This window comes from Hypanus sabinus (assembly GCF_030144855.1).
Source record: "Hypanus sabinus isolate sHypSab1 chromosome 24 unlocalized genomic scaffold, sHypSab1.hap1 SUPER_24_unloc_1, whole genome shotgun sequence".
In the NCBI taxonomy this organism is placed as follows: domain Eukaryota; kingdom Metazoa; phylum Chordata; class Chondrichthyes; order Myliobatiformes; family Dasyatidae; genus Hypanus; species Hypanus sabinus.
The window spans coordinates 1,070,050-1,214,228 of NW_026778922.1; the positions used below are offsets into that span (position 1 = coordinate 1,070,050).

Below are 144,179 nucleotides of genomic sequence, written 5' to 3' on the forward strand. Positions count from 1 at the left end.
CAAACCCCACTCGCTGTCTCCCCATCTCTGTAACTCCTTCCTCCTGTTCAAACCCCACTCACTGTATCCCCATCTCTGTCACCCCTTCCTCCTGTTCAAACCCCACTCGCTGTTTCCCCATCTCTGTAACCCCTTCCTCCTGTTCAAACCCCACTCGCTGTATCCCTATCTCAGTAATCCCTTCCTCCTGTTCAAACCTCACTCGCGGTCTCCCCATCTCTGCAAACCCTTCTTCCTGTTCAAACCCCACTCGCTGTATCCCTTTCTCTGTAACCCCTTCCTCCTGTTCAAACCTCACTCGCGGTCTCCCCATCTCTGCAAACCCTTCTTCCTGTTCAAACCCCACTCACTGTATCCCCATCTCTGTCACCCCTTCCTCGTCTTCAAACCCCACTTACTGTATCCCCATCTGTGTAACCGCTTCCTCCTGTTCAAACCCCACTCGCTGTCTCTCCATCTCTGTAACCGCTTCCTCCTGTTCAAACCCCACTCGCTGTATCTCTATCTCTGTAACCCCTTCTTCCTGTTCAAACCCCACTCGCTGTATCCCTATCTCTGTAACCCCTTCCTCCTGTTCAAACCCCACTCGCTGACTCCCCATCTCTGTAACCCTTTCCTCCTGTTCTAACCCCACTCGCTGTCTCCCCATCTCTGTCACCCCTTCCTCCTGTTCAAACCCCACTCACTGTATCCCCATCTCTGTCACCCCTTCCTCCTGTTCAAACCCCACTCGCTGTCTCCCCATCTCTGTAACCCCTTCCTCCTGTTCAAACCCCACTCGCTGTATCCCTATCTCAGTAATCCCTTCCTCCTGTTCAAACCTCACTCGCGGTCTCCCCATCTCTGCAAACCCTTCTTCCTGTTCAAACCCCACTCACTGTATCCCCATCTCTGTCACCCCTTCCTCGTCTTCAAACCCCACTTACTGTATCCCCATCAGTGTAACCGCTTCCTCCTGTTCAAACCCCACTCGCTGTCTCTCCATCTCTGTAACCCCTTCCTCCTGTTGAAACCCCACTCACTGTATCCCTATCTCTGTAACCCCTTCCTCCTTATCAAACCCCACTCGCTACCTCCGTATCTCTGTAACCCCTTCCACCTGTTCAAACCCCACTCGCTGTCTCCCCATCTCTGTAACCGCTTCCTCCTGTTCAAACCCCACTCACTATCTCCCCATCTCTGTAACCCCTTCCTCCTGTTCAATCCCCACTCGCTGTCTCCCCATCTCTGTAACCGCTTCCTCCTGTTCAAACCCCACTCGCTGTCTCCCCATCTCTGTAACCCCCTCCTCCTGTTCAAACCCCACTCGCTGTCTCCCCATCTCTGTAACCCCTTTCTCCTGTTCAAACTTCACTCGCTGTATCCCTATCTCTGTAACCCCTTCCTCCTGTTCAAACCACTCTCGCGGTTTCCCCATCTCTGTAACCCCTTCCTCCTGTTCAAACCACACTCGCTGTCTCCCCATCTCTGTAACACCTTTCACCTGTTCAAACTTCACTCGCTGTATCCCCATCTCTGTAACCCATTTCCTCCTGTTCAAACCCCACTTGCTGTATCCCACTCTGTAACCCCTTCCACCTGTTCAAACCCCACTCGCTGTCTCCCCATCTCTGTCACCCCTTCCTCCTGTTCAAACCCCACTCGCTGTATCCCTATCTCTGTAACCCCTTCCTCCTGTTCAAACCCCACTCGCTGTATCCCCATCTCTGTAACCCCTTCCTCCTGTTCAAACCCCACACGCTGTATCCCCATGTCTGTAACCCCTTCCTCCTGTTCAAACCCCATCCGCTGTATCCCTTTCTCTGTAACCCCTTCCTCCTGTTCAAACCTCACTCGCGGTCTCCCCATCTCTGTAACCCCTTCCTCCTGTTCAAACCCCAGTCGCTGTCTCTCCATCTCTATAACCCCTTCCTCCTGTTCAAACCCCACTCACTGTATCCCTATCTCTGTAACCCCTTCCTCCTGTTCAAACCCCACTCACTCCCTCCTTATCTCTGTAACCCCTTCCCCCTTATCAAACCCCATTCGCTACCTCCGTATCTCTGTAACCCCTTCCACCTGTTCAAACCCCACTCGCTGTATCCCTATCTCTGTAACCCCTTCCTCCTGTTCAAACCCCACTCGCTGTATCCCTATCTCAGTAATCCCTTCCTCCTGTTCAAACCCCACTCGCTGTCTCCCCATCTCTGTAACCCCTTCCACCTGTTCGAACCCCACTCGCTGTCTCCCCATCTCTGTAACCCCTTCCTCCTGTTCAAACCCCAGTCGCTGTCTCCCCATCTCTGTAACCCCCTCCTCCTGTTCAAACCCCACTCGCTGTCTCCCCATCTCTGTCACCCCTTTCTCCTGTTCAAACTTCACTCGCTGTATCCCTATCTCTGTAACCCCTTCCTCCTGTTCATACCCCACTCGCTGTCACACCATCTCTGTAACCCCTTCCTCCAGTTCAAACCCCACTCGCTGTCCCCATCTCTGTAACCCCTTCCTCCTGTTCAAACAACACTCGCGGTCTCCCCATCTCTGCAAACCCTTGTTCCTGTTCAAACCCCACTCGCTGTATCCCTTTCTCTGTAACCCCTTCCTCCTGTTCAAACCTCACTCGCGGTCTCCCCATCTCTGCAAACCCTTCTTCCTGTTCAAACCCCACTCACTGTATCCCCATCTCTGTCACCCCTTCCTCGTCTTCAAACCCCACTTACTGTATCCCCATCTGTGTAACCGCTTCCTCCTGTTCAAACCCCACTCGCTGTCTCTCCATCTCTGTAACCGCTTCCTCCTGTTCAAACCCCACTCGCTGTATCTCTATCTCTGTAACCCCTTCTTCCTGTTCAAACCCCACTCGCTGTATCCCTATCTCTGTAACCGCTTCCTCCTGTTCAAACCCCACTCGCTGTATCTCTATCTCTGTAACCCCTTCTTCCTGTTCAAACCCCACTCGCTGTATCCCTATCTCTGTAACCCCTTCTTCCTGTTCAAACCCCACTCGCTGACTCCCCATCTCTGTAACCCTTTCCTCCTGTTCTAACCCCACTCGCTGTCTCCCCATCTCTGTCACCCCTTCCTCCTGTTCAAACCCCACTCACTGTATCCCCATCTCTGTCACCCCTTCCTCCTGTTCAAACCCCACTCGCTGTCTCCCCATCTCTGTAACCCCTTCCTCCTGTTCAAACCCCACTCACTGTATCCCCATCTCTGTCACCCCTTCCTCCTGTTCAAACCCCACTCGCTGTTTCCCCATCTCTGTAACCCCTTCCTCCTGTTCAAACCCCACTCGCTGTATCCCTATCTCAGTAATCCCTTCCTCCTGTTCAAACCTCACTCGCGGTCTCCCCATCTCTGCAAACCCTTCTTCCTGTTCAAACCCCACTCGCTGTATCCCTTTCTCTGTAACCCCTTCCTCGTGTTCAAACCTCACTCGCGGTCTCCCCATCTCTGCAAACCCTTCTTCCTGTTCAAACCCCACTCACTGTATCCCCATCTCTGTCACCCCTTCCTCGTCTTCAAACCCCACTTACTGTATCCCCATCAGTGTAACCGCTTCCTCCTGTTCAAACCCCACTCGCTGTCTCTCCATCTCTGTAACCCCTTCCTCCTGTTGAAACCCCACTCACTGTATCCCTATCTCTGTAACCCCTTCCTCCTTATCAAACCCCAGTCGCTACCTCCGTATCTCTGTAACCCCTTCCACCTGTTCAAACCCCACTCGCTGTCTCCCCATCTCTGTAACCGCTTCCTCCTGTTCAAACCCCACTCACTATCTCCCCATCTCTGTAACCCCTTCCTCCTGTTCAAACCCCACTCGCTGTCTCCCCATCTCTGTAACCGCTTCCTCCTGTTCAAACCCCACTCGCTGTCTCCCCATCTCTGTAACCCCCTCCTCCTGTTCAAACCCCACTCGCTGTCTCCCCATCTCTGTAACCCCTTTCTCCTGTTCAAACTTCACTCGCTGTATCCCTATCTCTGTAACCCCTTCCTCCTGTTCAAACCACTCTCGCGGTTTCCCCATCTCTGTAACCCCTTCCTCCTGTTCAAACCACACTCGCTGTCTCCCCATCTCTGTAACACCTTTCACCTGTTCAAACTTCACTCGCTGTATCCCCATCTCTGTAACCCCTTCCTCCTGTTCAAACCCCACTCGCTGTCTCCCCATCTCTGTCACCCCTTCCTCCTGTTCAAACCCCACTCGCTGTATCCCTATCTCTGTAACCCCTTCCTCCTGTTCAAACCCCACTCGCTGTATCCCCATCTCTGTAACCCCTTCCTCCTGTTCAAACCTCACTCGCGGTCTCCCCATCTCTGTAACCCCTTCCTCCTGTTCAAACCCCACTCGCTGTCTCTCCATCTCTATAACCCCTTCCTCCAGTTCAAACCCCACTCTCTGTATCCCTTTCTCTGTAACCCCTTCCTCCTGTTCAAACCCCACTCGCTGTATCCCTATCTCTGTAACCCCTTCCTCCTGTTCAAACCCCACTCGCTGTATCCCTATCTCTGTAACCCCTTCCTCCTGTTCAAACCCCACTCGCTGTATCCCTATCTCTGTAACCCCTTCCTCCTGTTCAAACCCCACTCGCTGTATCCCCATCTCTGTAACCCCTTCCTCCTGTTCAAACCCCACACGCTGTATCCCCATGTCTGTAACCCCTTCCTCCTGTTCAAACCCCATCCGCTGTATCCCTTTCTCTGTAACCCCTTCCTCCTGTTCAAACCTCACTCGCGGTCTCCCCATCTCTGTAACCCCTTCCTCCTGTTCGAACCCCACTCGCTGTCTCTCCATCTCTATAACCCCTTCCTCCTGTTCAAACCCCACTCACTGTATCCCTATCTCTGTAACCCCTTCCTCCTGTTCAAACACCACTCACTCCCTCCTTATCTCTGTAACCCCTTCCTCCTTATCAAACCCCATTCGCTACCACCGTATCTCTGTAACCCCTTCCACCTGTTCAAACCCCACTCGCTGTATCCCTATCTCTGTAACCCCTTCCTCCTGTTCAAACCCCACTCGCTGTATCCCTATCTCAGTAATCCCTTCCTCCTGTTCAAACCCCACTCGCTGTCTCCCCATCTCTGTAACCCCTTCCACCTGTTCAAACCCCACTCGCTGTCTCCCCATCTCTGTAACCCCTTCCTCCTGTTCAAACCCCAGTCGCTGTCTCCCCATCTCTGTAACCCCCTCCTCCTGTTCAAACCCCACTCGCTGTCTCCCCATCTCTGTAACCCCCTCCTCCTGTTCAAACCCCACTCGCTGTCTCCCCATCTCTGTCACCCCTTTCTCCTGTTCAAACTTCACTCGCTGTATCCCTATCTCTGTAACCCCTTCCTCCTGTTCAAACCACTCTCGCGGTTTCCCCATCTCTGTAACCCCTTCCTCCAGTTCAAACCCCACTCGCTGTCACACCATCTCTGTAACCCCTTCCTCCAGTTCAAACCCCACTCGCTGTCTCCCCATCTCTGTCACACCTTCCTCCTGTTCAAACCCCACTCGCTCTCCCCATCTCTGTAACCCCTTCCACCTGTTGAAACCCCACTCGCTGTTTCCCCATCTCTGTAACCCCTTCCTCCTGTTCAAACAACACTCGCTGTCCCCCAATCTCTGTAACCCCTTCCTCCTGTTCAAACCCCTCTCGCTGTATCCCTATCTCTGTAACCCCTTCCTCCTGTTCAATCCTCTCTCGCGGTTTCCCCATCTCTGTAACCCCTTCCTCCTGTTCAAACCACACTCGCTGTCTCCCCATCTCTGTAACCCCTTTCTCCTGTTCAAACTTCACTCGCTGTATCCCTATCACTGTAACCCCTTCCTCCTGTTCAAACCCCACTCACTGTATCCCCATCTCTGTAACCCCTTCCTGCTGTTCAAACCCCACTCGCTGTTTCCCCATCTCTGTAACCCCTTCCTCCTGTTCAAACCTCACTCGCTGTCTCCCCATCTCTGTAACCCCTTCCTCCAGTTCAAACCCCACTCGCTGTCGCACCGTCCCTGTAACCCCTTCCTTCCTGTTCAAACCCCACTCTCTGTATCCCTTTCTCTGTAACCCCTTCCTCCTGTTCAAACCCCACTCGCTGTATCCCTATCTCTGTAACCCCTTCCTCCTGTTCAAACCCCACTCGCTGTATCCCTATGTCTGTAACCCCTTCCTCCTGTTAAAACCCCTCTCGCTGTCTCCCCATTTCCGTAACCCCTTCCTCCTGTTCAAACCCCACTCGCTGTATCCCTATCTCTGTAACCCCTTCCTCCTGTTCAAACCCCACTCGCTGTCTCCCCATCTCTGTAACCCCTTCCTCCTGTTCAAACCCCACTCGCTGTCTCCCCATCTCTGTAACCGCTTCCTCCTGTTCAAACCCCACCCGCTGTCTCCCAGTCTCTGTAACCCCTTCCTCCTGTTCAAACTCCACTCGCTGTCTCCCCATCTCTGTAACCGCTTCCTCCTGTTCAAACCCCACCCGCTGTCTCCCCCTCTCTGTAACCCCTTCCTCCAGTTCAAACCCCACTCGCTGTCGCACCGTCCCTGTAACCCCTTCCTTCCTGTTCAAACCCCACTCGCTGTCTCCCCATCTCTGTAACCGCTTCCTCCTGTTCAAACCCCACTCGCTGTCTCCCCATCTCTGTAACCGCTTCCTCCTGTTCAAACCCCACCCGCTGTCTCCCAGTCTCTGTAACCCCTTCCTTCCTGTTCAAACCCCACTCGCTGTCTCCCAGTCTCTGTAACCCCTTCCTCCTGTTCAAACCCCACTCGCTGTCTCCCCATCTCTGTAACCGCTTCCTCCTGTTCAAACCCCACCCGCTGTCTCCCAGTCTCTGTAACCCCTTCCTCCTGTTCAAACCCCACTCGCTGTCTCCCCATCTCTGTAACCGCTTCCTCCTGTTCAAACCCCACCCGCTGTCTCCCCCTCTCTGTAACCCCTTCCTCCTCTTCAAACCCCACTCGCTGTCTCCCCATCTCTGTAACCCCTTCCTCCTGTTCAAACCTCACTCACTCCCTCCCTTTCTATGTAACCCCTCCCTCCCGTTCAAACCCCGCTCACTCCCTCATCATTTCTATAACCCCTTCCTCCTGTTCAAACCCCACTCACTCCCTCCTTATCTCTGTAACCCCTTCCTCCTGTTCAAACCCCACTCACTCCCTCCTTATCTCTGTAACCCCTTCCTCCTTATCAAACCCCACTCGCTACCTCCGTATCTCTGTAACCCCTTCCACCTGTTCAAACCCCACTCGCTGTCTCCCCATCTCTGTAACCCCTTCCTCCTGTTCAAACCTCACTCACTCCCTCCCTTTCTATGTAACCCCTTCCTCCTGTTCAAACCACACTCGCTGTATCCCTATCTCTGTAACCCCTTTCTCCTGTTCAAACCACACTCGCTGTCTCCCCATCTCTGTAACCCCTTTGTCCTGTTCAAACCCCACTCTCTGCATCCCTTTCTCTGTAACCCCTTCCTACTGTTCAAACCCCACTTGCTGTATCCCAGTCTCTGTAACCCCTTCCTCCTGTTCAAACCCCACTCGCTGTCTCCCCCATGTCTGTAACCCCTTCCTCCTGTTCAAACCCCACTCACTGTATCCCCATCTCTGTCACCCCTTCCTCCTTTTCAAACCCCACTCACTCCCTCCGTATCTCTGTAACCCCTTCCTCCTGTTCAAATCCCACAAGCTGTATCCCCATCTCTGTAACCCCTTCCTCCTGTTCAAACAACACTCGCTGTCCCCCAATCTCTGTAACCGCTTCCTCCTGTTCAAACCCCACTCGCTGTATCCCTATCTCTGTAACCCCTTCCTCCTGTTCAAACCCCACTCGCTGTATCCCAGTCTCTGTAACCCCTTCCTCCTGTTCAAACCCCACTCGCTGTCTCCCCATCTCTGTAACCGCTTCCTCCTGTTCAAACCCCACTCGCTGTATCTCTATCTCTGTAACCCCTTCTTCCTGTTCAAACCCCACTCTCTGTATCCCTTTCTCTGTAACCCCTTCCTCCTGTTCAAACCCCACTCGCTGTATCCCTATCTCTGTAACCCCTTCCTCCTGTTCAAACCCCACTCGCTGTATCCCTATCTCTGTATCCCCTTCCTCCTGTTCAAACCCCACTCGCTGTATCCCTATGTCTGTAACCCCTTCCTCCTGTTCAAACCCCTCTCGCTGTCTCCCCATTTCCGTAACCCCTTCCTCCTGTTCAAACCCCACTCGCTGTATCCCTATCTCTGTAACCCATTCCTCCTGTTCAAAACCCACTCGCTGTCTCCCCATCTCTGTAACCCCTTCCTCCTGTTCAAACCCCACTCGCTGTCTCCCCATCTCTGTAACCGCTTCCTCCTGTTCAAACCCCACCCGCTGTCTCCCAGTCTCTGTAACCCCTTCCTCCTGTTCAAACCCCACCCGCTGTCTCCCCCTCTCTGTAACCCCTTCCTCCTCTTCAAACCCCACTCGCTGTCTCCCCATCTCTGTAACCCCTTCCTCCTGTTCAAACCTCACTCACTCCCTCCCTTTCTATGTAACCCCTCCCTCCCGTTCAAACCCCGCTCACTCCCTCATCATTTCTATAACCCCTTCCTCCTGTTCAAACCCCGCTCACTCCCTCCTTATCTCTGTAACCCCTTCCTCCTGTTCAAACCCCACTCACTCCCTCCTTATCTCTGTAACCCCTTCCTCCTTATCAAACCCCACTCGCTACCTCCGTATCTCTGTAACCCCTTCCACCTGTTCAAACCCCACTCGCTGTCTCCCCATCTCTGTAACCCCTTCCTCCTGTTCAAACCTCACTCACTCCCTCCCTTTCTATGTAACCCCTTCCTCCCGTTCAAACCCCGCTCACTCCCTCATCATTTCTATAACCCCTTCCTCCTTATCAAACCCCACTCGCTACCTCCTTATCTCTGTAACCCCTTCCACCTGTTCAAACCCCACTCGCTGTCTCCCCATCTCTGTAACCCCTTCCTCCTGTTCAAACCCCACTCGCTGACTCCCCATCTCTGTAACCCTTTCCTCCTGTTCAAACCCCACTTGCTGTATCCCAGTCTCTGTAACCCCTTCCTCCTCTTCAGACCCCACTCGCTGTCTCCCCCATGTCTGTAACTCATTCCTCCTCTTCAAACCTGACTTACTGTATCCCTATCTCTGTAACCCCTTCCTCCTGTTCAAACCCCACTCACTGTATCCCCATCTCTGTCACCCCTTCCTCCTTTTCAAACCCCACTCACTCCCTCCGTATCTCTGTAACCCCTTCCTCCTTATCAAACCCCACTCGCTGTCTCCCCATCTCTGTCACACCTTCCTCCTGTTCAAACCCCACCCGCTCTCCCCATCTCTGTAACCCCTTCCTCCTGTTCAAATCCCACTCGCTGTATCCCCATCTCTGTAACCCCTTCCTCCTGTTCAAACAACACTCGCTGTCCCCCAATCTCTGTAACCGCTTCCTCCTGTTCAAACCCCACTCGCTGTATCCCTATCTCTGTAACCCCTTCCTCCTGTTCAAACCCCACTCGCTGTATCCCTATCTCTGTAACCCCTTCCTCCTGTTCATACCCCACTCGCTGTCTCCCCATCTCTGTAACCGCTTCCTCCTGTTCAAACCCCACTCGCTCTATCTCTATCTCTGTAACCCCTTCTTCCTGTTCAAACCCCACTCGCTGTATCCCTATCTCTGTAACCCCTTCCTCCTGTTCAAACCCCACTCGCTGACTCCCCATCTCTGTAACCCTTTCCTTCTGTTCTAACCCCACTCGCTGTCTCCCCATCTCTGTCACCCCTTCCTCCTGTTCAAACCCCACTCACTGTATCCCCATCTCTGTCACCCCTTCCTCCTGTTCAAACCCGACTCGCTTTCTCCCCATCTCTGTAACCCCTTCCTCCTGTTCAAACCCCACTCACTGTATCCCCATCTCTGTCACCCCGTCCTCCTGTTCAAACCCCACTCGCTGTTTCCCCATCTCTGTAACCCCTTCCTCCTGTTCAAACCCCACTCGCTGTATCCCTATCTCAGTAATCCCTTCCTCCTGTTCAAACCTCACTCGCGGTCTCCCCATCTCTGCAAACCCTTCTTCCTGTTCAAACCCCACTCGCTGTATCCATTTCTCTGTAACCCCTTCCTCCTGTTCAAACCTCACTCGCGGTCTCCCCATCTCTGCAAACCCTTCTTCCTGTTCAAACCCCACTCACTGTATCCCCATCTCTGTCACCCCTTCCTCGTCTTCAAACCCCACTTACTGTATCCCCATCTGTGTAACCGCTTCTTCCTGTTCAAACCCCACTCGCTGTCTCTCCATCTCTGTAACCGCTTCCTCCTGTTCAAACCCCACTCGCTGTATCTCTATCTCTGTAACCCCTTCTTCCTGTTCAAACCCCACTCGCTGTATCCCTATCTCTGTAACCCCTTCCTCCTGTTCAAACCCCACTCGCTGACTCCCCATCTCTGTAACCCTTTCCTCCTGTTCTAACCCCACTCGCTGTCTCCCCATCTCTGTCACCCCTTCCTCCTGTTCAAACCCCACTCACTGTATCCCCATCTCTGTCACCCCTTCCTCCTGTTCAAACCCCACTCGCTGTCTCCCCATCTCTGTAACCCCTTCCTCCTGTTCAAACCCCACTCACTGTATCCCCATCTCTGTCACCCCTTCCTCCTGTTCAAACCCCACTCGCTGTTTCCCCATCTCTGTAACCCCTTCCTCCTGTTCAAACCCCACTCGCTGTATCCCTATCTCAGTAATCCCTTCCTCCTGTTCAAACCTCACTCGCGGTCTCCCCATCTCTGCAAACCCTTCTTCCTGTTCAAACCCCACTCACTGTATCCCCATCTCTGTCACCCCTTCCTCGTCTTCAAACCCCACTTACTGTATCCCCATCAGTGTAACCGCTTCCTCCTGTTCAAACCCCACTCGCTGTCTCTCCATCTCTGTAACCCCTTCCTCCTGTTGAAACCCCACTCACTGTATCCCTATCTCTGTAACCCCTTCCTCCTTATCAAACCCCACTCGCTACCTCCGTATCTCTGTAACCCCTTCCACCTGTTCAAACCCCACTCGCTGTCTCCCCATCTCTGTAACCGCTTCCTCCTGTTCAAACCCCACTCACTATCTCCCCATCTCTGTAACCCCTTCCTCCTGTTCAATCCCCACTCGCTGTCTCCCCATCTCTGTAACCGCTTCCTCCTGTTCAAACCCCACTCGCTGTCTCCCCATCTCTGTAACCCCCTCCTCCTGTTCAAACCCCACTCGCTGTCTCCCCATCTCTGTAACCCCTTTCTCCTGTTCAAACTTCACTCGCTGTATCCCTATCTCTGTAACCCCTTCCTCCTGTTCAAACCACTCTCGCGGTTTCCCCATCTCTGTAACCCCTTCCTCCTGTTCAAACCACACTCGCTGTCTCCCCATCTCTGTAACACCTTTCACCTGTTCAAACTTCACTCGCTGTATCCCCATCTCTGTAACCCATTTCCTCCTGTTCAAACCCCACTTGCTGTATCCCACTCTGTAACCCCTTCCACCTGTTCAAACCCCACTCGCTGTCTCCCCATCTCTGTCACCCCTTCCTCCTGTTCAAACCCCACTCGCTGTATCCCTATCTCTGTAACCCCTTCCTCCTGTTCAAACCCCACTCGCTGTATCCCCATCTCTGTAACCCCTTCCTCCTGTTCAAACCCCACACGCTGTATCCCCATGTCTGTAACCCCTTCCTCCTGTTCAAACCCCATCCGCTGTATCCCTTTCTCTGTAACCCCTTCCTCCTGTTCAAACCTCACTCGCGGTCTCCCCATCTCTGTAACCCCTTCCTCCTGTTCAAACCCCAGTCGCTGTCTCTCCATCTCTATAACCCCTTCCTCCTGTTCAAACCCCACTCACTGTATCCCTATCTCTGTAACCCCTTCCTCCTGTTCAAACCCCACTCACTCCCTCCTTATCTCTGTAACCCCTTCCCCCTTATCAAACCCCATTCGCTACCTCCGTATCTCTGTAACCCCTTCCACCTGTTCAAACCCCACTCGCTGTATCCCTATCTCTGTAACCCCTTCCTCCTGTTCAAACCCCACTCGCTGTATCCCTATCTCAGTAATCCCTTCCTCCTGTTCAAACCCCACTCGCTGTCTCCCCATCTCTGTAACCCCTTCCACCTGTTCGAACCCCACTCGCTGTCTCCCCATCTCTGTAACCCCTTCCTCCTGTTCAAACCCCAGTCGCTGTCTCCCCATCTCTGTAACCCCCTCCTCCTGTTCAAACCCCACTCGCTGTCTCCCCATCTCTGTCACCCCTTTCTCCTGTTCAAACTTCACTCGCTGTATCCCTATCTCTGTAACCCCTTCCTCCTGTTCATACCCCACTCGCTGTCACACCATCTCTGTAACCCCTTCCTCCAGTTCAAACCCCACTCGCTGTCCCCATCTCTGTAACCCCTTCCTCCTGTTCAAACAACACTCGCGGTCTCCCCATCTCTGCAAACCCTTGTTCCTGTTCAAACCCCACTCGCTGTATCCCTTTCTCTGTAACCCCTTCCTCCTGTTCAAACCTCACTCGCGGTCTCCCCATCTCTGCAAACCCTTCTTCCTGTTCAAACCCCACTCACTGTATCCCCATCTCTGTCACCCCTTCCTCGTCTTCAAACCCCACTTACTGTATCCCCATCTGTGTAACCGCTTCCTCCTGTTCAAACCCCACTCGCTGTCTCTCCATCTCTGTAACCGCTTCCTCCTGTTCAAACCCCACTCGCTGTATCTCTATCTCTGTAACCCCTTCTTCCTGTTCAAACCCCACTCGCTGTATCCCTATCTCTGTAACCCCTTCCTCCTGTTCAAACCCCACTCGCTGACTCCCCATCTCTGTAACCCTTTCCTCCTGTTCTAACCCCACTCGCTGTCTCCCCATCTCTGTCACCCCTTCCTCCTGTTCAAACCCCACTCACTGTATCCCCATCTCTGTCACCCCTTCCTCCTGTTCAAACCCCACTCGCTGTCTCCCCATCTCTGTAACTCCTTCCTCCTGTTCAAACCCCACTCACTGTATCCCCATCTCTGTCACCCCTTCCTCCTGTTCAAACCCCACTCGCTGTTTCCCCATCTCTGTAACCCCTTCCTCCTGTTCAAACCCCACTCGCTGTATCCCTATCTCAGTAATCCCTTCCTCCTGTTCAAACCTCACTCGCGGTCTCCCCATCTCTGCAAACCCTTCTTCCTGTTCAAACCCCACTCGCTGTATCCCTTTCTCTGTAACCCCTTCCTCCTGTTCAAACCTCACTCGCGGTCTCCCCATCTCTGCAAACCCTTCTTCCTGTTCAAACCCCACTCACTGTATCCCCATCTCTGTCACCCCTTCCTCGTCTTCAAACCCCACTTACTGTATCCCCATCTGTGTAACCGCTTCCTCCTGTTCAAACCCCACTCGCTGTCTCTCCATCTCTGTAACCGCTTCCTCCTGTTCAAACCCCACTCGCTGTATCTCTATCTCTGTAACCCCTTCTTCCTGTTCAAACCCCACTCGCTGTATCCCTATCTCTGTAACCCCTTCCTCCTGTTCAAACCCCACTCGCTGACTCCCCATCTCTGTAACCCTTTCCTCCTGTTCTAACCCCACTCGCTGTCTCCCCATCTCTGTCACCCCTTCCTCCTGTTCAAACCCCACTCACTGTATCCCCATCTCTGTCACCCCTTCCTCCTGTTCAAACCCCACTCGCTGTCTCCCCATCTCTGTAACCCCTTCCTCCTGTTCAAACCCCACTCGCTGTATCCCTATCTCAGTAATCCCTTCCTCCTGTTCAAACCTCACTCGCGGTCTCCCCATCTCTGCAAACCCTTCTTCCTGTTCAAACCCCACTCACTGTATCCCCATCTCTGTCACCCCTTCCTCGTCTTCAAACCCCACTTACTGTATCCCCATCAGTGTAACCGCTTCCTCCTGTTCAAACCCCACTCGCTGTCTCTCCATCTCTGTAACCCCTTCCTCCTGTTGAAACCCCACTCACTGTATCCCTATCTCTGTAACCCCTTCCTCCTTATCAAACCCCACTCGCTACCTCCGTATCTCTGTAACCCCTTCCACCTGTTCAAACCCCACTCGCTGTCTCCCCATCTCTGTAACCGCTTCCTCCTGTTCAAACCCCACTCACTATCTCCCCATCTCTGTAACCCCTTCCTCCTGTTCAATCCCCACTCGCTGTCTCCCCATCTCTGTAACCGCTTCCTCCTGTTCAAACCCCACTCGCTGTCTCCCCATCTCTGTAACCCCCTCCTCCTGTTCAAACCCCACTCGCTGTCTCCCCATCTCTGTAACCCCTTTCTCCTGTTCAAACTTCACTCGCTGTATCCCTATCTCTGTAACCCCTTCCTCCTGTTCAAACCACTCTCGCGGTTTCCCCATCTCTGTAACCCCTTCCTCCTGTTCAAACCACACTCGCTGTCTCCCCATCTCTGTAACACCTTTCACCTGTTCAAACTTCACTCGCTGTATCCCCATCTCTGTAACCCATTTCCTCCTGTTCAAACCCCACTTGCTGTATCCCACTCTGTAACCCCTTCCACCTGTTCAAACCCCACTCGCTGTCTCCCCATCTCTGTCACCCCTTCCTCCTGTTCAAACCCCACTCGCTGTATCCCTATCTCTGTAACCCCTTCCTCCTGTTCAAACCCCACTCGCTGTATCCCCATCTCTGTAACCCCTTCCTCCTGTTCAAACCCCACACGCTGTATCCCCATGTCTGTAACCCCTTCCTCCTGTTCAAACCCCATCCGCTGTATCCCTTTCTCTGTAACCCCTTCCTCCTGTTCAAACCTCACTCGCGGTCTCCCCATCTCTGTAACCCCTTCCTCCTGTTCAAACCCCAGTCGCTGTCTCTCCATCTCTATAACCCCTTCCTCCTGTTCAAACCCCACTCACTGTATCCCTATCTCTGTAACCCCTTCCTCCTGTTCAAACCCCACTCACTCCCTCCTTATCTCTGTAACCCCTTCCCCCTTATCAAACCCCATTCGCTACCTCCGTATCTCTGTAACCCCTTCCACCTGTTCAAACCCCACTCGCTGTATCCCTATCTCTGTAACCCCTTCCTCCTGTTCAAACCCCACTCGCTGTATCCCTATCTCAGTAATCCCTTCCTCCTGTTCAAACCCCACTCGCTGTCTCCCCATCTCTGTAACCCCTTCCACCTGTTCGAACCCCACTCGCTGTCTCCCCATCTCTGTAACCCCTTCCTCCTGTTCAAACCCCAGTCGCTGTCTCCCCATCTCTGTAACCCCCTCCTCCTGTTCAAACCCCACTCGCTGTCTCCCCATCTCTGTCACCCCTTTCTCCTGTTCAAACTTCACTCGCTGTATCCCTATCTCTGTAACCCCTTCCTCCTGTTCATACCCCACTCGCTGTCACACCATCTCTGTAACCCCTTCCTCCAGTTCAAACCCCACTCGCTGTCCCCATCTCTGTAACCCCTTCCTCCTGTTCAAACAACACTCGCGGTCTCCCCATCTCTGCAAACCCTTGTTCCTGTTCAAACCCCACTCGCTGTATCCCTTTCTCTGTAACCCCTTCCTCCTGTTCAAACCTCACTCGCGGTCTCCCCATCTCTGCAAACCCTTCTTCCTGTTCAAACCCCACTCACTGTATCCCCATCTCTGTCACCCCTTCCTCGTCTTCAAACCCCACTTACTGTATCCCCATCTGTGTAACCGCTTCCTCCTGTTCAAACCCCACTCGCTGTCTCTCCATCTCTGTAACCGCTTCCTCCTGTTCAAACCCCACTCGCTGTATCTCTATCTCTGTAACCCCTTCTTCCTGTTCAAACCCCACTCGCTGTATCCCTATCTCTGTAACCCCTTCCTCCTGTTCAAACCCCACTCGCTGACTCCCCATCTCTGTAACCCTTTCCTCCTGTTCTAACCCCACTCGCTGTCTCCCCATCTCTGTCACCCCTTCCTCCTGTTCAAACCCCACTCACTGTATCCCCATCTCTGTCACCCCTTCCTCCTGTTCAAACCCCACTCGCTGTCTCCCCATCTCTGTAACTCCTTCCTCCTGTTCAAACCCCACTCACTGTATCCCCATCTCTGTCACCCCTTCCTCCTGTTCAAACCCCACTCGCTGTTTCCCCATCTCTGTAACCCCTTCCTCCTGTTCAAACCCCACTCGCTGTATCCCTATCTCAGTAATCCCTTCCTCCTGTTCAAACCTCACTCGCGGTCTCCCCATCTCTGCAAACCCTTCTTCCTGTTCAAACCCCACTCGCTGTATCCCTTTCTCTGTAACCCCTTCCTCCTGTTCAAACCTCACTCGCGGTCTCCCCATCTCTGCAAACCCTTCTTCCTGTTCAAACCCCACTCACTGTATCCCCATCTCTGTCACCCCTTCCTCGTCTTCAAACCCCACTTACTGTATCCCCATCTGTGTAACCGCTTCCTCCTGTTCAAACCCCACTCGCTGTCTCTCCATCTCTGTAACCGCTTCCTCCTGTTCAAACCCCACTCGCTGTATCTCTATCTCTGTAACCCCTTCTTCCTGTTCAAACCCCACTCGCTGTATCCCTATCTCTGTAACCCCTTCCTCCTGTTCAAACCCCACTCGCTGACTCCCCATCTCTGTAACCCTTTCCTCCTGTTCTAACCCCACTCGCTGTCTCCCCATCTCTGTCACCCCTTCCTCCTGTTCAAACCCCACTCACTGTATCCCCATCTCTGTCACCCCTTCCTCCTGTTCAAACCCCACTCGCTGTCTCCCCATCTCTGTAACTCCTTCCTCCTGTTCAAACCCCACTCACTGTATCCCCATCTCTGTCACCCCTTCCTCCTGTTCAAACCCCACTCGCTGTTTCCCCATCTCTGTAACCCCTTCCTCCTGTTCAAACCCCACTCGCTGTATCCCTATCTCAGTAATCCCTTCCTCCTGTTCAAACCTCACTCGCGGTCTCCCCATCTCTGCAAACCCTTCTTCCTGTTCAAACCCCACTCGCTGTATCCCTTTCTCTGTAACCCCTTCCTCCTGTTCAAACCTCACTCGCGGTCTCCCCATCTCTGCAAACCCTTCTTCCTGTTCAAACCCCACTCACTGTATCCCCATCTCTGTCACCCCTTCCTCGTCTTCAAACCCCACTTACTGTATCCCCATCAGTGTAACCGCTTCCTCCTGTTCAAACCCCACTCGCTGTCTCTCCATCTCTGTAACCCCTTCCTCCTGTTGAAACCCCACTCACTGTATCCCTATCTCTGTAACCCCTTCCTCCTTATCAAACCCCACTCGCTACCTCCGTATCTCTGTAACCCCTTCCACCTGTTCAAACCCCACTCGCTGTCTCCCCATCTCTGTAACCGCTTCCTCCTGTTCAAACCCCACTCACTATCTCCCCATCTCTGTAACCCCTTCCTCCTGTTCAAACCCCACTCGCTGTCTCCCCATCTCTGTAACCGCTTCCTCCTGTTCAAACCCCACTCGCTGTCTCCCCATCTCTGTAACCCCCTCCTCCTGTTCAAACCCCACTCGCTGTCTCCCCATCTCTGCAACCCCTTTCTCCTGTTCAAACTTCACTCGCTGTATCCCTATCTCTGTAACCCCTTCCTCCTGTTCAAACCACTCTCGCGGTTTCCCCATCTCTGTAACCCCTTCCTCCTGTTCAAACCACACTCGCTGTCTCCCCATCTCTGTAACACCTTTCACCTGTTCAAACTTCACTCGCTGTATCCCCATCTCTGTAACCCCTTCCTCCTGTTCAAACCCCACTTGCTGTATCCCACTCTGTAACCCCTTCCTCCTGTTCAAACCCCACTCGCTGTCTCCCCATCTCTGTCACCCCTTCCTCCTGTTCAAACCCCACTCGCTGTATCCCTATCTCTGTAACCCCTTCCTCCTGTTCAAACCCCACACGCTGTATCCCCATCTCTGTAACCCCTTCCTCCTGTTCAAACCCCATCCGCTGTATCCCTTTCTCTGTAACCCCTTCCTCCTGTTCAAACCTCACTCGTGGTCTCCCCATCTCTGTAACCCCTTCCTCCTGTTCAAACCCCACTCGCTGTCTCTCCATCTCTATAACCCCTTCCTCCTGTTCAAACCCCACTCACTGTATCCCTATCTCTGTAACCCCTTCCTCCTGTTCAAACCCCACTCACTCCCTCCTTATCTCTGTAACCCCTTCCTCCTTATCAAACCCCATTCGCTACCTCCGTATCTCTGTAACCCCTTCCACCTGTTCAAACCCCACTCGCTGTATCCCTATCTCTGTAACCCCTTCCTCCTGTTCAAACCCCACTCGCTGTATCCCTATCTCAGTAATCCCTTCCTCCTGTTCAAACCCCACTCGCTGTCTCCCCATCTCTGTAACCCCTTCCACCTGTTCAAACCCCACTCGCTGTCTCCCCATCTCTGTAACCCCTTCCTCCTGTTCAAACCCCAGTCGCTGTCTCCCCATCTCTGTAACCCCCTCCTCCTGTTCAAACCCCACTCGCTGTCTCCCCATCTCTGTCACCCCTTTCTCCTGTTCAAACTTCACTCGCTGTATCCCTATCTCTGTAACCCCTTCCTCCTGTTCAAACCCCACTCGATGTCTCCCCGTCTCTGTCACCCCTTTCTCCTGTTCAAACTTCACTCGCTGTATCCCTATCTCTGTAACCCCTTCCTCCTGTTCAAACCACTCTCGCGGTTTCCCCATCTCTGTAACCCCTTCCTCCAGTTCATACCCCACTCGCTGTCACACCATCTCTGTAACCCCTTCCTCCAGTTCAAACCCCACTCGCTGTCCCCATCTCTGTAACCCCTTCCACCTGTTGAAACCCCACTCGCTGTTTCCCCATCTCTGTAACCCCTTCCTCCTGTTCAAACAACACTCGCTGTCCCCCAATCTCTGTAACCCCTTCCTCCTGTTCAAACCCCTCTCGCTGTATCCCTATCTCTGTAACCCCTTCCTCCTGTTCAATCCTCTCTCGCGGTTTCCCCATCTCTGTAACCCCTTCCTCCTGTTCAAACCACACTCGCTGTCTCCCCATCTCTGTAACCCCTTTCTCCTGTTCAAACTTCACTCGCTGTATCCCTATCACTGTTAGCCCCTTCCTCCTGTTCAAACCCCACTCACTGTATCCCCATCTCTGTAACCCCTTCCTGCTGTTCAAACCCCACTCGCTGTTTCCCCATCTCTGTAACCCCTTCCTCCTGTTCAAACCTCACTCGCTGTCTCCCCATCTCTGTAACCCCCTCCTCCAGTTCAAACCCCACTCGCTGTCGCACCGTCCCTGTAACCCCTTCCTTCCTGTTCAAACCCCACTCTCTGTATCCCTTTCTCTGTAACCCCTTCCTCCTGTTCAAACCCCACTCGCTGTATCCCTATCTCTGTAACCCCTTCCTCCTGTTCAAACCTCACTCGCTGTCTCCCCATCTCTGTAACCCCTTCCTCCTGTTCAAACCCCACTCGCTGTCTCCCCATCTCTGTAACCGCTTCCTCCTGTTCAAACCCCACCCGCTGTCTCCCAGTCTCTGTAACCCCTTCCTCCTGTTCAAACCCCACTCGCTGTCTCCCCATCTCTGTAACCGCTTCCTCCTGTTCAAACCCCACCCGCTGTCTCCCCCTCTCCGTAACCCCTTCCTCCTCTTCAAACCCCACTCGCTGTCTCCCCATCTCTGTAACCCCTTCCTCCTGTTCAAACCTCACTCACTCCCTCCCTTTCTATGTAACCCCTCCCTCCCGTTCAAACCCCGCTCACTCCCTCATCATTTCTATAACCCCTTCCTCCTGTTCAAACCCCACTCACTCCCTCCTTATCTCTGTAACCCCTTCCTCCTGTTCAAACCCCACTCACTCCCTCCTTATCTCTGTAACCCCTTCCTCCTTATCAAACCCCACTCGCTACCTCCGTATCTCTGTAACCCCTTCCACCTGTTCAAACCCCACTCGCTGTCTCCCCATCTCTGTAACCCCTTCCTCCTGTTCAAACCTCACTCACTCCCTCCCTTTCTATGTAACCCCTTCCTCCCGTTCAAACCCCGCTCACTCCCTCATCATTTCTATAACCCCTTCCTCCTTATCAAACCCCACTCGCTACCTCCTTATCTCTGTAACCCCTTCCTCCTGTTCAAACCTCACTCGCTGTCTCCCCATCTCTGTAACCCCTTCCTCCAGTTCAAACCCCACTCGCTGTCGCACCGTCCCTGTAACCCCTTCCTTCCTGTTCAAACCCCACTCTCTGTATCCCTTTCTCTGTAACCCCTTCCTCCTGTTCAAACCCCACTCGCTGTATCCCTATCTCTGTAACCCCTTCCTCCTGTTCAAACCTCACTCGCTGTCTCCCCATCTCTGTAACCCCTTCCTCCTGTTCAAACCCCACTCGCTGTCTCCCCATCTCTGTAACCGCTTCCACCTGTTCAAACCCCACCCGCTGTCTCCCAGTCTCTGTAACCCCTTCCTCCTGTTCAAACCCCACTCGCTGTCTCCCCATCTCTGTAACCACTTCCTCCTGTTCAAACCCCACCCGCTGTCTCCCCCTCTCTGTAACCCCTTCCTCCTCTTCAAACCCCACTCGCTGTCTCCCCATCTCTGTAACCCCTTCCTCCTGTTCAAACCTCACTCACTCCCTCCCTTTCTATGTAACCCCTCCCTCCCGTTCAAACCCCGCTCACTCCCTCATCATTTCTATAACCCCTTCCTCCTGTTCAAACCCCACTCACTCCCTCCTTATCTCTGTAACCCCTTCCTCCTGTTCAAACCCCACTCACTCCCTCCTTATCTCTGTAACCCCTTCCTCCTTATCAAACCCCACTCGCTACCTCCGTATCTCTGTAACCCCTTCCACCTGTTCAAACCCCACTCGCTGTCTCCCCATCTCTGTAACCCCTTCCTCCTGTTCAAACCTCACTCACTCCCTCCCTTTCTATGTAACCCCTTCCTCCCGTTCAAACCCCGCTCACTCCCTCATCATTTCTATAACCCCTTCCTCCTTATCAAACCCCACTCGCTACCTCCTTATCTCTGTAACCCCTTCCTCCTGTTCAAACCACACTCGCTGTATCCCTATCTCTGTAACCCCTTTCTCCTGTTCAAACCCCACTCTCTGTATCCCTTTCTCTGTAACCCCTTCCTACTGTTCAAACCCCACTTGCTGTATCCCAGTCTCTGTAACCCCTTCCTCCTCTTCAAACCCCACTCGCTGTCTCCCCCATGTCTGTAACTCATTCCTCCTCTTCAAACCAGACTTACTGTATCCCTATCTCTGTAACCCCTTCCTCCTGTTCAAACCCCACTCACTGTATCCCCATCTCTGTCACCCCTTCCTCCTTTTCAAACCCCACTCACTCCCTCCGTATCTCTGTAACCCCTTCCTCCTTATCAAACCCCACTCGCTGTCTCCCCATCTCTGTCACACCTTCCTCCTGTTCAAACCCCACCCGCTCTCCCCATCTCTGTAACCCCTTCCTCCTGTTCAAATCCCACTCGCTGTATCCCCATCTCTGTAACCCCTTCCTCCTGTTCAAACAACACTCGCTGTCCCCCAATCTCTGTAACCGCTTCCTCCTGTTCAAACCCCACTCGCTGTCTCCCCAGCTCTGTAACCGCTTCCTCTGTTCAAACCCCACTCGCTGTATCTCTATCTCTGTAACCCCTTCTTCCTGTTCAAACCCCACTCGCTGTCTCCCTATCTCTGTAACCCCTTCCTCCTGTTCAAACCTCACTCACTCCCTCCCTATCTCTGTAACCCCTTCCTCCTGTTCAAACCCCACTCGCTGACTCCCCATCTCTGTAACCCTTTCCTCCTGTTCTAACCCCACTCGCTGTCTCCCCATCTCTGTCACCCCTTCCTCCTGTTCAAACCCCACTCACTGTATCCCCATCTCTGTCACCCCTTCCTCCTGTTCAAACCCCACTCGCTGTCTCCCCATCTCTGTAACTCCTTCCTCCTGTTCAAACCCCACTCACTGTATCCCCATCTCTGTCACCCCTTCCTCCTGTTCAAACCCCACTCGCTGTTTCCCCATCTCTGTAACCCCTTCCTCCTGTTCAAACCCCACTCGCTGTATCCCTATCTCAGTAATCCCTTCCTCCTGTTCAAACCTCACTCGCGGTCTCCCCATCTCTGCAAACCCTTCTTCCTGTTCAAACCCCACTCGCTGTATCCCTTTCTCTGTAACCCCTTCCTCCTGTTCAAACCTCACTCGCGGTCTCCCCATCTCTGCAAACCCTTCTTCCTGTTCAAACCCCACTCACTGTATCCCCATCTCTGTCACCCCTTCCTCGTCTTCAAACCCCACTTACTGTATCCCCATCAGTGTAACCGCTTCCTCCTGTTCAAACCCCACTCGCTGTCTCTCCATCTCTGTAACCCCTTCCTCCTGTTGAAACCCCACTCACTGTATCCCTATCTCTGTAACCCCTTCCTCCTTATCAAACCCCACTCGCTACCTCCGTATCTCTGTAACCCCTTCCACCTGTTCAAACCCCACTCGCTGTCTCCCCATCTCTGTAACCGCTTCCTCCTGTTCAAACCCCACTCACTATCTCCCCATCTCTGTAACCCCTTCCTCCTGTTCAAACCCCACTCGCTGTCTCCCCATCTCTGTAACCGCTTCCTCCTGTTCAAACCCCACTCGCTGTCTCCCCATCTCTGTAACCCCCTCCTCCTGTTCAAACCCCACTCGCTGTCTCCCCATCTCTGTAACCCCTTTCTCCTGTTCAAACTTCACTCGCTGTATCCCTATCTCTGTAACCCCTTCCTCCTGTTCAAACCACTCTCGCGGTTTCCCCATCTCTGTAACCCCTTCCTCCTGTTCAAACCACACTCGCTGTCTCCCCATCTCTGTAACACCTTTCACCTGTTCAAACTTCACTCGCTGTATCCCCATCTCTGTAACCCCTTCCTCCTGTTCAAACCCCACTTGCTGTATCCCACTCTGTAACCCCTTCCTCCTGTTCAAACCCCACTCGCTGTCTCCCCATCTCTGTCACCCCTTCCTCCTGTTCAAACCCCACTCGCTGTATCCCTATCTCTGTAACCCCTTCCTCCTGTTCAAACCCCACACGCTGTATCCCCATCTCTGTAACCCCTTCCTCCTGTTCAAACCCCATCCGCTGTATCCCTTTCTCTGTAACCCCTTCCTCCTGTTCAAACCTCACTCGTGGTCTCCCCATCTCTGTAACCCCTTCCTCCTGTTCAAACCCCACTCGCTGTCTCTCCATCTCTATAACCCCTTCCTCCTGTTCAAACCCCACTCACTGTATCCCTATCTCTGTAACCCCTTCCTCCTGTTCAAACCCCACTCACTCCCTCCTTATCTCTGTAACCCCTTCCTCCTTATCAAACCCCATTCGCTACCTCCGTATCTCTGTAACCCCTTCCACCTGTTCAAACCCCACTCGCTGTATCCCTATCTCTGTAACCCCTTCCTCCTGTTCAAACCCCACTCGCTGTATCCCTATCTCAGTAATCCCTTCCTCCTGTTCAAACCCCACTCGCTGTCTCCCCATCTCTGTAACCCCTTCCACCTGTTCAAACCCCACTCGCTGTCTCCCCATCTCTGTAACCCCTTCCTCCTGTTCAAACCCCAGTCGCTGTCTCCCCATCTCTGTAACCCCCTCCTCCTGTTCAAACCCCACTCGCTGTCTCCCCATCTCTGTCACCCCTTTCTCCTGTTCAAACTTCACTCGCTGTATCCCTATCTCTGTAACCCCTTCCTCCTGTTCAAACCCCACTCGATGTCTCCCCGTCTCTGTCACCCCTTTCTCCTGTTCAAACTTCACTCGCTGTATCCCTATCTCTGTAACCCCTTCCTCCTGTTCAAACCACTCTCGCGGTTTCCCCATCTCTGTAACCCCTTCCTCCAGTTCATACCCCACTCGCTGTCACACCATCTCTGTAACCCCTTCCTCCAGTTCAAACCCCACTCGCTGTCCCCATCTCTGTAACCCCTTCCACCTGTTGAAACCCCACTCGCTGTTTCCCCATCTCTGTAACCCCTTCCTCCTGTTCAAACAACACTCGCTGTCCCCCAATCTCTGTAACCCCTTCCTCCTGTTCAAACCCCTCTCGCTGTATCCCTATCTCTGTAACCCCTTCCTCCTGTTCAATCCTCTCTCGCGGTTTCCCCATCTCTGTAACCCCTTCCTCCTGTTCAAACCACACTCGCTGTCTCCCCATCTCTGTAACCCCTTTCTCCTGTTCAAACTTCACTCGCTGTATCCCTATCACTGTTAGCCCCTTCCTCCTGTTCAAACCCCACTCACTGTATCCCCATCTCTGTAACCCCTTCCTGCTGTTCAAACCCCACTCGCTGTTTCCCCATCTCTGTAACCCCTTCCTCCTGTTCAAACCTCACTCGCTGTCTCCCCATCTCTGTAACCCCTTCCTCCAGTTCAAACCCCACTCGCTGTCGCACCGTCCCTGTAACCCCTTCCTTCCTGTTCAAACCCCACTCTCTGTATCCCTTTCTCTGTAACCCCTTCCTCCTGTTCAAACCCCACTCGCTGTATCCCTATCTCTGTAACCCCTTCCTCCTGTTCAAACCTCACTCGCTGTCTCCCCATCTCTGTAACCCCTTCCTCCTGTTCAAACCCCACTCGCTGTCTCCCCATCTCTGTAACCGCTTCCTCCTGTTCAAACCCCACCCGCTGTCTCCCAGTCTCTGTAACCCCTTCCTCCTGTTCAAACCCCACTCGCTGTCTCCACATCTCTGTAACCGCTTCCTCCTGTTCAAACCCCACCCGCTGTCTCCCCCTCTCCGTAACCCCTTCCTCCTCTTCAAACCCCACTCGCTGTCTCCCCATCTCTGTAACCCCTTCCTCCTGTTCAAACCTCACTCACTCCCTCCCTTTCTATGTAACCCCTCCCTCCCGTTCAAACCCCGCTCACTCCCTCATCATTTCTATAACCCCTTCCTCCTGTTCAAACCCCACTCACTCCCTCCTTATCTCTGTAACCCCTTCCTCCTGTTCAAACCCCACTCACTCCCTCCTTATCTCTGTAACCCCTTCCTCCTTATCAAACCCCACTCGCTACCTCCGTATCTCTGTAACCGCTTCCACCTGTTCAAACCCCACTCGCTGTCTCCCCATCTCTGTAACCCCTTCCTCCTGTTCAAACCTCACTCACTCCCTCCCTTTCTATGTAACCCCTTCCTCCCGTTCAAACCCCGCTCACTCCCTCATCATTTCTATAACCCCTTCCTCCTTATCAAACCCCACTCGCTACCTCCTTATCTCTGTAACCCCTTCCTCCTGTTCAAACCTCACTCGCTGTCTCCCCATCTCTGTAACCCCTTCCTCCAGTTCAAACCCCACTCGCTGTCGCACCGTCCCTGTAACCCCTTCCTTCCTGTTCAAACCCCACTCTCTGTATCCCTTTCTCTGTAACCCCTTCCTCCTGTTCAAACCCCACTCGCTGTATCCCTATCTCTGTAACCCCTTCCTCCTGTTCAAACCTCACTCGCTGTCTCCCCATCTCTGTAACCCCTTCCTCCTGTTCAAACCCCACTCGCTGTCTCCCCATCTCTGTAACCGCTTCCACCTGTTCAAACCCCACCCGCTGTCTCCCAGTCTCTGTAACCCCTTCCTCCTGTTCAAACCCCACTCGCTGTCTCCCCATCTCTGTAACCACTTCCTCCTGTTCAAACCCCACCCGCTGTCTCCCCCTCTCTGTAACCCCTTCCTCCTCTTCAAACCCCACTCGCTGTCTCCCCATCTCTGTAACCCCTTCCTCCTGTTCAAACCTCACTCACTCCCTCCCTTTCTATGTAACCCCTCCCTCCCGTTCAAACCCCGCTCACTCCCTCATCATTTCTATAACCCCTTCCTCCTGTTCAAACCCCACTCACTCCCTCCTTATCTCTGTAACCCCTTCCTCCTGTTCAAACCCCACTCACTCCCTCCTTATCTCTGTAACCCCTTCCTCCTTATCAAACCCCACTCGCTACCTCCGTATCTCTGTAACCCCTTCCACCTGTTCAAACCCCACTCGCTGTATCCCTATCTCTGTAACCCCTTTCTCCTGTTCAAACCCCACTCTCTGTATCCCTTTCTCTGTAACCCCTTCCTACTGTTCAAACCCCACTTGCTGTATCCCAGTCTCTGTAACCCCTTCCTCCTCTTCAAACCCCACTCGCTGTCTCCCCCATGTCTGTAACTCATTCCTCCTCTTCAAACCAGACTTACTGTATCCCTATCTCTGTAACCCCTTCCTCCTGTTCAAACCCCACTCACTGTATCCCCATCTCTGTCACCCCTTCCTCCTTTTCAAACCCCACTCACTCCCTCCGTATCTCTGTAACCCCTTCCTCCTTATCAAACCCCACTCGCTGTCTCCCCATCTCTGTCACACCTTCCTCCTGTTCAAACCCCACCCGCTCTCCCCATCTCTGTAACCCCTTCCTCCTGTTCAAATCCCACTCGCTGTATCCCCATCTCTGTAACCCCTTCCTCCTGTTCAAACAACACTCGCTGTCCCCCAATCTCTGTAACCGCTTCCTCCTGTTCAAACCCCACTCGCTGTATCCCTACCTCTGTAACCCCTTCCTCCTGTTCAAACCCCACTCGCTGTATCCCTATCTCTGTAACCCCTTCCTCCTGTTCATACCCCACTCGCTGTCTCCCCAGCTCTGTAACCGCTTCCTCTGTTCAAACCCCACTCGCTGTATCTCTATCTCTGTAACCCCTTCTTCCTGTTCAAACCCCACTCGCTGTATCCCTATCTCTGTAACCCCTTCCTCCTGTTCAAACCTCACTCACTCCCTCCCTATCTCTGTAACCCCTTCCTCCTGTTCAAACCCCACTCGCTGTATCCTTATCTCAGTAATCCCTTCCTCCTGTTCAAACCCCACTCGCTGTCTCCCCATCTTTGTAACCCCTTCCACCTGTTCAAACCCCACTCGCTGTCTCCCCATCTCTGTAACCGCTTCCTCCTGTTCAAACCCCACTCACTGTCTCCCCATCTCTGTAACCCCTTCCTCCTGTTCAAACCCCACTCGCTGTCTCCCCATCTCTGTAACCGCTTCCTCCTGTTCAAACCCCACTCGCTGTCTCCCCATCTCTGTAACCCCCTCCTTCTGTTCAAACCCCACTCGCTGTCTCCCCATCTCTGTAACCCCTTTCTCCTGTTCAAACTTCACTCGCTGTATCCCTATCTCTGTAACCCCTTCCTCCTGTTCAAACCACTCTCGCGGTTTCCCCATCTCTGTAACCCCTTCCTCCTGTTCAAACCACACTCGCTGTCTCCCCATCTCTGTAACACCTTTCACCTGTTCAAACTTCACTCGCTGTATCCCCATCTCTGTAACCCCTTCCTGCTGTTCAAACCCCATTTGCTGTATCCCACTCTGTAACCCCTTCCTCCTGTTCAAACCCCACTCGCTGTCTCCCCATCTCTGTCACCCCTTCCTCCTGTTCAAACCCCACTCACTGTATCCCCATCTCTGTCATCCCTTCCTCCTGTTCAAACCCCATCCGCTGTATCCCTTTCTCTGTAACCCCTTCCTCCTGTTCAAACCTCACTCGCGGTCTCCCCATCTCTGTAACCCCTTTCTCCTGTTCAAACCCCACTCGCTGTCTCTCCATCTCTATAACCCCTTCCTCCAGTTCAAACCCCACTCGCTGTCGCACCGTCCCTGTAACCCCTTCCTTCCTGTTCAAACCCCACTCTCTGTATCCCTTTCTCTGTAACCCCTTCCTCCTGTTCAAACCCCACTCGCTGTATCCCTATCTCTGTAACCCCTTCCTCCTGTTCAAACCTCACTCGCTGTCTCCCCATCTCTGTAACCCCTTCCTCCTGTTCAAACCCCACTCGCTGTCTCCCCATCTCTGTAACCGCTTCCTCCTGTTCAAACCCCACCCGCTGTCTCCCAGTCTCTGTAACCCCTTCCTCCTGTTCAAACCCCACTCGCTGTCTCCCCATCTCTGTAACCGCTTCCTCCTGTTCAAACCCCACCCGCTGTCTCCCCCTCTCTGTAACCCCTTCCTCCTCTTCAAACCCCACTCGCTGTCTCCCCATCTCTGTAACCCCTTCCTCCTGTTCAAACCTCACTCACTCCCTCCCTTTCTATGTAACCCCTCCCTCCCGTTCAAACCCCGCTCACTCCCTCATCATTTCTATAACCCCTTCCTCCTGTTCAAACCCCACTCACTCCCTCCTTATCTCTGTAACCCCTTCCTCCTGTTCAAACCCCACTCACTCCCTCCTTATCTCTGTAACCCCTTCCTCCTTATCAAACCCCACTCGCTACCTCCGTATCTCTGTAACCCCTTCCACCTGTTCAAACCCCACTCGCTGTCTCCCCATCTCTGTAACCCCTTCCTCCTGTTCAAACCTCACTCACTCCCTCCCTTTCTATGTAACCCCTTCCTCCCGTTCAAACCCCGCTCACTCCCTCATCATTTCTATAACCCCTTCCTCCTTATCAAACCCCACTCGCTACCTCCTTATCTCTGTAACCCCTTCCTCCTGTTCAAACCACACTCGCTGTATCCCTATCTCTGTAACCCCTTTCTCCTGTTCAAACCCCACTCTCTGTATCCCTTTCTCTGTAACCCCTTCCTACTGTTCAAACCCCACTTGCTGTATCCCAGTCTCTGTAACCCCTTCCTCCTCTTCAAACCCCACTCGCTGTCTCCCCCATGTCTGTAACTCATTCCTCCTCTTCAAACCAGACTTACTGTATCCCTATCTCTGTAACCCCTTCCTCCTGTTCAAACCCCACTCACTGTATCCCCATCTCTGTCACCCCTTCCTCCTTTTCAAACCCCACTCACTCCCTCCGTATCTCTGTAACCCCTTCCTCCTTATCAAACCCCACTCGCTGTCTCCCCATCTCTGTCACACCTTCCTCCTGTTCAAACCCCACCCGCTCTCCCCATCTCTGTAACCCCTTCCTCCTGTTCAAATCCCACTCGCTGTATCCCCATCTCTGTAACCCCTTCCTCCTGTTCAAACAACACTCGCTGTCCCCCAATCTCTGTAACCGCTTCCTCCTGTTCAAACCCCACTCGCTGTATCTCTATCTCTGTAACCCCTTCTTCCTGTTCAAACCCCACTCGCTGTATCCCTATCTCTGTAACCCCTTCCTCCTGTTCAAACCCCACTCGCTGACTCCCCATCTCTGTAACCCTTTCCTCCTGTTCTAACCCCACTCGCTGTCTCCCCATCTCTGTCACCCCTTCCTCCTGTTCAAATCCCACTCACTGTATCCCCATCTCTGTCACCCCTTCCTCCTGTTCAAACCCCACTCGCTGTCTCCCCATCTCTGTAACCACTTCCTCCTGTTCAAACCCCACTCGCTGTTTCCCCATCTCTGTAACCCCTTCCTCCTGTTCAAACCCCACTCGCTGTATCCCTTTCTCTGTAACCCCTTCCTCCTGTTCAAACCTCACTCGCGGTCTCCCCATCTCTGCAATCCCTTCTTCCTGTTCAAACCCCACTCACTGTATCCGCATCTCTGTCACCCCTTCCTCGTCTTCAAACCCCACTTACTGTATCCCCATCTGTGTAACCGCTTCCTCCTGTTCTAACCCCACTCGCTGTCTCTCCATCTCTGTAACCCCTTCCTCCTGTTGAAACCCCACTCACTGTATCCCTATCTCTGTAACCCCTTCCTCCTTATCAAACCCCACTCGCTACCTCCGTATCTCTGTAACCCCTTCCACCTGTTCAAACCCCACTCGCTGTCTCCCCATCTCTGTAACCGCTTCCTCCTGTTCAAACCCCACTCACTGTCTCCCCATCTCTGTAACCCCTTCCTCCTGTTCAAACCCCACTCGCTGTCTCCCCATCTCTGTAACCGCTTCCTCCTGTTCAAACCCCACTCGCTGTCTCCCCATCTCTGTAACCCCCTCCTTCTGTTCAAACCCCACTCGCTGTCTCCCCATCTCTGTAACCCCTTTCTCCTGTTCAAACTTCACTCGCTGTATCCCTATCTCTGTAACCCCTTCCTCCTGTTCAAACCACTCTCGCGGTTTCCCCATCTCTGTAACCCCTTCCTCCTGTTCAAACCACACTCGCTGTCTCCCCATCTCTGTAACACCTTTCACCTGTTCAAACTTCACTCGCTGTATCCCCATCTCTGTAACCCCTTCCTGCTGTTCAAACCCCATTTGCTGTATCCCACTCTGTAACCCCTTCCTCCTGTTCAAACCCCACTCGCTGTCTCCCCATCTCTGTCACCCCTTCCTCCTGTTCAAACCCCACTCACTGTATCCCCATCTCTGTCATCCCTTCCTCCTGTTCAAACCCCATCCGCTGTATCCCTTTCTCTGTAACCCCTTCCTCCTGTTCAAACCTCACTCGCGGTCTCCCCATCTCTGTAACCCCTTCCTCCTGTTCAAACCCCACTCGCTGTCTCTCCATCTCTATAACCCCTTCCTCCAGTTCAAACCCCACTCGCTGTCGCACCGTCCCTGTAACCCCTTCCTTCCTGTTCAAACCCCACTCTCTGTATCCCTTTCTCTGTAACCCCTTCCTCCTGTTCAAACCCCACTCGCTGTATCCCTATCTCTGTAACCCCTTCCTCCTGTTCAAACCTCACTCGCTGTCTCCCCATCTCTGTAACCCCTTCCTCCTGTTCAAACCCCACTCGCTGTCTCCCCATCTCTGTAACCGCTTCCTCCTGTTCAAACCCCACCCGCTGTCTCCCAGTCTCTGTAACCCCTTCCTCCTGTTCAAACCCCACTCGCTGTCTCCCCATCTCTGTAACCGCTTCCTCCTGTTCAAACCCCACCCGCTGTCTCCCCCTCTCTGTAACCCCTTCCTCCTCTTCAAACCCCACTCGCTGTCTCCCCATCTCTGTAACCCCTTCCTCCTGTTCAAACCTCACTCACTCCCTCCCTTTCTATGTAACCCCTCCCTCCCGTTCAAACCCCGCTCACTCCCTCATCATTTCTATAACCCCTTCCTCCTGTTCAAACCCCACTCACTCCCTCCTTATCTCTGTAACCCCTTCCTCCTGTTCAAACCCCACTCACTCCCTCCTTATCTCTGTAACCCCTTCCTCCTTATCAAACCCCACTCGCTACCTCCGTATCTCTGTAACCCCTTCCACCTGTTCAAACCCCACTCGCTGTCTCCCCATCTCTGTAACCCCTTCCTCCTGTTCAAACCTCACTCACTCCCTCCCTTTCTATGTAACCCCTTCCTCCCGTTCAAACCCCGCTCACTCCCTCATCATTTCTATAACCCCTTCCTCCTTATCAAACCCCACTCGCTACCTCCTTATCTCTGTAACCCCTTCCTCCTGTTCAAACCCCACTCACTCCCTCCTTATCTCTGTAACCCCTTCCTCCTTATCAAACCCCACTCGCTACCTCCGTATCTCTGTAACCCCTTCCTCCTGTTCAAACCGCACTCGCTGTATCCCAGTCTCTGTAACCCCTTCCTCCTCTTCAAACCCCACTCGCTGTCTCCCCCATGTCTGTAACTCATTCCTCCTCTTCAAACCAGACTTACTGTATCCCTATCTCTGTAACCCCTTCCTCCTGTTCAAACCCCACTCACTGTATCCCCATCTCTGTCACCCCTTCCTCCTTTTCAAACCCCACTCACTCCCTCCGTATCTCTGTAACCCCTTCCTCCTTATCAAACCCCACTCGCTGTCTCCCCATCTCTGTCACACCTTCCTCCTGTTCAAACCCCACCCGCTCTCCCCATCTCTGTAACCCCTTCCTCCTGTTCAAATCCCACTCGCTGTATCCCCATCTCTGTAACCCCTTCCTCCTGTTCAAACAACACTCGCTGTCCCCCAATCTCTGTAACCGCTTCCTCCTGTTCAAACCCCACTCGCTGTATCTCTATCTCTGTAACCCCTTCTTCCTGTTCAAACCCCACTCGCTGTATCCCTATCTCTGTAACCCCTTCCTCCTGTTCAAACCCCACTCGCTGACTCCCCATCTCTGTATCCCTTTCCTCCTGTTCTAACCCCACTCGCTGTCTCCCCATCTCTGTCACCCCTTCCTCCTGTTCAAACCCCACTCACTGTATCCCCATCTCTGTCACCCCTTCCTCCTGTTCAAACCCCACTCGCTGTCTCCCCATCTCTGTAACCCCTTCCTCCTGTTCAAACCCCACTCACTGTATCCCCATCTCTGTCACCCCTTCCTCCTGTTCAAACCCCACTCGCTGTTTCCCCATCTCTGTAACCCCTTCCTCCTGTTCAAACCCCACTCGCTGTATCCCTATCTCAGTAATCCCTTCCTCCTGTTCAAACCTCACTCGCGGTCTCCCCATCTCTGCAAACCCTTCTTCCTGTTCAAACCCCACTCGCTGTATCCCTTTCTCTGTAACCCCTTCCTCCTGTTCAAACCTCACTCGCGGTCTCCCCATCTCTGCAATCCCTTCTTCCTGTTCAAACCCCACTCACTGTATCCGCATCTCTGTCACCCCTTCCTCGTCTTCAAACCCCACTTACTGTATCCCCATCTGTGTAACCGCTTCCTCCTGTTCTAACCCCACTCGCTGTCTCTCCATCTCTGTAACCCCTTCCTCCTGTTGAAACCCCACTCACTGTATCCCTATCTCTGTAACCCCTTCCTCCTTATCAAACCCCACTCGCTACCTCCGTATCTCTGTAACCCCTTCCACCTGTTCAAACCCCACTCGCTGTCTCCCCATCTCTGTAACCGCTTCCTCCTGTTCAAACCCCACTCACTGTCTCCCCATCTCTGTAACCCCTTCCTCCTGTTCAAACCCCACTCGCTGTCTCCCCATCTCTGTAACCGCTTCCTCCTGTTCAAACCCCACTCGCTGTCTCCCCATCTCTGTAACCCCCTCCTTCTGTTCAAACCCCACTCGCTGTCTCCCCATCTCTGTAACCCCTTTCTCCTGTTCAAACTTCACTCGCTGTATCCCTATCTCTGTAACCCCTTCCTCCTGTTCAAACCACTCTCGCGGTTTCCCCATTTCTGTAACCCCTTCCTCCTGTTCAAACCACACTCGCTGTCTCCCCATCTCTGTAACACCTTTCACCTGTTCAAACTTCACTCGCTGTATCCCCATCTCTGTAACCCCTTCCTGCTGTTCAAACCCCATTTGCTGTATCCCACTCTGTAACCCCTTCCTCCTGTTCAAACCCCACTCGCTGTCTCCCCATCTCTGTCACCCCTTCCTCCTGTTCAAACCCCACTCACTGTATCCCCATCTCTGTCATCCCTTCCTCCTGTTCAAACCCCATCCGCTGTATCCCTTTCTCTGTAACCCCTTCCTCCTGTTCAAACCTCACTCGCGGTCTCCCCATCTCTGTAACCCCTTCCTCCTGTTCAAACCCCACCCGCTGTCTCCCCATCTCTGTAACCCCTTCCTCCTGTTCAAACCTCACTCACTCCCTCCCTTTCTATGTAACCCCTTCCTCCCGTTCAAACCCCGCTCACTCCCTCATCATTTCTATAACCCCTTCCTCCTTATCAAACCCCACTCGCTACCTCCTTATCTCTGTAACCCCTTCCTCCTGTTCAAACCCCACTCACTCCCTCCTTATCTCTGTAACCCCTTCCTCCTTATCAAACCCCACTCGCTACCTCCGTATCTCTGTAACCCCTTCCTCCTGTTCAAACCGCACTCGCTGTATCCCAGTCTCTGTAACCCCTTCCTCCTCTTCAAACCCCACTCGCTGTCTCCCCCATGTCTGTAACTCATTCCTCCTCTTCAAACCAGACTTACTGTATCCCTATCTCTGTAACCCCTTCCTCCTGTTCAAACCCCACTCACTGTATCCCCATCTCTGTCACCCCTTCCTCCTTTTCAAACCCCACTCACTCCCTCCGTATCTCTGTAACCCCTTCCTCCTTATCAAACCCCACTCGCTGTCTCCCCATCTCTGTCACACCTTCCTCCTGTTCAAACCCCACCCGCTCTCCCCATCTCTGTAACCCCTTCCTCCTGTTCAAATCCCACTCGCTGTATCCCCATCTCTGTAACCCCTTCCTCCTGTTCAAACAACACTCGCTGTCCCCCAATCTCTGTAACCGCTTCCTCCTGTTCAAACCCCACTCGCTGTATCTCTATCTCTGTAACCCCTTCTTCCTGTTCAAACCCCACTCGCTGTATCCCTATCTCTGTAACCCCTTCCTCCTGTTCAAACCCCACTCGCTGACTCCCCATCTCTGTAACCCTTTCCTCCTGTTCTAACCCCACTCGCTGTCTCCCCATCTCTGTCACCCCTTCCTCCTGTTCAAACCCCACTCACTGTATCCCCATCTCTGTCACCCCTTCCTCCTGTTCAAACCCCACTCGCTGTCTCCCCATCTCTGTAACCCCTTCCTCCTGTTCAAACCCCACTCACTGTATCCCCATCTCTGTCACCCCTTCCTCCTGTTCAAACCCCACTCGCTGTTTCCCCATCTCTGTAACCCCTTCCTCCTGTTCAAACCCCACTCGCTGTATCCCTATCTCAGTAATCCCTTCCTCCTGTTCAAACCTCACTCGCGGTCTCCCCATCTCTGCAAACCCTTCTTCCTGTTCAAACCCCACTCGCTGTATCCCTTTCTCTGTAACCCCTTCCTCCTGTTCAAACCTCACTCGCGGTCTCCCCATCTCTGCAATCCCTTCTTCCTGTTCAAACCCCACTCACTGTATCCGCATCTCTGTCACCCCTTCCTCGTCTTCAAACCCCACTTACTGTATCCCCATCTGTGTAACCGCTTCCTCCTGTTCTAACCCCACTCGCTGTCTCTCCATCTCTGTAACCCCTTCCTCCTGTTGAAACCCCACTCACTGTATCCCTATCTCTGTAACCCCTTCCTCCTTATCAAACCCCACTCGCTACCTCCGTATCTCTGTAACCCCTTCCACCTGTTCAAACCCCACTCGCTGTCTCCCCATCTCTGTAACCGCTTCCTCCTGTTCAAACCCCACTCACTGTCTCCCCATCTCTGTAACCCCTTCCTCCTGTTCAAACCCCACTCGCTGTCTCCCCATCTCTGTAACCGCTTCCTCCTGTTCAAACCCCACTCGCTGTCTCCCCATCTCTGTAACCCCCTCCTTCTGTTCAAACCCCACTCGCTGTCTCCCCATCTCTGTAACCCCTTTCTCCTGTTCAAACTTCACTCGCTGTATCCCTATCTCTGTAACCCCTTCCTCCTGTTCAAACCACTCTCGCGGTTTCCCCATCTCTGTAACCCCTTCCTCCTGTTCAAACCACACTCGCTGTCTCCCCATCTCTGTAACACCTTTCACCTGTTCAAACTTCACTCGCTGTATCCCCATCTCTGTAACCCCTTCCTGCTGTTCAAACCCCATTTGCTGTATCCCACTCTGTAACCCCTTCCTCCTGTTCAAACCCCACTCGCTGTCTCCCCATCTCTGTCACCCCTTCCTCCTGTTCAAACCCCACTCACTGTATCCCCATCTCTGTCATCCCTTCCTCCTGTTCAAACCCCATCCGCTGTATCCCTTTCTCTGTAACCCCTTCCTCCTGTTCAAACCTCACTCGCGGTCTCCCCATCTCTGTAACCCCTTCCTCCTGTTCAAACCCCACTCGCTGTCTCTCCATCTCTATAACCCCTTCCTCCTGTTCAAACCCCACTCACTGTATCCCTATCTCTGTAACCCCTTCCTCCTGTTCAAACCCCACTCACTCCCTCCTTATCTCTGTAACCCCTTCCTCCTTATCAAACCCCATTCGCTACCTCCGTATCTCTGTAACCCCTTCCACCTGTTCAAACCCCACTCGCTGTATCCCTATCTCTGTAACCCCTTCCTCCTGTTCAAACCCCACTCGCTGTATCCCTATCTCAGTAATCCCTTCCTCCTGTTCAAACCCCACTCGCTGTCTCCCCATCTTTGTAACCCCTTCCACCTGTTCAAACCCCACTCGCTGTCTCCCCATCTCTGTAACCCCTTCCTCCTGTTCAAACCCCAGTCGCTGTCTCCCCATCTCTGTAACCCCCTCCTCCTGTTCAAACCCCACTCGCTGTCTCCCCATCTCTGTCACCCCTTTCTCCTGTTCAAACTTCACTCGCTGTATCCCTATCTCTGTAACCCCTTCCTCCTGTTCAAACCCCACTCGCTGTCTCCCCATCTCTGTTACCCCTTTCTCCTGTTCAAACCCCACTCGCTGTATCCCCATCTTTGTAACCCCTTCCTCCTGTTCAAACCCCACTCGCTGTCTCACCATCTCTGTAACCCCTTCCTCCTGATCAATCCCCTCCCACACCCGCTCAATATCTTTGTAATCCCTATACTCTATGTCCTGCTGTTCATACTCTACCCTCATCCTCTCTCTATCTCTGTAACCCCCACACAACCTGTCCTCCCAGTCAAACCCCTTCCTTGCCTCTTCTCCCTTCTACTTTCTTCCCCTCCCCGTCTTTCTCCACCTTAATGGTCTGCAATGTTCCTCTACTGTTTTGTCTATGTTACCCACTTACTCAGCCGCCCTCCAGTCCCATCATCTGTACCACTCTCCCTCCCTCTCACTCCCCCTCTTCTTCTACCCCCCTTCTCTCCCCTCTGCCTCTCTCTCCCACTCTCTAGCCCCCTCCCCTCTTTCTCTGCCTTATCTCTCTGCATCCTGTCTAATCTCTCCTCCTCTCTCGCACTCTCCTTTATCTCTACCTTCCCCCACTCCCACTTTCACCTCCTCTTTCACTTCTCCTCAGCCCCCTCTCCATCCATTCCCATCCCTCTCTCCCCTCTTTCTGCTCCCCATCTATTACCCTCCCCATCTCTCCTACCTCTCCCCTTCTCTGTACCCTTTTCTCACTCCACTTCTCTGTACATCCTCTTTACCCTTTCTCTCTTCCCCTCTATCATTTCTCTCACCCTCCCGCTCTCCTCTTTCCTCTTTACCCTTTCTCTTCCCCCTCTACTTCTCTCTCCCCCTCTCTGAGGAGCGGACCAGAGACAAGGAGGATGGAAAAGCAAGTGGGAGAGAGACGGAAGGGGAATGGTGCGGAATAAAACGAGGGAAGGTGAGTGAGGAAGAGAAGATGTGACTTTACAGAATACCCAGAGAGTGGCTATGCGGCCCTCCCTCGCCCTCACATAGAAAGACACGCAGACACTGAGAGGAATGCCAGTGATGCCGATGTGTTTATAAATGCGGGGAAGGAAAACACAGATACACGCGGCCGCGTTCACTCGTAGAGGAAGGAGTTCAGGCAGCTGTTCCAGACGACGATCTCTTCCGGACGAAACCACAGCGCCAGTTCCCGCTCAGCAGTCGCGGGAGAGTCACTACCATGGATAACGTTCCTGAGGAGACAGGGATCAGGCATCAGGGAAGGGCCGCAGAAACGCGGGACGGAGACAGAGACCGTGCCCGGTGCCCCCCTATGGGCCTGACCCAGGGGAAACGTGGACTGGAACGCCATGGTGTCCGACGAGGGTCTGATACGGAGACATAAATGGTGTACGGTGCAGCCAGTGTGGGTTTGAACCACAGACAGGGAGACGGAAACTGCACGTTGCTCCCCGGGGCTGATAATTTTACCTGCCAACCTGGATGCTGAGATCTCCACGGATCGTTCCCGGCAGGGATTCAGCAGGATTTGTGGCTCCCAACATATCCCGGGAAAGTTTAACGATATTCTCCCCTTCCCAACACTGGTGAGAAAAAGAAAGAGAGAGGTGGATCAGATAGGACAAGAGATACGGGGCGGGGGAGGGGGGAGGGGAGCGAAGGGGAAACAGAGAGACACGGTTAGTGTAGAGATCTACACATGAGAGAGGGACTGAGAGAGAGACATGGTTAGTGTAGAGATCTACACCTGAGAGAGGGACTGAGACAGAGACACGGTTAGTGTAGAGATCTACACCTGAGAGAGAGACATGGTTAGTGTAGAGATCTACACCTGAGAGAGAGGCACGGTTAGTGTAGAAATCTACACCTGAGAGAGGGTCTGAGACAGAGACACGGTGAGTGTAGAGATCTACAACTGAGAGAGAGGGACTGAGAGAGAGACATGTTTAGAGTAGAGATTTACACATGAGAGAGGGACTGAGAGAGAGACATGGTTAGTGTAGAGATCTACACCTGAGAGAGAGGCACGGTTAGTGTAGAGATCTACACCTGAGAGAGTTACTGAGAGAGAGACATGGTTAGTGTAGAGATCTACATCAGAGAGATGGACTGAGAGAGAGACACGGTTAGTGTAGAGATCTACACCTGAGAGAGGGTCTGAGACAGAGACACGGTGAGTGTAGAGATCTACACCTGAGAGAGAGGGACTGAGAGAGAGACATGTTTAGAGTAGAGATTTACACATGAGAGAGGGACTGAGAGAGAGACATGGTTAGTGTAGAGATCTACACCTGAGAGAGAGGCACGGTTAGTGTAGAGATCTACACCTGAGAGAGGGACTGAGAGAGAGACATGGTTAGTGTAGAGATCTACACCTGAGAGAGGGACTGAGAGAGAGACATGGTTAGTGTAGAGATCTACACCTGAGAGAGGGACGGAGAGAGACACACAGTTAGTGTAGAGATCTACACCTGAGAGAGGGACTGAAAGACAGACACAGTTAGTGTAAAGATCTACATCAGAGAGAGATGGACTGAGAGAGAAACACAGTTAGTGTAGAGATCTACACCTGAGAAAGGGACTGAGAGAGACATGGTTAGTGTAGAGATCTACAACTGAGAAAGGGACTGAGAGAGACATGGTTAGTGTAGAGATCTACACATGAGAGAGGGACTGAGAGAGAGACAGGGTTAGTGTAGAGATCTACACCTGAGAGACGGATTGAGAGAGACACGGTTAGTGTAGAGATCTACACCTGAGAGAGGGACTGAGAGAGAGAGACACGGTTAGTGTAGAGATCTACACCTGAGAGAGGGACTGAGAGAGACACGGTTAGTGTAGAGAGCTACACCTGAGAGAGAGACATGGTTAGTGTAGATATCTACACCTGAGAGAGGGACTGAGACAGAGACACTGTTAGTGTAGAGAGCTACACCTGAGAGAGCGACATGGTTAGTGTTGAGATCTACACCTGAGAGGGGGACTGAAAGAGAGACATGGTTAGTGTAGAGATCTACACCTGAGAGAGAGACTGAGAGAGAGACATGGTGAGTGTAGAGATCTACACCTGAGAGAGAGGCACGGTTAGTGTAGAGATCTACACCTGAGAGAGAGACTGAGAGAGAGACATGGTGAGTGTAGAGATCTACACCTGAGAGAAGGACTGAGAGAGACACACAGTTAGTGTAGAGATCTACACCTGAGAGAGGGACTGAATGACAGACACAGTTAGTGTAGAGATCTACACCTGAGAGAGAGACTGAGAGAGAGAGACACGGTTAGTGTAGAGATCTACACCTGAGAGAGGGACTGAGAGAGAGACATGGTTAGTGTAGAGATCTACACCTGAGAGAGGGACTGAGAGAGAGACATGGTTAGTGTAGAGATCTACACCTGAGAGAGGGACTGAGTGAGAGACATGGTTAGTGTAGAGATCTACACCTGAGAGAGAGGGACTGAGAGAGAGAGACACGGTTAGTGTAGAGATCTACACCTGAGAGAGGGACTGAGAGAGACATGGTTAGTGTAGAGATCTACACCTGAGAGAGAGGGACTGAGAGAGAGAGACACGGTTAGTGTAGAGATCTACACCTGAGAGAGGGACTCAGAGAGAGAGACACGGTTAGTGTAGAGATCTACACCTGAGAGAGAGGCACGGTTAGTGTAGAGATCTACACCTGAGAGAGGGACTGAGAGAGAGAGACACGGTTAGTGTACAGATCTACACCTGAGAGAGAGACATGTTTAGTGTAGAGATCTACACATGAGAGAGGGACTGAGACAGAGACACGGTTAGTGTAGAGATCTACAACTGAGAGAGGGACTGAGAGAGAGAGACATGGTTAGTGTAGAGATTTACACCTGAGAGAGGGACTGAGAGAGAGACACGGTTAGTGTAGAGATCTACACCTGAGAGAGGGACTGAGAGAGCGACATGGTTAGTGTAGAGATCTACACATGAGAGAGAGACACGGTTAGTGTAGAGAACTACACCTGAGAGAGGGACTGAGAGGGAGACACTGTTAGTGTAGAGATCTACACCTGAGAGAGGGACTGAAAGACAGACACAGTTAGTGTAAAGATCTACATCAGAGAGAGATGGACTGAGAGAGAGACACAGTTAATGTAGAGATCTACAACTGAGAGAGGGACTGAGAGACGGTTAGTGTAGAGATCTACAACTGAGAAAGGGACTGAGAGAGACACGGTTAGTGTAGAGATCTACATTAGAGAGAGATGGACTGAGAGAGAGACACGGTTAGTGTAGCGATCTACACCTGAGAGACGGACTGAGAGAAAGACAGTTAGTGTAGAGATCTACACCTGAGAGAGAGGGACTGAGAGAGAGACAGGGTTAGTGTAGAGATCTACACCTGAGAGAGGGACTGAGAGAGACACGGTTAGTGTAGAGATCTACACCTGAGAGAGACACGGTTAGTGTAGAGATCTACACCTGAGAGAGGGATTGAGAGAGAGATACGGTTAGTGTAGAGATCTACACCTGAGAGAGACACGGTGATTGTAGAGATCTACACCTGAGAGAGGGACTGAGAGAGAGATACGGTTAGTGTAGAGATCTGCACTTGAGAGAGAGGGACTGAGACAGAGACACGGTTAGTGTAGAGATCTACACTTGAGAGAGGGACTGAGACAGAGACACGGTTAGTGTGGAGATCTACACCTGAGAGAGGGACTGAGACAGAGACACGGTTAGTGTAGAGATCTACAACTGAGAGAGGGACTGAGAGAGACACGGTTAGTGTAGAGATCTACACCTGAGAGAGGGACTGAGACAGAGACACGGTTAGTGTAGAGATCTACAACTGAGAGAGGGACTGAGAGAGACATGGTTAGTGTAGAGATCTACACCTGAGAGAGCGCCTGAGACAGAGACACGGTTAGTGTAGAGATCTACAACTGAGAGAGGGACTGAGAGAGAGACATGGTTAGTGTAGAGATCTACACCTGAGAGAGCGACTGAGACAGAGACACGGTTAGTGTAGAGATCTACAACTGAGAGAGGGACTGAGAGAGAGACATGGTTAGTGTAGAGATCTACACCTGAGAGACGGACTGAGAGAGACACGGTTAGTGTAGAGATCTCCACCTGAGAGACGGACTGAGAGAGAGACATGGTTAGTGTAGAGATCTACACCTGAGAGAGGGACTGAGAGAGAGACAATCTTAGTGTAGAGATCTACACCGGAGAGAGACAGGGTTAGTGTAGAGATCTACACCTGAGAGAGGGACTGAGAGACAGACACAGTTAGTGTAGAGATCTACACCTGAGAGAGGGACTGAGAGAGACACGGTTAGTGTAGAGATCTACACCTGAGAGAGGGACTGAGAGAGACACGGTTAGTGTAGAGATTTACACCTTAGGAGGGACTGAGAGAGACACGGTTAGTGTAGAGATCTACACCTGAGAGAGGGACTGAGACAGAGACATGGTTAGTGTAGAGATCTACAACTGAGAGAGGGACTGAGAGAGAGACATGCTTAGTGTAGAGATCTACACCTGAGAGCGAGGGACAGAGAGAGACAGGGTTAGTGTAGAGATCTACACCTGAGAGAGAGACATGGTTAGTAGAGATCTACACCTGAGAGAGGGACTGAGAGAGACACGGTTAGTGTAGAGATCTACACCTGAGAGAGGGACTGAGAGAGATACGGTTAGTGTAGAGATCTACACCTGAGAGAGAGGGACTGAGAGAGAGACACGGTTAGTGTAGAGATCTACACCTGAGAGAGGGACTGAGAGAGAGATACATGGTTAGTGTAGAGATCTACACCTGAGAGAGGGACTGAGAGAGAGAGACATGGTTAGTGTAGAGATCTACACCTGAGAGAGGGACTGAGAGAGAGAGACATGGTTAGTGTAGAGATCTACACCTGAGAGAGGGACTGAGAGAGAGATACATGGTTAGTGTAGAGATCTACACCTGAGAGAGGGACTGAGAGAGAGAGACATGGTTAGTGTAGAGATCTACACCTGAGAGAGGGACTGAGAGAGAGAGACATGGTTAGTGTAGAGATCTACACCTGAGAGAGAGGCACGGTTAGTGTAGAGATCTACACCTGAGAGAGGGACTGAGAGAGAGACATGGTTAGTGTAGAGATCTACACCTGAGAGAGAGGGACAGAGAGAGGCACGGTTAGTGTAGAGATCTACACCTGAGAGAGGGACCGAGACAGAGACACTGTTAGTGTAGAGATTTACACCTGAGAGAGGGACTGAGAGAGACACGGTTAGTGTAGAGATCTACACTTGAGAGAGGGACTGAGACAGAGACACGGTTAGTGTGGAGATCTACACCTGAGAGAGGGACTGAGACAGAGACACGGTTAGTGTAGAGATCTACACCTGAGAGAGCGCCTGAGACAGAGACACGGTTAGTGTAGAGATCTACAACTGAGAGAGGGACTGAGAGAGAGACATGGTTAGTGTAGAGATCTACACCTGAGAGAGCGACTGAGACAGAGACACGGTTAGTGTAGAGATCTACAACTGAGAGAGGGACTGAGAGAGAGACATGGTTAGTGTAGAGATCTCCACCTGAGAGACGGACTGAGAGAGAGACATGGTTAGTGTAGAGATCTACACCTGAGAGAGGGACTGAGAGAGAGACAATCTTAGTGTAGAGATCTACACCGGAGAGAGACAGGGTTAGTGTAGAGATCTACACCTGAGAGAGGGACTGAGAGACAGACACAGTTAGTGTAGAGATCTACACCTGAGAGAGGGACTGAGAGAGACACGGTTAGTGTAGAGATCTACACCTGAGAGAGGGACTGAGAGAGACATGGTTAGTGTAGAGATCTACACCTGAGAGAGGGACTGAGAGAGACACGGTTAGTGTAGAGATTTACACCTTAGGAGGGACTGAGAGAGACACGGTTAGTGTAGAGATCTACACCTGAGAGAGGGACTGAGAGAGACACGGTTAGTGTAGAGATCTACACCTGAGAGAGGGACTGAGAGAGATACGGTTAGTGTAGAGATCTACACCTGAGAGAGAGGGACTGAGAGAGAGACACGGTTAGTGTAGAGATCTACACCTGAGAGAGGGACTGAGAGAGAGACATGGTTAGTGTAGAGATCTACAACTGAGAGAGGGACTGAGAGAGAGAGACATGGTTAGTGTAGAGATCTACACCTGAGAGAGGGACTGAGAGAGACACGGTTAGTGTAGAGATCTACACCTGAGAGAGGGACTGAGAGAGAGACACGGTTAGTGTAGAGATCTACACCTGAGAGAGGGACTGAGAGAGAGAGACATGGTTAGTGTAGAGATCTACACCTGAGAGAGAGGCACGGTTAGTGTAGAGATCTACACCTGAGAGAGAGGCACGGTTAGTGTAGAGATCTACACCTGAGAGAGGGACCGAGACAGAGACACTGTTAGTGTAGAGATCTACACCTGAGAGAGGGACTGAGAGAGAGACATGGTTAGTGTAGAGATCTACACCTGAGAGAGAGGGACAGAGAGAGGCACGGTTAGTGTAGAGATCTACACCTGAGAGAGGGACCGAGACAGAGATACGGTTAGTGTAGAGAGCTACACCTTAGAGAGCGACATGGTTAGTGTTGAGATCTACACCTGAGAGAGGGACTGAAAGAGAGACATGGTTAGTGTAGAGATCTACACCTGAGAGAGAGGCACGGTTAGTGTAGAGATCTACACCTGAGAGAGGGACTGAGAGAGAGACATGGTTAGTGTAGAGATCTACACCTGAGAGAGAGGCACGGTTAGTGTAGAGATCTACACCTGAGAGAGGGACTGAGAGAGAGACATGGTTAGTGTAGAGATCTACACCTGAGAGAGGGACTGAGAGACAGACACAGTTAGTGTAGAGATCTACACCTGAGAGAGGGACTGAGAGAGACACGGTTAGTGTAGAGATCTACACCTGAGAGAGGGACTGAGAGAGAGAGACATGGTTAGTGTAGAGATCTACACCTGAGAGAGGGACTGAGAGAGAGACATGGTTAGTGTAGAGATCTACACCTGAGAGAGGGACTGAGAGAGAGACAATCTTAGTGTAGAGATCTACACCTGAGAGAGACAGGGTTAGTGTAGAGATCTACACCTGAGAGAGGGACTGAGAGAGACATGGTTAGTGTAGAGATCTACACCTGAGAGAGGGACTGAGAGAGAGAGACATGGTTAGTGTAGAGATCTACACCTGAGAGAGAGGCACGGTTAGTGTAGAGATCTACACCTGAGAGAGGGACTGAGAGAGAGAGACATGGTTAGTGTAGAGATCTACACCTGAGAGAGAGGGACTGAGAGAGAGACATGGTTAGTGTAGAGATCTACACCTGAGAGAGGGACTGAGAGAGAGAGACATGGTTAGTGTAGAGATCTACACCTGAGAGAGGGACTGAGAGAGAGACATGGTTAGTGTAGAGATCTACACCTGAGAGAGGGACTGAGAGAGAGAGACATGGTTAGTGTAGAGATCTACACCTGAGAGAGGGACTGAGAGAGAGACATGGTTAGTGTAGAGATCTACACCTGAGAGAGGGACTGAGAGAGAGAGACATGGTTAGTGTAGAGATCTACACCTGAGAGAGGGACTGAGAGAGAGACATGGTTAGTGTAGAGATCTACACCTGAGAGAGGGACTGAGAGAGAGACATGGTTAGTGTAGAGATCTACACCTGAGAGAGGGACTGAGAGGGAGACATGGTTAGTGTAGAGATCTACACCTGAGAGAGGGACTGAGAGAGAGAGACATGGTTAGTGTAGAGATCTACACCTGAGAGAGAGGCACGGTTAGTGTAGAGATCTACACCTGAGAGAGGGACTGAGAGAGAGACATGGTTAGTGTAGAGATCTACACCTGAGAGAGAGGGACTGAGAGAGACACGGTTAGTGTAGAGATCTACACCTGAGAGAGGGACCGAGACAGAGACACTGTTAGTGTAGAGAGCTACACCTGAGAGAGCGACATGGTTAGTGTTGAGATCTACACCTCAGAGAGGGACTGAGAGAGAGAGACATGGTTAGTGTAGAGATCTACACCTGAGAGAGAGGCACGGTTAGTGTAGAGATCTACACCTGAGAGAGGGACTGAGAGAGAGACATGGTTAGTGTAGAGATCTACACCTGAGAGAGAGGGACAGAGAGAGGCACGGTTAGTGTAGAGATCTACACCTGAGAGAGGGACCGAGACAGAGACACTGTTAGTGTAGAGAGCTACACCTGAGAGAGACAGGGTTAGTGTAGAGATCTACACCTGAGAGAGGGACTGAGAGACAGACACAGTTAGTGTAGAGATCTACACCTGAGAGAGGGACTGAGAGAGACACGGTTAGTGTAGAGATCTACACCTGAGAGAGGGACTGAGAGAGAGAGACATGGTTAGTGTAGAGATCTACACCTGAGAGAGGGACTGAGAGAGAGACATGGTTAGTGTAGAGATCTACAACTGAGAGAGGGACTGAGAGAGAGACATGGTTAGTGTAGAGATCTCCACCTGAGAGACGGACTGAGAGAGAGACATGGTTAGTGTAGAGATCTACACCTGAGAGAGGGACTGAGAGAGAGACAATCTTAGTGTAGAGATCTACACCTGAGAGAGACAGGGTTAGTGTAGAGATCTACACCTGAGAGAGGGACTGAGAGAGACACGGTTAGTGTAGAGATCTACAACTGAGAGAGGGACTGAGAGAGAGACATGGTTAGTGTAGAGATCTCCACCTGAGAGAGGGACTGAGAGAGGGACATGGTTAGTGTAGAGATCTACACCTTAGGAGGGACTGAGAGAGACACGGTTAGTGTAGAGATTTACACCTTAGGAGGGACTGAGAGAGACACGGTTAGTGTAGAGATCTACACCTGAGAGAGGGACTGAGACAGAGACATGGTTAGTGTAGAGATCTACAACTGAGAGAGGGACTGAGAGAGAGACATGGTTAGTGTAGAGATCTACACCTGAGAGCGAGGGACAGAGAGAGACAGGGTTAGTGTAGAGATCTACACCTGAGAGAGAGACATGGTTAGTAGAGATCTACACCTGAGAGAGGGACTGAGAGAGACACGGTTAGTGTAGAGATCTACACCTGAGAGAGGGACTGAGAGAGACACGGTTAGTGTAGAGATCTACACCTGAGAGAGGGACTGAGAGAGAGAGACATGGTTAGTGTAGAGATCTACACCTGAGAGAGGGACTGAGAGAGAGAGACATGGTTAGTGTAGAGATCTACACCTGAGAGAGGGACTGAGAGAGAGACATGGTTAGTTTAGAGATCTACACCTGAGAGAGAGGGACAGAGAGAGGCACGGTTAGTGTAGAGATCTACACCTGAGAGAGGGACCGAGACAGAGACACTGTTAGTGTAGAGAGCTACACCTGAGAGAGCGACATGGTTAGTGTTGAGATCTACACCTGAGAGGGGGACTGAAAGAGAGACATGGTTAGTGTAGAGATCTACACCTCAGAGAGGGACTGAGAGAGAGAGACATGGTTAGTGTAGAGATCTACACCTGAGAGAGAGGCACGGTTAGTGTAGAGATCTACACCTGAGAGAGGGACTGAGAGAGGGACATGGTTAGTGTAGAGATCTACACATGAGAGAGAGGGACTGAGAGACACGGTTAGTGTAGAGATCTGCACCTGAGAGAGGGACTGAGAGGGAGACACAGTTTGTGTAGAGATCTACACCTGAGAGAGGGGCACGGTTAGTGTAGAAATCCACACCTGAGAGAGTTACTGAGAGAGAGACATGGTTAGTGTAGAGATCTACATCAGAGAGATGGACTGAGAGAGAGACACGGTTAGTGTAGAGATCCGCACCTGAGAGAGGGACTGAGAGAGAGACATGGTTAGTGTAGAGATCTACACCTGAGAGAGAGGCACGGTTAGTGTAGAGATCTACACCTGAGAGAGAGACTGAGAGAGAGACAATCTTAGTATAGAAATCTACACCTGAGAGCAAGGGACAGAGAGAGACAGGGTTAGTGTAGAGATCTACACCTGAGAGAGGGGCACGGTTAGTGTAGAAATCCACACCTGAGAGAGTTACTAAGAGAGAGACATGGTTAGTGTAGAGATCTACATCAGAGAGATGGACTGAGAGAGAGACACGGTTAGTGTATAGATCAACACCTGAGAGAGGGACTGAGAGAGAGAGACATGGTTAGTGTAGAGATCTACACCTGAGAGAGACATGGTTAGTGTAGAGATCTACACCTGAGATCTACACCTGAGAGAGACAGGGTTAGTGTAGAGATCTACACCTGAGAGAGGGACTGAGAGAGACAATCTTAGTGTAGAGATCTACACCTGAGAGAGACAGGGTTAGTGTAGAGATCTACACCTGAGAGAGGGACTGAGAGAGACACGGTTAGTGTAGAGATCTACAACTGAGAGAGGGACTGAGAGAGAGACATGGTTAGTGTAGAGATCTCCACCTGAGAGACGGACTGAGAGAGAGACATGGTTAGTGTAGAGATCTACACCTGAGAGAGGGACTGAGAGAGAGACAATCTTAGTGTAGAGATCTACACCTGAGAGAGACAGGGTTAGTGTAGAGATCTACACCTGAGAGAGGGACTGAGAGACAGACACAGTTAGTGTAGAGATCTACACCTGAGAGAGGGACTGAGAGAGACACGGTTAGTGTAGAGATCTACACCTGAGAGAGGGACTGAGACAGAGACATGGTTAGTGTAGAGATCTACAACTGAGAGAGGGACTGAGAGAGAGACATGGTTAGTGTAGAGATCTACACCTGAGAGCGAGGGACAGAGAGAGACAGGGTTAGTGTAGAGATCTACACCTGAGAGAGAGACATGGTTAGTAGAGATCTACACCTGAGAGAGGGACTGAGAGAGACACGGTTAGTGTAGAGATCTACACCTGAGAGAGGGACTGAGAGAGACACGGTTAGTGTAGAGATCTACACCTGAGAGAGAGGGACTGAGAGAGAGACACGGTTAGTGTAGAGATCTACACCTGAGAGAGGGACTGAGAGAGAGAGACATGGTTAGTGTAGAGATCTACACCTGAGAGAGGGACTGAGAGAGAGAGACATGGTTAGTGTAGAGATCTACACCTGAGAGAGGGACTGAGAGAGAGACATAGTTAGTGTAGAGATCTACACCTGAGAGAGGGACTGAGAGAGAGAGACATGGTTAGTGTAGAGATCTACACCTGAGAGAGGGACTGAGAGAGAGAGACATGGTTAGTGTAGAGATCTACACCTGAGAGAGAGACACGGTTAGTGTAGAGATCTACACCTGAGAGAGAGACTGAGAGAGAGACATGGTTAGTTTAGAGATCTACACCTGAGAGAGAGGGACAGAGAGAGGCACGGTTAGTGTAGAGATCTACACCTGAGAGAGGGACCGAGACAGAGACACTGTTAGTGTAGAGAGCTACACCTGAGAGAGCGACATGGTTAGTGTTGAGATCTACACCTGAGAGGGGGACTGAAAGAGAGACATGGTTAGTGTAGAGATCTACACCTCAGAGAGGGACTTAGAGAGAGAGACATGGTTAGTGTAGAGATCTACACCTGAGAGAGAGGCACGGTTAGTGTAGAGATCTACACCTGAGAGAGGGACTGAGAGAGAGAGACATGGTTAGTGTAGAGATCTACACCTGAGAGAGCGACTGAGAGAGAGAGACATGGTTAGTGTAGAGATCTACACCTGAGAGAGGGACTGAGAGAGGGACATGGTTAGTGTAGAGATCTACACATGAGAGAGAGGGACTGAGAGACACGGTTAGTGTAGAGATCTGCACCTGAGAGAGGGACTGAGAGGGAGACACAGTTTGTGTAGAGATCTACACCTGAGAGAGGGGCACGGTTAGTGTAGAAATCCACACCTGAGAGAGTTACTGAGAGAGAGACATGGTTAGTGTAGAGATCTACATCAGAGAGATGGACTGAGAGAGAGACACGGTTAGTGTAGAGATCCGCACCTGAGAGAGGGACTGAGAGAGAGACATGGTTAGTGTAGAGATCTACACCTGAGAGAGAGGCACGGTTAGTGTAGAGATCTACACCTGAGAGAGAGACTGAGAGAGAGACAATCTTAGTATAGAAATCTACACCTGAGAGCAAGGGACAGAGAGAGACAGGGTTAGTGTAGAGATCTACACCTGAGAGAGGGGCACGGTTAGTGTAGAAATCCACACCTGAGAGAGTTACTAAGAGAGAGACATGGTTAGTGTAGAGATCTACATCAGAGAGATGGACTGAGAGAGAGACACGGTTAGTGTATAGATCAACACCTGAGAGAGGGACTGAGAGAGAGAGACATGGTTAGTGTAGAGATCTACACCTGAGAGAGACATGGTTAGTGTAGAGATCTACACCTGAGATCTACACCTGAGAGAGACAGGGTTAGTGTAGAGATCTACACCTGAGAGAGGGACTGAGAGAGAAAATCTTAGTGTAGAGATCTACACCTGAGAGAGACAGGGTTAGTGTAGAGATCTACACCTGAGAGAGGGACTGAGAGAGACACGGTTAGTGTAGAGATCTACAACTGAGAGAGGGACTGAGAGAGAGACATGGTTAGTGTAGAGATCTCCACCTGAGAGACGGACTGAGAGAGAGACATGGTTAGTGTAGAGATCTACACCTGAGAGAGGGACTGAGAGAGAGACAATCTTAGTGTAGAGATCTACACCTGAGAGAGACAGGGTTAGTGTAGAGATCTACACCTGAGAGAGGGACTGAGAGACAGACACAGTTAGTGTAGAGATCTACACCTGAGAGAGGGACTGAGAGAGACACGGTTAGTGTAGAGATCTACACCTGAGAGAGGGACTGAGAGAGACACGGTTAGTGTAGAGATTTACACCTTAGGAGGGACTGAGAGAGACACGGTTAGTGTAGAGATCTACACCTGAGAGAGGGACTGAGACAGAGACATGGTTAGTGTAGAGATCTACAACTGAGAGAGGGACTGAGAGAGAGAGACACGGTTAGTGTATAGATCAACACCTGAGAGAGGGACTGAGAGAGAGAGACATGGTTAGTGTAGAGATCTACACCTGAGAGAGACATGGTTAGTGTAGAGATCTACACCTGAGATCTACACCTGAGAGAGACAGGGTTAGTGTAGAGATCTACACCTGAGAGAGGGACTGAGAGAGACAATCTTAGTGTAGAGATCTACACCTGAGAGAGACAGGGTTAGTGTAGAGATCTACACCTGAGAGAGGGACTGAGAGAGACACGGTTAGTGTAGAGATCTACAACTGAGAGAGGGACTGAGAGAGAGACATGGTTAGTGTAGAGATCTCCACCTGAGAGACGGACTGAGAGAGAGACATGGTTAGTGTAGAGATCTACACCTGAGAGAGGGACTGAGAGAGAGACAATCTTAGTGTAGAGATCTACACCTGAGAGAGACAGGGTTAGTGTAGAGATCTACACCTGAGAGAGGGACTGAGAGACAGACACAGTTAGTGTAGAGATCTACACCTGAGAGAGGGACTGAGAGAGACACGGTTAGTGTAGAGATCTACACCTGAGAGAGGGACTGAGAGAGACACGGTTAGTGTAGAGATTTACACCTTAGGAGGGACTGAGAGAGACACGGTTAGTGTAGAGATCTACACCTGAGAGAGGGACTGAGACAGAGACATGGTTAGTGTAGAGATCTACACCTGAGAGCGAGGGACAGAGAGAGACAGGGTTAGTGTAGAGATCTACACCTGAGAGAGAGACATGGTTAGTAGAGATCTACACCTGAGAGAGGGACTGAGAGAGACACGGTTAGTGTAGAGATCTACACCTGAGAGAGGGACTGAGAGAGACACGGTTAGTGTAGAGATCTACACCTGAGAGAGAGGGACTGAGAGAGAGACACGGTTAGTGTAGAGATCTACACCTGAGAGAGGGACTGAGAGAGAGAGACATGGTTAGTGTAGAGATCTACACCTGAGAGAGGGACTGAGAGAGAGAGACATGGTTAGTGTAGAGATCTACACCTGAGAGAGGGACTGAGAGAGAGACATAGTTAGTGTAGAGATCTACACCTGAGAGAGGGACTGAGAGAGAGAGACATGGTTAGTGTAGAGATCTACACCTGAGAGAGGGACTGAGAGAGAGAGACATGGTTAGTGTAGAGATCTACACCTGAGAGAGAGACAGGGTTAGTGTAGAAATCCACACCTGAGAGAGTTACTAAGAGAGAGACATGGTTAGTGTAGAGATCTACACCTGAGAGAGGGGCACGGTTAGTGTAGAAATCCACACCTGAGAGAGTTACTAAGAGAGAGACATGGTTAGTGTAGAGATCTACATCAGAGAGATGGACTGAGAGAGAGACACGGTTAGTGTATAGATCAACACCTGAGAGAGGGACTGAGAGAGAGAGACATGGTTAGTGTAGAGATCTACACCTGAGAGAGAGGCACGGTTAGTGTAGAGATCTACACCTGAGAGAGGGACTGAGAGAGAGACATGGTTAGTGTAGAGATCTACACCTGAGAGAGAGGGACAGAGAGAGGCACGGTTAGTGTAGAGATCTACACCTGAGAGAGGGACCGAGACAGAGACACTGTTAGTGTAGAGAGCTACACCTGAGAGAGGAACATGGTTAGTGTTGAGATCTACACCTGAGAGGGGGACTGAAAGAGAGACATGGTCAGTGTAGAGATCTACACCTGAGAGAGGGACTGAGAGAGACACGGTTAGTGTAGAGATCTACACCTGAGAGAGGGACTGAGAGAGAGAGACATGGTTAGTGTAGAGATCTACACCTGAGAGAGGGACTGAGAGAGAGACATGGTTAGTGTAGAGATCTACAACTGAGAGAGGGACTGAGAGAGAGACATGGTTAGTGTAGAGATCTCCACCTGAGAGACGGACTGAGAGAGAGACATGGTTAGTGTAGAGATCTACACCTGAGAGAGGGACTGAGAGAGAGACAATCTTAGTGTAGAGATCTACACCTGAGAGAGACAGGGTTAGTGTAGAGATCTACACCTGAGAGAGGGACTGAGAGAGACACGGTTAGTGTAGAGATCTACAACTGAGAGAGGGACTGAGAGAGAGACATGGTTAGTGTAGAGATCTACACCTGAGAGAGCGACTGAGACAGAGACACGGTTAGTGTAGAGATCTACAACTGAGAGAGGGACTGAGAGAGAGACATGGTTAGTGTAGAGATCTCCACCTGAGAGACGGACTGAGAGAGAGACATGGTTAGTGTAGAGATCTACACCTGAGAGAGGGACTGAGAGAGAGACAATCTTAGTGTAGAGATCTACACCTGAGAGAGACAGGGTTAGTGTAGAGATCTACACCTGAGAGAGGGACTGAGAGACAGACACAGTTAGTGTAGAGATCTACACCTGAGAGAGGGACTGAGAGAGACACGGTTAGTGTAGAGATCTACACCTGAGAGAGGGACTGAGAGAGGGACATGGTTAGTGTAGAGATCTACACCTTAGGAGGGACTGAGAGAGACACGGTTAGTGTAGAGATTTACACCTTAGGAGGGACTGAGAGAGACACGGTTAGTGTAGAGATCTACACCTGAGAGAGGGACTGAGACAGAGACATGGTTAGTGTAGAGATCTACAACTGAGAGAGGGACTGAGAGAGAGACATGGTTAGTGTAGAGATCTACACCTGAGAGCGAGGGACAGAGAGAGACAGGGTTAGTGTAGAGATCTACACCTGAGAGAGGGACTGAGAGAGACACGGTTAGTGTAGAGATCTACACCTGAGAGAGGGACTGAGAGAGAGAGACATGGTTAGTGTAGAGATCTACACCTGAGAGAGGGACTGAGAGAGAGAGACATGGTTAGTGTAGAGATCTACACCTGAGAGAGGGAGTGAGAGAGAGACATAGTTAGTGTAGAGATCTACACCTGAGAGAGGGACTGAGAGAGAGAGACATGGTTAGTGTAGAGATCTACACCTGAGAGAGGGACTGAGAGAGAGAGACATGGTTAGTGTAGAGATCTACACCTGAGAGAGAGGCACGGTTAGTGTAGAGATCTACACCTGAGAGAGGGACTGAGAGAGAGACATGGTTAGTTTAGAGATCTACACCTGAGAGAGAGGGACAGAGAGAGGCACGGTTAGTGTAGAGATCTACACCTGAGAGAGGGACCGAGACAGGGACACTGTTAGTGTAGAGAGCTACACCTGAGAGAGCGACATGGTTAGTGTTGAGATCTACACCTGAGAGGGGGACTGAAAGAGAGACATGGTTAGTGTAGAGATCTACACCTCAGAGAGGGACTGAGAGAGAGAGACATGGTTAGTGTAGAGATCTACACCTGAGAGAGGGACTGAGAGAGAGACATGGTTAGTGTAGAGATCTACACCTGAGAGAGGGACTGAGAGAGAGAGACATGGTTAGTGTAGAGATCTACACCTGAGAGAGAGGCACGGTTAGTGTAGAGATCTACACCTGAGAGAGGGACTGAGAGAGGGACATGGTTAGTGTAGAGATCTACACATGAGAGAGAGGGACTGAGAGACACGGTTAGTGTAGAGATCTGCACCTGAGAGAGGGACTGAGAGGGAGACACAGTTTGTGTAGAGATCTACACCTGAGAGAGGGGCACGGTTAGTGTAGAAATCCACACCTGAGAGAGTTACTGAGAGAGAGACATGGTTAGTGTAGAGATCTACACCTGAGAGAGAGGCACGGTTAGTGTAGAGATCTACACCTGAGAGAGAGACTGATAGAGAGACAATCTTAGTATAGAAATCTACACCTGAGAGCAAGGGACAGAGAGAGACAGGGTTAATGTAGAGATCTACACCTGAGAGAGGGGCACGGTTAGTGTAGAAATCCACACCTGAGAGAGTTACTAAGAGAGAGACATGGTTAGTGTAGAGATCTACATCAGAGAGATGGACTGAGAGAGAGACACGGTTAGTGTATAGATCAACACCTGAGAGAGGGACTGAGAGAGAGAGACATGGTTAGTGTAGAGATCTACACCTGAGAGAGACATGGTTAGTGTAGAGATCTACACCTGAGATCTACACCTGAGAGAGACAGGGTTAGTGTAGAGATCTACACCTGAGAGAGGGACTGAGAGAGACAATCTTAGTGTAGAGATCTACACCTGAGAGAGACAGGGTTAGTGTAGAGATCTACACCTGAGAGAGGGACTGAGAGAGACACGGTTAGTGTAGAGATCTACAACTGAGAGAGGGACTGAGAGAGAGACATGGTTAGTGTAGAGATCTCCACCTGAGAGACGGACTGAGAGAGAGACATGGTTAGTGTAGAGATCTACACCTGAGAGAGGGACTGAGAGAGAGACAATCTTAGTGTAGAGATCTACACCTGAGAGAGACAGGGTTAGTGTAGAGATCTACACCTGAGAGAGGGACTGAGAGACAGACACAGTTAGTGTAGAGATCTACACCTGAGAGAGGGACTGAGAGAGACATGGTTAGTGTAGAGATCTACACCTGAGAGAGGGACTGAGAGAGACACGGTTAGTGTAGAGATTTACACCTTAGGAGGGACTGAGAGAGACACGGTTAGTGTAGAGATCTACACCTGAGAGAGGGACTGAGACAGAGACATGGTTAGTGTAGAGATCTACAACTGAGAGAGGGACTGAGAGAGAGACATGGTTAGTGTAGAGATCTACACCTGAGAGCGAGGGACAGAGAGAGACAGGGTTAGTGTAGAGATCTACACCTGAGAGAGGGACTGAGAGAGAGAGACATGGTTAGTGTAGAGATCTACACCTGAGAGAGAGACACGGTTAGTGTAGAGATCTACACCTGAGAGAGAGACTGAGAGAGAGACATGGTTAGTTTAGAGATCTACACCTGAGAGAGAGGGACAGAGAGAGGCACGGTTAGTGTAGAGATCTACACCTGAGAGAGGGACCGAGACAGAGACACTGTTAGTGTAGAGAGCTACACCTGAGAGAGCGACATGGTTAGTGTTGAGATCTACACCTGAGAGGGGGACTGAAAGAGAGACATGGTTAGTGTAGAGATCTACACCTCAGAGAGGGACTGAGAGAGAGAGACATGGTTAGTGTAGAGATCTACACCTGAGAGAGAGGCACGGTTAGTGTAGAGATCTACACCTGAGAGAGGGACTGAGAGAGAGACATGGTTAGTGTAGAGATCTACACCTGAGAGAGGGACTGAGAGAGGGACATGGTTAGTGTAGAGATCTACACATGAGAGAGAGGGACTGAGAGACACGGTTAGTGTAGAGATCTGCACCTGAGAGAGGGACTGAGAGGGAGACACAGTTTGTGTAGAGATCTACACCTGAGAGAGGGGCACGGTTAGTGTAGAAATCCACACCTGAGAGAGTTACTGAGAGAGAGACATGGTTAGTGTAGAGATCTACATCAGAGAGATGGACTGAGAGAGAGACACGGTTAGTGTAGAGATCCGCACCTGAGAGAGGGACTGAGAGAGAGACATGGTTAGTGTAGAGATCTACACCTGAGAGAGAGGCACGGTTAGTGTAGAGATCTACACCTGAGAGAGAGACTGAGAGAGAGACAATCTTAGTATAGAAATCTACACCTGAGAGCAAGGGACAGAGAGAGACAGGGTTAGTGTAGAGATCTACACCTGAGAGAGGGGCACGGTTAGTGTAGAAATCCACACCTGAGAGAGTTACTAAGAGAGAGACATGGTTAGTGTAGAGATCTACATCAGAGAGATGGACTGAGAGAGAGACACGGTTAGTGTATAGATCAACACCTGAGAGAGGGACTGAGAGAGAGAGACATGGTTAGTGTAGAGATCTACACCTGAGAGAGACATGGTTAGTGTAGAGATCTACACCTGAGATCTACACCTGAGAGAGACAGGGTTAGTGTAGAGATCTACACCTGAGAGAGGGACTGAGAGAGACAATCTTAGTGTAGAGATCTACACCTGAGAGAGACAGGGTTAGTGTAGAGATCTACACCTGAGAGAGGGACTGAGAGAGACACGGTTAGTGTAGAGATCTACAACTGAGAGAGGGACTGAGAGAGAGACATGGTTAGTGTAGAGATCTCCACCTGAGAGACGGACTGAGAGAGAGACATGGTTAGTGTAGAGATCTACACCTGAGAGAGGGACTGAGAGAGAGACAATCTTAGTGTAGAGATCTACACCTGAGAGAGACAGGGTTAGTGTAGAGATCTACACCTGAGAGAGGGACTGAGAGACAGACACAGTTAGTGTAGAGATCTACACCTGAGAGAGGGACTGAGAGAGACACGGTTAGTGTAGAGATTTACACCTTAGGAGGGACTGAGAGAGACACGGTTAGTGTAGAGATCTACACCTGAGAGAGGGACTGAGACAGAGACATGGTTAGTGTAGAGATCTACACCTGAGAGCGAGGGACAGAGAGAGACAGGGTTAGTGTAGAGATCTACACCTGAGAGAGAGACATGGTTAGTAGAGATCTACACCTGAGAGAGGGACTGAGAGAGACACGGTTAGTGTAGAGATCTACACCTGAGAGAGGGACTGAGAGAGACACGGTTAGTGTAGAGATCTACACCTGAGAGAGAGGGACTGAGAGAGAGACACGGTTAGTGTAGAGATCTACACCTGAGAGAGGGACTGAGAGAGAGAGACATGGTTAGTGTAGAGATCTACACCTGAGAGAGGGACTGAGAGAGAGAGACATGGTTAGTGTAGAGATCTACACCTGAGAGAGGGACTGAGAGAGAGACATAGTTAGTGTAGAGATCTACACCTGAGAGAGGGACTGAGAGAGAGAGACATGGTTAGTGTAGAGATCTACACCTGAGAGAGGGACTGAGAGAGAGAGACATGGTTAGTGTAGAGATCTACACCTGAGAGAGAGACACGGTTAGTGTAGAGATCTACACCTGAGAGAGAGACTGAGAGAGAGACATGGTTAGTTTAGAGATCTACACCTGAGAGAGAGGGACAGAGAGAGGCACAGTTAGTGTAGAGATCTACACCTGAGAGAGGGACCGAGACAGAGACACTGTTAGTGTAGAGAGCTACACCTGAGAGAGCGACATGGTTAGTGTTGAGATCTACACCTGAGAGGGGGACTGAAAGAGAGACATGGTTAGTGTAGAGATCTACACCTCAGAGAGGGACTGAGAGAGAGACACGGTTAGTGTAGAGATCTACACCTCAGAGAGGGACTGAGAGAGAGAGACACGGTTAGTGTAGAGATCTACACCTGAGAGAGAGGCACGGTTAGTGTAGAGATCTACACCTGAGAGAGAGGCACGGTTAGTGTAGAGATCTACACCTGAGAGAGGGACTGAGAGAGAGACATGGTTAGTGTAGAGATCTACACCTGAGAGTGGGACTGAGAGAGGGACATGGTTAGTGTAGAGATCTACACATGAGAGAGAGGGACTGAGAGACATGGTTAGTGTAGAGATCTACACCTGAGAGAGGGACTGAGAGGGAGACACAGTTTGTGTAGAGATCTACACCTGAGAGAGGGGCACGGTTAGTGTAGAAATCCACACCTGAGAGAGTTACTGAGAGAGAGACATGGTTAGTGTAGAGATCTACATCAGAGAGATGGACTGAGAGAGAGACACGGTTAGTGTAGAGATCCGCACCTGAGAGAGGGACTGAGAGAGAGACATGGTTAGTGTAGAGATCTACACCTGAGAGAGAGGCACGGTTAGTGTAGAGATCTACACCTGAGAGAGAGACTGAGAGAGAGACAATCTTAGTGTAGAAATCTACACCTGAGAGCAAGGGACAGAGAGAGACATGGTTAGTGTAGAGATCTACACCTGAGAGAGAGGGACAGAGAGAGGCACGGTTAGTGTAGAGATCTACACCTGAGAGAGGGACCGAGACAGAGACACTGTTAGTGTAGAGAGCTACACCTGAGAGAGGAACATGGTTAGTGTTGAGATCTACACCTGAGAGGGGGACTGAAAGAGAGACATGGTCAGTGTAGAGATCTACACCTGAGAGAGGGACTGAGAGAGAGAGACATGGTTAGTGTAGAGATCTACACCTGAGAGAGGGACTGAGAGAGAGAGACATGGTTAGTGTAGAGATCTACACCTGAGAGAGAGGCACGGTTAGTGTAGAGATCTACACCTGAGAGAGGGACTGAGAGAGAGACATGGTTAGTGTACAGATCTACACCTGAGAGAGGGACTGAGAGACACGGTTAGTGTAGAGATCTGCACCTGAGAGAGGGACTGAGAGGGAGACACAGTTTGTGTAGAGATCTACACCTGAGAGAGGGGCACGGTTAGTGTAGAAATCCACACCTGAGAGAGTTACTGAGAGAGAGACATGGTTAGTGTAGAGATCTACATCAGAGAGATGGACTGAGAGAGAGACACGGTTAGTGTAGAGATCTACACCTGAGAGAGGGACTGAGAGAGAGACATGGTTAGTGTAGAGATCTACACCTGAGAGAGAGGCACGGTTAGTGTAGATATCTACACCTGAGAGAGAGGCACGGTTAGTGTAGAGATCTACACCTGAGAGAGAGACTGAGAGAGAGACAATCTTAGTGTAGAAATCTACACCTGAGAGCAAGGGACAGAGAGAGACAGGGTTAGTGTAGAGATCTACACCTGAGAGAGGGACTGAGACAGACACACTGTTAGTGTAGAGATCTACACCTGAGAGAGAGACATGGTTAGTAGAGATCTACACCTGAGAGAGGGACTGAGAGAGACATGGTTGGTGTAGAGATCTACACCTGAGAGAGGGACTGAGAGAGAGACACAGTTAGTGTAGAGATCTACACCTGAGAGAGGGACTGAGAGAGACATGGTTGGTGTAGAGATCTACAACTGAGAGAGGGACTGAGAGACGGTTAGTGTAGAGATCTACAACTGAGAAAGGGACTGAGAGAGACACGGTTAGTGTAGAGATCTACATTAGAGAGAGATGGACTGAGAGAGAGACACGGTTAGTGTAGCGATCTACACCTGAGAGAGAGACACGGTTAGTGTAGAGATCTGCACTTGTGAGAGTTACTGAGAGAGAGACATGGTTAGTGTAGAGATCTACATCAGAGAGATGGACTGAGAGAGAGACACGGTTAGTGTAGAGATCCGCACCTGAGAGAGGGACTGAGAGAGAGACATGGTTAGTGTAGAGATCTACACCTGAGAGAGAGGCACGGTTAGTGTAGAGATCTACACCTGAGAGAGAGACTGAGAGAGAGACAATCTTAGTGTAGAAATCTACACCTGAGAGCAAGGGACAGAGAGAGACAGGGTTAGTGTAGAGATCTACACCTGGGAGAGGGGCACGGTTAGTGTAGAAATCCACACCTGAGAGAGTTACTAAGAGAGAGACATGGTTAGTGTAGAGATCTACATCAGAGAGATGGACTGAGAGAGAGACACGGTTAGTGTATAGATCAACACCTGAGAGAGGGACTGAGAGAGAGAGACATGGTTAGTGTAGAGATCTACACCTGAGAGAGAGGCACGGTTAGTGTAGAGATCTACACCTGAGAGAGGGACTGAGAGAGAGACATGGTTAGTGTAGAGATCTACACCTGAGAGAGAGGGACAGAGAGAGGCACGGTTAGTGTAGAGATCTACACCTGAGAGAGGGACCGAGACAGAGACACTGTTAGTGTAGAGAGCTACACCTGAGAGAGGAACATGGTTAGTGTTGAGATCTACACCTGAGAGGGGGACTGAAAGAGAGACATGGTCAGTGTAGAGATCTACACCTGAGAGAGGGACTGAGAGAGAGAGACATGGTTAGTGTAGAGATCTACACCTGAGAGAGGGACTGAGAGAGAGAGACATGGTTAGTGTAGAGATCTACACCTGAGAGAGAGGCACGGTTAGTGTAGAGATCTACACCTGAGAGAGGGACTGAGAGAGAGACATGGTTAGTGTACAGATCTACACCTGAGAGAGGGACTGAGAGACACGGTTAGTGTAGAGATCTGCACCTGAGAGAGGGACTGAGAGGGAGACACAGTTTGTGTAGAGATCTACACCTGAGAGAGGGGCACGGTTAGTGTAGAAATCCACACCTGAGAGAGTTACTGAGAGAGAGACATGGTTAGTGTAGAGATCTACATCAGAGAGATGGACTGAGAGAGAGACACGGTTAGTGTAGAGATCTACACCTGAGAGAGGGACTGAGAGAGAGACATGGTTAGTGTAGAGATCTACACCTGAGAGAGAGGCACGGTTAGTGTAGATATCTACACCTGAGAGAGAGGCACGGTTAGTGTAGAGATCTACACCTGAGAGAGAGACTGAGAGAGAGACAATCTTAGTGTAGAAATCTACACCTGAGAGCAAGGGACAGAGAGAGACAGGGTTAGTGTAGAGATCTACACCTGAGAGAGGGACTGAGACAGACACACTGTTAGTGTAGAGATCTACACCTGAGAGAGAGACATGGTTAGTAGAGATCTACACCTGAGAGAGGGACTGAGAGAGACATGGTTGGTGTAGAGATCTACACCTGAGAGAGGGACTGAGAGAGAGACACAGTTAGTGTAGAGATCTACACCTGAGAGAGGGACTGAGAGAGACATGGTTGGTGTAGAGATCTACAACTGAGAGAGGGACTGAGAGACGGTTAGTGTAGAGATCTACAACTGAGAAAGGGACTGAGAGAGACACGGTTAGTGTAGAGATCTACATTAGAGAGAGATGGACTGAGAGAGAGACACGGTTAGTGTAGCGATCTACACCTGAGAGAGAGACACGGTTAGTGTAGAGATCTGCACTTGTGAGAGAGGGACTGAGACAGAGACACGGTTAGTGTAGAGATCTACACTTGAGAGAGGAACTGAGACAGAGACACGGTTAGTGTAGAGATCTACACCTGAGAGAGGGACTGAGACAGAGACACGGTTAGTGTAGAGATCTACAACTGAGAGAGGGACTGAGAGAGACACGGTTAGTGTAGAGATCTACACCTGAGAGAGGGACTGAGACAGAGACACGGTTAGTGTAGAGATCTACAACTGAGAGAGGGACTGAGAGAGACATGGTTAGTGTAGAGATCTACACCTGAGAGAGCGACTGAGACAGAGACACGGTTAGTGTAGAGATCTACAACTGAGAGAGGGACTGAGAGAGAGACATGGTTAGTGTAGAGATCTACACCTGAGAGAGCGACTGAGACAGAGACACGGTTAGTGTAGAGATCTACAACTGAGAGAGGGACTGAGAGAGAGACATGGTTAGTGTAGAGATCTCCACCTGAGAGACGGACTGAGAGAGAGACATGGTTAGTGTAGAGATCTACACCTGAGAGAGGGACTGAGAGAGAGACAATCTTAGTGTAGAGATCTACACCTGAGAGAGACAGGGTTAGTGTAGAGATCTACACCTGAGAGAGGGACTGAGAGACAGACACAGTTAGTGTAGAGATCTACACCTGAGAGAGGGACTGAGAGACAGACACAGTTAGTGTAGAGATCTACACCTGAGAGAGGGACTGAGTGAGAGACACGGTTAGTGTAGAGATCTGCACCTGAGAGAGGGACTGAGAGAGACACGGTTAGTGTAGAGATCTACACCTGAGAGAGGGACTGAGAGAGACACGGTTCGTGTAGAGATTTACACCTTAGGAGGGACTGAGAGAGACACGGTCAGTGTAGAGATCTACACCTGAGAGAGGGACTGAGACAGAGACACGGTTAGTGTAGAGATCTACAACTGAGAGAGGGACTGAGAGAGAGACATGGTTAGTGTAGAGATCTACACCTGAGAGCGAGGGACAGAGAGAGACAGGGTTAGTGTAGAGATCTACACCTGAGAGAGAGACATGGTTAGTAGAGATCTACACCTGAGAGAGGGACTGAGAGAGACACGGTTAGTGTAGAGATCTACACCTGAGAGAGGGACTGAGAGAGACACGGTTAGTGTAGAGATCTACACCTGAGAGAGGGACTGAGAGAGAGAGACATGGTTAGTGTAGAGATCTACACCTGAGAGAGGGACTGAGAGAGAGAGACATGGTTAGTGTAGAGATCTACACCTGAGAGAGGGACTGAGAGAGAGAGACATGGTTAGTGTAGAGATCTACACCTGAGAGAGAGGCACGGTTAGTGTAGAGATCTACACCTGAGAGAGGGACTGAGACAGAGACACGGTTAGTGTAGAGATCTACAACTGAGAGAGGGACTCAGAGAGAGACAGGGTTAGTGTAGAGATCTACACCTGAGAGAGAGACATGGTTAGTAGAGATCTACACCTGAGAGAGGGACTGAGAGAGACACGGTTAGTGTATAGATCTACACCTGAGAGGGGGACTGAGAGAGACACGGTTAGTGTAGAGATCTACACCTGAGAGAGGGACTGAGAGAGAGAGACATGGTTAGTGTAGAGATCTACACCTGAGAGAGAGGGACTGAGAGAGAGACACGGTTAGTGTATAGATCTACACCTGAGAGAGGGACTGAGAGAGAGAGACATGGTTAGTGTAGAGATCTACACCTGAGAGAGGGACTGAGAGAGAGAGACATGGTTAGTGTAGAGATCTACACCTGAGAGAGGGACTGAGAGAGAGACATGGTTAGTGTAGAGATCTACACCTGAGAGAGGGACTGAGAGACAGACACAGTTAGTGTAGAGATCTACACCTGAGAGAGGGACTGAGACAGAGACACGGTTAGTGTAGAGATCTACAACTGAGAGAGGGACTCAGAGAGAGACATGGTTAGTGTAGAGATCTACACCTGAGAGAGGGACTGAGAGAGAGACAATCTTAGTGTAGAGATCTACACCTGAGAGAGACAGGGTTAGTGTAGAGATCTACACCTGAGAGAGGGACTGAGAGACAGACACAGTTAGTGTAGAGATCTACACCTGAGAGAGGGACTGAGAGAGACACGGTTAGTGTAGAGATCTACACCTGAGAGAGGGACTGAGAGAGACACGGTTCGTGTAGAGATTTACACCTTAGGAGGGACTGAGAGAGACACGGTTAGTGTAGAGATCTACACCTGAGAGAGGGACTGAGACAGAGACACGGTTAGTGTAGAGATCTACAACTGAGAGAGGGACTGAGAGAGAGACATGGTTAGTGTAGAGATCTACACCTGAGAGCGTGGGACAGAGAGAGACAGGGTTAGTGTAGAGATCTACACCTGAGAGAGAGACATGGTTAGTGTAGAGATCTACACCTGAGAGAGGGACTGAGAGAGACACGGTTAGTGTAGAGATCTACACCTGAGAGAGGGACTGAGAGAGACACGGTTAGTGTAGAGATCTACACCTGAGAGAGGGACTGAGAGAGAGAGACATGGTTAGTGTAGAGATCTACACCTGAGAGAGGGACTGAGAGAGAGAGACATGGTTAGTGTAGAGATCTACACCTGAGAGAGGGACTGAGAGAGAGACATGGTTAGTGTAGAGATCTACACCTGAGAGAGGGACTGAGAGACAGACACAGATAGTGTAGAGATCTACACCTGAGAGAGGGACTGAGTGAGAGACACGGTTAGTGTAGAGATCTACACCTGAGAGAGAGGCACGGTTAGTGTAGAGATCTACACCTGAGAGAGGGACTGAGTGAGAGACATGGTTAGTGTAGAGATCTACACCTGAGAGAGGGACTGAGAGAGAGACATGGTTAGTGTAGAGATCTACACCTGAGAGAGGGACTGAGAGAGAGAGACATGGTTAGTGTAGAGATCTACACCTGAGAGAGGGACTGAGAGAGACACGGTTAGTGTAGAGATCTACAACTGAGAGAGGGACTCAGAGAGAGACATGGTTAGTGTAGAGATCTACACCTGAGAGAGGGACTGAGAGACAGGGTTAGTGTAGAGATCTACACCTGAGAGAGAGACATGGTTAGTAGAGATCTACACCTGAGAGAGGGACTGAGAGAGAGACACGGTTAGTGTAGAGATCTACACCTGAGAGGGGGACTGAGAGAGACACGGTTAGTGTAGAGATCTACACCTGAGAGAGAGGGACTGAGAGAGAGACACGGTTAGTGTATAGATCTACACCTGAGAGAGGGACTGAGAGAGAGAGACATGGTTAGTGTAGAGATCTACACCTGAGAGAGGGACTGAGAGAGAGAGACATGGTTAGTGTAGAGATCTACACCTGAGAGAGGGACTGAGAGAGAGACATGGTTAGTGTAGAGATCTACACCTGAGAGAGGGACTGAGAGACAGACACAGTTAGTGTAGAGATCTACACCTGAGAGAGGGACTGAGTGAGAGACACGGTTAGTGTAGAGATCTGCACCTGAGAGAGGGACTGAGAGAGACACGGTTAGTGTAGAGATCTACACCTGAGAGAGGGACTGAGAGAGACACGGTTAGTGTAGAGATTTACACGGAGGGACTGAGAGAGACACGGTTAGTGTAGAGATCTACACCTGAGAGAGGGACTGAGACAGAGACACGGTTAGTGTAGAGATCTACAACTGAGAGAGGGACTGAGAGAGAGACATGGTTAGTGTAGAGATCTACATCTGAGAGCGAGGGACAGAGAGACACAGGGTTAGTGTAGAGATCTACACCTGAGAGAGAGACATGGTTAGTAGAGATCTACACCTGAGAGAGGGACTGAGAGAGACACGGTTAGTGTAGAGATCAACACCTGAGAGAGGGACTGAGAGAGACACGGTTAGTGTAGAGATCTACACCTGAGAGAGAGGGACTGAGAGAGAGACACGGTTAGTGTAGAGATCTACACCTGAGAGAGGGACTGAGAGAGAGAGACATGGTTAGTGTAGAGATCTACACCTGAGAGAGGGACTGAGAGAGAGAGACATGGTTAGTGTAGAGATCTACACCTGAGAGAGGGACTGAGAGAGAGACATGGTTAGTGTAGAGATCTACACCTGAGAGAGGGACTGAGAGACAGACACAGTTAGTGTAGAGATCTACACCTGAGAGAGGGACTGAGTGAGAGACACGGTTAGTGTAGAGATCTACACCTGAGAGAGGGACTGAGAGACAGACACAGTTGGTGTAGAGATCTGCACCTGAGAGAGGGACTGAGAGAGACACGGTTAGTGTAGAGATCTACACCTGAGAGAGGGACTGAGAGAGACACGGTTAGTGTAGAGATTTACACCTTAGGAGGGACTGAGAGAGACACGGTTAGTGTAGAGATCTACACCTGAGAGAGGGACTGAGACAGAGACACGGTTAGTGTAGAGATCTACAACTGAGAGAGGGACTGAGAGAGAGACATGTTTAGTGTAGAGATCTACACCTGAGAGAGAGACATGGTTAGTAGAGATCTACACCTGAGAGAGGGACTGAGAGAGACACGGTTAGTGTAGAGATCTACACCTGAGAGAGGGACTGAGAGAGACACGGTTAGTGTAGAGATCTACACCTGAGAGAGGGACTGAAAGAGAGACATGGTTAGTGTAGAGATCTACTCCTGAGAGAGGGACCGAGGCAGAGACACTGTTAGTGTAGAGAGCTACACCTGAGAGAGCGACATGGTTAGTGTTGAGATCTACACCTGAGAGGGGGACTGAAAGAGAGACATGGTCAGTGTAGAGATCTACACCTGAGAGCGGGACTGAGAGAGAGAGACATGGTTAGTGTAGAGATCTACACCTGAGAGAGGGACTGAGAGAGAGAGACATGGTTAGTGTAGAGATCTACACCTGAGAGAGAGGCACGGTTAGTGTAGAGATCTACACCTGAGAGAGGGACTGAGAGAGAGACATGGTTAGTGTAGAGATCTGCACCTGAGAGAGGGACTGAGAGAGGGACATGGTTAGTGTAGAGATCTACACATGAGAGAGAGGGACTGAGAGACACGGTTAGTGTAGAGATCTGCACCTGAGAGAGGGACTGAGAGGGAGACACAGTTTGTGTAGAGATCTACACCTGAGAGAGGGGCACGGTTAGTGTAGAAATCCACACCTGAGAGAGTTACTGAGAGAGAGACATGGTTAGTGTAGAGATCTACATCAGAGAGATGGACTGAGAGAGAGACACGGTTAGTGTAGAGATCCGCACCTGAGAGAGGGACTGAGAGAGAGACATGGTTAGTGTAGAGATCTACACCTGAGAGAGAGGCACGGTTAGTGTAGAGATCTACACCTGAGAGAGAGACTGAGAGAGAGACAATCTTAGTGTAGAAATCTACACCTGAGAGAGGGACTGAGACAGAGACACTGTTAGTGTAGAGATCTACACCTGAGAGCAAGGGACAGAGAGAGACAGGGTTAGTGTAGAGATCTACACCTGAGAGAGGGACTGAGACAGAGACACTGTTAGTGTAGAGATCTACACCTGAGAGAGAGACATGGTTAGTAGAGATCTACACCTGAGAGAGGGACTGAGAGACAGACACAGTTAGTGTAGAGATCTACACCTGAGAGAGGGGGACTGAGAGAGAGACACAGTTAGTGTAGAGATCTACACCTGAGAGAGGGACTGAGAGACAGACACAGTTAGTGTAGAGATCTACACCTGAGAGAGGGACTGAGACAGAGACACGGTTAGTGTAGAGATCTGCACCTGAGAGAGGGACTGAGAGAGACACGGTTAGTGTAGAGATCTACACCTGAGAGAGGGACTGAGAGAGACACGGTTAGTATAGAGATCTACACCTGAGAGAGGGACTGAGACAGAGACACGGTTAGTGTAGAGATTTACAACTGAGAGAGGGACTGAGAGAGAGACATGCTTAGTGTAGAGATCGACACCTGAGAGCGAGGGACAGAGAGAGACAGGGTTAGTGTAGAGATCTACACCTGAGAGAGGGACTTAGAGAGAGACATGGTTAGTGTAGAGATCTACACCTGAGAGAGGGACTGAGAGAGAGACATGGTTAGTAGAGATCTACACCTGAGAGAGGGACTGAGTGAGAGACACGGTTAGTGTAGAGATCTACACCTGAGAGAGGGACTGAGACAGAGACACTGTTAGTGTAGAGATCTACACCTGAGAGAGCGACTGAGAGAGAGACATGGTTAGTAGAGATCTACACCTGAGAGAGAGACTGAGACAGAGACACGGTTAGTGTAGAGATCTACAACTGAGAGAGGGACTGAGAGAGAGACACGGTTAGTGTAGAGATCTACAACTGAGAGAGGGACTGAGAGAGAGACATGGTTAGTGTAGAGATCTACACCTGAGAGAGGGACTGAGACAGAGACACGGTTAGTGTAGAGATCTACAACTGAGAGAGGGACTGAGAGAGAGACACGGTTAGTGTAGAGATCTACACCTGAGAGAGGGACTGAGAGAGACACGGTTAGTGTAGAGATCTACACCTGAGAGCAAGGGACAGAGAGAGACAGGGTTAGTGTAGAGATCTACACCTGAGAGAGGGACTGAGACAGAGACACTGTTAGTGTAGAGATCTACACCTGAGAGAGAGACATGGTTAGTAGAGATCTACACCTGAGAGAGGGACTGAGAGAGACATGGTTGGTGTAGAGATCTACACCTGAGAGAGGGACTGAGACAGAGACACGGTTAGTGTAGAGATCTGCACCTGAGGGAGGGACTGAGAGAGACACGGTTAGTGTAGAGATCTACACCTGAGAGAGGGACTGAGACAGAGACACGGTTAGTGTAGAGATTTACAACTGAGAGAGGGACTGAGAGAGAGACATGCTTAGTGTAGAGATCGACACCTGAGAGCGAGGGACAGAGAGAGACAGGGTTAGTGTAGAGATCTACACCTGAGAGAGGGACTTAGAGAGAGACATGGTTAGTGTAGAGATCTACACCTGAGAGAGGGACTGAGACAGAGACACTGTTAGTGTAGAGATCTACACCTGAGAGAGAGACATGGTTAGTGTAGAGATCTACACCTGAGAGAGGGACTGAGAGAGACACGGTTAGTGTAGAGATTTACACCTTAGGAGGGACTGAGAAACACGGTTAGTGTAGAGATCTACACCTGAGAGAGGGACTGAGACAGAGACACGGTTAGTGTAGAGATCTACAACTGAGAGAGGGACTGAGAGAGAGAGACACGGTTAGTGTAGAGATTTACACCTGAGAGAGGGACTGAGAGAGAGACATGGTTAGTGTAGAGATCTACACCTGAGAGCGAGGGACAGAGAGAGACAGGGTTAGTGTAGAGATCTACACCTGAGAGAGGGACTGAGAGAGACACGGTTAGTGTAGAGATCTACACCTGAGAGAGGGACTGAGAGAGACACGGTTAGTGTAGAGATCTACACCTGAGAGAGGGACTGAGAGAGACACTGTTAGTGTAGAGATCTACACCTGAGAGAGAGACATGGTTAGTAGAGATCTACACCTGAGAGAGAGACATGGTTAGTGTAGAGATCTACACCTGAGAGAGGGACTGAGAGAGACACGGTTAGTGTAGATATTTACACCTTAGGAGGGACTGAGAGAGACATGGTTAGTGTAGAGATCTACACCTGAGAGAGGGACTGAGAGAGACACGGTTAGTGTAGAGATCTACACCTGAGAGAGGGACTGAGACAGAGACACGGTTAGTGTAGAGATTTACAACTGAGAGAGGGACTGAGAGAGAGACATGCTTAGTGTAGAGATCGACACCTGAGAGCGAGGGACAGAGAGAGACAGGGTTAGTGTAGAGATCTACACCTGAGAGAGGGACTTAGAGAGAGACATGGTTAGTGTAGAGATCTACACCTGAGAGAGGGACTGAGACAGAGACACTGTTAGTGTAGAGATCTACACCTGAGAGAGAGACATGGTTAGTGTAGAGATCTACACCTGAGAGAGGGACTGAGACAGAGACACGGTTAGTGTAGAGATCTACAACTGAGAGAGGGACTGAGAGAGAGAGACACGGTTAGTGTAGAGATTTACACCTGAGAGAGGGACTGAGAGAGAGACATGGTTAGTGTAGAGATCTACACCTGAGAGCGAGGGACAGAGAGAGACAGGGTTAGTGTAGAGATCTACACCTGAGAGAGGGACTGAGAGAGACACGGTTAGTGTAGAGATCTACACCTGAGAGAGGGACTGAGAGAGACACGGTTAGTGTAGAGATCTACACCTGAGAGAGGGACTGAGAGAGACACTGTTAGTGTAGAGATCTACACCTGAGAGAGAGACATGGTTAGTAGAGATCTACACCTGAGAGAGAGACATGGTTAGTGTAGAGATCTACACCTGAGAGAGGGACTGAGAGAGACACGGTTAGTGTAGATATTTACACCTTAGGAGGGACTGAGAGAGACATGGTTAGTGTAGAGATCTACACCTGAGAGAGGGACTGAGACAGAGACACTGTTAGTGTAGAGATCTACACCTGAGAGAGAGACTGAGAGAGAGACATGGTTAGTGTAGAGATCTACACCTGAGAGAGGGACTGAGAGAGAGAGACATGGTTAGTGTAGAGATCTACACCTGAGAGAGGGACTGAGAGAGAGAGACATGGTTAGTGTAGAGATCTACACCTGAGAGAGGGACTGAGAGACAGACACAGTTAGTGTAGAGATCTACACCTGAGAGAGGGACTGAGTGAGAGACACGGTTAGTGTAGAGATCTGCACCTGAGAGAGGGACTGAGAGAGACACGGTTAGTGTAGAGATTTACACGGAGGGACTGAGAGAGACACGGTTAGTGTAGAGATCTACACCTGAGAGAGGGACTGAGACAGAGACACGGTTAGTGTAGAGATCTACAACTGAGAGAGGGACTGAGAGAGAGACATGGTTAGTGTAGAGATCTACATCTGAGAGCGAGGGACAGAGAGACACAGGGTTAGTGTAGAGATCTACACCTGAGAGAGAGACATGGTTAGTAGAGATCTACACCTGAGAGAGGGACTGAGAGAGACACGGTTAGTGTAGAGATCAACACCTGAGAGAGGGACTGAGAGAGACACGGTTAGTGTAGAGATCTACACCTGAGAGAGAGGGACTGAGAGAGAGACACGGTTAGTGTAGAGATCTACACCTGAGAGAGGGACTGAGAGAGAGAGACATGGTTAGTGTAGAGATCTACACCTGAGAGAGGGACTGAGAGAGAGAGACATGGTTAGTGTAGAGATCTACACCTGAGAGAGGGACTGAGAGAGAGACATGGTTAGTGTAGAGATCTACACCTGAGAGAGGGACTGAGAGACAGACACAGTTAGTGTAGAGATCTACACCTGAGAGAGGGACTGAGTGAGAGACACGGTTAGTGTAGAGATTTACACCTTAGGAGGGACTGAGAGAGACACGGTTAGTGTAGAGATCTACACCTGAGAGAGGGACTGAGACAGAGACACGGTTAGTGTAGAGATCTACACCTGAGAGAGGGACTGAGAGAGACACGGTTAGTGTAGAGATCTACACCTGAGAGAGGGACTGAGAGAGACACGGTTAGTGTAGAGATCTACACCTGAGAGAGGGACTGAAAGAGAGACATGGTTAGTGTAGAGATCTACACCTGAGAGAGGGACTGAGAGAGAGAGACATGGTTAGTGTAGAGATCTACACCTGAGAGAGGGACTGAGAGAGAGAGACATGGTTAGTGTAGAGATCTACACCTGAGAGAGAGGCACGGTTAGTGTAGAGATCTACACCTGAGAGAGGGACTGAGAGAGAGACATGGTTAGTGTAGAGATCTACACCTGAGAGAGAGGGACAGAGAGAGGCACGGTTAGTGTAGAGATCTACACCTGAGAGAGGGACTGAGAGAGAGAGACATGGTTAGTGTAGAGATCTACACCTGAGAGAGAGACATGGTTAGTAGAGATCTACACCTGAGAGAGGGACTGAGAGAGACACGGTTAGTGTAGAGATCTACACCTGAGAGAGGGACTGAGAGAGACACGGTTAGTGTAGAGATCTACACCTGAGAGAGGGACTGAGAGAGAGAGACATGGTTAGTGTAGAGATCTACACCTGAGAGAGGGACTGAGAGAGAGAGACATGGTTAGTGTAGAGATCTACACCTGAGAGAGAGGCACGGTTAGTGTAGAGATCTACACCTGAGAGAGGGACTGAGAGAGAGACATGGTTAGTGTAGAGATCTACACCTGAGAGAGAGGGACAGAGAGAGGCACGGTTAGTGTAGAGATCTACTCCTGAGAGAGGGACCGAGGCAGAGACACTGTTAGTGTAGAGAGCTACACCTGAGAGAGCGACATGGTTAGTGTTGAGATCTACACCTGAGAGGGGGACTGAAAGAGAGACATGGTCAGTGTAGAGATCTACACCTGAGAGAGGGACTGAGAGAGAGAGACATGGTTAGTGTAGAGATCTACACCTGAGAGAGGGACTGAGAGAGAGAGACATGGTTAGTGTAGAGATCTACACATGAGAGAGAGGGACTGAGAGACATGGTTAGTGTAGAGATCTACACATGAGAGAGAGGGACTGAGAGACACGGTTAGTGTAGAGATCTGCACCTGAGAGAGGGACTGAGAGGGAGACACAGTTTGTGTAGAGATCTACACCTGAGAGAGGGGCACGGTTAGTGTAGAAATCCACACCTGAGAGAGTTACTGAGAGAGAGACATGGTTAGTGTAGAGATCTACATCAGAGAGATGGACTGAGAGAGAGACACGGTTAGTGTAGAGATCCGCACCTGAGAGAGGGACTGAGAGAGAGACATGGTTAGTGTAGAGATCTACACCTGAGAGAGAGGCACGGTTAGTGTAGAGATCTACACCTGAGAGAGAGACTGAGAGAGAGACAATCTTAGTGTAGAAATCTACACCTGAGAGCAAGGGACAGAGAGAGACAGGGTTAGTGTAGAGATCTACACCTGAGAGAGGGACTGAGACAGAGACACTGTTAGTGTAGAGATCTACACCTGAGAGAGAGACATGGTTAGTAGAGATCTACACCTGAGAGAGGGACTGAGAGACAGACACAGTTAGTGTAGAGATCTACAGCTGAGAGAGAGGGACTGAGAGAGAGACACAGTTAGTGTAGAGATCTACACCTGAGAGAGGGACTGAGAGACAGACACAGTTAGTGTAGAGATCTACAGCTGAGAGAGAGGGACTGAGAGAGAGACACAGTTAGTGTAGAGATCTACACCTGAGAGAGGGACTGAGAGAGACATGGTTGGTGTAGAGATCTACACCTGAGAGAGAGACACGGTTAGTGTAGAGATCTGCACCTGAGAGAGGGACTGAGAGAGACACGGTTAGTGTAGAGATCTACACCTGAGAGAGGGACTGAGAGAGACACGGTTAGTGTAGAGATCTACACCTGAGAGAGGGACTGAGACAGAGACACGGTTAGTGTAGAGATTTACAACTGAGAGAGGGACTGAGAGAGAGACATGCTTAGTGTAGAGATCGACACCTGAGAGCGAGGGACAGAGAGAGACAGGGTTAGTGTAGAGATCTACACCTGAGAGAGGGACTTAGAGAGAGACATGGTTAGTGTAGAGATCTACACCTGAGAGAGGGACTGAGACAGAGACACTGTTAGTGTAGAGATCTACACCTGAGAGAGAGACATGGTTAGTGTAGAGATCTACACCTGAGAGAGGGACTGAGACAGAGAAACGGTTAGTGTAGAGATCTACACCTGAGAGAGAGACATGGTTAGTAGAGATCTACACCTGAGAGAGAGACATGGTTAGTGTAGAGATCTACACCTGAGAGAGGGACTGAGACAGAGACACGGTTAGTGTAGAGATCTACAACTGAGAGAGGGACTGAGAGAGAGACATGGTTCGTGTAGAGATCTACACCTGAGAGCGAGGGACAGAGAGAGACAGGGTTAGTGTAGAGATCTACACCTGAGAGAGGGACTGAGAGAGACACGGTTAGTGTAGAGATCTACACCTGAGAGAGGGACTGAGAGAGACACGGTTAGTGTAGAGATCTACACCTGAGAGCAAGGGACAGAGAGAGACAGGGTTAGTGTAGAGATCTACACCTGAGAGAGAGACATGGTTAGTAGAGATCTACACCTGAGAGAGGGACTGAGAGAGACATGGTTGGTGTAGAGATCTACACCTGAGAGAGGGACTGAGAGAGAGACAATCTTAGTGTAGAAATCTACACCTGAGAGCAAGGGACAGAGAGAGACAGGGTTAGTGTAGAGATCTACACCTGAGAGAGGGACTGAGAGAGAGACACAGTTAGTGTAGAGATCTACACCTGAGAGAGGGACTGAGAGAGAGACATGGTTAGTGTAGAGATCTACACCTGAGAGCGAGGGACAGAGAGAGACAGGGTTAGTGTAGAGATCTACACCTGAGAGAGGGACTGAGAGAGACACGGTTAGTGTAGAGATCTACAGCTGAGAGAGAGGGACTGAGAGAGAGACACAGTTAGTGTAGAGATCTACACCTGAGAGAGGGACTGAGAGAGAGAGACATGGTTAGTGTAGAGATCTACACCTGAGAGAGAGACATGGTTAGTGTAGAGATCTACACCTGAGAGAGGGACTGAGAGACAGACACAGTTAGTGTAGAGATCTACACCTGAGAGAGGGACTGAGACAGAGACACGGTTAGTGTAGAGATCTGCACCTGAGAGAGGGACTGAGACAGAGACACGGTTAGTGTAGAGATTTACAACTGAGAGAGGGACTGAGAGAGAGACATGCTTAGTGTAGAGATCGACACCTGAGAGCGAGGGACAGAGAGAGACAGGGTTAGTGTAGAGATCTACACCTGAGAGAGAGACTGAGAGAGACACGGTTAGTGTAGAGATCTACACCTGAGAGAGGGACTTAGAGAGAGACATGGTTAGTGTAGAGATCTACACCTGAGAGAGGGACTGAGACAGAGACACTGTTAGTGTAGAGATCTACACCTGAGAGAGAGACATGGTTAGTGTAGAGATCTACACCTGAGAGAGGGACTGAGAGAGACACGGTTAGTGTAGAGATTTACACCTTAGGAGGGACTGAGAAACACGGTTAGTGTAGAGATCTACACCTGAGAGAGGGACTGAGACAGAGACACGGTTAGTGTAGAGATCTACACCTGAGAGAGGGACTGAGAGAGAGACATGGTTAGTGTAGAGATCTACACCTGAGAGCGAGGGACAGAGAGAGACAGGGTTAGTGTAGAGATCTACACCTGAGAGAGGGACTGAGAGAGACACGGTTAGTGTAGAGATCTACACCTGAGAGAGGGACTGAGAGAGACACGGTTAGTGTAGAGATCTACACCTGAGGGAGGGACTGAGAGAGACACGGTTAGTGTAGAGATCTACACCTGAGAGAGGGACTGAGAGAGACACTGTTAGTGTAGAGATCTACACCTGAGAGAGAGACATGGTTAGTGTAGAGATCTACACCTGAGAGAGGGACTGAGAGAGACACGGTTAGTGTAGATATTTACACCTTAGGAGGGACTGAGAGAGACATGGTTAGTGTAGAGATCTACACCTGAGAGAGGGACTGAGAGAGAGAGACATGGTTAGTGTAGAGATCTACACCTGAGAGAGAGACATGGTTAGTAGAGATCTACACCTGAGAGAGGGACTGAGAGACAGACACAGTTAGTGTAGAGATCTACAGCTGAGAGAGAGGGACTGAGAGAGAGACGCAGTTAGTGTAGAGATCTACACCTGAGAGAGGGACTGAGAGAGACATGGTTGGTGTAGAGATCTACACCTGAGAGAGGGACTGAGAGACAGACACAGTTAGTGTAGAGATCTACACCTGAGAGAGGGACTGAGTGAGAGACACGGTTAGTGTAGAGATCTGCACCTGAGAGAGGGACTGAGAGAGACACGGTTAGTGTAGAGATCTACACCTGAGAGAGGGACTGAGACAGAGACACGGTTAGTGTAGAGATTTACAACTGAGAGAGGGACTGAGAGAGAGACATGGTTAGTGTAGAGATCTCCACCTGAGAGAGGGACTGAGAGAGACACGGTTAGTGTAGAGATCTGCACCTGAGAGAGGGACTGAGAGAGACACGGTTAGTGTAGAGATCTACACCTGAGAGAGGGACTGAGACAGAGACACGGTTAGTGTAGAGATCTACACCTGAGAGAGGGACTGAGAGAGAGACATGGTTAGTGTAGAGATCTACACCTGAGAGAGGGACTGAGAGAGACACTGTTAGTGTAGAGATCTACACCTGAGAGAGAGACATGGTTAGTGTAGAGATCTACACCTGAGAGAGGGACTGAGAGAGACACGGTTAGTGTAGATATTTACACCTTAGGAGGGACTGAGAGAGACACGGTTAGTGTAGAGATCTACACCTGAGAGAGGGACTGAGACAGAGACACTGTTAGTGTAGAGATCTACACCTGAGAGAGAGACATGGTTAGTAGAGATCTACACCTGAGAGGGACTGAGAGAGAGACATGGTTAGTGTAGAGATCTACACCTGAGAGCGAGGGACAGAGAGAGACAGGGTTAGTGTAGAGATCTACACCTGAGAGAGGGACTGAGTGAGACACGGTTAGTGTAGAGATCTACACCTGAGAGAGGGACTGAGACAGAGACACTGTTAGTGTAGAGATCTACACCTGAGAGAGGGACTGAGTGAGACACGGTTAGTGTAGAGATCTACACCTGAGAGAGGGACTGAGAGACAGACACAGTTAGTGTAGAGATCTACAGCTGAGAGAGAGGGACTGAGAGAGAGACGCAGTTAGTGTAGAGATCTACAACTGAGAGAGGGACTGAGAGAGACACGGTTAGTGTAGAGATCTACACCTGAGAGAGGGACTGAGAGAGACATGGTTGGTGTAGAGATCTACACCTGAGAGAGGGACTGAGAGACAGACACAGTTAGTGTAGAGATCTACACCTGAGAGAGGGACTGAGTGAGAGACACGGTTAGTGTAGAGATCTACACCTGAGAGAGGGACTGAGACAGAGACACGGTTAGTGTAGAGATTTACAACTGAGAGAGGGACTGAGAGAGAGACATGGTTAGTGTAGAGATCTCCACCTGAGAGAGGGACTGAGAGAGACACGGTTAGTGTAGAGATCTGCACCTGAGAGAGGGACTGAGAGAGACACGGTTAGTATAGAGATCTACACCTGAGAGAGGGACTGAGACAGAGACACGGTTAGTGTAGAGATTTACAACTGAGAGAGGGACTGAGAGAGAGACATGGTTAGTGTAGAGATCTACACCTGAGAGAGGGACTGAGACAGAGACACTGTTAGTGTAGAGATCTACACCTGAGAGAGAGACATGGTTAGTAGAGATCTACACCTGAGAGAGGGACTGAGAGAGACACGGTTAGTGTAGAGATTTACACCTTAGGAGGGACTGAGAGAGACATGGTTAGTGTAGAGATCTACACCTGAGAGAGGGACTGAGACAGAGACACGGTTAGTGTAGAGATCTACACCTGAGAGAGGGACTGAGAGAGACACGGTTAGTGTAGAGATCTACACCTGAGAGAGGGACTGAGAGAGAGAGACATGGTTAGTGTAGAGATCTACACCTGAGAGAGAGGCACGGTTAGTGTAGAGATCTACACCTGAGAGAGGGACTGAGAGAGAGACATGGTTAGTGTAGAGATCTACACCTGAGAGAGAGGGACAGAGAGAGGCACGGTTAGTGTAGAGATCTACACCTGAGGGAGGGACCGAGACAGAGACACTGTTAGTGTAGAGAGCTACACCTGAGAGAGGGACTGAGAGAGAGAGACATGGTTAGTGTAGAGATCTACACCTGAGAGAGGGACTGAGAGAGAGAGACATGGTTAGTGTAGAGATCTACACCTGAGAGAGAGGCACGGTTAGTGTAGAGATCTACACCTGAGAGAGGGACTGAGAGAGAGACATGGTTAGTGTAGAGATCTGCACCTGAGAGAGGGACTGAGAGAGGGACATGGTTAGTGTTGAGATCTACACATGAGAGAGAGGGACTGAGAGACACGGTTAGTGTAGAGATCTGCACCTGAGAGAGGGACTGAGAGGGAGACACAGTTTGTGTAGAGATCTACACCTGAGAGAGGGGCACGGTTAGTGTAGAAATCCACACCTGAGAGAGTTACTGAGAGAGAGACATGGTTAGTGTAGAGATCTACATCAGAGAGATGGACTGAGAGAGAGACACGGTTAGTGTAGAGATCCGCACCTGAGAGATGGACTGAGAGAGAGACATGGTTAGTGTAGAGATCTACACCTGAGAGAGAGACTGAGAGAGAGACAATCTTAGTGTAGAAATCTACACCTGAGAGCAAGGGACAGAGAGAGACAGGGTTAGTGTAGAGATCTACACCTGAGAGAGGGACTGAGACAGAGACACTGTTAGTGTAGAGATCTACACCTGAGAGAGGGACTGAGAGAGACATGGTTGGTGTAGAGATCTACACCTGAGAGAGGGACTGAGAGACAGACACAGTTAGTGTAGAGATCTACACCTGAGAGAGGGACTGAGACAGAGACACGGTTAGTGTAGAGATTTACAACTGAGAGAGGGACTGAGAGAGAGACATGGTTAGTGTAGAGATCTACACCTGAGAGAGGGACTGAGAGAGAGACACTGTTAGTGTAGAGATCTACACCTGAGAGAGAGACATGGTTAGTAGAGATCTACACCTGAGAGAGAGACATGGTTAGTGTAGAGATCTACACCTGAGAGAGGGACTGAGAGAGACACGGTTAGTGTAGAGATTTACACCTTAGGAGGGACTGAGAGAGACACGGTTAGTGTAGAGATCTACACCTGAGAGAGGGACTGAGACAGAGACACGGTTAGTGTAGAGATCTACAACTGAGAGAGGGACTGAGAGAGAGACATGGTTAGTGTAGAGATCTACACCTGAGAGCGAGGGACAGAGAGAGACAGGGTTAGTGTAGAGATCTACACCTGAGAGAGGGACTGAGAGACATGGTTAGTGTAGAGATCTACACATGAGAGAGAGGGACTGAGAGACACGGTTAGTGTAGAGATCTGAACCTGAGAGAGGGACTGAGAGGGAGACACAGTTTGTGTAGAGATCTACACCTGAGAGAGGGGCACGGTTAGTGTAGAAATCCACACCTGAGAGAGTTACTGAGAGAGAGACATGGTTAGTGTAGAGATCTACATCAGAGAGATGGACTGAGAGAGAGACACGGTTAGTGTAGAGATCCGCACCTGAGAGATGGACTGAGAGAGAGACATGGTTAGTGTAGAGATCTACACCTGAGAGAGAGGCACGGTTAGTGTAGAGATCTACACCTGAGAGAGAGACTGAGAGAGAGACAATCTTAGTGTAGAAATCTACACCTGAGAGCAAGGGACAGAGAGAGACAGGGTTAGTGTAGAGATCTACACCTGAGAGAGGGACTGAGACAGAGACACGGTTAGTGTAGAGATCTACACCTGAGAGAGGGACTGAGACAGAGACATGGTTAGTGTAGAGATCTACACCTGAGAGAGAGACATGGTTAGTAGAGATCTACACCTGAGAGAGGGACTGAGAGACAGACACAGTTAGTGTAGAGATCTACAGCTGAGAGAGAGGGACTGAGAGAGAGACACAGTTAGTGTAGAGATCTACACCTGAGAGAGGGACTGAGAGAGACATGGTTGGTGTAGAGATCTACACCTGAGAGAGGGACTGAGAGACAGACACAGTTAGTGTAGAGATCTACACCTGAGAGAGGGACTGAGTGAGAGACACGGTTAGTGTAGAGATCTGCACCTGAGAGAGGGACTGAGAGAGACACGGTTAGTGTAGAGATTTACAACTGAGAGAGGGACTGAGAGAGAGACATGGTTAGTGTAGAGATCTACACCTGAGAGCGAGGGACAGAGAGAGACAGGGTTAGTGTAGAGATCTACACCTGAGAGAGGGACTGAGAGAGAGAGACATGGTTAGTGTAGAGATCTACACCTGAGAGAGGGACTGAGACAGAGACACTGTTAGTGTAGAGATCTACACCTGAGAGAGAGACATGGTTAGTGTAGAGATCTACACCTGAGAGAGGGACTGAGAGAGACACGGTTAGTGTAGAGATTTACACCTTAGGAGGGACTGAGAGAGACATGGTTAGTGTAGAGATCTACACCTGAGAGAGAGACTGAGAGAGACACGGTTAGTGTAGAGATCTACACCTGAGAGAGGGACTGAGAGAGACACGGTTAGTGTAGAGATCTACACCTGAGAGAGGGACTGAGACAGAGACACGGTTAGTGTAGAGATCTACAACTGAGAGAGGGACTGAGAGAGAGACATGGTTAGTGTAGAGATCTACAACTGAGAGCGAGGGACAGAGAGAGACAGGGTTAGTGTAGAGATCTACACCTGAGAGAGGGACTGAGAGAGACACGGTTAGTGTAGAGATCTACACCTGAGAGAGGGACTGAGAGAGACACGGTTAGTGTAGAGATCTACACCTGAGAGAGGGACTGAGAGAGACACGGTTAGTGTAGAGATCTACACCTGAGAGAGGGACTGAGAGAGACACGGTTAGTGTAGAGATCTACACCTGAGAGAGGGACTGAGAGAGACACGGTTAGTGTAGAGATCTACACCTGAGAGAGGGACTGAGAGAGACACGATTAGTGTAGAGATTTACACCTTAGGAGGGACTGAGAGAGTCACCGTTAGTGTAGAGATCTACACCTGAGAGAGGGACTGAGACAGAGACACGGTTAGTGTAGAGATCTACAACTGAGAGAGGGACTGAGAGAGAGACATGGTTAGTGTAGAGATCTACACCTGAGAGAGGGACTGAGACAGAGACACGGTTAGTGTAGAGATCTACACCTGAGAGAGGGACTGAGAGAGAGACATGGTTAGTGTAGAGATCTACACCTGAGAGAGGGACAGAGAGAGACAGGGTTAGTGTAGAGATCTACACCTGAGAGAGGGACTGAGAGAGAGACGGTTAGTGTAGAGATCTACACCTGAGAGAGGGACTGAGAGAGACACGGTTAGTGTAGAGATCTACACCTGAGAGAGGGACTGAGACAGAGACACTGTTAGTGTAGAGATCTACACCTGAGAGAGAGACATGGTTAGTAGAGATCTACACCTGAGAGAGGGACTGAGAGACAGACACAGTTAGTGTAGAGATCTACACCTGAGAGAGGGACTGAGAGACAGACACAGTTAGTGTAGAGATCTACAGCTGAGAGAGAGGGACTGAGAGAGAGACACAGTTAGTGTAGAGATCTACACCTGAGAGAGGGACTGAGAGAGACATGGTTGGTGTAGAGATCTACACCTGAGAGAGGGACTGAGAGACAGACACAGTTAGTGTAGAGATCTACACCTGAGAGAGGGACTGAGTGAGAGACACGGTTAGTGTAGAGATCTGCACCTGAGAGAGGGACTGAGAGAGACACGGTTAGTGTAGAGATCTACACCTGAGAGAGGGACTGAGACAGAGACACGGTTAGTGTAGAGATTTACAACTGAGAGAGGGACTGAGAGAGAGACATGGTTAGTGTAGAGATCTACACCTGAGAGAGGGACTGAGAGAGAGAGACATGGTTAGTGTAGAGATCTACACCTGAGAGAGGGACTGAGACAGAGACACTGTTAGTGTAGAGATCTACACCTGAGAGAGAGACATGGTTAGTGTAGAGATCTACACCTGAGAGAGGGACTGAGAGAGACACGGTTAGTGTAGAGATCTACACCTGAGAGAGGGACTGAGACAGAAACATGGTTAGTGTAGAGATCTACAACTGAGAGAGGGACTGAGAGAGAGACATGGTTAGTGTAGAGATCTACAACTGAGAGAGGGACTGAGAGAGAGACATGGTTAGTGTAGAGATCTACACCTGAGAGAGGGACTGAGAGAGACACGGTTAGTGTAGAGATCTACACCTGAGAGAGGGACTGAGAGAGACACGGTTAGTGTAGAGATCTACACCTGAGAGAGGGACTGAGAGAGACACGGTTAGTGTAGAGATCTACACCTGAGAGAGGGACTGAGAGAGACACGGTTAGTGTAGAGATCTACACCTGAGAGAGGGACTGAGAGAGACACGGTTAGTGTAGAGATCTACACCTGAGAGAGGGACTGAGACAGAGACACTGTTAGTGTAGAGATCTACACCTGAGAGAGAGACATGGTTAGTGTAGAGATCTACACCTGAGAGAGGGACTGAGAGAGAGAGACATGGTTAGTGTAGAGATCTACACCTGAGAGAGGGACTGAGAGAGAGAGACATGGTTAGTGTAGAGATCTACACCTGAGAGAGGGACTGAGAGAGACACTGTTAGTGTAGAGATCTACACCTGAGAGAGGGACTGAGAGAGACACGGTTAGTGTAGAGATTTACACCTTAGGAGGGACTGAGAGAGACAGGGTTAGTGTAGAGATCTACACCTGAGAGAAGGACTGAGACAGAGACACTGTTAGTGTAGAGATCTACACCTGAGAGAGGGACTGAGAGAGACACGGTTAGTGTAGAGATCTACACCTGAGAGAGAGACATGGTTAGTGTAGAGATCTACACCTGAGAGAGGGACTGAGAGAGAGACATGGTTAGTGTAGAGATCTACACCTGAGAGAGGGACTGGGAGACAGACACAGTTGGTGTAGAGATCTACACCTGAGAGAGAGACTGAGTGAGAGACACGGTTAGTGTAGAGATCTGCACCTGAGAGAGGGACTGAGAGACACCGGTCAGTGTACAGATCTCCCTCTGAGAAAGAGGGACTGAGAGACACCGGTCAGTGTACAGATCTCCCTGAAAGAGAGGGTCTGAGAGACACCGGTCAGTGTGCAGATCTCCTTGAAAGAGAGGGACTGAGAGACACCGGTCAGTGTACCGATGTCCCCTGAGAGACACTGGTCAGTGTACAGATCTCCCCTGAGACGGGGACTGAAAGACACCGGTCAGTGTACAGATCTCCCCCTGAGAGAGAGGGACTGAGGGACACCGGTCAGTGTACAGATCTCCCCCTGAGAGGGAGGGACTGAGGGACACCGGTCAGTGTACAGATCTCCCCCTGAGAGAGAGGGACTGAGGGACACCGGTCAGTGTACAGATCTCCCCCTGAGAGAGTGGGACTGAGGGACACCGGTCAGTGTACAGATCTCCTCCTGAGAGAGAGGGACTGAGAGACACCGGTCAGTGTACAGATCTCCCCCTGAGAGAGAGGGACTGAGAGACACCGGTCAGTGTACCGATGTCCCCTGTGACGGGGACTGAAAGACACCGGTCAGTGTACAGATCTCCCCCTGAGAGAGAGGGACTGAGGGACATCGGTCAGTGTACATATCTCCCCCTGAGAGAGAGTGTCTGAGAGACACTGGTCAGTGTACAGATCTCCCCCTGAGAGAGAGGGACTGAAAGACACCGGTCAGTGCACATATCTCCCCCTGAGAGAGAGGGACTGAGAGACACCGGTCAGTGTACAGATCTCCCCTTGAGAGAGAGGGACTGAGAGACACCGGTCAGTGCACATATCTCCCCCTGAGAGAGAGGGACTGAGAGACACCGGTCAGTGTACAGATCTCCCCTTGAGAGAGAGGGACTGAGGGTCACCGGTCAGTGTACAGATCTCCCCCTGAGAGAGAGGGACTGAGAGACACCGGTCAGTGTACAGATCTCCCCCTGAGAGAGAGGGACTGAGAGACACCGGTCAGTGCACATATCTCCCCCTGAGAGAGAGGGACTGAGAGACACCGGTCAGTGTACAGATCTCCCCTTGAGAGAGAGGGACTGAGGGTCACCGTCAGTGTACAGATCTCCCCCTGAGGGAGAGGGACTGAGAGACACCGGTCAGTGTACAGATCTCCCCCTGAGAGAGAGGGACTGAGAGACACCGGTCAGTGTACAGATCTCCCCCTGAGAGAGAGGGACTGAGAGACACCGGTCAGTGTACAGATCTCCGCCTGAGAGAGAGGGACTGAGAGACACCGGTCAGTGTACAGATCTCCCCCTGAGAGAGAGGGACTGAGAGACACCGGTCAGTGTACAGATCTCCGCCTGAGAGAGAGGACTGAGAGACACCGGTCAGTGTACAGATCTCTTCCTGAGAGAGAGGGTCTGAGAGACACCGGTCAGTGTGCAGATCTCCGCCTGAGAGAGAGGGACTGAGAGACACCGGTCAGTGTACAGATCTCCCCCTGAGAGAGAGGGACTGAGAGACACCGGTCAGTGTACAGATCTCCCCCCGAGAGGGACTGAGAGACACCGGTCAGTGTACAGATCTCCCCTTGAGAGAGAGGGACTGAGAGACACCGGTCAGTGTACCGATCTCCCCCTGAGAGAGAGAGACTGAGAGACACCGGTCAGTGTACAGATCTCCCCCTGAGAGAGAGAGACTGAGAGACACTGGTCAGTGTACAGATCTCCCCTTGAGAGAGAGGGACTGCGAGACACCGGTCAGTGTACAGATCTCCCCCTGAGAGAGAGGGACTGAGAGACACCGGTCAGTGTACAGATCTCCCCCTGAGAGAGAGGGACTGAGAGACACCGGTCAGTGTACAGATCTCCCCTTGAGAGAGAGGGACTGAGAGACACCGGTCAGCGTACAGATCTCCCCTTGAGAGAGAGGGACTGAGAGACACCGGTCAGTGTACAGATCTCCCCCTGAGAGAGAGAGACTGAGAGACACCGGTCAGTGTACAGATCTCCTCCTGAGAGAGAGGGACTGAGAGACACCGGTCAGTGTACAGATCTCCCCTTGAGAGAGAGGGACTGAGGGTCACCGGTCAGTGTACAGATCTCCCCCTGAGAGAGAGGGACTGAGAGACACCGGTCAGTGTACAGATCTCCTCCTGAGAGAGAGGGACTGAGAGACACCGGTCAGTGTACAGATCTCCCCCTGAGAGAGAGGGACTGAGAGACACCGGTCAGTGTACAGATCTCCGCCTGAGAGAGAGGGACTGAGAGACACCGGTCAGTGTACAGATCTCCCCCTGAGAGAGAGGGACTGAGAGACACCGGTCAGTGTACAGATCTCCGCCTGAGAGAGAGGGACTGAGAGACACCGGTCAGTGTACAGATCTCTTCCTGAGAGAGAGGGTCTGAGAGACACCGGTCAGTGTGCAGATCTCCGCCTGAGAGAGAGGGACTGAGAGACACCGGTCAGTGTACAGATCTCCCCCTGAGAGAGAGGGACTGAGAGACACCGGTCAGTGTACAGATCTCCCCCCGAGAGGGACTGAGAGACACCGGTCAGTGTACAGATCTCCCCTTGAGAGAGAGGGACTGAGAGACACCGGTCAGTGTACCGATCTCCCCCTGAGAGAGAGAGACTGAGAGACACCGGTCAGTGTACAGATCTCCCCCTGAGAGAGAGAGACTGAGAGACACCGGTCAGTGTACAGATCTCCTCCTGAGAGAGAGGGACTGAGAGACACCGGTCAGTGTACAGATCTCCCCTTGAGAGAGAGGGACTGAGAGACACCGGTCAGTGTACCGATCTCCCCCTGAGAGAGAGAGACTGAGAGACACCGGTCAGTGTACAGATCTCCTCCTGAGAGAGAGGGACTGAGAGACACCGGTCAGTGTACAGATCTCCTCCTGAGAGAGAGGGACTGAGAGACACCGGTCAGTGTACAGATCTCCCCCTGAGAGAGAGGGACTGAGAGACACCGGTCAATGTACAGATCTCCCCTTGAGAGAGAGGGACTGCGAGACACCGGTCAGTGTACAGATCTCCCCCTGAGAGAGAGGGACTGAGAGACACCGGTCAGTGTACAGATCTCCCCCTGAGAGAGAGGGACTGAGAGACACCGGTCAGTGTACAGATCTCCCCTTGAGAGAGAGGGACTGAGAGACACCGGTCAGCGTACAGATCTCCCCTTGAGAGAGAGGGACTGAGAGACACCGGTCAGTGTACAGATCTCCCCCTGAGAGAGAGAGACTGAGAGACACCGGTCAGTGTACAGATCTCCTCCTGAGAGAGAGGGACTGAGAGACACTGGTCAGTGTACAGATCTCCTCCTGAGAGAGAGGGACTGAGAGACACCGGTCAGTGTACAGATCTCCCCCTGAGAGAAAGGGACTGAGAGACACTGGTCAGTGTACAGATCTCCCCTTGAGAGAGAGGGACTGAGAGACACCGGTCAGTGTACAGATCTCCCCTTGAGAGAGAGGGACTGAGAGACACCGGTCAGTGTACAGATCTCCCCTTGAGAGAGAGGGACTGAGAGACACCGGTCAGTGTACAGATCTCCCCCTGAGAGAGAGGGACTGAGAGACACCGGTCAGTGTACAGATCTCCGCCTGAGAGAGAGGGACTGAGAGACACCGGTCAGTGTACAGATCTCCTCCTGAGAGAGAGGGTCTGAGAGACACCGGTCAGTGTGCAGATCTCCGCCTGAGAGAGAGGGACTGAGAGACACCGGTCAGTGTACAGATCTCCCCCTGAGAGAGAGGGACTGAGAGACACCGGTCAGTGTACAGATCTCCCCTTGAGAGAGAGGGACTGAGAGACACCGGTCAGTGTACAGATCTCCGCCTGAGAGAGAGGGACTGAGAGACACCGGTCAGTGTACAGATCTCCCCCTGAGAGAGAGAGACTGAGAGACACCGGTCAGTGTACAGATCTCCTCCTGAGAGAGAGGGACTGAGAGACACTGGTCAGTGTACAGATCTCCTCCTGAGAGAGAGGGACTGAGAGACACCGGTCAGTGTACAGATCTCCCCCTGAGAGAGAGGGACTGAGAGACACCGGTCAATGTACAGATCTCCCCTTGAGAGAGAGGGACTGCGAGACACCGGTCAGTGTACAGATCTCCCCCTGAGAGAGAGGGACTGAGAGACACCGGTCAGTGTACAGATCTCCCCCTGAGAGAGAGGGACTGAGAGACACCGGTCAGTGTACAGATCTCCCCTTGAGAGAGAGGGACTGAGAGACACCGGTCAGCGTACAGATCTCCCCTTGAGAGAGAGGGACTGAGAGACACCGGTCAGTGTACAGATCTCCCCCTGAGGGAGAGAGACTGAGAGACACCGGTCAGTGTACAGATCTCCTCCTGAGAGAGAGGGACTGAGAGACACTGGTCAGTGTACAGATCTCCTCCTGAGAGAGAGAGACTGAGAGACACCGGTCAGTGTACAGATCTCCCCCTGAGAGAAAGGGACTGAGAGACACTGGTCAGTGTACAGATCTCCCCTTGAGAGAGAGGGACTGAGAGACACCGGTCAGTGTACAGATCTCCCCTTGAGAGAGAGGGACTGAGAGACACCGGTCAGTGTACAGATCTCCCCTTGAGAGAGAGGGACTGAGAGACACCGGTCAGTGTACAGATCTCCCCCTGAGAGAGAGGGACTGAGAGACACCGGTCAGTGTACAGATCTCCGCCTGAGAGAGAGGGACTGAGAGACACCGGTCAGTGTACAGATCTCCTCCTGAGAGAGAGGGTCTGAGAGACACCGGTCAGTGTGCAGATCTCCGCCTGAGAGAGAGGGACTGAGAGACACCGGTCAGTGTACAGATCTCCCCCTGAGAGAGAGGGACTGAGAGACACCGGTCAGTGTACAGATCTCCTCCTGAGAGAGAGGGACTGAGAGACACCGGTCAGTGTACAGATCTCCGCCTGAGAGAGAGGGACTGAGAGACACCGGTCAGTGTACAGATCTCCTCCTGAGAGAGAGGGACTGAGGGACATCGGTCAGTGTACAGATCTCCTCCTGAGAGAGAGGGACTGAGAGACACCGGTCAGTGTACAGATCTCCCCCTGAGAGAGAGGGACTGAGAGACACCGGTCAGTTTACAGATCTCCTCCTGAGAGAGAGGGACTGAGAGACACCGGTCAGTGTACAGATCTCCCCCTGAGAGAGAGAGACTGAGAGACACCGGTCAGTGTACAGATCTCCTCCTGAGAGAGAGGGACTGAGAGACACCGGTCAGTGTACAGATCTCCCCCTGAGAGAGAGAGACTGAGAGACACCGGTCAGTGTACAGATCTCCTCCTGAGAGAGAGGGACTGAGAGACACTGGTCAGTGTACAGATCTCCTCCTGAGAGAGAGGGACTGAGAGACACCGGTCAGTGTACAGATCTCCCCCTGAGAGAGAGGGACTGAGAGACACCGGTCAATGTACAGATCTCCCCTTGAGAGAGAGGGACTGCGAGACACCGGTCAGTGTACAGATCTCCCCCTGAGAGAGAGGGACTGAGAGACACCGGTCAGTGTACAGATCTCCCCCTGAGAGAGAGGGACTGAGAGACACCGGTCAGTGTACAGATCTCCCCTTGAGAGAGAGGGACTGAGAGACACCGGTCAGCGTACAGATCTCCCCTTGAGAGAGAGGGACTGAGAGACACCGGTCAGTGTACAGATCTCCCCCTGAGAGAGAGAGACTGAGAGACACCGGTCAGTGTACAGATCTCCTCCTGAGAGAGAGGGACTGAGAGACACTGGTCAGTGTACAGATCTCCTCCTGAGAGAGAGGGACTGAGAGACACCGGTCAGTGTACAGATCTCCCCCTGAGAGAGAGGGACTGAGAGACACTGGTCAGTGTACAGATCTCCCCTTGAGAGAGAGGGACTGAGAGACACCGGTCAGTGTACAGATCTCCCCTTGAGAGAGAGGGACTGAGAGACACCGGTCAGTGTACAGATCTCCCCTTGAGAGAGAGGGACTGAGAGACACCGGTCAGTGTACAGATCTCCCCTTGAGAGAGAGGGACTGAGAGACACCGGTCAGTGTACAGATCTCCCCCTGAGAGGGAGGGACTGAGAGACACCGGTCAGTGTACAGATCTCCGCCTGAGAGAGAGGGACTGAGAGACACCGGTCAGTGTACAGATCTCCTCCTGAGAGAGAGGGTCTGAGAGACACCGGTCAGTGTGCAGATCTCCGCCTGAGAGAGAGGGACTGAGAGACACCGGTCAGTGTACAGATCTCCCCCTGAGAGAGAGGGACTGAGAGACACCGGTCAGTGTACAGATCTCCTCCTGAGAGAGAGGGACTGAGAGACACCGGTCAGTGTACAGATCTCCGCCTGAGAGAGAGGGACTGAGAGACACCGGTCAGTGTACAGATCTCCTCCTGAGAGAGAGGGACTGAGGGACATCGGTCAGTGTACAGATCTCCTCCTGAGAGAGAGGGACTGAGAGACACCGGTCAGTGTACAGATCTCCCCCTGAGAGAGAGGGACTGAGAGACACCGGTCAGTGTACAGATCTCCTCCTGAGAGAGAGGGACTGAGAGACACCGGTCAGTGTACAGATCTCCCCCTGAGAGAGAGAGACTGAGAGACACCGGTCAGTGTACAGATCTCCTCCTGAGAGAGAGGGACTGAGAGACACTGGTCAGTGTACAGATCTCCTCCTGAGAGAGAGGGACTGAGAGACACCGGTCAGTGTACAGATCTCCCCCTGAGAGAGAGGGACTGAGAGACACCGGTCAATGTACAGATCTCCCCTTGAGAGAGAGGGACTGCGAGACACCGGTCAGTGTACAGATCTCCCCCTGAGAGAGAGGGACTGAGAGACACCGGTCAGTGTACAGATCTCCCCCTGAGAGAGAGGGACTGAGAGACACCGGTCAGTGTACAGATCTCCCCCTGAGAGAGAGGGACTGAGAGACACCGGTCAGTGTACAGATCTCCGCCTGAGAGAGAGGGACTGAGAGACACCGGTCAGTGTACAGATCTCCTCCTGAGAGAGAGGGACTGAGAGACACCGGTCAGTGTACAGATCTCCCCTTGAGAGAGAGGGACTGAGAGACACCGGTCAGTGTACAGATCTCCCCCTGAGAGAGAGAGACTGAGAGACACCGGTCAGTGTACAGATCTCCTCCTGAGAGAGAGGGACTGAGAGACACTGGTCAGTGTACAGATCTCCTCCTGAGAGAGAGGGACTGAGAGACACCGGTCAGTGTACAGATCTCCCCTTGAGAGAGAGGGACTGAGAGACACCGGTCAGTGTACAGATCTCCCCTTGAGAGAGAGGGACTGAGAGACACCGGTCAGTGTACAGATCTCCCCTTGAGAGAGAGGGACTGAGAGACATCAGTCAATGTACTGATCTCTCACCCCCTCCCTCTCCGTCTCTCTCCCTCCCTCCATTTCCTTCCCTCCCTTTTCCTTCCACTCCCTCCCATTCCCTCCCTCTCTCAACCCCCCTCTCCCCATCTCTTCATGCACCTTCTCTCCCCCTCTCTCTCCCTCCCTCCCTCTCCCTAACTCTCACCACCCTCTCTATCCTTCTCTAACCCTCACTGCTGTCTCCTCCTCTCTCCCCACCACTCTCTCACAACTCCCCTCTCTCCGCCTTTCTCTCACTGCCCTCTCTCATTCCCCACCCCCTTCTCTCATTCTCATGTCCTTCCCTCCCTCAACCCCTTTCTCCCCTCCCTCTCTTGCCCTCTCTCTCACTCTCTGCACCACTCTCTCACTCACCTCTCCCCGCTGTCTCCCTCCCCCTTCTCCAGCCCCGTCTCCCTCTCCCCTCCTCTCACCTTCTCTTACTCTCCCTACCCTCTCTCCCCCTCTCACTCTCTCCATCTCCCTCCTCATTTTAGCCCTCTCCTCTCTCCCTGTCCCTCACCTTCTCCCCATCTCTCTCCCTCCCCTCTCTCACCCATTTCTATCTTGCCCCCCCTCTCGTCCCCCACTCTCTCCCTCCTTTTCCCCTCTATCCCCCTCCCTACCTCTCCTTCTCTCCCCCTCTCTCTCACCCTCTCACTCTCTCTCCTCTCTCACCCTCTCTCTCTCCCTCACTCACACTCTCACACCCTGTCTCTCTCTCTGCTCTCTCCCTCCCCCACTCCCCTTTCCACCTCTCTCTCCCCTCTCCCTCACCCTTTCTCTCTCTACCCCTCTCTCTCCCACCCCTTCCCTCACTCATTTCTATCTTCCCCCTCTCTCTTACCCTCTATCCCTCTCTCCACTCTCCCCCTCTCGTCCTCTCCCTCTCTGACCCCCACCTTTTCCCCTCTCCCTCCACGTCCTCATTCACTCCCCCCTCCCCTCTCTCTGCTTTCTCCCCCTCTTTACCTCTCTCCAACCCCTCTTTTTCCCCACACTCTCTCCCCTGCTCTCCCTCCAATCTCTCCTCTATCTCCCTCCCTCTGTCACTCCATCTCCCTCTTCCTACCTCTCCTTCTCTATCCCCCACTCCTTCCTCCCCCCACTCTTCCACCTCTCCCTCTTTCACTCTCTCACTCTCTCCACCCTTTTTCTCTCACTCTCCCTACCCGTTTCTTCCATTTCTCTCACACCACTGCTCTCTTCCTCCTCTCTCCCTTACCTACTCATTCTCTCCCTCTCTTCTCCCGCTCTTTCCCCCTCTCTCCCCTCTCTCACCCATTTCTATCTTCCCTCTCTCTCCCCTCTCTCTCCCTGCTCTCCCTCCCTCCTGGTCTCCTCCTCTCCCTCTATCCCTCTCCCCCTTCTCTCTACACCTCTGCCTCCTTTCTCTACCCTCTTTCCTTCCTCTCTCCCCCTATCTTTCTTTACCCCATCTCTCTCCCTCTCTCACCCCTCGCTCTCTCTCACACCCCCTCCCTCTTCCTCCCTCTCTCCCTGCATCATATTCTGCATGGAGGTTGGTGACCAGTGGAGTGCCTCAGGGATCTGTTCTGGGACCCTTACTCTTCATGATTTTTATAAATGGCCTGGATGAGGAAGTGGAGGGATGGGTTGGTAAATTTTCTGATGACACAAAGGTTGGAGGTGTTGTGGATAGTGTGCGGGGCTGTCAGAGGTTACAGTGGGACATTGATAGGATGCAAAACTGGGCTGAGAAGTGGCAGATGGAGTTCAACCCAGACAGTGTGAAGTGGGTCAAATATGATGGCAGAATATAGTATTCATGGTAAGACCCTTGGCAGTGTGGAGGATCAGAGGGATCTTGGGGTCCGAGTCCATAGGATGCTCAAAGCAGCTGCGCAGGTTGACTCTGTGGTTGAAAAGGCGTATGGTGTATTGGTCTTCATCAATCGTGGAATTGAATTTAGGAGCCAAGAGGTAATGTTGCAGCTATATCGGACCCTGGTCAGACCCCACTTGGAGTACTGTGCTCAGTTCTGGTCGCCTCACTACAGGAAGGATGTGGAAACCATAGAAAGGGGTGCAGAGGAGATTTACAAGGATGTTGCCTGGATTGGGAAGCATGCCTTATGAGAATAGGTTGAGTGAAGTCGGCCTTTTTTCCTTGGAGTGACGGAGGATGTGATGTGACCTGATAGAGGTGTACAAGATGATGAGAGGCATTGATTGTGTGGATAGTCAGAGGCTTTTTCCCAGGGCTGAAATGGTTGCCACAAGAGAACACAAGTTTAAGGTGCTGGGGAGTGGGGACAAAGGAGATGTCGGGGAAGATTTTTGCTCAGAGAGTGGTGAGTGTGTGGAATGGGCTGTCGGCAACGGTGGTGGAGGCGGATACGACAGGGTCTTTTAAGAGACTTTTAGATAGGTACATGGAGCTTAGGAAAATAGAGGGCTATAGGAAAGCCTAGTAATTTCTAAGGCAGGGACATGTTCGGCACAGACTTTGTGGGCCAAAGGGCCTGTAGGGTGCTGTAGGGTTTCTATGTTTCTATGTTTCTCTCTCCTCCTCTCTCTCCTCCTCTCTCCCTCCCTTCCTCCCCCTTCTCTCCCCATCCCTCTCTCACTCTCCCCACCCTACTCTCTTCCCCCTCTCTCTCTCCCCCTCAATCTTCCCCCATTCTCTACACCTTTCTCTCTCCCTTTCTCTCCTCTTTCTTACCCGCTCTCTATCTCTGACCTCTTTCTACCCCCTCTCCCACTCTCCCCCACGTCTTACCCCCTCTACCCCTCTTTCTCCTCTCTCCCTGCCTCTCCGTATCCCTCCCCTCTCTCCTTTCCCATCCCCTCTCCCTCCCCCTCTGTACTTCTCCCTCCCCTATGCCCTCTCTTCCTCTCTCTCACTTCTCTCCTTCACCACACTCTCCCCCTCCCTCTCTACCTGCTCTCCCCATCTCCCCGTCTCTCTCCCCACCATCCCTCCCACTCTGCCTTCATCTGTCTCCCTCTCCCTCTCCCGTCTCTCCCTTCTTTCTATTCCCCCTCCCTCTCTCTCATTCTCCCTACCCCACACTCTCTCCCTCTCTCCTCACCCTCCCTCCCTCTCTCTCTCTCTCTCCCCTTCTCTCCCTCTCCCCACCCCCCCTCTCTCCCCTTCTCTCCCCCTCTCCCTGCTCTCTCCCTCTGTCTCTCTCCCTCTCTTTCTCTCTCACTCTCCCCACCCCACTGTCTCTCTCCCCTCGTCATCCCTCTCTCTCCCCCTCTCCCTCCCTCCCTCCCTCTCTCTCTGCTCTCTTTACCCCCCTCCTCCCTCTTCCCACTCTCTCTCTCTCTCCCATCTTTCTCTCACCTATCTCCCTCACTCCTCCCTCTTCTCCCTCTCACCAGGCAGGGTTTGGGGGCTTTGGATTTTGGCTGTCTGAGAAGAGAAAAGGTCCCAGCTTGTGTATCTGATGTTGAACCGTCCATGTGAGACTTTCTCAAAGGCCTTGTGGAGAACAGCACTGGTGCATCCCTGATTATTGTCGGATCCCTGGGGCTCGCAGGAGTCCGGAATGACAATCACTTCATCCGAAAACTTCAGGTTATTTGGGAGTACGGAAAAGCACTCAAACAGGAGGCAAAGTCCAGAAAAAGCAGGGAAATGGACCTTTGAAACATCCATCAGTTTTGTAGAAATCTGAAGTAATTCCTGAGGTGAAAATAAACCGGCTACGTAATTAAAACTATGACATCACGTGGGTGATGTGCTAACACTTAACCGATGAAAAATGAGAAACCGTTAGTTTACCTGCTGTACCGTTTTCTGCCACAGAGTGGAGATGAACCACCATTTACTGTGAAAAAAACATGTTTGTAAAAAGAACAAATCTTATACAAACTAATATTTTTAAAATAACAGTGGTTTCCAACACATTCATCAACTTTCACTGTCAATTTTGTGAAAAATCCAATGAAGTTGGTGAGAAAATTTCTTGTTTGAACTGAGCGCCAGTGAACGTACCATTGCAACAAACGGACCGGAGGATGTGAATTTGCAGAGACCGCTGTAAAAAGGCCTGTCCTTCAGCTCGATGTAATGCTGTCTCGCCAGATCTTCAGAAGGCTGCGTGAGATCGGGTCAAAATTAGACGCAGGTTCCCAAAGAAAACGCATTTGCTGACAATAACTCCCAATTAAGCGTGTGGAAAAACACTGAGGACAAGACAAGCTTGGTGTTGTGGTGAGTGTCGGTGTTACAGTGAGGGGTGTGGGGGTGTGTCAGTGTCACGGTGAGGGGAGTGGGGAGTGTCAGTGTCACAGTGAGGGGTGTGGGGTGTGTCGATGTCACAGTGAGCGGTGAGGGGTGTGTCGGTGTCACAGTGAGTGGTGTGGGGTGTGTCGGTGTCACAGTGAGGGGTGAGGGGTGTGTCGGTGTCACAGTGAGTGGTGTGGGGTGTGTCGGTGTCACAGTGAGGGGTGAGGGGAGTGTCAGTGTTACAGTGAGGGGTGAGGGGTGTGTCGGTGTCACAGTGAGTGGTGTGGGGGTGTGTCGGTGTTACAGTGAGGGGTGAGGGGTGTGTCAGTGTCACAGTGAGGGGTGTGGGGTATGTCAGTGTCACGGTGAGGGATGTGGGGAGTGTCGGTGTCACAGTGAGGGGTGAGGGGAGTGTCGGTGTCACTGTGAGGGGTTTGGGGTGTGTCGATGTCACAGTGAAGGGGGGGGTGTGGGGAGTGTCACAGTGAGGGGTGTGGGGAGTGTCAGTGTCACAGTGAGGGTGTGGGGTGTGTCGGTGTCACAGTGAGGGGTGTGGGGAGTGTCAGTGTCACAGTGAGGGGGTGTGGGGAGTGTCAGTGTCACAGTGAGGGGTATGTCGGTGTCACAGTGAGGGGTGTGTCAGTGTCACAGTGAGGGGTGTGGGGAGTGTCGGTGTCACAGTGAGGGGTGTGGGGAGTGTCGGTGTCACAGTGAGGGATGTGGGGATGTGTCGGTGTCACAGTGAGGGGTGTGGGGTGTGTCGGTGTCACAGTGAGGGGTGTGGGGTATGTCGGTGTCACAGTGAGGGGGTGTGTCAGTGTCACAGTGAGGGGTGTGGGGAGTGTCGGTGTCACAGTGAGGGGTGTGGGGAGTGTCGGTGTCACAGTGAGGGGTGTGGGGAGTGTCGGTGTGACAGTGAGGGGGTGTGGGGGAGTGTCACAGTGAGGGGTGTGGGGAGTGTCAGTGTCACAGTGAGGGTGTGGGGTGTGTCGGTGTCACAGTGAGGGGTGTGGGGAGTGTCAGTGTCACAGTGAGGGGTGTGGGGAGTGTCAGTGTCACAGTGAGGGGTATGTCGGTGTCACAGTGAGGGGTGTGTCAGTGTCACAGTGAGGGGGTGTGGGGAGTGTCGGTGTCACAGTGAGGGGTGTGGGGAGTGTCGGTGTCACAGTGAGGGATGTGGGGATGTGTCGGTGTCACAGTGAGGGGTGTGGGGTGTGTCGGTGTCACAGTGAGGGGTGTGGGGTATGTCGGTGTCACAGTGAGGGGTGTGTCAGTGTCACAGTGAGGGGTGTGGGGAGTGTCGGTGTCACAGTGAGGGGTGTGGGGAGTGTCGGTGTCACAGTGAGGGGGTGTGGGGAGTGTCGGTGTGACAGTGAGGGGTGTAGGGGTGTGTCGGTGTCACAGTGAGGGGTGAGGGGGTGTGTCGGTGTTACAGTGAGGGGTGTGGGGGAGTGTCGGTGTCACAGTGAGGGGTGTGGGGTATGTCGGTGTCACAGTGAGGGGTGTGGGGGAAGTGTCGGTGTCACAGTGAGGGGTGTAGGGTGTGTCGGTGTCACAGTGAGGGGTGAGGGGTGTGTCGGTGTTACAGTGAGGGGTGTGGGGGAGTGTCGGTGTCACAGTGAGGGGTGTGGGGTATGTCGGTGTCACAGTGAGGGGTGTGGGGTGTGTCGGTGTCACAGTGAGGGGGTGTGTGGGGAGTGTCAGTGTCACAGTGAGGGGTGTGGGGAGTGTCGGTGTCACAGTGAATGGTGTGGGGTGTGTCAGTGTCACAGAGAGGGGTGTGGGGTGTGTCAGTGTTACAGTGAGGGGTGTGGGGTGTGTCGGTGTCACAGTGAGGGGTGAGGGGTGTGTCAGTGTCACAGTGAGGGGGTGTGGGGAGTGTCGGTGTCACAGTGAATGGTGTGGGGTGTGTCAGTGTCACAGTGAGGGGTGTGGGGAGTGTCGGTGTCACAGTGGGGGGTGTGGGGTGTGTCGGTGTTACAGTGAGGGGTGTGGGGAGTGTCGGTGTCACAGTGAGGGGTGTGGGGAGTGTCGGTGTCACAGTGAGGGGTGTGGGGAGTGTCGGTGTCACAGTGAGGGGTGAGGGGAGTGTCGGTGTCACAGTGAGGGGTGTGGGGTGTGTCAGTGTCACAGTGAGGGGGTGAGGGGTGTGTCGGTGTCACCGTGAGGGGGTGTGGGGTGTGTCAGTGTCACAGTGAGGGGGTGAGGGGTGTGTCGGTGTTACAGTGAGGGGTGTGGGAGTGTCGGTGTGACAGTGAGGGGTGTGGGGAGTGTCGGTGTCACAGTGAGGGGTGTGGGGTGTGTCAGTGTCACAGTGAGGGGTGAGGGGTGTGTCGGTGTCACCGTGAGGGGGTGTGGGGTGTGTCAGTGTCACAGTGAGGGGTGAGGGGTGTGTCGGTGTTACAGTGAGGGGGTGTGGGGAGTGTCGGTGTGACAGTGAGGGGTGTGGGGAGTGTCCGGTGTCACAGTGAGGGGTGTGGGGTGTGTCGGTGTTACAGTGAGGGGGTGTGGGGAGTGTCGGTGTCACAGTGAGGGGGTGTGGGGAGTGTCGGTGTTACAGTGAGGGGTGTGGGGTGTGTCGGTGTTACAGTGAGGGGTGTGGGGAGTGTCGGTGTTACAGTGAGGGGTGTGGGGGAGTGTCGGTGTCACAGTGAGGGGTGTGGGGAGTGTCGATGTCACAGTGAGGGGTGTGGGGAGTGTCGGTGTTACAGTGAGGGGTGTGGGGAGTGTCGGTGTCACAGTGAGGGGTGTGGGGTGTGTCGGTGTCACAGTGAGGGGTGTGGGGAGTGTCGGTGTTACAGTGAGGGGTGAGGGGTGTGTCGGTGTCACAGAGAGGGGTGAGGGGAGTGTCGGTGTCACAGTGAGTGGTGTGGGGAGTGTCAGTGTCACAGTGAGGGGTGTGGGGAGTGTCGGTGTCACAGTGTGGGGTGTGTCAGTGTTACAGTGAGGGGTGTGGGGTGTGTCAGTGTCACAGTGAGGGGGTGTGGGGAGTGTCGGTGTCACAGTGGGGGGTGTGGGGAGTGTCGGTGTCACAGTGAGGGGTGTGGGGTATGTCGGTGTCACAGTGAGGGGTGTGGGGTGTGTCGGTGTCACAGTGAATGGTGTGGGGTGTGTCGGTGTCACAGTGAGGGGTGTGGGGTGTGTCAGTGTTACAGTGAGGGGTGTGGGGTGTGTCGGTGTCACAGTGGGGGGTGTGGGGTATGTCGGTGTCACAGTGAGGGGTGTGGGGAGTGTCGGTGTCACAGTGAGGGGTATGGGGAGTGTCGGTGTCACAGTGAGGGGTGTGGGGAGTGTCGGTGTTACAGTGAGGGGTGTGGGGAGTGTCAGTGTCACAGTGAGGGGTGTGGGGAGTGTCGGTGTCACAGTGAGGGGTGTGGGGAGTGTCGGTGTCACAGTGAGGGATGTGGGGAGTGTCGGTGTCACAGTGAGGGGTGAGGGGTGTGTCCGTGTTACAGTGTGGGGTGTGTCAGTGTCACTGTGTGGGGTTTGGGGTGTGTCGGTGTCACAGTGAGTGGTGTGGGGAGTGTCAGTGTTACAGTGAGGGGTGTGGGGAGTGTCCGTGTTACAGTGTGGGGTGTGTCGGTGTCACAGTGAGGGGTGTGGGGAGTGTCAGTGTTACAGTGAGGGGTGTGGGGAGTGTCCGTGTTACAGTGTGGGGTGTGTCGGTGTCACAGTGAGGGGTGTGGGGTGTGTCAGTGTTACAGTGAGGGGTGTGGGGTGTGTCAGTGTTACAGTGAGGGATGTGGTGAGTGTCGGTGTCACAGTGAGGGGTGAGGGGAGTGTCGGTGTTACAGTGAGGGGTGTGGGGTGTGTCGGTGTTACAGTGAGGGGTATGGGGTGTGTCGGTGTCACAGTGAGGGGTGTGGGGAGTGTCGGTGTTACAGTGAGGGGTGTGGGGAGTGTCAGTGTCACAGTGAGGGGTGTGGGGTGTGTCAGTGTCACAGTGAGGGGTGTGGGGAGTGTCGGTGTCACAGTGAGGGGTGAGGGGAGTGTCGGTGTTACAGTGAGGGATGTGGGGAGTGTCAGTGTCACAGTGAGGGGTGAGGGGAGTGTCGGTGTTACAGTGAGGGATGTGGGGAGTGTCAGTGTCACAGTGAGGGATGTGGGGAGTGTCAGTGTTACAGTGAGGGGTGTGGTGAGTGTCGGTGTTACAGTGAGGGGTGTGGGGAGTGTCGGTGTCACAGTGAGGGATGTGGGGAGTGTCAGTGTCACAGTGAGGGGTGTAGGGTGTGTCAGTGTTACAGTGAGGGGTGTGGGGAGTGTCAGTGTCACAGTGAGGGGTGAGGGGTGTGTCGGTGTCACAGTCAGGGGTGTGGGGAGTGTCGGTGTCACAGTGAGGGGTGTGGGGAGTGTCGGTGTCACAGTGAGGGGTGTGGGGTGTGTCCGTGTTACAGTGAGGGGTTTGGGGTGTGGCGGTGTCACAGTGAGGGGTGTGGGGAGTGTCAGTGTTACAGTGAGGGGTGTGGGGTGTGTCAGTGTTACAGTGAGGGGTTTGGGGTGTGGCGGTGTCACAGTGAGGGGTGTGTCAGTGTCACAGTGAGGGGTTTGGGGTGTGGCGGTGTCACAGTGAGGGGTGTGGGGAGTGTCAGTCTTACACTGAGGGGTGTGGGGAGTGTCAGTGTTACAGTGAGGGGTGTGGGGAGTGTCGGTTTCACAGTGACGGGTGTGGGGAGTGTCGGTGTCACAGTGAGGGGTGTGGGGTGTGTCAGTGTTACAGTGAGGGGTGTGGGGAGTGTCGGTGTCACAGTCAGGGGTGTGGGGAGTGTCGGTGTCACAGTGAGGGGTGAGGGGAGTGTCGGTGTCACAGTGAGGGGTGTGGGGTGTGTCAGTGTCACAGTGAGGGGTTTGGGGTGTGTCGGTGTCACAGTGAGTGGTGTGGGGTGTGTCGGTGTCACAGTGAGGGGTGTGGGTTGTGTCGGTGTCACAGTGAGGGTGTTTGGGTTGTGTCGGTGTTACAGTGAGGGATGTGGGGAGTGTCGGTGTCACAGTGAGGGGTGTGGGGAGTGTCCGTGTTACAGTGAGGGTTGTGGGGTGTGTCCGTGTTACAGTGAGGGGTGTGGGGAGTGTCGGTGTTACAGTGAGGGGTGTGGGGAGTGTCGGTGTTACAGTGAGGGGTGTGGGGGAGTGTCAGTCTTACACTGAGGGGTGTGGGGAGTGTCAGTGTTACAGTGAGGGGTGTGGGGAGTGTCGGTGTTACAGTGAGGGGTGTGGGGAGTGTCAGTCTTACACTGAGGGGTGTGGGGAGTGTCAGTGTTACAGTGAGGGGGTGTGGGGAGTGTCGGTGTTACAGTGAGGGGGTGTTGGGGAGTGTCAGTCTTACACTGAGGGGTGTGGGGAGTGTCAGTGTTACAGTGAGGGGGTGTGGGGAGTGTCGGTGTTACAGTGAGGGGTGTGGGGAGTGTCAGTCTTACACTGAGGGGTGTGGGGAGTGTCAGTGTTACAGTGAGGGGTGAGGGGTGTGTCAGTGTCACAGTGAGGGGTGTGGCGGTGTCACAGTGAGGGGGTGTGGGGAGTGTCGGTGTTACAGTGAGGGGTGTGGGGAGTGTCAGTCTTACACTGAGGGGGTGGGGAGTGTCAGTGTTACAGTGAGGGGTGTGTGGGGTGTGACGGTGTCACAGTGAGGGGTGTGGGGAGTGTCGGTGTTACAGTGAGGGGTGTGGGGAGTGTCAGTCTTACACTGAGGGGTGTGGGGAGTGTCAGTGTTACAGTGAGGGGTGTGGGGAGTGTCGGTGTCACAGTCAGGGGGTGTGGGGAGTGTCGGTGTCACAGTGAGGGGTGAGGGGTGTGTCCGTGTTACAGTGAGGGGGTGTGGGGAGTGTCAGTCTTACACTGAGGGGTGTGGGGAGTGTCAGTGTTACAGTGAGGGGTTTGGGGTGTGTCGGTGTCACAGTGAGGGGTGTGGGGAGTGTCAGTGTCACAGTGTGGGTGTGTCGGTGTCACAGTGAGGGGTGAGGGGAGTGTCGGTGTTACAGTGAGGGGTGAGGGGAGTGTCGGTGTCACAGTGAGGGGTGTGGGGAGTGTCAGTCTTACACTGAGGGGTGTGGGGAGTGTCAGTGTTACAGTGAGGGGTTTGGGGTGTGTCGGTGTCACAGTGAGGGGTGTGGGGAGTGTCAGTGTCACAGTGTGGGGTGTGTCGGTGTCACAGTGAGGGGTGAGGGGAGTGTCGGTGTCACAGTGAGGGGTGAGGGGAGTGTCAGTGTTACAGTGAGGGGTGTGGGGAGTGTCCGTGTTACAGTGTGGGGTGTGTCGGTGTCACAGTGAGGGGTGTGGGGTGTGTCGGTGTTACAGTGAGGGGTGTGGGGTGTGTCCGTGTTACAGTGAGTGGTGTGGGGTGTGTCGGTGTCACAGTGAGGGGTGTGGGGAGTGTCGGTGTCACAGTGAGTGGTGTGGGGTGTGTCGGTGTCACAGTGAGGGGTGTGGGGAGTGTCAGTGTTACAGTGAGGGGTGTGGGGAGTGTCCGTGTTACAGTGTGGGGTGTGTCGGTGTCACAGTGAGGGGTGTGGGGTGTGTCAGTGTTACAGTGAGGGGTTTGGGGGTGTGTCGGTGTCACAGTGAGTGGTGTGGGGAGTGTCAGTGTTACAGTGAGGGGTGTGGGGAGTGTCCGTGTTACAGTGTGGGGGTGTGTCGGTGTCACAGTGAGGGGTGTGGGGTGTGTCAGTGTTACAGTGAGGGATGTGGTGAGTGTCGGTGTCACAGTGAGGGGTGTGGGGGTGTGTCGGTGTCACAGTGAGGGGTGTGGGGAGTGTCGGTGTCACAGTGAGGGGTGTGGGGTGTGTCGGTGTCACAGTGAGTGGTGTGGGGAGTGTCGGTGTCACAGTGAGTGGTGTGGGGTGTGTCGGTGTCACAGTGAGGGGTGTGGGGAGTGTCGGTGTCACAGTGAGGGGTGTGGGGTGTGTCGGTGTCACAGTGAGGGGTGAGGGGAGTGTCGTGTCACAGTGAGGGGTGAGGGGAGTGTCGGTGTCACAGTGAATGGTGTGGGGTGTGTCAGTGTCACAGTGAGGGGTGTGGGGAGTGTCGGTGTCACAGTGGGGGGGTGTGGGGTGTGTCGGTGTCACAGTGAGGGGTGTGGGGAGTGTCAGTGTCACAGTGAGGGGTGTGGGGTGTGTCAGTGTCACAGTGAGGGGTGTGGGGTGTGTCGGTGTCACAGTGAGGGGTGTGGGGAGTGTCAGTGTCACAGTGAGGGGTGAGGGGTGTGTCGGTGACACAGTGAGGGGTGTGGGGTGTGTCAGTGTCACAGTGAGGGGTGAGGGGAGTGTCGGTGTCACAGTGAGGGGTGTGGGGTGTGTCGGTGTCACAGTGAGGGGTGTGGGGTGTGTCGGTGTTACAGTGAGGGGTGTGGGGTGTGTCAGTGTCACAGTGAGGGGTGAGGGGTGTGTCAGTGTTACAGTGAGGGGTGTGGGGTGTGTCAGTGTCACAGTGAGGGGTGTGGGGTGTGTCAGTGTCACAGTGAGGGTTGTGGGGAGTGTCGGTGTGACAGTGAGGGGTGTGGGGAGTGTCGGTGTCACAGTGAGGGGTGTGGGGTATGTCGGTGTCACAGTGAGGGGTGTGGGGAGTGTCAGTGTCACAGTGAGGGATGTGGGGAGTGTCGGTGTCACAGTGAGGGGTGTGGGGAGTGTCGGTGTCACAGTGAGTGGTGTGGGGTGTGTCGGTGTTACAGTGAGGGGTGTGGGGTGTGTCGGTGACACAGTGAGGGGTGTGGGGTGTGTCAGTGTCACAGTGAGGGGTGTGGGGTGTGTCAGTGTCACAGTGAGGGGTGTGGGGTGTGTCGGTGTCACAGTGAGGGGTGAGGGGAGTGTCGGTGTTACAGTGAGGGGTGAGGGGTGTGTCAGTGTTACAGTGAGGGGTGTGGGGTGTGTCAGTGTCACCGTGAGGGGTGTGGGGAGTGCCGGTGTCACAGTGAGGGGTGTGGGGAGTGTCGGTGTTACAGTGAGGGGTGTGGGGAGTGTCAGTGTCACAGTGGGGGGTGTGGGGTGTGTCAGTGTCACAGTGAGGGGTGTGGGGAGTGTCGGTGTCACAGTGGGGGGTGTGGGGAGTGTCGGTGTCACAGTGGGGGGTGTGGGGAGTGTCGGTGTCACAGTGGGGGGTGTGGGGTGTGTCGGTGTCACAGTGAGGGGTGTGGGGAGTGTCGGTGTCACAGTGAGGGATGAGGGGTGTGTCGGTGTCACAGTGAGGGTTGTGGGGTGTGTCGGTGTCACAGTGAGGGGTGAGGGGTGTGTCGGTGTCACAGTGAGGGTTGTGGGGTGTGTCGGTGTCACAGTGAGGGGTGTGGGGAGTGTCGGTGTCACAGTGAGGGGTGTGGGGAGTGTCGGTGTCACAGTGGGGGGTGTGGGGTGTGTCAGTGTCACAGTGGGGGGTGTGGGGTGTGTCAGTGTCACAGTGAGGGGTGTGGGGAGTGTCGGTGTCACAGTGGGGGGTGTGGGGTGTGTCGGTGTCACAGTGGGGGGTGTGGGGTGTGTCAGTGTCACAGTGAGGGGTGTGGGGTGTGTCAGTGTCACAGTGAGGGGTGAGGGGCGTGTCGGTGTCACAGTGAGGGGTGTGGGGAGTGTCGGTGTTACAGTGTGTGGTGTGTCGGTGTCACAGTGAGGGATGTGGGGAGTGTCATTGTCACAGTGAGGGGTGTGGGGTGTGTCGGTGTCACAGTGAGGGGTGTGGGGAGTGTCAGTGTTACAGTGAGGGGTGTGTCAGTGTCACAGTGAGGGGTGTGGGGCGTGTCGGTGTCACAGTGAGGGGTGAGGGGCGTGTCGGTGTCACAGTGAGGGGTGTGGGGTGTGTCGGTGTCACAGTGAGGGGTGTGGGGAGTGTCGGTGTCACAGTGAGGGGTGTGGGGAGTGTCAGTGTCACAGTGGGGGGTGTGGGGTGTGTCAGTGTTACAGTGTGTGGTGTGTCAGTGTCACAGAGAGGGGTGTGGGGTGTGTCGGTGTTACAGTGAGGGGTGTGGGGAGTGTCAGTGTCACAGTGAGGGGTGTGGGGTGTGTCGGTGTCACAGTGAGGGGTGTGGGGAGTGTCAGTGTCACAGTGAGGGGTGTGGGGAGTGTCGGTGTCACAGTGAGGGGTGTGGGGAGTGTCAGTGTCACAGAGAGGGGTGTGGGGTGTGTCGGTGTTACAGTGAGGGGTGTGGGGTGTGGCGGTGTCACAGTGAGGGGTGTGGGGAGTGTCAGTGTCACAGAGAGGGGTGTGGGGTGTGTCGGTGTTACAGTGAGGGGTGTGGGGTGTGTCGGTGTCACAGTGAGGGGTGTGGGGAGTGTCGATGTCACAGTGAGGGGTGTGGGGAGTGTCGGTGTTACAGTGAGGGGTGTGGGGTGTGTCAGTGTTACAGTGAGGGGTGTGGGGTGTGTCAGTGTTACAGTGAGGGATGTGGTGAGTGTCGGTGTCACAGTGAGGGGTGTGGGGAGTGTCAGTGTCACAGTGAGGGGTGTGGGGAGTGTCGATGTCACAGTGAGGGGTGTGGGGAGTGTCGGTGTTACAGTGAGGGGTGTGGGGAGTGTCGGTGTCACAGTGAGGGGTGAGGGGTGTGTCGGTGTCACAGTGAGTGGTGTGGGGTGTGTCGGTGTTACAGTGAGGGGTATGGGGAGTGTCGGTGTTACAGTGAGGGGTGTGGGGAGTGTCGGTGTCACAGTGAGGGATGTGGGGTGTGTCGGTGTCACAGTGAGGGGTGTGGGGAGTGTCGGTGTTACAGTGAGGGGTATGGGGTGTGTCGGTGTCACAGTGAGGGGTGTGGGGAGTGTCAGTGTCACAGTGAGGGGTGTGGGGTGTGTCGGTGTCACAGTGAGGGGTGTGGGGTGTGTCGGTGTTACAGTGAGGGGTGTGGGGTGTGTCGGTGTTACAGTGAGGGGTGTGGGGTGTGTCGGTGTCACAGTGAGTGGTGTGGGGTGTGTCGGTGTTACAGTGAGGGGTGTGGGGTGTGTCGGTGTCACAGTGAGGGGTGTGGGGAGTGTCGGTGTCACAGTGAGGGGTGTGGGGAGTGTCGGTGTCACAGTGAGGGGTGTGGGGTGTGTCGGTGTCACAGTGAGGGATGTGGGGAGTGTCAGTGTCACAGTGAGGGGTGAGGGGTGTGTCGGTGTCACAGTGAGGGGTGTGGGGTGTGTCGGTGTCACAGTGAGGGGTGAGGGGAGTGTCGGTGTCACAGTGAGGGGTGTGGGGTGTGTCAGTGTCACAGTGAGGGGTGAGGGGAGTGTCGGTGTCACAGTGAGTGGTGTGGGGTGTGTCGGTGTCACAGTGAGGGGTGTGGGGAGTGTCGGTGTCACAGTGAAGGGTGTGGGGTGTGTCAGTGTCACAGTGAGGGGTGAGGGGAGTGTCGGTGTCACAGTGAGTGGTGTGTGGTGTGTCGGTGTCAAAGTGAGGGGTGTGGGGTGTGTCGGTGTTACAGTGAGGGGTGAGGGGTGTGTCAGTGTTACAGTGAGGGGTGAGGGGAGTGTCAGTGTCACAGTGTGGGGTGTGTCAGTGTCACAGTGAGCGGTGAGGGGTGTGTCAGTGTTACAGTGAGGGGTGTGGGGTGTGTCAGTGTCACAGTGAGGGGTGTGGGGAGTGTCGGTGTCACAGTGGGGGGTGTGGGGAGTGTCAGTGTCACAGTGAGGGGTGAGGGGTGTGTCAGTGTCACAGTGAGGGGTGTGGGGAGTGTCGGTGTCACAGTGGGGGGTGTGGGGAGTGTCAGTGTCACAGTGGGGGGTGTGGGGAGTGTCAGTGTCACAGTGTGGGGTGTGTCAGTGTCACAGTGAGCGGTGAGGGGTGTGTCAGTGTTACAGTGAGGGGTGTGGGGTGTGTCAGTGTCACAGTGAGGGGTGTGGGGAGTGTCGGTGTCACAGTGGGGGGTGTGGGGAGTGTCAGTGTCACAGTGAGGGATGTGGGGAGTGTCGGTGTCACAGTGGGGGGTGAGGGGAGTGTCAGTGTCACAGTGTGGGGTGTGTCAGTGTCACAGTGAGCGGTGAGGGGTGTGTCAGTGTTACAGTGAGGGGTGTGGGGTGTGTCAGTGTCACAGTGAGGGGTGTGGGGAGTGTCGGTGTCACAGTGGGGGGTGTGGGGAGTGTCAGTGTCACAGTGAGGGGTGTGGGGTGTGTCAGTGTCACAGTGAGGGGTGTGGGGAGTGTCGGTGTCACAGTGGGGGGTGTGGGGTGTGTCGGTGTCACAGTGAGGGTTGTGGGGTGTGTCAGTGTCACAGTGAGGGGTGTGGGGAGTTTCGGTGTCACAGTGAGGGGTGTGGGGAGTGTCGGTGTCACAGTGAGGGGTGAGGGATGTGTCGGTGTCACAGTGAGGGGTGTGGGGAGTGTCGGTGTCACAGTGAGGGATGTGGGGAGTGTCAGTGTCACAGTGAGGGGTGTGGGGAGTGTCGGTGTGACAGTGAGGGGTGAGGGGTGTGTTCGTGTTATAGTGAGTGGTGTGGGGAGTGTCGGTGTCACAGTGAGGGATGTGGGGAGTGTCAGTGTTACAGTGAGGGGTGTGTCAGTGTCACAGTGAGGGGTGTGGGGCGTGTCGGTGTCACAGTGAGGGGTGTGGGGAGTGTCGGTGTCACAGTGAGGGGTGAGGGGAGTGTCGGTGTCACAGTGAGGGGTGAGGGGTGTGTCGGTGTGACAGTGAGGGGTGTGGGGTGTGTCGGTGTCACAGTGAGGGGTGTGGGGAGTGTCAGTGTCACAGTGGGGGGTGTGGGGTGTGTCAGTGTTACAGTGTGTGGTTGGTATGTCAGTGTCACAGAGAGGGGTGTGGGGTGTGTCGGTGTTACAGTGAGGGGTGTGGGGTGTGTCGGTGTCACAGTGAGGGATGTGGGGAGTGTCGGTGTTACAGTGAGTGGTGTGGGGAGTGTCAGTGTCACAGTGAGGGGTGTGGGGTGTGTCAGTGTTACAGTGAGGGGTGTGGGGTGTGTTGGTGTCACAATGAGGGGTGTGGGGAGTGTCAGCGTTACAGTGAGGGATGTGGGGAGTGTCGGTGTTACAGTGTGTGGTGTGTCAGTGTCACAGAGAGGGGTGTGGGGTGTGTCGGTGTCACAATGAGGGGTGTGGGGTGTGTCAGCGTTACTGTGAGGGGTGTGGGGTGTGTCGGTTTTACAGTGAGGGATGTGGGGAGTGTCGGTGTTACTGTGAGGGGTGTGGGGTGTGTCGGTGTCACAGTGAGGGGTGTGGGGAGTGTCAGCGTTACAGTGAGGGATGTGGGTTGTGTCGGTGTCACAGTGAGGTGTTTGTGTTGTGTCGGTGTTACAGTGAGGGGTGTGGGGTATGTCGGTGTCACAGTGAGGGGTGTGGGGAGTGTCAGTGTCACAGTGAGGGGTGAGGGGCGTGTCGGTGTCACAGTGAGGGGTGTGGGGTATGTCGGTGTCACAGTGAGGGGTGTGGGGGGTGTCAGTGTCACAGTGAGGGGTGAGGGGTGTGTCGGTGTCACAGTGAGGGGTGTGGGGTGTGTCGGTGTGACAGTGAGGGGTGTGGGGTGTGTCGGTGTCACAGTGAGGGGTGAGGGGCGTGTCGGTGTTACAGTGTGTGGTGTGTCAGTGTCACAGAGAGGGGTTGTGGGGTGTGTCGGTGTCACAGTCAGGGGTGTGGGGAGTGTCAGTGTTACAGTGAGGGGTGTGGGGAGTGTCAGTGTCACAGTGAGGGGTGTGTCGGTGTCACAGTGAGGGGTGAGGGGAGTGTCGGTGTCACAGTGAGGGGTGTGGGGAGTGTCGGTGTCACAGTGAGGGGTGTGGGGTGTGTCAGTGTTACAGTGTGTGGTGTGGGGAGTGTCGGTGTCACAGTGAGGGGTGTGGGGTGTGTCAGTGTTACAGTGTGGAGTGTGGGGTGTGTCGGTGTCACAGTGAGGGGTGTGGGAGTGTCAGTGTCACAGTGAGGGGTGTGGGGAGTGTCGGTGTCACAGTGAGGGATGTGGGGAGTGTCGGTGTCACAGTGAGGGGTGTGGGGTGTGTCGGTGTCACAGTGAGGGGTGTGGGGAGTGTCGGTGTCACAGTGAGGGGTGTGGGGTATGTCGGTGTCACAGTGAGGGGTGTGGGGTGTGTCGGTGTCACAGTGAGGGGTGTGGGGTATGTCGGTGTCACAGTGAGGGGTGTGGGGTGTGTCGGTGTCACAGTGAGGGGTGTGGGGAGTGTCAGTGTCACAGTGAGGGGTGTGGGGAGTGTCACAGTGAGGGATGTGGTGAGTGTCGGTGTCACAGTGAGGGATGTGGGGAGTGTCAGTGTTACTGTGAGGGGTGTGTGTTGTGTCGGTGTTACAGTGAGTGGTGTGGGGTGTGTCAGTGTTACAGTGTGGGGTGTGTCAGTGTCACAGTGAGGGGTGTGTGTTGTGTCGGTGTCGCAGTAAGGGGTGTGTCGGTGTTACAGTGAGGTATGTGGGGTGTGTCCATGTTACGGTGGGGGGTGTGGGGTGTGTCCGTGTTACAGTGTGTGGTGTGGGGAGTGTCAGTGTCACAGTGTGGGGTGTGTCAGTGTCACAGTGAGGGGTGAGGGGTGTGTCGGTGTCACAGTGAGGGATGTGGGGTGTGTCCATGTTACGGTGGGGGGTGTGGGGTGTGTCCGTGTTACAGTGTGTGGTGTGGGGAGTGTCTGTGGTACAGTGTGTGGTGTGGGGAGTGTCGGTGTTACAGTGTGGGTTGTGCGGAGTGTTGGTGTCAGAGTGAGGGGTGTGGTGTGTGTCTGTGATCCAGAGTAGGCTGTGATTTATGAGATGTGTTGGTGTTGAGGTGTGTCAGTATTATCGTGAATGTTATGTCATTGTAATGGTGGGGCGTGTCACATCGATATGGTGTAGGATGTGTTGTCAATTGAGATTGGGGTATGGATTCAGTGTAAAGTGTAGCTCCCTGCCACTGTCTCTGAAAGATCCCACCTGCACCATTTTGATAGCCAGCAGCCTGAAGCCTCTACGTTCGAATCGGCTGATGATCTCTCCAATCAGTCCCCTCTGCACTCCATCCGCCTTCACCGCAATCATGGTTCGCTGCATCTCTTCGTGACTCCTGTCTCCGTTAGCGACCCTGGCGATGACATGCAGGGACATGTTCTAGGCTCATCGAATCTGCTCTGGCATTCTGTATTATCCCCCTCACTCTCTTTGCTGTTCTTGGTGACTAAGCCTGTCTGATGTGCGGTCAGGTCCGTGGATGGTTCTTGGAATGCAGTTTCGTCAGCTGTCGTGTTCCCTGCCTCCTCTCTCCTGCCCCTCGCACCTGCTCTCCTTCCTCTTCCTGAATCTGTTCTCTTTCATGCCTCCTCTGCCCTCTCTCCCAGGATCTCTCTCTCTCTCACTCCCTACATCGCTGTCTACTTCTTTGCACCCACCCTCTGTCCTGCCCTCTCTCCTTGTCTGACTCTCTTTCTGTGTCTTCCTCTTGCTCTCTCACCAGCTCTCTTGCTCTTTGTTCCATGTCCTGAATTCTCCCTCTCCCCCTCCTCCCCTCTCTACTCCCTTGCTTTCTCTCTCATTCCCTCGCACTCATTGCTGCCCTCTTCTTCACTCTCCTCTCACTCTGTCATTTTCTCTTTCTCTCTCTGTGCTCTCTCCCCTCCCTCTCCCATTCCCTCCCACTCTCTCTGCCTTTCATCAATCTTTCTCTACTCCCTCTCCCTCACTTCTTTTGCCCCCCCATCCCCCTCTCTCCTCCACTCTCCCCATGCCAGGACAGTTCCTTTTCCTAAGCAGTGAAGCTGATCAACACCTCCACCGAGTAGCCCACCTGGATTTCGTTGCTTCAGGTGCGATAGAATCGGAGGGGCAAGAGGAGGAGGTGTTGCGTTGCTTGTCCAAGAAAATATAACTGCGGTGCTTTGGCAGGATAGATTAGAGGGCTCATCTAGAGAGGCTATTTGGGTGGAATTGAGGAATGGGAAAGGTGTAGTAACACTTATAGAAGTGTATTATAGACCACCTAATGGGTAGCGAGAATTGGAGGAGCAAATTTGTAAGGGGATAGCAGATATTTGTAGTAAGCACAAGGTTGTGATTGTGGGAGATTTTAATTTTCCGCACAAAGTCTGGGAAGTCCATACTGTAAAAGGGCTGGATGGTTTGGAGTTTGTAAAATGTGTGCAGGATAGTTTTTTGCAGCAATACATAAAAGTACCAACTAGAGAAGAGGCAGTGTTGGATCTTCTGTTAGGGAATGAGATAGGTCAGGTGATGGAGGTATGTGTTGGGGAGCACTTCGGGTCCAGTGATCACAATGCCATTAGTTTCAATATAATTATGGAGAAGGATAGGACTGGACCGAGAGTTGAGATTTTTGATTGGAGAAAGGCTAACTTTGAGGAGATGCGAAGGGATTTAGAGAGAGTGAATTGGGACAATTTGTTTTATGGGAAAGATGTAATAGAGAAATGGAGGTCATTTAAAGGTGAAATTTTGAGGGTACAGAATCTTTATGTTCCTGTCAGGTTGAAAGGAAAGGTTAAGAGTTTGAGAGCGCCATGGTTTTCAAGGGATATTGGAAACTTGGTTCGGATAAAGAGGGAGATCTACAATAAGCAGCATGGAGTAAATGAGGTGCTCGAGGAAAAAAAGAATGTAAAATGAATCTTAAGAAAGAAATTAGAAAAGCTAAAACAAGATATAAATCCGAAGGGTTTCTACAGTTATATTAATAGCAAAAGGATGGTGAGGGATAAAATTGGCCCCTTAGAGAATCAGAGTGGACAGCTATGTGTGGAGCCGAAAGAGATGGGGGAGATTTTGAACAATTTCTTTTCTTTGGTATTCACTAAGGAGAAGGATATTGAATTGTGTAAGGTAAGGGAAACAAGTAGGGAAGTTATGGAAACTATGACAATTAAAGAGGAGGAAGTACTGGCACTTTTAAGGAATATAAAAGTGGATAAATCTCCAAATCCTGACAGGATATTCCCTCGGACCTTGAGGGAAGTTAGTGTAGAAATAGCAGGGGCTCTGAGAGGAATATTTCAAATGTCATTAGAAATGGGGATATTGCATATTGCTCATGTGGTTCCATTGTTTAAAAAGGGTTCTAAGAGTAAACCTAGCAATTTTAGGCCTGTCAGGTTGATGTCAGTGGTGGGTAAATTGATGGAAAGTATTCTTAGAGATGGTATATATAATTATCTGGGTAGACAGGGTCTGATTAGGAATAGTCAGCATGGACTTGTGCATGGAAGGTCATGTTTGACAAATCTTATTGAATTTTTTGAAGAGGTTACTAGGAAAGTTGACGAGGGTAAAGCAGTGGATGTTGTCTATATGGACTTCAGTAAGGCCTTTGACAAGGATTTGACAAGGTTAGTTAGGCAGGTTCAATCGTTAGGTATTAATATTGAAGTAGTAAAATGGATTCAACAGTGGCTGGATGGGAGATGCCAGAGAGTAGTGGTGGATAACTGTTTGTCAGGTTGGAAGCCAGTGACTAGTGGTGTGCCTCAGGGATCTGTACAGGGTACAATGTTGTTTGTCATATACATTAATGATCTGGATGATGGGGTGGTAAATTGGATTAGTAAGTATGCAGATGATACTAAGGTTGTGGATAATGAAGTAGGTTTTCAAAGCTTGCAGAGAGATTTAGGCCAGTTAGAAGAGTGGGCTGAATGATGGAGTTTAATGCTGATAAGTGTGAGGTGCTACATTTTGGTAGGACTAATCAAAATAGGACATACATGGTAAATGGTAGAGCATTGAAGAATGCAGTAGAACAGAGTGATCTAGGAATAATGGTGCATAGTTCCCTGAAGGTGGAATCTCATGTGGATAGGGTGGTGAAGAAAGCTTTTGGTATGCTGGCCTTTATAAATCAGAGCATTAAGTATAGGAGTTGGGATGCAACGTTAAAATTGTACGAGGCATTGGTGAGGCCGAATTTGGAGTATTGTGTACAGTTCTGGTCACCGAATTATAGGAAAGATATCAACAAAATAGAGAGAGTGCAGAGGAGATTTACTAGAATGTCACCTGGGTTTCAGCACCTAAGTTACAGGGAAAGGCTGAACAAGTTAGGTCTTTATTCTTTGGAGCATAGAAGGTTGAGGGGGGACTTGATAGAGGTATTTAAAATAATGATGGGGATAGATTGAGTTGACGTGGATAGGCTTTTTCCATTGAGAGTAGGGGAGATTCAAACAAGATGACATGATTTGAGAGTTAGGGGGCAAAAGTTTAAGGGTAACATGAGGGGGAATTTCTTTACTCAGAGAATGATAGCTGTGTGGAATGAGCTTCCAGTAGAAGTGGTAGAGGCAGGTTCGGTATTGTCATTTAAAGTAAAATTGGATAGGTATGTGGACAGGAAAGGAATGGAGGGTTATGGGCTGATTGCAGGCCACTGGGACTAGGTGAGTGTAAGCGTCAGCGCGGACTAGAAGGGCCGAGATGGCCTGTTTCCGTGCTGTAATTGTTATATGGCTATATGGTTATATAATATTAGGGAAGTTAATGTCACCCATGAGAACAATTCTGTTATTTTTGCACCATTCCAAAATCTGCCTCCCAATCTGCTCCTCGGTATCTCTGCTGCTACCAGGGGGCCTATAAAATACTCCCAGTAGAGTAACTGCTCCCTTCCTGTTCCTGACTTCTACGCATATTGACTCAAAAATTTCACTAGTGTATCTGCCTCCACCACTGTCTCAGGCAGTGCGTTCCACGCACCAACCACTCTCTGAGTGAAAAACCTTCCTCTAATATCCCCCTTGAACTTCCCTCCCCTTACCTTAAAGCCATGTCCTCTTGTACTGAGCAGTGGTGCCCTGGGGAAGAGGTGCTGGCTGTCCACTCTATCTATTCCTCTTAATATCTTGTACACCTCTATCATGTCTCCTCTCATCCTCCTTCTCTCCAAAGAGTAAACCCCTAGCTCCCTTAATCTCTGATCATAATGCATACTCACTAAACCAGGCAGCATCCTGGTAAATCTCCTCTGTACCCTTTCCAATGCTTCCACATCCTTCCTACAGTGAGGCGACCAGAACTGGACACAGTACTCCAAGTGTGGCCTAACCAGAGTTTTATAGAGCTGCACCATTACATCGCATCTCTTAAACTCTATCCCTCAACTTATGAAAGCTAACACCCCATAAGCTTTCTTAACTACCCTATCTACCTGTGAGGCAACTTTCAGGGATCTGTGGACATGTACCCCCAGATTCCTCTGCTCCTCCACACTACCAAGTATCCTACCATTTACTTTGTACTCTGCCTTGGAGTTTGTCCTTCCAAAGTGTACCACCTCACACTTCTCCGGGTTGAACTCCATCTGCCACTTCTCAGCCCACTTCTGCATCCTATCAATGTCTCTCTGCAATCTTCGACAATCCTCTACACTATCTACAACACCACCAACCTTTGTGTCGTCTGCAAACTTGCCAACCCACCCTCTACCCCCACATCCAGGTTGTTAATAAAAATCACGAAAAGTAGAGGCCCCAGAACTGATCCTTGTGGGACACCACTAGTCACAACCCTCCAATCTGAATGTACTCCCTCCACCATGACCCTCTGCTTTCTGCAGGCAAGCCAATTGCGAATCAACCTGGCCAAACTTCCTTTCTGACTTTCTGAATGTTTGGAAGGAACCATTATTAGGGTGGGATGGGAAAGGATGAATGGATAGGGGCAGATGCAGGCAACCAGGATGAGCACAAGATGGGCTGGATGGCCCGTTTCTGAATTCTCTCCCCTTCTCCCCCCCTCCTTGATTTGGACTAGGCACCAATTTTGCCATCACCACACCCACCTCCCCACTGAACATCTGTCTCCTTGTCAGACCCAGTCCCTCCTCATCTAACTCCCTGCCTCATTGTCTGACCCTCTCCTTCCCACTCAGACCCTCTCTCTCCTCCTCAGACCCTCTCTCTACTTCTCGGACCTTCTACCCCCATGGATACTCTCTTCAACACCCTCAGACCCTCTCCCTCCCTTTCGGACTCTCTTCCAAACTCTCAGTCCCCCTCCCTATTCGCAACCTCTCGCTCCTCTTGGACCTTCTCCTACCCCATCAGACACTCTCTGTTCCCCAGACCATCTCTCTCCTTCTCTCCCAACCCCTCGACCCGCTCACTCCCCATCAGAGCCTCTCTCTCCTCCTCACACCAGCTCTCTCCCCGTCAGATCATCTCCCTCCTCATTCAGCCCCCACCATTGCACAAGGCCCTGCTGAGTTACAGTAGGCACCACTCCTCCCTCATCCCCCCGCCCCTTCTCCCTCCTTCCCTCCCTCCCTCCCTCTGTTCTTCCTCCTTTCCTACTCACTGCTCTCCTTTGGTGTTGTGGCTTCCACGCCGGACCTGGCTGAAATTGAGCCCCTCTCGGTCTCCCTGAACTCTATTTAAAGTTAATCCTGCAGCTGCTGTCCGGATATGGACACGTCTCCGCCCACTCCTCTCCTCACCTCGGCCTTCCTCCCCTCCCCCCCGGCACTCTCTTCCCCTCCTCTGTGCCAACTCAGGGACAGGCAGCGAGCTCGTGGAGCAAGACTTCCCTCCTTGCCCCCAGTTGTTTGGAAAAAGTGGTGCTGAGGTCAAAAAAGGGATGAGAACAAGTTCCTCGTTGTGAGAAGCACCGATAGCCTGTCCTGGTCAACTATGGGTGCCGCGACAGGGTGGGGGGGGGTTAGTGTGATACTGTTACAGCTGCGAGTTCAAACTGTACATTCTCCCTGTGGAATGCGTGAGTTTCCTCTGGGTTCCAGTTGGTAGGTTAATTGGTTCCATCCATTCTAAACAGATCACGAGGCCCAAAGGCCTGGTTCTTTGTGTCTGGACCCTCACCGGGATCTGTGTGGATCGGTGAATTGGTTTATTAGTGTTTCTTATAGGTATGCCCCTCTGACCGGTAGAGTGAAAATCTTGTCTTGCGTACATTTCAGATCATTACACAGTGTATTGAGGTAGAACAAGGGAAAACAATAACAGAATGCAGAGTAAAGTGTTATGGTTACAGAGAAAGGTTAAAAAGTTTGAAAGGTTCATTTATTATCAAAGGACGTATCTGTCTACAATTCTGAAATCCGTTTCCTCCAGGTAGCCACGAAGCAAAGAAAGAAGATGAAAGTCGTTCAGAGAGAAACATCACAAAAAAGAACTGCACCCTGGCCTTCAGCCCCCAAAGACCCGGCTTCCCGGCACAAAGTGGAACTTAAACACATTAGTCTGATCCATAAACGCAGAATGATACCATCTTCTGATATCACTGAATTGTATCTTCTGCCCGATAGGAGAGGGGGAAGAGAGAATGTAAGGGGTGGGTGGGGGTCTTTGATTATGCTTGCTGCTTTACTGAGACACCTCCCATCCCTCTTTGCTCCAAAGGCTTACCCAACCTTTCCTCATAAGACATGATGCATCCAGTCAGCAACCTGGTGAATCTCCTCTGCACCCTCTCTAATCCAGGCAGCATCCTGGTGAATCTCCTCTGCACCCTCTCTAATCCAGGCAGCATCCTGGTGAATCTCCTCTGCACCCTCTCTAATACAGGCTGCATCCTGGTGAATCTCCTCTGCACCCTCTCTAATCCAGGCAGCATCCTGGTGAATCTCCTCTGCACCGTCTCTAATCCAGACGGCATCCTGGTGAATCTCCTCTGCACCCTCTCTAATCCAGGCTGCATCCTGGTGAATCTCCTCTGCACCCTCTCTAATCCAGACGGCATCCTGGTGAATCTCCTCTGCACCCTCTCTAATCCAGACAGCATCCTGGTGAATCTCCTCTGCACCCTCTGTAATCCAGGCTGCATCCTGGTGAATCTCCTCTGCACCCTCTCTAATCCAGACGGCATCCTGGTGAATCTCCTCTGCACCCTCTCTAATCCAGGCTGCATCCTGGCGAATCTCCTCTGCACCCTCTCTAATCAAGACGGCATCCTGGTGAATCTCCTCTGCACCCTCTCTAATACAGACGGCATCCTGGTGAATCTCCTCTGCACCCTCTCTAATCCAGGCAGCATCCTGGTGAATCTCCTCTGCACACACTCTAATACAGGCTGCATCCTGGTGAATCTCCTCTGCACCCTCTCTAATCCAGGCTGCATCCTGGTGAATCTCCTCTGCACCCTCTCTAATCCAGGCAGCATCCTGGTGAATCTCCTCTGCACCCTCTCTAATCCAGGCAGCATCCTGGTGAATCTCCTCTACACCCTCTCTAATCCAGGCAGCATCCTGGTGAATCTCCTCTACACCCTCTCTAATACAGGCTGCATCCTGGTGAATCTCCTCTGCACCCTCTCTAATCCAGGCGGCATCCTGGTGAATCTCCTCTGCACCCTCTCTAATCCAGGCTGCATCCTGGTGAATCTCCTCTGCACCCTCTCTAATCCAGGCGGCATCCTGGTGAATCTCCTCTGCACCCTCTCTAATCCAGGCAGCATCCTGGTGAATCTCCTCTGCACCCTCTCTAATCCAGGCAGCATCCTGGTGAATCTCCTCTACACCCTCTCTAATACAGGCTGCATCCTGGTGAATCTCCTCTGCACCCTCTCTAATCCAGGCGGCATCCTGGTGAATCTCCTCTGCACCCTCTCTAATCCAGGCTGCATCCTGGTGAATCTCCTCTGCACCCTCTCTAATCCAGGCGGCATCCTGGTGAATCTCCTCTGCACCCTCTCTAATCCAGGCTGCATCCTGGTGAATCTCCTCTGCACCCTCTGTAATCCAGGCTGCATCCTGGTGAATCTCCTCTGCACCCTCTCTAATCCAGACGGCATCCTGGTGAATCTCCTCTGCACCCTCTCTAATCCAGGCTGCATCCTGGTGAATCTCCTCTGCACCCTCTCTGATCCAGACAGCATCCTGGTCAATCTCCTCTGCACCCTCTCTAATCCAGGCAGAATCCTGGTGAATCTCCTCTGCACCCTCTCTAATCTTAATGGCATCCTGGTGAATCTCCTCTGCACCCTCTCTAATCCAGACGGCATCCTGGTGAATCTCCTCTGCACCCTCTCTAATCCAGGCTGCATCCTGGTGAATCTCCTCTGCACCCTCTCTAATCCAGGCTGCATCCTGGTGAATCTCCTCTGCACCCTCTCTGATCCAGACAGCATCCTGGTCAATCTCCTCTGCACCCTCTCTAAACCAGGCAGCATCCTGGTGAATCTCCTCTGCACCCTCTCTAATACAGGCTGCATCCTTGTAAATCTCCTCTATACCCTCGCTAACCCGGGCAGCATCCTGGTGAATCTCCTCTGCACCCTCTCTAATCCAGGCAGCATCCTGGTGAATCTCCTCTGCATCCTCTCTAATCCAGGCTGCATCCTGTTGAATCTCCTCTGCACCCTCTCTATTCCAGACGACATCCTGGTGAATCTCCTCTGCACCCTCTCTAATCCAGGCTGCATCCTGGTGAATCTACTCTGCACCCTCTCTAATCCAGGCTGCATCCTGGTGAATCTCCTCTGCACCCTCTCTGATCCAGACAGCATCCTGGTCAATCTCCTCTGCACCCTCTCTAATCCAGGCAGAATCCTGGTGAATCTCCTCTGCACCCTCTCTAATCTTAATGGCATCCTGGTGAATCTCCTCTGCACCCTCTCTAAACCAGGCAGCATCCTGGTGAATCTCCTCTGCACCCTCTCTAATACAGGCTGCATCCTTGTAAATCTCCTCTATACCCTCGCTAACCCGGGCAGCATCCTGGTGAATCTCCTCTGCACCCTCTCTAATCCAGGCAGCATCCTGGTGAATCTCCTCTGCATCCTCTCTAATCCAGGGAGCATCCTGGTGAATCTCCTCTGCACCCACTCTAATCCAGACGGCATCTTGGTGAATCTCCTCTGCACCCTCTCTAATCCAGGCTGCATCCTGGTGAATCTCCTCTACACCCTCTCTAATGCAGACAGCATCCTGGTGAATCTCCTCTGCACCCTCTCTAATCCAGGCTGCATCCTGGTGAATCTCCTCTGCACCCTCTCTAATGCAGACAGCATCCTGGTGAATCTCCTCTGCACCCTCTCTAATCCAGGCAGCATCCTGGTGAACCTCCTCTACACCTTCTCTAAACCAGGCGGCATCCTGGTGAATCTCCTCTGCACCCTCTCTAATCCAGGCTGCATCCTGGTGAATCTCCTCTGCACCCTCTCTAATCCAGACAGCATCCTGGTGAATCTCCTCTGCACCCTCTCTAATCCAGGCTGCATCCTGGTGAATCTCCTCTGCACCCTCTCTAATCCAGGCTGCATCCTGGTCAATCTCCTCTGCACCCTCTCTAATCCAGGCAGCATCCTGGTGAATCTCCTCTGCACCCTCTCTAATCTTAATGGCATCCTGGTGAATCTCCTCTGCACCCTCTCTAATACAGGCTGCATCCTGGTGAATCTCCTCTGCATCCTCTCTAATCCAGGCTGCATCCTGGTGAATCTCCTCTGCACCCTCTCTAATCCAGACGGCATCTTGGTGAATCTCCTCTGCACCCTCTCTAATCCAGGCAGCGTCCTGGTGAATCTCCTCTGCACCCTCTCTAATCCAGACAGCATCCTGGTCAATCTCCTCTGCACCCTCTCTAATACAGGCTGCATCCTGGTGAATCTCCTCTGCACCCTCTCTAAACCAGGCAGCATCCTGGTGAATCTCCTCTGCACCCTCTCTAATACAGGCTGCATCCTGGTGAATCTCCTCTGCACCCTCTTTAATCCAGGGAGCATCCTGGTGAATCTCCTCTACACCCTCTCTAATGCAGACAGCATCCTGGTGAATCTCCTCTGCACCCTCTCTAATCCAGACAGCATCCCGGTGAATCTCCTCTGCACCCTCTCTAATCCAGACAGCATCCTGGTGAATCTCCTCTGCACCCTCTCTAATCCAGACGGCATCCTGGTGAATCTCCTCTGCACCCTCTCTAGTCCAGGCCGCATCCTGGTGAATCTCCTCTGCACCCTCTCTAATCTAGGCTGTATCATGGAGAATCTCCTCTGCACCCTCTCTAATCCAGGCGGCATCCTGGTCAATCTCCTCTGCACCCTCTCTAATCCAGGCAGCATCCTGGTGAATCTCCTCTGCACCCTCTCTAATCTAGGCTGTATCATGGAGAATCTCCTCTGCACTCTCTCGAATCCAGACAGCATCCTGGTGAATCTCCTCTGCACCCTCTCTAATCCAGGCTGCATCCTGGTGAATCTCCTCTGCACCCTCTCTATTCCAGACGACATCCTGATGAATCTCCTCTGCACCCTCTCTAATCCAGGCAGCATCCTGGTCAATCTCCTCTGCACCCTCTCTAATCCAGGCAGCATCCTGGTGAATCTCCTCTGCACCCTCTCTAATACAGGCTGCATCCTGGTGAATCTCCTCTGCATCCTCTCTAATCCAGGCTGCATCCTGGTGAATCTCCTCTGCACCCTCTCTAATCCAGACGGCATCTTGGTGAATCTCCTCTGCACCCTCTCTAATCCAGGCAGCGTCCTGGTGAATCTCCTCTGCACCCTCTCTAATCCAGACAGCATCCTGGTCAATCTCCTCTGCACCCTCTCTAATACAGGCTGCATCCTGGTGAATCTCCTCTGCACCCTCTCTAAACCAGGCAGCATCCTGGTGAATCTCCTCTGCACCCTCTCTAATACAGGCTGCATCCTGGTGAATCTCCTCTGCACCCTCTCTAATCCAGGGAGCATCCTGGTGAATCTCCTCTACACCCTCTCTAATGCAGACAGCATCCTGGTGAATCTCCTCTGCACCCTCTCTAATCCAGACAGCATCCCGGTGAATCTCCTCTGCACCCTCTCTAATCCAGACAGCATCCTGGTGAATCTCCTCTGCACCCTCTCTAATCCAGACGGCATCCTGGTGAATCTCCTCTGCACCCTCTCTAGTCCAGGCCGCATCCTGGTGAATCTCCTCTGCACCCTCTCTAATCTAGGCTGTATCATGGAGAATCTCCTCTGCACCCTCTCTAATCCAGGCGGCATCCTGGTCAATCTCCTCTGCACCCTCTCTAATCCAGGCAGCATCCTGGTGAATCTCCTCTGCACCCTCTCTAATCTAGGCTGTATCATGGAGAATCTCCTCTGCACTCTCTCGAATCCAGACAGCATCCTGGTGAATCTCCTCTGCACCCTCTCTAATCCAGGCTGCATCCTGGTGAATCTCCTCTGCACCCTCTCTATTCCAGACGACATCCTGGTGAATCTCCTCTGCACCCTCTCTAATCCAGGCAGCATCCTGGTCAATCTCCTCTGCACCCTCTCTAATCCAGGCAGCATCCTGGTGAATCTCCTCTGCACCCTCTCTAATACAGGCTGCATCCTGGTGAATCTCCTCTGCATCCTCTCTAATCCAGGCTGCATCCTGGTGAATCTCCTCTGCACCCTCTCTAATCCAGACGGCATCTTGGTGAATCTCCTCTGCACCCTCTCTAATCCAGGCAGCGTCCTGGTGAATCTCCTCTGCACCCTCTCTAATCCAGACAGCATCCTGGTCAATCTCCTCTGCACCCTCTCTAATACAGGCTGCATCCTGGTGAATCTCCTCTGCACCCTCTCTAAACCAGGCAGCATCCTGGTGAATCTCCTCTGCACCCTCTCTAATACAGGCTGCATCCTGGTGAATCTCCTCTGCACCCTCTCTAATCCAGGGAGCATCCTGGTGAATCTCCTCTACACCCTCTCTAATGCAGACAGCATCCTGGTGAATCTCCTCTGCACCCTCTCTAATCCAGACAGCATCCCGGTGAATCTCCTCTGCACCCTCTCTAATCCAGACAGCATCCTGGTGAATCTCCTCTGCACCCTCTCTAATCCAGACGGCATCCTGGTGAATTTCCTCTGCACCCTCTCTAGTCCAGGCCGCATCCTGGTGAATCACCTCTGCACCCTCTCTAATCCAGACGGCATCCTGGTGAATCTCCTCTGCACCCTCTCTAATCTAGGCTGTATCATGGAGAATCTCCTCTGCACCCTCTCTAATCCAGGCGGCATCCTGGTCAATCTCCTCTGCACCCTCTCTAATCCAGGCAGCATCCTGGTGAATCTCCTCTGCACCCTCTCTAAAACAGGCAGCATCCTGGTGAATCTCCTCTGCACCCTCTCTAATCTAGGCTGTATCATGGAGAATCTCCTCTGCACTCTCTCGAATCCAGACTGCATCCTGGTGAATCTCCTCTGCACTCTCTCTAATCCAGGCAGCATCCTGCTGAATCTCCTCTGCACCCTCTCTAATCCAGGCTGCATCCTGGTGAATCTCCTCTGCACCCTCTCTAAAGCTCCCACATCATTCCTAGAATGAGGTGATCAGAACTGAAAAGTGTGGTCTAACTAGGGTTTTACTTTGTGCCCTGCCCCCACCACCCCAGTGGTTCGCACAACACATTATGCTTTGTCGGGGAATTCCCACTGCTGCCTGCAAGCAGTTTGTATGTTCTCCTCATTATCTTAAGGTTTTCTTCCAGGTGCTCCAGTTTCCTCCCACAGTCCAAAGATGTACTGGTTGGTAGGTTAATTAATCATTGTTAATTGTCCCGTAATTAGGCACAGATTAAGACCATAAAATGTAGGATTAGGCCATTTGGCCCATTGAGTCTGCTCCGCCATTCAGTCATGGCTGATCCTTCATTCCTCTCCTCAGCACTATTCCCTGTCCTTCTCCCTGTAACTTTTGTTGTCGTGTCCAATCAAGCTCTGCTTTAAATACACCCAATGACCTGGTCTCCATAGCTGTCTGTGGTAATAAATTCAAATTCACCACCCTCTGACAAATTTCTCTGTATCTCTGTTTTAAATAGACGCCCCTCTATCCTGAGGATGTGCCCTCTTGTCCTGGATTCTCCCACCATGGGAAACACCCTTTCCACATCTACTCTGTCCAGGCCTTTCAACATTCGGGGTTAAACCAGAGGTTTGCAGGGAGGTATGACTCAGAGGTCCAGAAGGGCTTATTCTGTGCTGCATGCAAAAAAACAAATGAATAAATAATGAAGACCGGTGCATTGTATCAACATGTACAGCAACTGTGTGTCAGAGGAACTTCCAGATCCCTCTTTTTGTCCATACTGTTCGAAACCCTGCTGTAATCTGCATTGTCATATAAGGAAATATTCACCACGAACCCCCATGGTTAAATTCCAACAGCATGCATTGAAGGTTGTCCTCTTCGTGTCCTCAAGCCTGCAGTTACAGCACTAATTATAGAAACAGAGTGCCCTGCTCCCTGTCTCCACACTGAAATCTTTAACAGGCCTGATAACCAGCTTACAGAGAGGCCAGGCTGGAATGTTATCCTGCAGATAACCTATCTCCTCCTTCATGCACGGGATTGCAGGAATGTTTGTCAAAATATCCAAGAGATTGTTTTTTAAATTGTACGTAACAGGTCCTTCTGGCAGCAGCAGCCCCTGACAACCCCTGATTTAACCACAGCCTAATCACCATATAACAATCACAGCACGGAAACAGGCCATCTCGGCCCTCCTAGTCCGTGCCGAACCCTTAATCTCACCTAGTCCCACCTACCTGCACTCAGCCCATAACCCTCCACTCCTTTCCTGTCCATATACCTATCCAATTTTACCTTAAATGACACAACTGAACTGGCCTCTACTACTTCTACAGGAAGCTCATTCCACACAGCTATCACTCTTTGAGTAAAGAAATACCCCCTCGTGTTTCCCTTAAACTTCTGCCCCCTAACTCTCAAATCATGTCCTCAATCACGGCACAATTTCAATGCTCAACTAATTTAGTAACCAGTATGTCTTTGGACTATGGGAGCAAACCCACACAGTTCACGGGGAGGATGTACAGAGGATATCAGGATTGAACTCTGAATTCGGACACCCCAAGCTGGGATAGTGTTGCGCTGACTGCTACTTTATCACGGTGTACTAGCTCGAGCCGCAGGGTAGAGCAGTTAGTGTAACCCTTAGAGTGCCAAATTGGCGTTGATTCCTGCTGCTGTCTGTAAGGAGTTTGCATGTTCTCGTAACTGCGTGGGTCTCTCTGCCTTCCTGCCAGGATATGGTTAACGATTTGGGGTTTGGGGTATGGTGTGTGGGCCTGGAAACATTGACATCCTTGACACTTCACTGTACGATTCAATGGGTATGTGATGACTAAGTCAATCAGATGCAACACGGGTTTGGGGACTGCTTCGGAGAACAGCTTTACTCTGTCCGTCACAAGTGATGACACGTTTCAGTTCCATATCCCATTCCCATAAGACTGTGGACCACCTGGCCCATGGAGTCTGCTCCGCCATTTCATCGTTATCCCTCTCAACCCCATTTTCCCGCCTTCATCGATGCTCTTATTACTCAAGAAACTATCAACTTTTGCCTTAGATATACCCAATGGCTTGGCCTTACACAGATTCACCATCCTCTAGCTAAAGAAATTTCTCCTCATCTCTGTTCTAAATGGACGTCCCTCTACTCTGAGACTGTGCCGTCTAGTTCTAGGCTCCCCCACTATAGGAAAGATCTGCTCCACAACCACTCTATCTAGCCCAGGGGTTCCCAACCTGGGGTCCACGGTATTCGTCCATGGCATAAAAAAGGCTGCGAATCCCTGACTCAGACCTTTCAATATTCGCTAGGTTTCAATGAGATCTTCCTTCATTCTTCTAAACTGCAGCGAGTCCAGCCCATGTGGTCTACAGCCACCTGTACTGCGGCACTGAGGCCACTGTCATGTTGGGGGGAGCAACGCCTTGAATTCTTTCTGGGCAGCCTCCAACCTGATCGCATGAACATCGATATCTCCAACTTCCGGTAATAAAACAATTAAATTCAGGCCATCTGGCCCACAATGTTGCGTTGACCCTTTAACCCTCTCTAAGATCAATATAACCTTTTTTAAAAATTTATTAATTTACGGGATGTGGCGTCCAAAGCCAGCATTTATTGCCCATCCCGAGTTGCCTTTGGGAAGGTGGTGGTGAGCTGTCTTCTTGAATCACTGCAGTCCCCGAAGTGTAGGTGCACCCACAGTGCTGTTAGGGAGGGAATTCCATGTTTCTGACCCAGTGACAATGAAGGAATGGCGACATGTTTCCAAGTCAGGATGGTGAGTGACTTGGAGGGGACTTCCTAGTGGCGGTGATCCCGGGTATCTGCCGTTCCAGTTCTGCTAGACGGTGGTGGTCGTGTGTCTGGAAGGTGCTGCCCGTTCTGCTAGACAGTTGTGGTCGTGTGTCTGGATGGTGCTTCCCGTTCTGCTAGACATTCTTGGTTGTGGGTCTGGAAGGTGCTTCCCGTTCTGGTAGACGGTCGTGGTCGTGGGTCTGGAAGGTTGTGACCGTTCTGCTAGATGGTGGTGGTCATGGGTCTGGAAGGTGCTGCCCGTTCTGCTAGACGGTGGTGGTCGTGGGTCTGGAAGGTTCTGCCCGTTCTGCTAGACGGTGGTGGTCGTGGGTCTGGAAGGTGCTGCCCGTTCTGCTAGACGGTGGTGGTCGTGGGTCTGGAAGGTTCTGCCCGTTCTGCTAGACGGTGGTGGTCGTGGGTCTGGAAGGTGCTGCCCATTCTGCTAGACGGTGGTGGTCGTGGGTCTGGAAGGTTCTGCCCGTTCTGCTAGACGGTGGTGGTCGTGGGTCTGGAAGGTGCTGCCCGTTCTGCTAGACGGTGGTGGTCGTGGGTCTGGAAGGTGCTGCCCGTTCTGCTAGACAGTTGTGGTCGTGTGTCTGGATGGTGCTTCCCGTTCTGCTAGACAGTTGTGGTCGTGTGTCTGGATGGTGCTTCCCGTTCTGCTAGACAGTTGTGGTCGTGTGTCTGGATGGTGCTTCCCGTTCTGCTAGACGGTGGTGGTCGTGGGACTGGAAGGTGCTTCCCATTCTGCTGGACGGTGGTGGTCGTGGATCTGGAAGGTGCTTTCTGTTCTGCTAGACGGTGGTGGTCGTGGGACTGGAAGGTGCTGCCCGTTCTGCTAGACGGTGGTGGTCGTGGATCTGGAAGGTGCTGCCTTAGGAACTCTGGTGTGTTGTCGCAGTGGATCTTGAAGATCGCACACACTGCTGCAACTTTTCATTGATTGTGGAGGGTTTGGATGCTGTAGAAGGGGTACCAATCATTGTCAAGCTTCTTGAGTGTTGATGGAGCTACACTCATCCATTACACTCCTGACCTGAGCATTGTAGATGGTGGACAGGCTTCGGGGAGTCAGGAGGTGAGTTACACGCTGCAGGATTCTTAGCCTTCGACCTGCTCTGGTAGCCATGGTGTTTATATGGCTAACCCCCAGGATGTTGATAGTAGAGGATTCAGTGATGGTGATGCCACTGACTGTGAAGGGATGATGGTTAGAGCCTCTCTTGTTGGAGATGGTCACTGCCTGGCACTTGTGGCTCAAATATTACTTGCCACTTGTCAGCCCAGGCCTGGATATTGTCCAGGTCCTGCTGCATTCGGGTACGAACTGCCTCACTGTCTGAGAAGTCACGAATGGTGCAGAACATTGTGCAGTCATCTCCACTTCTGACCTTATGATGGAAGGAAGGTCATTGATGAAGCAGCTGAAGATGGTTGGTCCTAGGACTCTTCCCTGAAGAACTGCTGCAGTGATGACCTGAGGATGATGAGGAGCATTGATCATGTGGCTAGTCAGAGGTTTTTTCCCGGGGCTGAAATGGCTGGCACGAGAGGGCACAGGTTTAAGGTGCTTGGAAGTAGGTGCAGAGGAGATGTCAGGGGTAAGTTTTTTACGCAGAGAGTGGTGAGTGCGTGGAATGGGCTGCTGGCTACAGTGGTGGAGGCGGATACGATAGGGTCTTTTAAGAGACTCCTGGATAGGTACTTGGAACTCAGAAAAAGAGAGGGCTATGGTAACCCTCGGTAATTTCTAAGGTAAGGACATGTTTGGCACAGCTTTGTGGGCCGAAGGGTTTGTATTGTGCTGTAGGTTTTCTATGTTTCTATGAGATGATTGACCACCAACCACAACAACCACTTTCCTTTGTGTCAGGTATGATTTCAACCAGTGAAGGGATTTCCCCCTAACTCCCATTGACTCCATTTTAGCTTGGGCACCTTGACGCCATACTTGGTCAAATGCTGCCTTAATGTCGGGGGCGATCACTCTCACCTCACCTCTGGTATTTATCTCTGTGGTACATGTTTGTACCGAGGAGGTGACGAGGTCAGGAGCTGAGTGGCCCTGATGGAAATACGTAGGCGGGTTCTTGCCGAGTAGGTGCTGCATGACAGCTCTGTTGATGACCCCTTCCATTACTGTGCCGATGATCGAGAGTAGGCTGGTAATTGGCTGGGTTGTGTACAAGACATACCTGGGCAATTTTCCACACTGCCGGTGTTGTAGCCGTCCTGGAACAGCTTGGCCAGTGGTGTGGCAAGTTCTGCAGCACAAGTCTCCGGATCCATTGCTGAGATTCTGTCTGGGCCGATGGCCTTCGCAGTACCCAGTGCTTTCAGCTGTTTCTTGATGTCACGTGGAGTGAATCCGATTGGCTGCATACTGACGTCTGGGTTGCTGGGGACTTCTGGAGGAGGCCGAGCTGCATCATCTACTCAGCACCTCTGACCGAGGCTTGTTGCAAATGCCTCAGCCTCACCTTTTGTACAGGTGCGCGGGCTCATTGAGGATGCGGATATTTGTGGCGCCTCCTCCTCCACCATTCACTGCTGGATGTGGCAGGACTACAGAGGATAGATCTGATCGGTTGGTTGTCGGACCACTTCGCTCTGCCTATTACTTGCTGCTTGTGGCGTCTGGCATACAAGTCGTCCTGGATCGTGGACGATGCCTCATATTGAGGTATCCCTGGTGTTGTTCTCGGCATGCCCTCCTGCACCCTTCATTGAACCAGGGTTGATCCCCTGGCCTGGTGGTGATGTGAGACTGGGGGATACACTGGGCCATGAGGTTACAGATTGTGTTTGATCCCCTGGCCTAGTGGTGATGTGAGACTGGGGGATACACTGGGCCATGAGGTTACAGATTGTGGTTGATCCCCTGGCCTGGTGGTGATGTTAGACTGGGGGAAATGCTGGGCCATGAGGTTACAGATTGTGTTTGATCCCCTGGCCTGGTGGTGATGTGAGACTGGGGGATACACTGGGCCATGAGGTTACAGATTGTGGTTGATCCCCTGGCCTGGTGGTGATGTTAGACTGGGGGAAATGCTGGGCCATGAGGTTACAGATTGTGGTTGATCCCCTGGCCTGGTGGTGATGTGAGACTGGGGGATACACTGGGCCATGAAGTTACAGGTTTTGGTTGATCCCCTGGCCTGGTGGTGATGTGAGACTGGGGGATACACTGGGCCATGAGGTTACGGATTGTGGTTGAGTACAATTCTACTGCTGATGATGGCCCACAGCACCCCATCTTGGCCACATGCTCAGTCTTGGGCCGCTAGATCTGTTTGATGTCTATATCCCATTTAGTACAGTGGTAATGCCACACAACGCAATGGAGGGTTTCCTCAATGTGGAGGTGGGATTTAGTCTCAACAAATACAGTGCATGGTCACTTCTACCAATGCCATCATGGGCAAATACATCTGTGGCAGGCAGGTTGGTGAGAATGAGGTCAAGTATGACCTTCTGTCTTGTTGGTTCCCTCACCTCCTGCTGTAGTCCCAGTCTAGTAGTCAGACACTTACTATTTTAAACACAAGAGATTCTGCAGATGCTGGAAATCCAGAGGAACAGACACAAAATGCTGGAGGAACTCAGCAGGTCAGGCAGCAACTGTGGAGGTGAGTGAATCGTTGATGTTTTGGGCTGAGCCCCTTCATCACAACTGGAGAGGAAGGGTGAAGAAGCCAGAATAGAGTGGGGGGGGGGGGGAAATGTGCAAAGGTGACAGGTGAAGCCAAGTGGGTCCTGTAGTAAGAAGCTGAGAGGTGATGGATGGAAGGGGCAAAGGGAGGGAGAAGATTGAATCTGATGGGAGAGAACAGAGCACCATGGGAGAAAGAGCAGCGGAAAATTCTGCTTTTTGCGGATGGAATGGTGCAGGTTTTCAAAGCAGTCCCCAATTTACATTGGAAACATATCCCTGCCCGTGACAGAAATACCACACCTGCACATTCACCTCCTCCCCCAGGGCCCCAAACAGTCCAGAATCTGGTGGGGTCATTATTGTATCCTTGTGGCCTCCTCTACAATGGTGGGACCTCTCCTCATTGGGGGACCGCTTTGTTGAGCACCTCCACTTGATGGGTGGAATTTCCCAGTGGCTTTTCATTCCTGTCCCTGTTCCTGTTCCAACATGATGCTCCACACCCTCCTCTTCAGCCACAATGAGGCCATTTGAGGCGGAGGGGCAACACCTCATATTCCACCAAGATGACCTCCAACCTGATGGCAAGAACATCCATTTCTCTTTACGGTGATTGTTTTTCTGTCCCATCTTCTCTCTACTTATAATGACTATTCTGGCCTCTTTCCCCTTCTCGCCTGCCCATCAGCTCGCCCTGTTTCCCCCTCCTTCTTCCCTTTCTTCCATGGCCCACTTTCCTCTCCTATCAGATTCCTTCTTCTCCAGCCCCTCTGCCTTTTCCACCTATCGCCTCCCAGCTTCTTACTTCCTTCCCCGTCCCCACCCACCTGGCTTCACCTATCACCTTATATTTTTTCCTCCCCCTCTCTCCTCCCCCCACACCTTTTTATCTTGGCATCTTTTCATGAACATCGTTTCCTAGATGCTGCCTGGCCTGCTGAGTTCCTCCAGCACTTCGATTCACGTTACAATGGATAAGAATTTTTTCAAAAGTGTTGCTTCCTCAGAATTTTTTTGTATATGATAGACCACTTGAAGCGGAGCACATATAATTTTAGACTATTTGTATCAAGCAGGAACTTGGAGAAATTAACTTTTATTGAATATAATGCATTTAATCGCATAACAGTGTTGATGCTTTCCAACAGTTCAACTAAGCTAAAAATGTTTTGTTGGTGACAGTGAGTATGGTAATAGAGTGAGGTGGAGGATAAATGTGTGGCTGAGGGATTGGAGCAAGGAACAGGGATTCAGATTTCTGAATCATTGGAACCACTTCTGGGGCAGGTGTGACCTGAACAAAAAGGACGGGTTGCACTTGAATCCCAGGGGAACTAATATCCTGGCAAGGAAGAGTTTAAACTAGAATTTCTGAGGGGTTGGAACCTGAACTGAAGAGATGGAGGACGGGGCTGTTGGCTCACAGATAGAGAAAGCTTGGAGACAGTGCGAGAGGGAGGAAAGGCAGGTGATAGAGAATGGATATGCTCAGACCGATGGTTTGAGGTGTGTCTATTTTAATGTATCATGAACAAAGTGGATGAGCTTAGAGCGTGGATCTGTACTTGGAGCTATGATGTTGTGGCCATTACAGAGACTTGGATGTCTCGGGGGCAGGAATGGCTGCTGAGTGTGCTGAGCTTTTAATGTTTCAAAAAGGAAAGGGAAGGAGACTAAAGAGGTGGGGGCATGGTACTGTTGATTAGAGATCGTGTCACGGCTGCAGAAAAGGAGGAAGTCATGGAGGGATTGTCTACGGAGTCTCTGTGGCTGGAAGTTAGAAAACAGGAAAGGGTCAATAACTCTATTGGGTGTTTTTTATAGACCATCCAATAGCAACAGGGACATCAAATAGCAGATAGGGAGACAGATTCTGGAAAGGTGTAATTATAACAGGTGTTTCAGTGGAAGATTTTAATTTCCCAAATATTGAGAAGGGGTTTAGATGGGGTGGAGTTTGTTAGGTGTGTTCAGGAAGGTTTTCTGACACAATATGTAGATAAGCCCACAAGAGGAGAGGCTGTACTTGATCTGGTATTGGGAAATGAACCTGGTCAGGTGTGGAAGCATAAACTGGACAGATGTTCTCAGAGAAATGTACAGCACAAATGTGGCAAATGTTCAGGGAATATTTGTGTGGTGTTCTGATGAGACAGGGAAAGGATGGTAGGGTGCAGGAACCATGGCTGTAGAAAATCTAATCAAGAAGAAAGGCTTAGGAAAGATTCAAAAACCTAGGTAATGATAGAGATCTAGAGACTATAAGGCTAGCAGGAAGGGAGGAGCTTAAGACTGAAATTAGGAGAGCCAGAAGAGGCCACGAGAAGCCCTCGGCGGACAGGATTAAAGAAAACCCCAAGGCAGTCTACAAATATGTGAAGACCAAGGGGATAAGACATGAGAGAATAAGACCAATCAAGTGTGACAGTCGAAAAGTGTGCATGGAACTGGAGGAGATACCAGAGGCACTTGTAGGGATGACTTACAGCAGACTGAAAAGCTTGAGCGTAAAGACATTAAGAACAAGGATGTGGTGGAGATTTTGGAAAGCATCAAGTTGGATAAGTCTCCGGGACCGGACGAGATGTACCCCAGGCTACTGTGGAAGGCGAGGGAGTAAATTGCTGAGCCTCTGACAAAGATCTTTGCATTATTAATGCAGATGGGAGAAGTTCTGGAGGATCGGAGGGTTGCAGATGTTGTTCTCTTATTCAAGAAAGGGAGTAGAGATAGCCCAGGAAATTATAGACCAGTGAGTCTTACTTCAGTGGTTGGTAAGTTGATGGAGAAGATCCTGAGAGGCAGGATTTATGAATATTTGGAGAGGCATAACATGATTAGGAATAGTCAGCATGGCTTTGTCAAGAGCAGGTCATGCCTTTTGAGGATGTGAATAAACACATTGATAAAGAAAGAGCAGTAGATGTAATGTATATGAATTTCAGCAAGGCATTTGATAAGGTACCCCATGCAGGGCTTATTGAGAAAGTAAGGAGGCATGGGATCCAAGGGGACATTGCTTTGTGGATCCAGAACTGGCTTGTCCACAGAAGGCAAAAGGTGGTTGTAGACGGGTCATATTCTGGAGGTTGGTGACCTGTGGTGTGTCTCAGGGATCTGTTTTGGGACCCTTACTCTTCATGATTTTTATAAATGACCTGGATGAGGAAGTGGAGGGATGGGTCAGTAAATTTGCTGATGACACAAAGGTTGGAGGTGTTGTGGATAGTGTGGAGGGCTGTCAGAGGTTACAGTGGGACATTGATAGGATGCAAAACTGGACTGAGAAGTGGCAGATGGAGTTCAACCCAGATAAGTGTGAGGTGGGTCATTTTGGTAGTTCAAATATGATGGTGGAATATGGTATTAATGGCAAGGCTCTTGGCAGTGTGGAGGATCAGAGGGATCTTGGGGGTCCAAGGCGTATGGTGTATTGGCCTTCATCAATCGTGGAATTGAATTTAGGAGCCGAGAGGTAATGTTGCAGCTCTATCGGACCCTGGTCAGACCCCACTTGGAGTACTGTGCTCAGTTCTGGTCACCTCACTACAGGAAGGATGTGGGAAGTACAGAAAGGGTGTAGAGGAGATTTACAAGGATGTTGCCTGGATTGGGGAGCACACCTTATGAGAACAGGTTGAGTGAACTCGGCCTTTTCTCCTTGGAGTGAAGGAGGATGAGAGGTGACCTGATAGAGGTGTATAAGATGATGAGAGGCATTGATTGTGTGGATAGTCAGAGGCTTTTTCCCAGGGTTGAAATGGTTGCCACAAGAGAACACAAGTTTAAGGTGCTGGGGAGTGGGTACAAAGGAGATGTCGGGGAAGATTTTTGCTCAGAGAGTGGTGAGTGTGTGGAATGGGCTGTCGGCAACGGTGGTGGAGGCGGATACGATAGGGTCTTTTAAGAGGCTTTTAAATAGGTACATGGAGCTTAGTAAAATAGAGGGCTATAGGTAAGCCTAGTAATTTCTAAGGTAGGGACCTGTTCAGCACAACTTTGTGGGCCGAAGGGCCTGTAGGGTGCTGTAGGGTTTCTATGTTTCTAGTTTCTATGTGCAGGTCTGTAGTCTAGAGTAGTTTTAATGTTGTTTTACGTAGTCTAGTGTAGCCTTTTGCTGTCTCACATAGTCTAGTGTAGTTTTGTGTTGTTTCATGTAGCACCAGGGTCCTGGAGGAACGTTGTTTCATTTTTACTGTGTACTGTACCAGCAGTTTATGGTCAAAACGACAATAAACTTGATTTGACTATTTTTCAAAGTTCCATGTACCTGTCCAGGAGTCTCTTAAAAGACCCTATCGTATCCACCTCCACCACCGTCGTTGACAGCCCATTCCACACACTCACCACTCTCTGAGTAAAAAACTTACCCGTGACATCTCCTTTGTACCTACTTCCAAGCAGCTTAAACCTGTGCCCTCTCATGCTAGCCATTTCAGCCCTGGGAAAAAAGCCTCTGACTATCCACATGATCAATGCCTCTCATCATCTTGTACACCTCTATCAGGTCACCTCTCATCCTCCGTCACTCCAAGGAGAGAAGGCCAAGTTCACTCAACCTATTCTCATAAGACATGCTCCCCAATCCAGGCAACATCCTTGTAAATCTCCTCTGCACCCTTTCTATGGCTACCACATGCTTCTTATAGTGAGGCGACCAGAACTGAGCACAGTACTCCAAGTGGGGTCTGACCAGGGTCCTATATAGCTGCAACATTACCTCTTGGCTCCTAAGTTCAATCCCATGATTGATGAAGGCCAATACACCATACGCCTTTTTAACCACAGAGTCAACCTGCGCAGCTGCTTTGAGCATCCTATGGACTCGATCCCCAAGATCCCTCTGATCCTCCACACTGCCAAGGGTCTTACCATGAATACTATAATCTGCCATCATGTTTGACCTACCAAAATGATCCGCTATGTTCTATCGTGCTGCCATTTGCGGCCCTCAGGGTGGGTCCTGGCTTCCTGTTGCGGGTGTCATACCCCGTCGGGGGCAAGACACTGATTTCCACTCCGGTGTCGACCAAGAAGCGGCGTCCTAACTGTTTGTCACAGACGTACAAGAGGCTGTCCTGGTGGCCAGCCACCATAGTCATAGCTGGCCCTGGTCCTTGCAGGGCGGGCGACAACGGTGGGCTTTTGTGCCCCACCGCTGGTGGTAGAAACACCACTGTTCACTGTCCTCCTCACTTCTGCCTCTGTGTTGTATGTGCCCCCCTGCCGGGCCTGGTCTGGTCCGCTGTTGGGCGGGTAGCCTGGTAATCTGACCGACGGACGCCATGCTCTCCACAGCACGTCTGCCCGGGCCGCCACCTTCCGGGGGTCGCTGAGATCTGCGTCAGCCAGCAGCAGATGTATGTCCTCGGGCAGTCGCTCCAGGAACGCTTGTTCGAACATGAGACAGGGCTTGTGTCCGTCAACCAGGGACAGCATCTCGTTCATCAATGCTGACGGCAGTCTGTCTCCCAAACCGTCCAGGTGAAGCAGGCGGGCACCCCGCTCACACCGTGAGAGGCCAAAGGTCCCAATGAGCAGCGCCTTGAATGCTTCATATTTGCCTTCTTCAGGGGGCGACTGTATGAAATCCACAACCTGGGCGGCCGTCTCCTGGTCAAGGGCGCTCACCACATGGAATCAGAGGATATCTGCCGAATCTGGAACCGGGCTTCTGCTTGGCTAAACCACACGCGTGGTCGCAGCGTTCAGAAAGTCGGCAGTTTGAGCGAAACTGCGTGAACAGATGAAGAGTTGGTCATCTTTGGTCCATATCCCGTTTGGAGCGTTGGGGTCACCAATGTGGCGATGTGCTACACACAGCGCTAGAGACAACGACACGCAGTCAGTCGGTAAGTCGTTTCGAGACTAGTTTATCTAAACTTTGCGGCGCTGGCATTTAATCCCCAGCGCCCGCCCTCCCCGGGTGGAAATGACGTCAGAGGGGCATTACCAAAGTCTGCCCCCGCGCGCTTGCTATTTGTGAGCCTGCGCAGAAAGTGGGTCGTCACATTAGCAGGTAAATTCAATGTATTTAGCATTGTAACAAATGGTTTAAACTGTTTATCGTGCAGTGACTGAGGCAATAGAAAGAGGTATGGCAGCATAAGACAGAGAAGCAGAATTAGGCCATTCAGCCCATCCATTCTTGAAAGACTGGCCCAGGACAGAGGACTTTGGTGAGCTGCTGTCAGTGGCCTCAGCCCCAACCAGGGTAACGGGCTTAACTAATTAACCATCTCCAAGATGTTGTGACCTCACCTGGTGGAACTTGGAAGGGCAGAAGAAGAGAAGGGAGGGGAGGATGGAGGATGGGCTTTGGGGGAGAAAGAGAGGAAAGGAAGAAGAGGGAGGCAAAGGGGTGAGAGGGGTGAGAAGGTTGAAAGAGGGAGGAGCAAGGAAGAGGAAGTGGGGAGAGAGGGAAAGGCAAGGATGAGGGAGGGTGGGAGGATGAGAGGGAGTCATAAGGTCATAGAAAAGTACAGCACAGAAACAAGCCCTTTAGTCCATCTAGTCCACGCTGAACCTGCTCTGGGACCATAGCCCTCCATACCCCTACCATCCATGTACCTATTCAAACCTCTTAACGTTGAAATTGAACTTGCATGCACCATTTGTGCCAGCAGCTCGTCCCACACTCTCACCACTTTCTGAGTGAAGAAGTTTCCCCTCATGTTTCCCTTAAACTTTTCACCTTTAATCCTTAACCCACGACTTCTGGTTGTCGTCCCAACCAGCTGCAGTGGAAAAAGCCTGCTTGCATTTACCCTATCCATACCCCTAATAATCTTATACACCTCTATCAAATCTCCTCTCAATCTTCTACGTTCTAGGGAATATAGTTCTAGCCTATTCAGTCTTTCCCTATAACTGGTCCTCCAGACCCAGAAATTTTCTCTATACTTTTTTCAACTTTAAAACATAAAAGCAAGGATGGAATGCTGAGACTTTATAGCACTGGTGAGGGCTCACGGAGTATTGTGAACAGTTTTGGGCCCCTTATCTTAGAAAAGATGTGTTGAAACTGGAGAGGATTCAAAGGAGGTTCATGAAAATGATTCCAGGATTGAACAGCTTGTCACATGAAGAGCGTTTGATGGCTCTGGGCCTGTACTCACTGGAATTCAGAAGAATGGGGGGTGACCTCATTGAGACCTGTCGAATGGTGAAAGGCCGCGATAGAGTGGATGTGGAGAGGATGTTTCCTGTGGTGGGTGAGTCTAAGATCAGAGGACACAAACTCAGAAAAGAGGGGTGTCCTTTTAGAATAGAGATGAGGAGGAATTTCTTTAGCCAGTGGGTGGTGAATCAGTGGTATTCTTTGCTATAGGCAGCTGTGGAGGCAAAGTCTTTAAGCATAAAGACTGATTGAGAGACTTCTGGTGACGTCATCATCAAGAATGACAGCTTAAGTCTCCAGCTTCTCCGGAAAAACGTGTATTAAGTCCAGTTAACCCATCAAGTATAATATTTTTTGAAAAATATTTGAACTGAAAAGAGGGGCAAGGACGGGGAGAAGAAATGGAAATTAAAAAAGCGACAATGCGGAGCCTGCGTCCGAGAGGACTGCAGCGAGCATCTCTCTTACCCGACCGCGTGCTAGCGAGGCAAACGCTGGGCCTCGTTCAGGTGAAGCGGCGAATATCCTCGAAATCCTGAAAGAGATAAGGGAGTTCTGGAAAGATATGAAGCAGCAGCTCCATGATATTAAGGCAGAACTCGCCGGCGTTAATCAAAAAGTAGCGGTGGCAGAGACTCGCATTGAGAAGGTGGAAGATCGCGTTCAAAACGTGGAACGGATACTGAGCAAGACAATAAAAATAATACATCACCAAGAAGGTAAACTGCTTGACCTGGAGGGAAGATCACGGCAGAAAAATATCAGAATCTACAACGTTCCCGATGAAGCGGAGGGCTCGTCTATGATGGAGTTTGTTGGAAAGTTACTGCGGGACGCGCTGGAGCTTCCCTCGGCTATGGAGCTGGAAGTCGAAAGAGCGCACCGCGCATTAGTCCCGAAACCTACCCAGGATAGAAAGTCACGCTCAATAATAATTAAATTCCTTCCGTACAGCACCAAGGTGGAGATTCTACGAAGGGCCTGGGGTAAGAAGGGAGTGTTTTTAGAGGATAAATTAATATATTTCGACCAAGATTATCCCCCCCCCCGCGGTCCTCCAGAAACGCAAAGAATACTCTGAAGTAAAGCGAGTATTAAAGCAAAATAAGATTAGATTTCAAACTCCGTACCCTGCTAAACTTTGAGTGTTTTATGACAACAGGACGCAATTGTACCAGACAGTGGAAGAGGCAACTACAGACATGAAGGCCAGAGGGTTGCCCATCAGCATGACCAAACCGAGGGAAAGCCTGGCAGAGGAATTATCCCGCTCCGCTTGGGAAATAGTGCGAGAATCAAGAAGGCAGGAGACGGGAGGAGGCCGAGAGAGATATATCAGGAAGAGACCGGGAGTTTCCCAAAGACAGTCCTCACCCCGTTCAGAAGAGCCATAAGGTTTGGCTAACTTTAAAAATGTTGAGAAGCTAAACAGAAGCAAAAGTACACAGTGATATACTTATCCCGAGAAATGCTTATTATAATGTGGATTTTATATTACTCATTATTCTTCTTCATTCGTTCACTTACTCCTTTTCCCCCACCAAAATGAGAATATATATCTATGTATATGTGTGCATATATGTGTATGTGTGTAATGTGTGTGTGCGTATTTATAGGAGGAGTACACAGGGAAATCTTTTCCGTGTAATGGATTTGTTCACTGACTTTTATGAATATTGCAATGGGGGCCCTAAACTCACAAGTAGGAGGGGTTATCCCCCACAGCTAGACATTTCCTCTAGCTCAACGCAGGGTCATCTACCAGAGATCTCAGCCTTGGAATCACACGTTTGTTGCTATTTTTGTTATTATTTGTGTTTCTTGGTTCTTATTTGTTCAGGGAGTAGATTGATTAAGTTTTATTCTGCTAATTTCAATGATACATTGACAAATAAATACAGGTGGCTAAGGACAAAGTAAAATTTATTTCTTTTAATGTCAATGGGCTATTAAATCCAATCAAACATAATAGAATTTTATCCAAAATGAAAAAAGAACAAGCCTATGTAGTATATTTACAGGAAACTCATTTAAGTGATAACGACCATAAAAAACTAAAGAGAATGGGCTTCACTAATCTGTTTTTCTCCTCATATAAATCAGGACATAGGAGAGGAGTTGCTATTCTTATCTCAAGTAAGCTAAATTTTGAAAAAAATATCCGGAATGGGAGATAAAGAAGGCAGATATATTCTGGTAAGGGGGAATATAGACAGAACTTCAGTTACTCTATTGAATATATACGCACCCCCGGGAAGTGATATTAGTTTCTTTCAGAAAATTTCTGATAATATGGTAACGGAAACAGAAGGTCTCCATGGGGGAGACATAAATTTACAATTACAACCAAACTTAGACTCTTCCAATAGAAAAACCTATGAAACAAAATCTTTACATAAGAAAGTTAATACACTTTTTGAGGTTGTTGGTTTAATTGATATATGGAGGGACCTTTTTCCTGACAGAAGGGATTACACTCACTATTCTGCTCCACATTCTGTATATACAAGAATAGACTATTTCATAACATTTGGAAAAAACAAAGACAAAATAAACACCTGGGAATTGGGACAATAGATGTAAGTGACCATGCACCTATATATTTATCTGTTGATTTTGACCTACAACCAAAGAATACTATTTGGAAACTAAATTCAAGTCTACTCAATGATCCGTACTTTAAGGAACAAATTCAAAAAGAAATTGGTCTCTACTTAGAATTTAATGATAATGGAGAGGTTTCACCTCCCATTTTATGGGATACTCTGAATGCTGTCTTAAGAGGGAAAATTATAGCAATATCTTCATATAAAATAAGGAATAAAACATTAGAGGAATTAAAAAATAGGCTGAAGGAACTAGAGAAAAAACACAAATTGAATTTGGCACAGGATACATTAGGGGAAATTAAAAGAATTAAGAATGAAATAAATAATTTGGCTATGCAAGAAATCAGGACAAACTTAATGTTTCTGAAACAGAGACATTATGAAAGTGGATCAAAATCTATAAAAATACTGGCGTGGAAACTGAAAAAAAAAAGATAGTAGAAAATACAATTCATAGAATTAGGGACCCAAGAATGAAAATGATAAAAAATAAGCTCAGTGAAATTCAAGAAGCTTTTGAAGTGTTTTACAAAACGCTATATTCCAAAGTTCCAGGAGGAAGCATAACCCAAATTGACACCTTCTTGAATTCTCGAGAGTTACCCACTTTAAGCGAAGAACAAAATAGAACAATGACTGCTGACATAACTGAAGTTGAATTAAAAGCTGCAATTAGTAGGCTTAAATTAAGCAAGTCACCAGGATCAGACGGGTATACGCCAGAGAGATACAAAGAATTTAAAAATGAGTTAATTCCTGTTTTACTCCCCACACTGAACTGGGCTCTAAAAAAGGCACAAATGCCACCCAGTTGGAAGGAAGCGATAATCTCAGCTATACCAAAAGAAGGCAAGGATAAAATGGAATGTGGGTCATTTAGACCAATATCCGTTCTTAATGTAGATTATAGGTTATTTACCTCCATCATGGTCAGACGATTAGAGGAGTTTCTACCCATACTGATAAGTAATGATCAGACAGGTTTTATACAACAATGCCAGACACAAGACAATATACGAAGGACACTTCACATTATGGATTATATACAAAAAAATAAAATCAAAGCAATAGTGATAAGCGTGGATGCTGAAAAAGCATTTGATTCGGTTAATTGGAATTTTCTTTACAGAGTTTTATATAGATTTGGTTTCCAAGACACAATTATTAAAACTATACAGACACTATATGACAATCCTACTGCTAGGATTAAAATCAATGGATATTTATCAAATACTCTTGCCTTAGAAAGGGGCACGAGACAGGGTTGTGCATGGTCACTGCTACTCTTCACGTTATACCTGGAACCATTAGCTCAATACATCAGACAAAATGAAGATAATAGACAATAGACAATAGGTGCAGAAGTAGACCATTCGGCCCCTCGAGCCTGGTCGAATATCAGGGGAACTACTATTAAAGGGACAGAGCATAAATTGGCTTGTTATGCGGATGACATTTTGATCCAACATACTCTTTGCCTAAATTGATGCAATCCTTTGAACAATATGGTCAATTATCAGGATACAAAATCAATACAGACAAAACCCAATTACTTTCATATTACTATAGCCCACCAAGAGAAATTGAAAGTCGATACCCCTGGGCATGGCACACAGGGTCTTTCAAATATTTGGGCATCATTATGCCAAAAGATTTGGCAAAATTATCAGAATGTAATTATCAGCCTTTATATAAAAAAATTAAGGAAGACGGGCAAGATGGAGCCTGATTCCTTTTTTCTGTCTCAGTTCAAGGATTGAGTCTATTAAAATGAATATACTACCCAGACCCTACCAATAGAGCTGAATCAAAATCAATTCCATGAATGGAACAAGATGCTATCAAGGCCTAGAGTTCGTCTCAAAACTTTGCAATTAGCAAAGGAAAAGGGGGAATGGGGCCTACCTTCTCTTAGAGATTATTATTTTGCAGCACAGTTGAGAGCTGTGATATGTTGGTGCAACTCGTCATATGACGCTCAATGGAAAAACATTGAGGAGCGGTTACTTCCCATCCCCATACAAGCAATTTTGGCTGATAACAACCTGCAAAGGTACATAAATACTTTTGATAGCCCATGGGTGAAATTGACTCTTAAAATATGAAAACTACAATAAAAGAATATAATCTAGAGGGAGATATTGCAATTCTGAAATGGTGCGCATATGACTGATTTTACACCAAATAAATTGGATGCTAGATTTAAGGACTGGACAGCTAAAGGAGTAACAGTTCTTTGCAACATAATGAGAGAAGGAACACTGTTCAGTTTTGAAATGCTTAAAGAGAAATGCTTATTAGAAAAACAAGATTTTTATTGGTATTTACAGATGCAACAATATGTTAAGACATTTAAAAATGTAACCAAGGCAAGTACATGCTTGACAGAGCTCTTTAGAAAAGCATATAATTCAGATAATGGTATTAGAATTTCATGCATCTATAAGGGGTTGTCAAATCTTAAAACACATTTGACTTCATACATTAAAACAAAATGGGAGAAGAAAGGAGGGATAATTATATCTGAGGAAGAATGGACAATAATATGGAGGTATCAACGGAAGTGTACCAGTTCACTGAAATGGAGGGAGTTTGGATGGAAAAACTTGATAAGATATTTTATTACACCCTCTCAGAAATCCCATTATGATAGTAACCTCCCTGTTTGCTGGAGAAATTGTGGAAATCAAAATGCAAATCATTATCATATTTTTTTGGGTCTGCCCTGTTATCAAAAACTATTGGAGGGGGATACACAATGCCCTACAAGACATCTTTAAATGTGAAATACCCTTGGAGAGTAAGACCATATATTTTGGGTATATACCTCAAGGATGGTTGAAAAGAGATAAATATTTAATGAATATACTGTTGCTGGCTGGTAAAAAGACTTTTACTGGGAAATGGTTATCACAGGAGAGCCCAACTTTAAATGCACGGATGGAAATTACAATGGACATTTACAAAATGGAGAAGATAATAGCATCTGTTAATCATAAGCTGGAACAATTTGATTCATACTGGGTAAAATGGTTTATCTACATAATGACTCATAGGCCTGATTTTATTCTCACAAATCAATGAATCTGTTGTAAAAAAAAAATCACTCCCTACTTGTACATAGTTTTCTCCTTTTGCTTGTTTTTTCTTTCCACTTTTTTCTATAAATGTATACCCCAGATAAATACTTTGTGATATATATGATTATATGATATATACACTGTCTGAAATGCACCTTTAGAAATGTTCGTTTGATGAACTTCAATAAAAAAATAAATTACAAAAAAAAAGTGATTGATTTCTGATTGGTCAGGGCATGCAGAGATAAGGGAAGAAACCAGGAGATTGGGGCTGAGAGGAAAATTGGATCAGCATGATGGAATGGTAGAGCAGACTTGATGGGCCAAATGGCCTAATTCTGCTCCTGTATCTTTTGGTCTTCTGGTCTTGTTTACATCTTCCCTGCAGGTAGGTGACCTAAACTGCATAAACTACTCCACATTAGGCCTCAACAACATGTTATACAATTTCAACATAACATCCCATCTCTTGTACTCAGTACAAAAAGGCCTATTTACGAAGACCAATGTGCCATAAGTGTTCTTTCTCACCTTATCAACCTGTGATGCCATTTTTAACTAATTATGGGCCTGTATTCCCAGATCCCTTTGTTCCACCACACTCGTCAGTACCCTACCATTCACTGTGATATATCTACCCATGGTTTCTCCTACCGAAGGGCAAAACGTGCATTAAATTCCATCTGCCATTTTCAGCCCATTTTCCCAGCTGAAGCAGATCCCTCTGCACGGAGAGAGAGGAAGGTGAGGACGGGGGGAGATGGAGGGAGAGTGGGTGAGGGGAGAGTGGCAGGAAGTGAGAAAGGGTGGGGGAAGGGGCCAATTGTGATCTAACAATGCAACCCATCCCACTGCAAGATTTTGGCCAGGCAGCTCCTTCAGGATGGACAAGAGAGAGAGAGAGAGAGAGAGAGAGAAAGAGTGAAGGGGTACAAGGAGACAGTGGAAAGAGAGAGTGGGAAAGGGGGATTGAGAGATAGCGAGAGGGATAGAGAGAAAAAGAGTGTGTGAGAGAAAAAACGGAGAAAGAGAGACAGAGAAAGAAAAAGACAAAAAAGTGGGAGGAGATGCCTCGTGCTGTGAATTTCAAATCGGCCCAGATCTTCGTCAGTACCTTTGCCCTAGCATATTGGCTGACAGGGTTTCAAGCTGAGGGTAGGTGGCCAAGCAGACTTGGAGTGGAGGGGTGACCAGAGAAATTTCGGAAGGTGCTGTGATCTGCTAACACCCACTAACTCAGCTTTCTTCCCTTTCCATCTGCAGTGTCTGCGACCAGCGTTCTCCTACCCATGAGTGAGTACGGTTTTGGTGGGAGTCACACTCCCGGGGTCAGACGCAGAGTGAAACTCGCTCCACACTGTCCCATCACACACTCCCGGGGTCAGACGCAGAGTGAAACTCCCTCCGCACCGTCCCATCACACACTCCCGGGGTCAGACACAGAGTGAAACTCGCTCCACACTGTCCCATCACACACTCCCGGGGTCAGAACCAGAGTGAAACTCCCTCCGCACCGTCCCATCACACACTCCCGGGGTCAGACACAGAGTGAAACTCGCTCCACACTGTCCCATCACACACAATCCGGGGGTCAGACACAGAGTGAATCTCCCTCCACACCGTCCCATCACATACTCCCGGGGTCAGACGCAGAGTGAAACTCGCTCCACACTGTCCCATCACACACTCCCGGGGTCAGACGCAGAGTGAAACTCGCTCCACACTGTCCCATCACACACTCCCAGGGTCAGAAACAGAGTGGATCTCCCTCCACACCGTCCCATCATACACTCCTGGGGTCAGACGCAGAGTGAATCTCCCTCCACACCGTCCCATCATACACTCCCGGGGTCAGACACAGAGTGAATCTCCCTCCACACCGTCCCATCACACACTCCCGGGGTCAGACACAGAGTGAAAATCGCTCCACACAGTCCCATCACACACTCCCGGGGTCAGAAACAGGGTGAAATTCCCTCCACACAGTCCCATCACACACTCCTGGGGTCAGACGCAGAGTGAAACTCCTTCCACACCGTCCCATCACACACTCCCGGGGTCAGTCACAGAGTGAAACTCCCTCCACATTGCCCATCACACACTCCCGGAGTCAGACACAGTGTGAATCTCCCTCCACACCATCCCATTACACACTCCCGGGGTCAGACACAGAGTGAAACTCGCACCACAATGCCCATCACACACTCCCGGAGTCAGACGCAAAGTGAAACTCGCACCACACTGTCCCATCACTCACTCCCGGGGACAGACGCAGAGTGAATCTCCCTACACACCGTCCCATCAAACACTCCCGGGGTCAGACACAGAGTGAATCTCCCTCCACACCGTCCCATCACGCAATCCCGGGGCCAGACACAGAGTGAAACTCGCTCCACACTGTCCCATTACACACTCCCGGGGTCAGACACAGAGTGAAAATCGCTCCACACAGTCCCATCACACACTCACGGGGTCAGAAACAGGGTGAAATTCCCTCCACACAGTCCCATCACACACTCCCGGGGTCAGACGCAGAGTGAAACTCCTTCCACACTGTCCCATCACACACTACAGGGTTCAGACGCAGAGTGAATCTCCCTCCACACTGTCCCATCACACACTCCCAGAGTCAAACACAGAGTGAAACTCGCTTAACACTGTCCCATCACACACTGCAGAGGTCAGACCCAGAATGAATCTCACACCAACCGTCCCATCACACACTCCCGGGGTCAGACGCAGAGTGAAACTACCTCCACACCATCCCATCACACACTCCCGGGGTCAGACACAGAGTGAATCTCCCTCCCCACTGCCCCATCACACACTCCCGGGGACAGACACAGAGTGAATCTCCCTCCACACTGTCCCATCACACACTCCTGGGGTGAGACGCAGAGTCAAACTCGCTCCACAATGTCCATCACAAACTCCCGGGGTCAGACACAGAGTGAAGCTCCCTCCAAACTGCCCATCACACACTCCTGGAGTCAGATGCAGACTGAAACTCCCTCCACACTGCCCATCACACACTCCCGGGGTCAGACACAGAATGAATCTCACTCCACACCGTGCCATTACATACTCCCGGTGTCAGATGCAGAGTGAATCTCCCTCCACACTGCCCCATCACACACTCCCGGGGTCAGACACAGAGTGAATCTCCCTCCACAATGTCCCATCACACACTCCCGGGGTCAGACACAAAGTGAATCTCCCTCCACACCGTCCCATCACAGACTCCCGGGGTCAGACGCAGAGTGAATCAACCTCCACGCTGTCCCATCACACACTCCCGGGGTCAGACACAAAGTGAATCTCCATTCACACTGTCCCATCACACCTTCCCGGGGTCAGATACAGAGTGAATCTCCCTCCACACTGTCCCATCACACACTCCCGGAGTCAACTGCAGAGCGAAACTCCCTCCACACTGCCCCATCACACACTCCCGGGGTCAGACACAGAGTGAATCTACCTCCACACTGCCCCATCACACACTCCCGGGGTCAGACACAGAGTGAATCTCCCTCCACACTGCCCCATCACACACTCCCGGGGACAGACACAGAGTGAATCTCCCTCCACACTGTCCCATCACACACTCCTGGGGTGCGACACAGAGTCAACCTCGCTCCACACTGTCCATCACACACTCCCGGGGTCAGACACAGAGTGAATCTCCCTGCACACTGTCCCATCAAACACTCCCGGGGTCAGACACAGAGTGAATCTCCCTCCACACCGTCCCATCACGCAATCCCGGGGCGAGACACAGAGTGAAACTCGCTGCACAATGTCCCATCACAGACTCCCGGGGTCAGATGCAGACTGAATCTCCCTCCAGACGGTCCCATCATACAATCCTGGGGTCAGACAGAGAGAGAATCTCCATCCACACTGTCTCATCACACACTCCCGGGGACAGACGCAGAGTGAATCTCCCTCCACACCGTCCCATCACACACTCCCAGAGTCAAACACAGAGTGAAACTCGCTTAACACTGTCCCATCACACACTCCAGAGGTCAGACACAGAATGAATCTCACACCAACCGTCCCATCACACACTCCCGGGGTCAGCTGCAGAGCGAAACTACCTCCACACTGTCCCATCACACACTCCCGGGGTCAGACACAGAATGAATCTCACTCCACACCGTGCCATCACATACTCCCGGTGTCAGATGCAGAGTGAATCTCCCTCCACACTGCCCCATCACACACTCCCGGGGTCAGACACAGAGTGAATCTCCCTCCACACTGCCCCATCACACACTCCCGGGGACAGACACAGAGTGAATCTCCCTCCACACTGTCCCATCACACACTCCTGGGGTGAGACGCAGAGTCAACCTCGCTCCACACTGTCCATCTCAAACTCCCGGGGTCAGACACAGAGTGAAGCTCCCTCCAAACTGCCCATCACACACTCCTGGAGTCAGATGCAGACTGAAACTCCCTCCACACTGCCCATCACACACTCCCGGGGTCAGTCACAGTGTGAATCTCTCTTCACACTGTCCCATCACACACTACCGGGGTCAGAAGCAGAGAGAATCCCTCTCCACACCATCCCATCACACAATCCCGGGATCAGACATAGAGTAAATCTCCCTCCACACTGTCCCATCACACACTCAAAGAGACAGTTGCACAGCGAAACTCCCTCCACACTGTCCCATCACACACTCCCGGGGTCAGACACAGAATGAATCTCACTCCACACCGTGCCATCACATACTCCCGGTGTCAGATGCAGAGTGAATCTCCCTCCACACTGCCCCATCACACACTCCGGGGGTCAGACACAGAGTGACTCTCCCTCCACACTGCCCCATCACACACTCCCGGGGTCAGACACAGAGTGAATCTCCCTCCACAATGTCCCATCACACACTCCCAGAGATCAGACACAGAGTGATCCTCCCTCCACCACGTCCCATCACACACTCCCGGGGTCAGATACAAAGTGAATCTCCCTCCACACCGTCCCATCACACACTCCCGGGGTCAGACACAAAGTGAATCTCCATTCACACTGTCTCATCACACACACCCGGAGTCAGACACAAAGTGAATCTCCATTCACACTGTCTCATCACACCTTCCCGGGGTCAGACGCAGAGTGAATCTCCCTCCACACCGTCCCATCACACACTCCCGGGGTCAGACACAAAGTGAATCTCCATTCACACTGTCTCATCACACCTTCCCGGGGTCAGACGCAGAGTGAATCTCCCTCCACACTGTCCCATCACACACTCCCGGAGTCAACTGCAGAGCGAAACTCCCTCCACACTGTCCCATCACACACTCCCGGGGTCAGACACAGAGTGAATCTCCCTGCACACTGTCCCATCAAACACTCCCGGGGTCAGACACAGAGTGAATCTCCCTCCACACCGTCCCATCAGGCAATCCCGGGGCCAGACACAGAGTGAAACTCGCTTCACAATGTCCCATCACAGACTCCCGGGGTCAGATGCAGACTGAATCTCCCTCCAGACGGTCCTATCATACAATCCCGGGGTCAGACACAGAATGAATCTCACTCCACACCGTGCCATCACATACTCCCGGTGTCAAATGCAGAGTGAATCTCCCTCCACACTGCCCCATCACACACTCCCGGGGTCAGACGCAGAGTGAAACTCGCTCCACACTGTCCCATCACACACTCCCGGGGTCAGACGCAGAGTGAAACTCGCTCCACACTGTCCCATCACACACTCCCAGGGTCAGAAACAGAGTGGATCTCCCTCCACACCGTCCCATCATACACTCCTGGGGTCAGACGCAGAGTGAATCTCCCTCCACACCGTCCCATCATACACTCCCGGGGTCAGACACAGAGTGAATCTCCCTCCACACCGTCCCATCACACACTCCCGGGGTCAGACACAGAGTGAAAATCGCTCCACACAGTCCCATCACACACTCCCGGGGTCAGAAACAGGGTGAAATTCCCTCCACACAGTCCCATCACACACTCCTGGGGTCAGACGCAGAGTGAAACTCCTTCCACACCGTCCCATCACACACTCCCGGGGTCAGTCACAGAGTGAAACTCCCTCCACATTGCCCATCACACACTCCCGGAGTC

The 144,179-nt window shown here is 51.3% G+C and overlaps 1 protein-coding gene across 1 annotated transcript; it reads right to left on the reverse strand.

The window, feature by feature from the left end:
• Positions 1 to 36,900: 36,900 nt before the first annotated feature.
• Positions 36,901 to 112,017, reverse strand: LOC132385451 (nucleoside diphosphate kinase A-like). Its single transcript, XM_059957529.1, has 5 exons — positions 111,864 to 112,017; positions 106,503 to 106,650; positions 92,470 to 92,571; positions 37,320 to 37,432; positions 36,901 to 37,081 (listed from the first exon to the last, which is right to left on the reverse strand). The coding sequence occupies exons 2-5, from the start codon at positions 106,617 to 106,619 to the stop codon at positions 36,964 to 36,966; spliced, it is 450 nt and encodes a 149-aa protein (XP_059813512.1). The 5' UTR covers positions 106,620 to 106,650; positions 111,864 to 112,017; the 3' UTR covers positions 36,901 to 36,963.
• Between the last annotated feature and the right edge of the window lie 32,162 nt (positions 112,018 to 144,179).

Coding starts and splice junctions, on each gene's coding strand:
- LOC132385451 (XM_059957529.1), bottom strand. CDS start 106,619: ATGCAGCGAACCATGATTGCGGTGAAGGCGGATGGAGTGCAGAGGGGA. Junction 37,433..92,469: donor CCGGTCCGTTTGTTGCAATG/GTACGTTCACTG, acceptor TTTTCTCACCAG/TGTTGGGAAGGGGAGAATAT. Junction 37,082..37,319: donor CTCAGCATCCAGGTTGGCAG/GTAAAATTATCA, acceptor CTGTCTCCTCAG/GAACGTTATCCATGGTAGTG.